At 39.9% G+C, this 144179-nt stretch overlaps 1 protein-coding gene across 2 annotated transcripts; it reads right to left on the bottom strand.

The window, feature by feature from the left end:
• Nucleotides 1–32628: 32628 nt before the first annotated feature.
• DCAF5 (DDB1 and CUL4 associated factor 5) lies at nucleotides 32629–129413 on the bottom strand. 2 transcript variants are annotated; one of them, XM_079127089.1, is made up of 9 exons: nucleotides 129264–129413; nucleotides 101050–101193; nucleotides 98857–98893; nucleotides 97811–97950; nucleotides 95503–95632; nucleotides 73802–74015; nucleotides 56316–56382; nucleotides 43653–43780; nucleotides 32629–37299 (listed from the first exon to the last, which is right to left on the bottom strand). In XM_079127089.1, the coding sequence occupies exons 2-9, from the start codon at nucleotides 101159–101161 to the stop codon at nucleotides 35533–35535; spliced, it is 2595 nt and encodes an 864-aa protein (XP_078983215.1). In that variant the 5' UTR covers nucleotides 101162–101193; nucleotides 129264–129413; the 3' UTR covers nucleotides 32629–35532. The 2 variants fall into 2 exon arrangements, with proteins under 2 accessions (XP_078983215.1, XP_078983214.1); XM_079127088.1 differs by having other exon boundaries at nucleotides 129085–129355.
• Nucleotides 129414–144179: the final 14766 nt, after the last annotated feature.

The raw sequence follows: 144179 nt of genomic DNA, 5'->3' as shown, positions 1-144179 counted from the left end.
ACGCAGTGAGTTTCTTGGACTCCTAGTGACCACACCGGAATACTGGGCGGCTGTCTGGAGGAAGAGGCGTGTGGCGGGTCTCTGGGACTCAGAGCGATTGTACGGGGGCCCAGGTGGCTGCTCAGAGGAGGGGCCGCATAGCCAGGCGATTAGGTGCAGAGCAGGGTCCCAGGATCTAGGAGGCTTCTTGGTGGAAGAGCTGCACAGAGACACGCTTAGGGGTGGAGCGAAGGTTCCAGGACTGCAGGCAGATTCTCTGAGGAGGGGCAGCCTAAGGAGATTCATCTGCGAAGGGTGAGGCTCCCAGGCCCGGGAGGTAGGGCCGGGCCCCTGGGAACTTTGCAGAGGAAGGCAGCCCAGTCCGGGCGGTAGCTGTAAATTGAGGGGAACCTCTAGGAGGGAACTGACCAGCGAGACCTCCCCACCGGGTGAGTCTTCCCTGGCGGGTGAGGTTTCCCCACAAGGACGGTAAAACCAGAGACACAGGCCCAAACAGGCCTTGCCTCAGCCCGCAGCCTAGGTCCCCTTTGGATGACCATTGGTCAACAAGTGGAGGCACCTCTGCCCACTAGCAGGGAATATACCCCACCTGAAGGCCACCACTCCTAGAGAGGCAGCTTCCTTGTGGAGCACCACATTATCAACTTCCTCCAAGACTTCAGCCTACTGAAGGCTAAGAGGGGATATATATAGAAATTTTCAGGGACATTGTAAGTCAATAGAGGAAATCTGCAATATCTCAGCGGTCCACTGATACCTGAACAATATGAGAAAACAAGGAAAGAAAATGCTGCAAACAAATCTAGATGTTACATCAATAAAACCCAATGACAGCATGGCAGAAGATATGACAGAAAAGGAGTTCACAATGTACATAATTAAAATGATCAGGGAAGCAAATGATGAGATGAAAGAGCAAATGCAGGCATTGAATGATCGCACTAATTGACAGTAAAAAGAGCAAATACAGGAAGCAAAAGATCATTTCAATAAAGAGTTAGAGATATTGAAAAAAAACCAAACAGAAATCCTTGACATGAAGGAAACAATAAACCAAATTAAGAACTCCATAGAAAGCATATCCAGTAGGATAGAACACCTGGAAGACAGAACCTCAGACATTGAAGACAAAATATTTAACCTTGAAAACAAAGTTGAACAAACAGAGAAGATGGTAAGAAATCATGAACAGAATCTACAAGAACTATGGGATATCATGAAAAGGCCAAATTTAAGAATTATTGGGATTGAGGAAGGCCTAGAGAAACAAGCCAAAGGAATGAACAATTTATTCAATGAAATAATATCAGAAAATTTCCCAAATCTGAAGAATGAAATGGAAAATCAAGTTCGAGAGGCTTATAGGACTCCAAATACACAAAATTACAACGGACCCACACCAAGGCACATTATAATGAAAATACCTAACATTCAAAATAAAGACAGAATTTTAAAGGCTGTGAGAGAAAAGAACCAAATTACATTGAGGAGGAAACCAATACGGATATCAGCAGATTTTTCAATCCAGACCCTAAAAGCTAGAAGGGCCTGGAACAACATTTTTCAAGCCCTGAAAGAAAATGAATGCCAACCAAGAATCTTATACCCAGCAAAACTTACCTTCAAATTTGACGATGAAATAAAATCCTTCCATGATAAACAAAAGCTAAAAGAATTTACAAAAAGAAAGCCAGCATTACAGAACATTCTCAGCAAAATATTCCATGAGGAAGAGATGAAAAACAAAGAAGCAAATCAGCAAAGGGAGGAATTATCCTAAAGGAATTGTCAAATAAAAGAGGAAACAAGTTGTGTCAAACAAATAAATAAATAAAATTTAAAAAATGAACCAAATGACCGGGAAACCAAATCATATCTCACTAATAACCCTGAATGTTAATGGCCTGAATTCATCAATCAAAAGACATAGACTGGCAGATTGGATTAAAAAGAAAGATCCAACAATATGTTGCCTACAAGAGACTCACCTCATAGAAAAAGATACCCATAGACTAAAGGTGAAAGGATGGAGAAAAACATACCATGCACAGGGACTCAGCAAAAAAGCTGGAGTATCCATCCTCATTTCAGATAATGTGGACTTCAAGCCAAAGTTAGTCAGAAGGGATAAAGAAGGTCATTTCATACTGCTTAAGGGAAGCATAAATCAGCAAGATATAACAATCATAAACATCTGTGCCCCAAACAGTGGCTCATCCATGTATGTCAAACAAATCCTTCTCAATTTCAGAAACCAAATAGACCATAACACAATAATACTAGGTGATTTTAACACGCCTCTCTCACCACTGGACAGATCTTCCAGACAAAAATTGAACAAAGAAACCATAGATCTCAATAACACAATCAATAATTTAGATTAACGGACATTTATAGAATATACCATCCAACCAAGAGTGAATACACTTTCTTCTCAGCAGCACATGGATCCTTCTCTAAAATAGACCATATATTATGCCACAAAGCTAATGTTAGCAAATACAAGAAGATAGAGACACTACCATGTATTCTATCAGATCATAATGGATTGAAATTAGAAATAAATGAAAGAGTAAAACACAGAAACTATTCCAACATCTGGAGATTAAACAATATGCTATTATATGATGAATGGATAACAGAAGATATTAGGAAGGAAATTTTAAAATTCTTAGAGGTAAATGAGAACAAAGAAACATCATATCAAAATCTCTGGGATACTATGAAAGCAGTACTTAGAGGGAAATTTATTTCATGGAGCACATTTAATAAAAGAAGTAAAACTCAACAAATAAATGACCTAACACTACAGCTCAAAGCCCTAGAAAAAGAAGAACAGACCAGCACCAAAAGTAGTAGAAGACAGGAAATAGTTAAACTCAGAGCTGAAATCAATGAAATTGAAAGAAAAGAAACAATACAAAAAATTGACAAAATAAATAGTTGGTTCTTTGAAAAAATAAACAAAATTGATAAACCTTTAGCCACACTAACAAAGAGAAGACGAGAGAAAACCCAAATCACTAAAATTCGGAATGAACAAGGAAATATCACAACAGACACGATTGAAATACAAAACATAATTAGAAGCTATTTTGAAAATCTATACTCCAACAAAATAGAAAATTTCGAAGACATCAACAGGTTTCTAGAGACATATGAATTGCCTAAACTGAACGAGGAGGACATACACAATTTAAATAGACCAATTTCAAGTACTGAAATAGAAGAAGTCATCAAAAGCCTACCAACAAAGAAAAGTCCAGGACCAGATGGGTTCTCAGCCGAGTTCTACAAAACCTTTAAAGAAGAGCTCATTCCAATACTTCTCAAAGTAGTCCATAAAATAGAAGAGGAGGGAACCCTCCCAAACTCATTCTATGAAGCCAATATCACACTGATACCTAAACCAGACAGAGACTCATCAAGGAAAGAAAATTTCAGACCAATATCCTTAATGAACATCGACGCAAAAATTCTCAACAAAATTTTAGCAAATCACATACAAAAACATATTAAAAAGATAGTGCACCATGATCAAGTGGGTTTCATCCCAGGGATGCAAGGTTGGTTCAACATCAGGAAATCAATAAACATAATTCACCATATCAATAGACTTAAAGTCAAGAATCACATGATTATTTCAATAGATGCAGAAAAAGCATTTGATAAAATACAGCACCCCTTCATGCTCAAAACACTAGAAAAAATAGGGATAGTGGGAACATTCCTTAACATTGTAAAGGCCATCTATGCTAAGCCCATGGCTAATATCATTCTAAATGGTGAAAAACTGAAAGCATTCCCCCTAAAAACTGGAACAAGGCAGGGATGCCCTCTTTCACACTTCTGTTCAACATCGTTCTTGAGACTCTGGCCAGAGCAATTAGACAAACCAAAGAAATTAAAGGGATACGAATTGGAAAAGAAGAACTCAAACTATCCCTGTTCGCTGATGACATGATTATATATTTAGAGGAACCTGGAAATTCCACCAGAAAACTCTTAGAACTCATAAGTGAATTCAGTAAAGTAGCAGGTTACAAGATCAATGCTCATAAATCCAACGCATTTTTATACATAAGTGATGAATCTTCAGAAAGAGAAATTAGGAAAACTACCCCATTCACAATAGCCTCGAAAAAAATAAAATACTTGGGAATCAATCTCACAAAAGAGGTGAAAGACCTCTACAATGAGAACTATACAACACTAAAGAAAGAAATTAAAGAACACCTTAGAAGATGGAAAGATCTTCCATGTTCTTGGATAGGAAGAATTAATATTGTCAAAATGGCCATACTACCTAAAGTGCTATACAAATTCAATGCAATTTCAATTAAAATCCCAATGACGTACCTTACAGAAATAGAGCAAGCAACTATGAAATTCATCTGGAAGAATAAGAAACCCAGAATAGCTAAAGCAATCCTTAGCAGGAAGAGTGAAACAGGGGGTATTGCAATACCAGATCTTCAACTCTACTACAAAGCAATAGTAACAAAAACAGCATGGTATTGGTACCAAAATAGACAGGTAGATCAATGGTACAGAATAGAGGACCCGGACACAAACCCAAATAAATTCAATTTTCTCATACTAGACAAAGGGGCCAAAAATATGCAATGGAGAAAAGATAGCCTCTTCAACAAATGGTGCTGGGAGAATTGGAAATCCATATGCAACAGAATGAAACTAAACCCATATCTCTCACCATGCACGAAACTAAACTCAAAATGGATTAAGGACCTTGGAATCAGACCAGAGACCCTGCAGATTATAGAAGAAAAAGTAGGTCCAGATCTTCAACATGTCGGCTTAGGACCAGACTTCCTTAACAGGACTCCCATAGCACAAGAAATAAAAGCAAGAATCAATAACTGGGATAGATTCAAACTAAAAAGCTTTCTCTCAGCAAAGGAAACTATCAGCAATGTGAAGAAAGAGCCTACAGAGTGGGAGAATATCTTTGCCAATCATACTTCAGATAGAGCACTAATTTCCAGAATCTATAAAGAACTCAAAAAACTCTACTCCAAGAATTCAAATAATCCAGTCGACAAATGGGCTACGGAAATGAATAGACACTTCACAGAAGAAGATCTACAAGCAATCAACAAACATATGGAGAAATGTTCAACATCTCTAGTAATAAGAGAAATGCAAATCAAAACCACCCTAAGATTCCATCTCACCCCAATTAGAATGGCGATTATCAAGAATACGAGCAACAACAGGTGTTGGCGAGGATGTGGGGAGAAAGGTACACTCATACATTGCTGGTGGGGCTGCAAATTAGTGCAGCCACTCTGGAAAGCAGTGTGGAGATTCCTTAGAAAACTTGGAATGGACCCTCCATTTGACCCAGCTATCCCACTCCTTGGCCTATACCCAAAGGACTTAAAATCAGCATACTACAGAGATACAGCCACATCAATGTTCATAGCTGCTCAATTCACAATAGCCAGACTGTGGAACCAACCTAGATGTCCTTCAATTGATGAATGGATAAAGAAACTGTGGTATATATATACAATGGAATATTACTCAGCCATAAAGAATGATAAAATTATGGCATTTGCAGGAAAATGGATGAAATTGGAGAATATCATGCTAAGTGAGATAAGCCTATGTCAAAAAGCCAAAGGACGAATGATATCGCTAATAAGTGGAGGATGACACATAATGGGGGGGAGGGAAGGGTTAGTGTTAGGGTTAGAGTTAGGGTTAGGGAGGGGGGCAAGTATGGAGGAAGGAAGTACTGTATAGAGGGAAAAGAGGGGTGGGAGGGGTGGGGGGAAGGGAAAAAAATAACAGAATGACTCAAACAACATTAGTCTATGTAAATTTATGATTACACAAATGGTATGCCTTTACGCCATGTACAAACAGAGAAACAACATGTATCCCATTTGTTTACAATAAAAAAAAAAGAATGAAGATAAAAATTACTAATATCAGAAATAGGGCTGGGGAGATAGCTTGCCTCGCAAGCACAAGGCCTTGAGTTCGATCCCCAGTACCGCAAAAAAAAAAAAAAAAAAAAAAAAAAAAAAAACTAATATCAGAAATAAATTTAAAGACATCAATGCAGATCCTACAGACATTAAAAAGAGAATAAGGGAATATTATAAATACTTTCTGTCAATAGATGCCATGCACAAATTCTTTGAAATACACAAAATACCAAGGCTCATCCAAGAAACAGAAAATCTGAACAACATGAAAGAAATCAAATTTGTGGTTAAAAACTGTTCTGCAAGCTGGGTGCAGTGGCGCACACCCATAATCCCAATGCCTCAGGAGGTTGAGGCAGGAAGATTGTGAGTTCAAATCCAGTCTCCACAAAAGTGAGGCCCTAAGCAACTCAGTGAGACCCTGTCTCTAAATAAAATACAAAATAGGACTGGGGATGTGGCTGAGTGGTCCAGTGCCCCAGAGTTTATTCCCCGGTACCCCAAACCAAACAGACAAAAATCTTTCTGCAAGCTGAGTGTGCTGGTGCATGTTTTTAATTACAACTATTTGGGAGACTGAGGCAGGAGGATCACAAGTTCCAGGCTCTCCCGGGCAACTTAATGAAACTATGTCTCAAAATGAAATTTAAAAAGGCTGGGAAATATAGCTCAGTGGTGCTTGCCCAGCATGGGTGAGGTCCTGGTTTCAATCCACAGTACCATATACATACCCACAAAAACAAACAAGCGACAAATAAATAAATGAAGAAAGGCAGAGCCCACTGTTATTACACAGGTAATGGCAGTGAGGAATGCAGAAGGGAAGGGTTAGAGATTTCACTGGGCCTCAGTGACCCGTCAAATATAGATGTGACCAGGTGCAGTGGCGCATGCCTGTGATCCCAGTGGCTTGGGAGGCTGAGGCAGGAGGAACTCAAGTTCAAAGCCAGCCTTAGCAACTTAGCAAAGCTCTAAGCAACTTAGTGAGACCTTGTCTGTAAATAAAATATAAAAAGGCTGGGATGTGGGGAGTGTGGCTTAGTGGTTAAGCACCTCTGGGTTTAATCCCCAGTACAAAATATGTCTGTGTATATACATTTATATGAAAACTGTCCATAGGATGTCAGTGTCGGAAAGGCCTTGGAGGGCATGGAGTCTGAGCTTTCCATTCAAGGAGAGAACCAAGGTCTAGGAGCACTGGTTGCCATGCTGTAGGTCACAGGGGTAGACTGAGGAGGAGCCAAAAAAAGAAAAGGTCTTAAAGGTCTTTCAGAAGAAGTGCAAGACTTGCACTTTGAAAACTACAAGGTATTGTTCAATGGAATTAAAGAAGAAGGTTAAAAAAAAAGAAAGAAACTAAAGAACAGTAAAATAAATAGAAATGATATCCCACGTTCACTGATTAGAAGAGTTAATATTAAGTTCAAAATACTCCTCAAGTTGATCTATAGTTTCAATGCGATTTCTATCAAAATTAAAATACTCCTTTCTTTTTAAAAATTTTTAAAATTTTTACTGTCTGCATTTTGGTTCATTGTACACAAATGGGGTACATCATTTTGTTTCTATGGTTGTTAAAATAGTCCTTTCTACAGAAATTCAGGATAAGACAATCCTAAACTTTCACTGGAAATGCAAGGGACCCAGAAAAGCTGAAACAATTTGAAAAGAACTTCAAAGTTGGAGGACGAATACTTTATGATTTCAAAATTTAGTACAAAGCTACTGTAATCAAAATACTATGGTATTGACATACTTATAGCTGTTTGGATCAATAGAATAGAGGGCTGGGGTTGTGGCCCAGTGGTAGAACACTTGCCTAGCATGTGTGAGGCCCTGGATTTCATCCTCAGCACCACATACAAATAAAATAAAGCCATCGTGTCTACCTACAACTAAAAAAAATACATTTTTAAAAAATAGAACTGGAGAGTCCAGAAATAAACTTATACATGTATGCTCAATTGATTTTCAACAAGGTTGCCAAGTGTATTCAATGGAGGAAAGGAGAGTCCTTACCTGAAATGATGCGGGACCCTGGACATCCACATGCAAAAGAATGAAGTTGGGGGGGGCTGGGGAGATAGCTCAGTCGTTAGAGTGCTTGCCTTGTAAGCACAAGGCCCTGGGTTCGACCCCCAGCACCCCCCCCCCCGCAAAAAAAAATGAAGTTGGATCTCTACCTCACACCATACACAGAAGTTAACCCAAAATGGATCAAAGGCCTGCATGTGGAAGCTAAAACTATAAAACTCTTCGTAGCAAACATAGTTGTATTATATCTTTGTAACCTTGGATTGGGCAACCATTTCTTGATCATGACACCAAAACACAAGTAACTAAAGAAAAAAAAGTTATGGCCTATTGTGTATCAAAGAAGAGAATAAGAAAAAATGAAACTTAAGGAACTGGATAAAGTATTCACAAATCATATATCTGGGTAGGGATGGGGAATCAAATCATATATCTGATATGGATCTAGTATCCAGAATATGTAAAAGCCTCTTAAAATTCAACAATAAAAGGCAATCCAATTTACAACTGAGTCCAGCATTTAAAGAGCTGTTTTTCCAAAAGAGGTTCAATAAGCACAATAAAGATGCTCAATGTCATCAACCATTAAGGAAATACTGAATGAGATACTACTTTATACCCAGTTGCATGACTATAATATTTTTTATTTTATTTATTTATTTATTTATTTATTTATTTATGGTGCTGGGGATCGAACCCAGGGCCTTGTGCTTGCAAGGCAAGCACTCTACCAACTGAGCTATCCCTAGCCACTATAATATTTTTTAAATGAAAGAAATAAAATGGAAAATAATAAAAAGTGGTGGCAAGTTGTGGAGTAATTGGAAGCCTTATGTGTTGCTGGTGGGTGTGTAAAATGGTACAGCCATTTGGAAAACAGTCTGGCAGTTTCTTAAAAAGTTAAATCTGGGGTTACCATATGATCTAGTAATTCTACTCCTAGGTGTACAACCAAGAGGTGGAAAAGGTATGTTCACACAAAAACTTGTACATGAATGATCATAGCAGCATTATTTATAACCAAAAATTGGAACAGCTCACTTTTCATCAGCTGATGAAATGGATAAACATATGGGGTATTCATACAATAGAATATTGGCAATTAAGGGAGAATTGATACATGAGATATATACAAATAAACCTTAAAAAAGCTATGCTAAGTGAAAGATACCAGACTACATAGTATATATTTCATTTATATGAACTTTCCATAGGCTGATCCATGTAGAATGTAGATTAGTGATTAATAGAGAATTAGGGAAGGAGGAATTGGGAGGTTCAATGGACATGTTCTGCAATTAATAATGGTAATGGTTGCACAACATTGTAACTACAGGAAAAACTTTTAAACATGTGCACCTTAAATGGTTAAAATGGTGAATTTTATGTCATGCAATATTTATTTCAATAAGAAATATTAAAGAAAATTGGATTTTAAAAAATCTTTCCACAAAGAAAACTCCAGACCCAGGCTTCAGTGGTAAATTCAACCTAACATTTAGGAAAGAAAGAGGATCAATTCTCACAAATTCCTTCAGAGAAATGGAAGAAAAAGCGACACTTCTGAGTTCACTTTGGAGGCCAACAATACCAGGTATATTCACATCAGACAAAAGATTTGATTATAAGATTACAAGAAAAGAAATGAATCACTAATGAACACACATAGATGTTTGAATAGATGCTTAACAAAATTTTAGCAAATCAAATCCAGCAATAGATAAAAAGGGAAATAAGGCATGACCAAATCAAGTTTATTCCAGAAATAAAAGGTTTATTTACCAGTAGAACACCAATCAATTAATTTACTATACTAACAATTTTTAAAAACTATACGATCATCTCCTTAGAGTTATAAAAAGTGTGTGACAGAGTTCAAAAGTCATTTAGCAAACTTTTTTTTTTTTTTTTTTGTAGTTGTAGGTGGAGAGCATGCCTTTTTTTTTATTTTATGTGCTGAAGATCAAACCCAGTGCCTCACACATGCCAGGCAAGCACTCTGCTACTGAGCTACAGCCCCAACCTCCATTTCTTAATTTGATTAGTGATATATGTATATATATGTATATATTTGGGAAAAGGGAAATATATCTGCCTTTACCCCTTCATTTTAACATTTTACCAAATATCTGCTATAGTTTAGATGTAGAATGTTCCCCAAGACGCACGTGATCAAGGCTTGTTCTCCAGCCTGTGGTGTTACTGGAAGGTGATGGAATCTTTAGGAGGTGAGGCTTCATGGAAGGAAGTCTGGTCATTAGGTATATGGGGGCCCCTGTCCATTCCTCTTTTTCACTTCCAGGCTACCATGAGATGAGGCACCCTCCTCCACATACCATGAGGCAGTACTCCTACCATGACATACTGTGCCACCAAAGCCCAAAGCACAGGACCAATTGACCGTGGACTGAAACTGTGAGCCAAAATAATCTTCCCTTCCTTATGTTGATTATCTCAGATGTTTTATCACAGCAATGGAAAGCTGGCTAACACAATGTCCTAGGCAGAACAAAAGACATATAATAGAAATGAAAGTCATACAGACAGAAACCGCTCTTACTCTGAGACACATGACTGTCTAATTCGGAAGTCTTAAAGTGCCTACAAAACTATCAAAACTCATAAGTGAGTTCAGCAAGGTCATACTGGCACAAAGTCAATATACAAAAATCAACTGTATTTCTATATACAAGCAATACATAATCAAAATAAAAACATAAATATACCATTTACAATAATGTCAAGAAACTATTTCATATGGATAAATTTAACAAAATACATATGAATAAATCTATACAGAGACTAACTGGAAATTTAAGAATTAAATAGATATGAGTATGGATTGAAAGATTCAATATTTTAAGGTGTCAATTCTCTTCAAATGAAGGTATTTGTTCAAGGCAATCCCAATGAAAACTGTTTTCAAACCCGTTATTTGTTTTATGGTGGCAGAAGAAGACATGCTAACTCTAAAATGTACGTGGACCTACTAGAAGAACAAGTAGGTCCAACTCTCCATCATGTGGCTTAGGAAGCAAATTCCTCAACAAGACTCCTAAAATGCAAGAAGTAAAATTGAGAATCAATAAATGGGATGGGATCAAATTAAAAAGCTTCTTTACAGCAAAAGAAACCATCAAGAATGTGAAGAGAGAGCCTACAAAATGGGGAAAATCTTTACTACAAGCACCTCGGATAGAGCACTAATCTCCAGGATACACAAAGAACTCAAAAACTTAACACCACAAAAACAAATAACCCGATCAATAAGTGGGCAAAGGAACTGAACAGGCACTTTACAGAAGAAGAAATATGAACAGTCAACAAATATGTGACAAAATTTTCAACATCTCTAGCAAGTAGAGAAATGCAAATTAAAAGTATACTGATATTTCATCTCACTCCAGGCAGAATGGCAATTATCAAGAATATAATTAACAATAAATGTTGGCGAGGATGTGGGGGAGAAGGTACACTCATACATTGCTGGTAGTACTGCAAATTGGTGCTAGCACTCTGGAAAGCAGTATGGAGATTCCTAGAAAACTTGGAACGGAACCACCATTTGACCCAGCTATCCCACTCCTCGGCCTATACCCAAAGGACTTAATATCAGCATACTATACTGATGCAGCCATATAACGTTTATAGCAGCCCAATTGACAATAGCTAAGCTATGGAACCAACTTAGATGCCTTTCAACAGATGAATGGATAAAGAAAAGGTGGTATGTATACACAATGGAATATTATTCAGCCATAAATAAGAATGAAATCATGGTATTTGCTGGTAAATGGATAGAACTAGAGACTATCATGCTAAGTAAAATAAACCAGTCCCCAAAAAATCAAAGGTCCAATGTTCTCTCTGATATGTGGATGCTAACACGCAATAAGGGCGGGAGGAGGGAAGAATAGAAGTTCATTGGATTAGACAAAGGGGAATAAAGGGAAGGGTGGGGGGATGAGAATAGAAAAGGCAGTAGAATGAATCAGACATAACTTTCCTATGTTCATATATGAATACATGACCAGTGTAACTCTACATCATGTTCAACCACAAGAATAGTATGGTATACTCCATGTATGTGCGATATGACAAAATGTACTGTACTGTCATATATATCAAAAAGGAACAAATAAATTTTAAAAAATGTATGTGGACCTAGAAGTGATCTAGAATAACCAAAACGATTTTTTAAAGGAAGAACAAAGTTGGAGAACTTACACTGACTGCTTTCAAGACTCATTACAAAGCTATATAGACAAGATAATACGGTGATGGTGTAAAGGCAGATAGATCAATGGAACGTTATGGGGAGTCCAGAAATAGACCAATACAAAGCTAGTCAGTTGACTTTTTTTTTAAACAAAAGTGACAAGGGCATTTAATAGAGAATGCTTTACAGATGTAGTGCTGGTTTTCATATGAAAAAAGGGAACTGCAACTCTTACCTCACACCTTATACCAAAATTAACTCGAGATGAGTTATAGACACAAAGGTGAGAGCTTAAATGCTAAACTTCTAGAATAAAACATAGGAAAACATTTTTGCAATCTTGGGTTTTGTCGATTTCTTAGATGGAACTCAAAAACTGCAGATTAAGCTGGACGTGGTGTGTACACCTATAATCCCAGTGACTGGGGAGGCTGAGGCAGGAGGATTGTGAGTTCAAAGCCAGCCTCAGCAACTTAGTGAGGTACTGAGCAAGTAAGTAAGACCCTGTCTCTAGATATAATATAAAAAAGGGGCTGGGGATGTGGCCCAGTGGTTAAGCAACCCTGGGTTCAATCCCTGATACCAGAAAAAAAAAAAAGAAAGCCAAAAAAACCCCACAAATTCCCTTCAGATCACAAATGAAATGGTGATAGACCTCATCAGAATTTTAATATTTTATTCTTTGAAAATGATTGCTAAGAAAATGAAAAGACAAGTTATAGACTGGAAGGAAATATTTGCAATGCATATATTTGTCAGAGAATTTGAATCTGAAAGGTAGAAAGAACTCTTATGTATCAATACTAAGAAGGCAAATAACTTCTTTTTTTAAATGGGTAAAGACTTTTGAGAAGATAAATGACAAATGAGCACACGAAAAGATGCTCAGTATCACCCGTTATCAGGGACACGTAAATTACAATCACAAAGAAATACCTCTGCCCACTTACTAGAATGGCTACAGTTAAAATACCAACAATACAAGTATTGGCACAGATGTGAAGCAGGTAGGCAGGTGAAATGGTGCAATCAGCCAGGTGTGGGGTGCACATCTGTAATCCCAGCAACTCGGTAGACTGAGGAGGAGGATTGCAAGTTTGAGGCCAGGCTTAGTGAGGTCTTAAAGTAACATAGTGAGACCCTGTCTCAAAATTTAAAAATAATTGACAAAAGGACTGAGGATGTATCAGTGGTAGAATACCCTGGATCAATCTCCACTACCAAAAAAAAAAAAAAAAAAAGACCCTACAAATTGACCCAGTGCACATATGTGAAAGGTAACCAGCATTTAAGAACATGTAAGCAGTATGGAGAGTCCTCAGAAAACTTGGAATGGAACCACCATTTGACCCAGCTATCCCACTCCTAGGTTTATATCCAAAGAACTTAAAATCAGTATATTATAGTGACGTAACCACATCAATGTTTATAGCAGCTCAATTCACAATAGCTAAACTATGGAACCAACCTAGATGCCCTTCAACAGATGAATGGATAAAGAAAATGTGATACATATATACAATGGAATATTACTCAGCCTTAAAGAAGAATGCAATTATGGCATTTGCTGGTAAATGAGTAGAACTAGAAAATATCATGTTATGTGAAATAAGCCAATCCCCCAAAATCAAAGGCTGAATGTTTTCTCTGATAAACGGATGCTGATCGATAGTGCGGGGGTATAGGGAAGAATGAAGGAACTTTGGATTATGCAGAGGGGAGTGAGGGGGCTTGGGGTGGTGGGGTGGAAAGGCGGTAGAGTGAGACAGACAGTATTGCCCTATATACATGTATGATTACACTACTGGTATGACTTAGCACCATGTACAGTCAGAGGAATGAGAAGTTATGCTCCGTTTGTGTATAATGTGGCAAAATGCATTCTACTGTCATGTATAACCAATTAAAAAAAGAACATGTACCATAGCATATGCCAACCTTTCTTACATATTATTTCAATCAACCATAAGGTAGGTATTCTTTCTCTTTCCTGACGAGAAATTTAAGGGTTCCAAAGGTTAAGGGACTCTCAGAGAGGCAGGTCAGGAGTGCAGTTTCTAGATTCATAATTCCAGTTCCATCACTTGCTTTGTAACTTGGACATGTTTTTTAAACTCTTGGTGCTTTGGTTTCCTCATCTGCATGACTGAACGATAACAGTATCTATGAGCAGTTTTGCTAAGGGAAGTAAAAGAGAGCATGCACGCATAATTCTCGGAACTTTGCCAGGCATATGATAATCCCTCAATAAATGATAGCTGTAATTAAACTGGTGAAGAGGCTACATCAAAGCCTTCCAGGGATTCCCGTCAGACTCCAGCTTCCTGTCTTGAAAAGCAACCAGAATGCCATAGGATCTGAACCCAGAAGGGCCACTGTAGCCTGCTTAGGTTGATGGTGCCTTTGGGCTCATGCCCATTTGGGGTTTGGAAGTCTACTATGGTAATAGCAACGACTCCTCACTTATTTTTTAATTTTTTTGGTACCGGGGATTGAACTCAGGGGTTTAACCATGGAGCCACATCCTCAGCCCTATTTTGTGTTTTATTTAGAGACAGGGTCTCACTGAGTTGCTTAGCAACTCACTTTTGCTGAAGCTGGCTTTGAACTCGAGATCCTCTGGCCTCAGCCTCCGGAGCCGCTGGGATTACAGGTGTGCGCCACCGCGCCCAGCGACTCCTTATTCTTTCATGGCACTTGATGGTTTATAAAGCACTTTCATATACACTCTCTTGTGAGGAAGGCCTCGCTAGGGTGTCATTTTACAGATGAAGAAGCTGAGGGGCCAAGGGAAGCTATGCAGTTAGCGGAGAATGACCCAAATCCAGGGTGTTAGACTCCTGTCCCACGTGACCTTGTGCCTTCCTGGCAGAGGCGAGGGTGGTTTGCCTGTCATGTCACTCTTCTCCTGAGTGTCTGTGGTCAGTGGTCAGCAAGTGCAGGAGGGAGGCTGGTGGGCCAGGCTCAAGGTCAGGGCATGGTGTATAGCTAATCAAGAACAGAGAGCGGGGACAGCCCTGGTCTCACTGGGTTGTGTCCTCGGGAAGTCAGCTGTCTGCACAGCTGGCTGGTCCTTCTGGGTCACCCAGCAGGGAGGTGTGGGAAAGTCAGAGCCAGAGCCCCCAAGAGGCTTTACCTTCACATTAGGACTTTAGAGAACAGGCACAACCGATCTGTGGTGACAGGAAGTGGAGGAGTAGCTTCCCGGCAGAGTGGGAGTGGAGGCGGAGGAGGTTGGGGGTGGAGGAATGCCCCACGTCTTGATTTGGGGGGTAGCTACCCAGGTGGGTGAAGAGCTGAAAACCATGGAACTTTCTTTCTTTTCTTTTTGTTTTTGTTTTTGTTTTTTTGGTGCTGAGGATTGAACTCAGGGATGCTCAACCACTGAGCCATATCCCCAGTTCCTTTTTAAACATGTTTTATTTAGAAACAGGGTCTCACTAAGTTGTTTAGGGCCTCACTAAGTTTCTGAGGTTGGCTTTGAACCCCTGATCCTCCTGCCTCAGCCTCCCAAGCTGCTGGGATGACAGGAGTGCCCATGGCCCTCGACTCACGGAACTGGAATTCATGATTAAAGATGAGTGTGCTTTGTTGTTTACAAGCTATACCTCTAATTTTGAAAAGTCTTCAAAAGGCTGAAAAAAAAATGGAATTATAAAAAATTTTTAAACATATATTAAAAAAGAAAGAAAAAGAAGGCAGGCAGGTGAGACCAGCCTTCTCAAAGAGCATGTCCCTATCCTTTCCTAAAGAAAAGAAGTTCATGGAGCTGGGGGTCTGGCTCAGGGGCTGGGGTCTGGCTCAGGGGCTGGGGTCTGGCTCAGGGGCTGGGGTCTGGCTCAGGGGCTGGGCACTTTCCTAGTGTGCGTGAGGCCCTGGGTCGCGTCCTCGACGCTGAAGTCAACACTGAAGTTGAGGCATTACTATGAAGAGGGTGACTGAGCCGCAGGTCTAGAAGCCCCCCCAGTGCACGAGCCTCTGACGCTCTCCCGTGTCCCGCAGGCCTGGGTGTCTCTCAGAACCGCCTGTGTTGATGGCGCTCTTCCCAGGTGACGTTAGCAGCCTCTACCACTGTGTAGCTATCATTCGTTGTGGAACCCGGATGCAGGGCTTTGGAATTCAGTTCTTCCTTGCATGGACTCAAGTAGCATTTTCAGTCTCCACCTTCGTTTTCACAGGCTGGTGATTTTGAGACCATTACCATTCAGGCTGTGTTGTTCCCATCCCGGATGTAAATAGGAAGGGGACTTCCATCAGCAGCTCTGAGAACTGAATGGTTCTCTCTGGACCTATTTTTAACCAAAGTGTTCAATAAATGCTAGCCTGCAAGCAGCCACAAACCTATGTGCACCAAATAGTAGCTAATTATAGCCAGCAAAAACTGTTTAAAAGGCAAGCAGAAGTTATAAAAAATGAAGGTGACTGTTTCCGTTTTCCTCTTTGACAATAAGCAGAACTAGTCATAAAAGAAAAGAATTATAATGGGTGTGAATAATGCAACTAAAACACATATACTGTTTTTCAACTACTGAATAGAATATATTTTTCCCTGTGATCATGAGACATTTTCAAAAAAGTCAGTCCTGTTTGGGATTTACTTCACAATAATGGAGGGGGATTAGAGAAACAATTCTGACCTCCAGTTGGCGATCGTGGAAGCCGGGCGATGGGCACGTGAAGATTCATGCTGTATCTTGGCCTCTGAGCACAGAGGAACTGTTCCGATATAAAATGCTTTAAAATGAAAACAGAAAGAAAATAAAAAGAAATAAAAGGAAAACCTTCATAAAAACTTAAAAGCAGAGATTTAATGGGCCATATTCTCTGATCATCATCCAATCAAATTAGATACAAATATGATTTCCAAAATTCCTTTTTCTCCCCCTGATGCTGGGGATTGAACCCAGGGGCATTCTATTATTGACCTACAACTCCTGTTCTTTTTCTTTTAATGTACTTACTGATTTGTTTTTTGTGGTACTGGGGATTTAACCCAGGTTACTCTCCCACTGAGATAAACCTCCAGCCCTTTTTCAAATTATTTTTTTTTTATTTTGAGACAGGATCTCCTTAAGTGTCTGAGGTTGGTCTCAAACTTGCAATTTTCCCGCTTCAGCTTCCCAAGTCACTGGGATTACAGGCAGGTACCACCACATCTCCAGCCTAATTCTCAAAATTCTAATTGTCCCTCAGTATCCTGAGAGGACTAGGTCTAGGACTCCTTCAGATACCAAAATTCACAGGTGCTCAAAGTCCTTATGTAAAATGGTGTGCTACATGCATATATCTGCACATTTTCCTCTGTGGTTTATTTTTTAATGTTTATTTATTTTTGTAATACTAGGGCTTGAAACCCAGGGAACTCTACCACTGGGCTACACCCCCAATCCTTCTTTTCTTTTTTAAAATTCGAGATAGGGTCTCCCTAACTTGCTGAGGCTGGCCTACAACTTGGGATCCTCTGCCTCAGCCTCCTGAGTGGCTGGGATTACAGGCGTGTGTCACCGTGCCTGGCTCTCTTAGTTTAAATCATCTGTAGGCTACTTATAATACATAGTACAACATAAATGCTATGTAAATAGTTGTTATATTGTTTAGGGAATAATGACAAGAAAAAAATATCTTACATATTTAGTGCAGGAGCAATTTTTTAAGAAAAAAATTTATATATTTCTTAGTCATAGGTGGACACAATACCTTTATTTTATTTTTATGCGGTGCTGAGGATGGAACCCAGAGCCTCATGCATGCTACGTGGGCACTCTACCACTGAGCCACAACCCCAGCCCTAAGAAAATATTTTTTATCTGCCACTGATTCAATCAGAGGATGCAGAACCTGTGAATACTGGAATTAAGAAACAACCTAATAATCATATAGAAGAGGAAATCAAAACTAAAATTAAAATTTATCTAGAAAACAATCAATCAAGAAAAATATTTTAAAATGTTCAACATCTCTAGTAATTAGAGAAATGCAAATCAAAATTACTCTAAGATTTCATCTCACTCAAGTCAGAATGGCAATTTTCAAGAACACAAACAACAATAAATGTTGGTGAGGATGTGGGGAAAAGGGAACACTCATACACTGCTGGTAGGACTGAAAATTGGTGCAACCATTATGGAAAGTAGTATGGTGATTCCTCAGAACACTAGAAATGGAACCACCATTTGACCCAGCTATCTCACTCCTGGGTTTATACCCAAAGGAGTTAAAATCAGCATACTACAGTGATGTAGTCACATCAATGCGTATAGCAGCTTAATGCAGCTTAATAACTGAACTAGAACCTACCTAGACGTTCTTCAACAGATGAATGGATAAAGAAAATGTGAAACATATACACAATGGAATATTACTCAGTCATAAAGAAGAATGAAATGATGGCATTTGCCAGTAAATGGATGGAGCTGGGAGAATATCATGCTAAGCAAAATAAGCCAATCCCCAAAAACCAAAGCCCAAATATTTTCTCTGATATGAGGATGCTCATTCACAATAAGGGCGCGTGCCTAGGGGAAAACAGAGGTACTTTGGATTAGGCAGAGGGGAATACAGGGAGGGGAGGGGACATGGGGATAGGAATGATAGAATGAATCAGACATTATGAGCCTGTGTGCATATAGACTACACCTCTGGTGGGATTCTATATCATGTACAACTAGAAGGAGAAGTTATCCCCCATTTATGTATGATGTGTCAAAGTGCATTCTACTGCCGTGTATAACTAATTAGAACAGATTTTTTAAAAAAGAAAAAATTGTTTGGAAAACAATGAAAAAGGCTGTTCTTATTCATTCGTTAACACGTCCCCTCGTTCGCTCGTTCAGCATGCCTCTATTCAGTGCTTGTGGTGCGCTCGGGACCATGGGAGGTGCAAGGCCTCGTCCATGTGGCCCTCACATTCTCATGACGTGGGGCGACAAAATGCAAATCAGGGAACCTGCATTTAAAATCAAACGAATTTCTAAAAGTGGAAAGAACAAAGAAAGAAAGAAATTTGGGAGCCTGAAAAGCACCATGTGGCAGTGTGTGCCCCGCAAACCAAGCGGCCTAAGGGAGCAGCTGTCGGATGGGGAGAATGGGGCGTGGTCAGGTGGGGGCGGGCTAGCGAGCGAGAGGGGCAGGAGGTCCTCCCAGAGATGCATTCGGGCAGATTTGACAGAGGCCGGCAGCCAGTCAGGAGAGCCAGGTTGGAGCTCTTGGAGACGGGGGCCGTGCCCTTTCGGCACCCGCGCCCAGGCCCACTGGTCTGAGCCTGTGCTCAGGCCTGTCCCTCAGAAGCAGCCTGAGAGGAGGGACTTTGCCAGGGTGGGGGACAGTCCGTCTGGGGTGATAATCACTCTCATTGATTCCGGTAGCAGGCTGGCTGCCTGGGAAGTGGGTGCATATTGCCTGGTGGAGTGGCGCAAGGGAGTCACTGGTCACTTCTCTGGGGTGGCAGTGATAGCAGCACAGTGTCCAGTAGCCTCCTTCGCAGCTGCTGGGACAGCGCATGTGTGGTTTCACGTTACTTCACACGCTCATTCATTCTCTCATTGGCTATGTGCTGAGAACATGAGCTGCTTGGGGACAGGGACCTCAGGGGATGGCTCCCTGGAGCAGGTGGCTCCAGTGTGCATACAGTGAGCTAGCCAGCAAGCCACACCACTGGGAGCACTCGAAGATTCCCAGGAAGGAAGTCCAGGAGGAGCGGGTGACAACCAGGTACAGATGTGGTCCAGACTCTGGAAAAACACTGGAACCAGGAGTGAGTCATGATTCTTACCTCAGACTGAGATTAGCCAGGCTCGGTGGCACTCATCCATAATCCCAGTGACTCGGGGGGCTGAGTCAGGAGGATCGCACGTTGGAGGCTAGCCCTAGCAACTTAGTGAGACTGTCTGAAAACCAAAAATAAAAAGGCCTGGGGATGTAGCTCAGTGGTAGGGAGCCCCGAGTTCAGCCTCCAGCATGGCTGAGGGTGGTTGTACGTGTCGGGGGCAGCGGGACTGTAGTTTCAGTTATGTATTCTTTACTTGATTTTCAAGTAATTCTTTTTAATTGAAGCATTTTGGTGTTTTTGGTTTCTGTTTTGTTTTCCTGTGGTGCCAGGGATTGAACCCACGGTCTGGAGCACACTAGGCAAGCTCTCTACCACTGAGCTATACCCCCAGTCTTAAGTCATTCTTAATGTCTCTGTAGGGTAGATTATATTATCCCCATTTTCCAGATGAGGAAGCCTCAGCTCAGGGTTTAAGTAACTTGCCCAAAGTCACATGACTAATAGAGGACAAAGCTGCTCTCTCCAGGAGTCTCTGGCTTTCTTTCTGCCCTCTTACCTTCCAGGAGGCTCGACAGGCTGAGCTTTAGGATGCCTTTGTAGCCATGGGCATTTGTTGGGGCCGTGGGGCAAGATGGTGAAGAGCCCAGCAGGTGTACTGGGTGGCTGTGGACACTGGATGTCCTTGGGAAAGGGAGGACATTTGGGCAGGGTTTTGCTCTAGAACATGGCTACTCTTGTGTGTGTGTGTGTGGTGCTGGGGATTGAACCCAGGGCCTTGTGCACGCCAGGCAAGCACTCTACCAACTGAGCTACATCCCCAGCCCAGAGCATGGCGATGCTTGAGGACCACTCCAAAGCTGGCTAGAGTTCTCCTGCCCAAGGGCACATCCATTCAAGTACAAGGAGGACCCTGTGAAAAGGGGAACAATCCCAGACCTACCTGAACCGGAGGACCTGGGATAGCATACCTGATGTGTCCCTGGATATTAAGACACCTTACCTAGAGTGTGACACATAGTAGGCGCTCAATCACTGGTTGCCCTTATCATAATGAAGACTTAACTTGTTTATGCAGAAATTGAACTGGAAACTGAATTTCCTTCTAGGCTGAGACCAGGAGAGCTCTCTAGGGCCCGGGCTGTGGGAACCAGATGAATCTTCTAACGGGGTTCTGTGGAAGCTCAGCCAGTAGTCCTATTAATTAGCAGGTCCAGAGACACAAGGGAGCAGAGTTCTTCCTGAACCTGGACCCTGCCATCCCTCATCCCTTGGAAATCAGATTATGGGGAGGGCAGGGCCTGGGAGGACACTGAGCTAACACAATTACCAGCTCCTGCTTGTCCATCTCAGCCTGGGAGCAGAGCAGGGAGGAGAGCAGAGGGAAGGCCAGAGTTCTCTCAGGAAATGACAAATCCAAGAAAGTGGACAGGTTCCCTACAGGTGGCGCCCATTCCGGAATTGGTGGGCTCATCTCCATGGCGCTGCGTGGAGTACCGAGTGAGGGCCCAGTCCTCCCCTGGAGATCAGTGTGGGCCTTCCTTCCATAGCCATGACGTCATCGCCCCAGCCTCGGGCTCCCCGGGGATGGGGTGCTGGTTTCCATCAGGGCCTAGCCTTCTGCGTCATTATTGATTCAAAGGCAGCCAACTGACCTGCAGCCAGGACTGCTGATAGCTGGTCTTGGATTTGCCGTAAACTGAACTGTGGCGGTGGGAGATCGTTACACCGTCTCCTCACCTGTGAACGAGGTTTAGGATCCTGCCGTGGACGCCGAGCTCCTGTTCTCAGCGTGTATCCTTCTTTCCCCTTTGAGAGGCCGGTGGGGACCTTCCAGGTGGGCGCGGATGGATCCAAGTCATCAGCCCAGCACCAGGCCTCCTGCCTTCGTGGCTTCTGGACCTGTAGGCCTGGTCCTGGCTGTGGCGGTCCAGGCAGAACCACCTTCAGGGGCTGCAGGAAGCTTTTCTTGCCTTATGCCCAAATGGGAACAAAGCAGTGCGTTGCCTGAATGATGGCGACAACCACCACACCCTGGAGGAAGCCCAGCCTGAGATGAAGCAGACACACTTGGACAGAGTCTAAAGAACTGCACAGAGAAAGACAGAGCCACCATAAATCTTTGGCCACCTTATCATGGCACTTTTCAGTTCTCTCGGCAGCCAATGAGTCCCCATGGCAGTTTGAGTTGCATTTTCTTTCTTTCTTTTTTTTTTTTTTTGGTACCAGGGATCGAACTCAGGATCACTCCACCACTGAGCCTCATCCCCAGACGTATTTTGTATTTTATTTAGAGACAGGGTCTCACCGAGTTGCTTAGCACCTCACTTTTGTTAAGGCTGGCTTTGATCTCATGATCCTCCTGCCTCGGCCTCCCAAGTCACCGGGATTACAGGTGTGTGCCACCGTGCCCTGCTTGAGTTGCATTTTATGTCACTTCCCACCACCAGTCTCCTTATGGGCTGAGACTTTTTTCAGGCTTCAAAGTGCTGGGGCTCCTGATGGGGAATTGTCTTCTGTCATTTCCACGCACTGACTGCGGTCACACCCTGTATGGCTCACTATGGACCCAGCCATTCTCTTTCCACAGGAAGGAAGACAGGGGATTGGTTTGGAGAATCCGCTCATTTTTCGGTGATGTCAGTAACCTAAGGACCATCGGAACTTTTGCAGGCTACACGGCAAAAGCCCATCCACAGAGAACAGTGCAGACCATGCAGGCGGGTTCCCAGTTGACTCAGCTAGTGAGTCTCTGCATCCCCTTGGTGACTGCTACCAGTTTAAATTGGGTTTCTGTCACTTGCACCCAAGAGAGCTGACTCATAAAATCACTTTATTCACCCGTTTCCCAGCACCCAACACTGTCTGGCATGTAGCAGAATTTCAATCAGAATTATGATTACTTCCCACGATCTGAACCCTTTTACCAACCTCCCCAAACTCATGACTGTGTTAGCATTTTTGGCTTTCTGGAGAAACAGGTGAGTATTTTGGGATTCAGCAAACGTCTACCAGGTTCTACCTATTTAGGTTCACTGCTAGGAGTTTTCATATATATATATATTTCTTCATTTATTATCCAAAACTGCTCAAATTAATTTCACGCCTACTTCCTAGAGAGAGAAACAGACTCAGAGTAGGAAGCATTTTAAAGTTGCACAGCTGACATGACAAAGTCAGGAAGAAAACATGTTTTCCAGTCACACCATTGATCATAAACCTCTGGTCAGGTAACAGAACCCTGCAGGGCCTGAATGGCTCTCCCAGCTTCCACTGTGAGGAAAGTGTCACTGGCAGTGCGGTGGCAGTTGTCTGTGCGGTGGAGAAAGCAGTCTGGAGACTGGCAGAAGGAGCATCCTGTCATTCTCCTCTGGAGTCAGCTCGGAGTCAGTTCCAGGACCCCCTGGGCAGTACTGGGTTTCAGACCTGAAGGGCCAGAGGCAAGCATATGCCATTTGAGGGCAGTGGGCCACGGGCAGGGTCAAGTAGGTGAACCTCACCTAGTTCCTGTATGAAACCAGAAGCATAAAGAGGAAGTACCCAAGAGAAGCCATGTGAACATTCTCTCCCCTTCTTTTTAATCATCTTTATTGACATGTAGTTGTGTATTGTAAAACCCGGGTGGATCATCTGAAGTATACAATTCAATGGTTTTTAGTTTATTTCCTCAGTTGTATAACCATTGCTACAATCCAAGTTTAGACCTCTCTTTTTAAAAAAAAATTTTTTTGGTACCAGGCACTCAACCACTGAGCCACATCCCCAGCCCTATATTGTATTTTATTTAGAGACGGGGTCTCATTGAATTGCTTAGCACCTCACTTTTGCTGAGGCCGGCTTAGAACTTGCAATCCTCCTGCCTCAGCCTCCCAAGTCACTGGGATTACAGGCGTGAGCTACTGTGCCCGGCTAGAACATTTTCATTAGCTCCCCAAACAAATCCCACATTCATTAGTGCTCACTCTCCATTCTTTCCCCAAATTTCCTTTTCTACCCAAGAAAACAATCTACTGTGTCTCTATAGATTTACCTATTCTGGACATTTCATATAAATGGAATCATATACTAAATAGTCCTTTGTGACTGGCTTCTTTCAGTTGGTGTAATGTTTTCAAAGTTCATCCATGTTGTAGCAGGAATTAGTACTTCATTCCTTTTTACGGCTTAATAATATCCCATTGTATGAAGGGACCACATTTTGTTTATCTATTCATTAGCTGATGAGCACTTGGGCCACGTTCCACTTTCTGGGTATTCTGAATAGTTCTTCTATGAACATTCATATAGAAGTTTTTGTGTGACCCCTTCTCTGATTTATGTGTTCACCCCTGTCTTTCTCATATAGGTGATAGCTCTGGTGTAAGTAGGAATATACACATTTTGTGTTTATGGAAAAAATGTGCATTCTTCTTTTGTGTGTGCCTTTTTCATTTACATGCATAATACTGTGTTTTCGTTCTTACTTTCTATTATTGCCTTCATTTAGCAATGTGTTTTTAGGATCCATCCATGGAATACCTCTGATCATGACTTCCAACAGCTATGTGGCCCCTGGGAGTGGGTCACTGCCATATTTTGCATTGTCTGTTTCCATGAGGATGAATGTCTTGTCTCCAATATCCAGTTCCTTGCTACCACTCCCAGATCCACAGTGGACGCCCTAGTACATGTCCACTGCAGGACCCTGGTGGCAAATTCTCGAAGGCATGTCCAGGAGTGGCTTGCTGGTTCACGGAATACGTGTGCACTTCCTGGGTAGCGCCAGCTGGTGAACCCTCTTTCCCCTGCTGGCAGGTAACAAGACTGCGGACACCAGAAGAAGTCGTTTTCATCTTTTCCCACACAGAAGCTACAGCTGAAACACACTCTTCATGCAAAGTCAGGCCTTAGTGCAGAGATGCTCGCTGCCTGCCAAAGGTAAGAGACAAAGCCTGCTTTTCACTTCCCGTCGCTCGGCACTTGCCGAGGGTCTAGCACGTTGATTTCCTTTAAACGTTCTGGTCTTACAAAGTGAAGTCATCGCTGTTGCACTGGGCATCGAACCGGGGCAGTTTCACCACTGAGCTACCTCCCCAGTCCTATTGCTGATGGGTTCTGTATGCTGGGAATTGAACCAGGGCCTCATGCACGCCAGGCGAGCATTTACCCCCGAGCTACGTCCCCAGTCCCTCTCCCCAGTCCTTTCCATTTTTTAATTTGAGACAGGGTGAAGTTGCTGAGGCTGGCGGTGAACTTGTCATCCTCCTGCCTCAGCCTCCCAAGCCACTGGGATTCCAGGTGGGTGCCATGCTCCTGGCATCATAATTGGCTCTTCTTAAAGTGAAAGCCATACCCTACTGCACAGCCAAAGCTGAGAGTGAACCTTGCAGTGCCTGGCAGCGTTGGTACTGTCGCTGGGAGGGCTGGCTGGTGGTGGAGGGGAAGCAGTGACCGTGACTGCCCAGTGCTCCCTCCAGCTGCTGTCCCTTTGCTCCTCTCCCCAGCTTCTAGCGTTCAAGCTCTCTAGCTCTGCAGAGAAGCTTCTGTGGCCGGCTTTACTTAGAAGTATTAAGGGAACCCTGCATTTCACAACACTAGCTGCATTTTTATGTATGTTCTCATAAATGCTGAGAGAAAATCGATTAGGAGAAGGAGATGACATTTTTTGGAGAAGTCACCAGGATCCCCAGTCTCTGTCTGTCCCATGCATTTTGCTTAATAGCAGTATCATGAACAGTGGAGCCAAAGATCACTGGACCGGAAAGAAGACATGATTATGATGACAATAATAGCAGACTTGCCCCAAATGCTGGGGACAGAAGCCGGGAATGCTCTACCACTGAGCTATGCACATCCCCAGCCCCTTTTATTTTGAGACAGGGTCTTGCTAAGTTGCTGAGGTTGGCCTCACCTCAACTTTGTGATCCTCCTGCCTCAGCCTCCCTCCTCAGCTGGGATTACAAGCCTGTGCACCACACCCAGCCTAACAGACTCAGTGCCTTCTGCATGTCAGGCAGTGTGCAAAGTACTTTATCTGTTTGTTTTCACAAATCCATACAATGACACTGAAAAGTAAGTCTCATCTCAACTTTTGTGAGAAGAAATTTAGGTTCAGAAGAGTTAAGGGACTTGGCCCATGTCACAAAGCGGAGTTTCCCTAAGTCTTCCGCCTTTATTTTTGCAGATTGAATCCAGGACTTTGCACGAATCACTGAGCTACACCCCAGTCCCTCTCTGAGCTACACCCCAGTCCCTCTCTGAGCTACACCCCAGTCCCTCTCTGGCTTTAAAGACCATATTCTTTCTACCACCCCATTCTATCTGGGCCCCCCACCTTCCACCCCTCCAAGGCCCTTGTGTCTCCTCTACTTTTCTTCTGCTCTTCTGAGGTGGATGGACTCTGACTTCAAACATGAGGGAAGCAGGTTTCTGGAAACCAGGAAGGGGCTCAGGGATCAAAGGGAGACAGTTTATGGAGTTGGAATAAGGTTGTTCGTTCCTCCCCTGCTGGGACTGAGGAGCAGAGCAGCTGGAGGTCAATGCCCAGAAATAGGCACAGAGGATCTGGGGCACAAGGTCCAGGCCTGTGCAGAGCCGCTTCTTTATCTTGCTCTCTGATCTTGTTGCCCCCGGAGTCAGGCCCCCAGTGTTGGCCCAGGGCAGGAAGTTTTAACAGCAGAAGCAGTCTGGGAAATTGGGCAGCTGAATCCCTCCTAGCCCTAAGGTCATACTGAGGGCTGAGAGAAAGTCCCTGCGCTGTGGCACGGCAAGTGTTCCCCCCACTCCAGTCTTGCGACAGTCTGGGCTCTTGAGCTGGCTGTCGTGGGGTTAGTAGAAAGGAAGCGCGGAAGGCCGAGTGGATAGTGAGAACACTCTGGAAGAACCTGGGTGCCCTCAGCCTAGCACTGGGGGACAGTGGCAGAACGCTTTGCTGCACTGGGGCACATTCTGCAGCTCGCAGGACTGGGCAGCGGGGTGGCAGACTGCGTTCCCGCAGCCCCTGGGCTCAGGAACTACACAGGCTGGAGAAGCCCCCAACAGTCCTCCCTCCGGGCCTAGAGATCATTTTAGAGGTTTCCTGTTATCTGGGTTTTGAAGGTGGGAACCCTGGAGCTTGAAAGAAGTGAAGACCTGGCACCAGGAACTCCAGGAACGGAACAGGCTCTCTCCTGTCATGAGGTCACTCAAGCTAAGGACCTGGCCGGAGGTCTCCTTCCTACCTGTCAAGGTACAGTTCCTGGCCTCGGACAACTAGGGCGAGTCCTTGATCTTTCACTGAATTAGCAGACACAAGAGCCAGTTCCAATTAGAACAGAAAGTCTAAATATCTCTTCTGACACAGTGAGCTGCTCATCTTTTGTTGTTGTTTCAAATTTCTGTTTTTGTTGTTTGTTATTCTTTATTTAAACTCTGGGTTTTCATTTCCCAGAAGAAAAGAGTGGGGGGAAGAGAGAGAGAGAGAGAGGTGTTTTCATGCTGACCCTGAAAAAAAACCAGCAAAGCAAAAGCCAAAGAAAGGAGGGAGGGAGACAGAGAGGAGGAGGAGGAGGAGGAAGAAAAGAGGAGGAGAAGGAGAAGAGGAAGAAGAGGAAGGAGGAGGAGGAGGAGGAGGAGAAGGAAAAGGAGAAGGAGGAAGGAGAGGGGAGCTCATCTTAAATGAAGATATGCTTGGCTTCTTATGCCTATTGCCCCTGCAATTCAAGTTTGTCCCATACGTTTGACTTTTTTTTTTACCTTGTACCAGGGATCGAAGTCAGGGGCACTCAACCACTGAGCCACATCCCCAGTCCTATTTTGTATTTTATTTAGAGACAGGGTCTCACTGAGTTGCTTAGTGCCTTGCTTTTGCTGAGGCTGGCTTTGAACTTGTGATCCTCCTGCCTCAGCCTCCAGAGCCACTGGGATTGCAGGCATATGCAATTGCATCTGGATTTTTTTTTTTTTATTAAAAACAGTTTTTTTAGTTGTCAATGTTCCTTTATTTAATAAATTAACTTACTTTTATGTGGTGCTGAGACTCGAACCCAGTGCCTCACACATGCTGGGTAAGTGCTCTACCACTGTGCCAGGACCCCGGCCCTTGATTTCTTTTTGAAGAGACCCTAGAGGCACACTCACCTCTGGTCCTCTGCCTTTCCAGGGCTCCCAGTCCTCCTCCCAGCTCACCCCTCTTCTGCAGTCCAGTGCATCAACATTGGGATCCGCCTCCCCATCTTTCCTTCCTTCCAAGTGGAGCTCAAGAATAACCCGTCCTGAATTCTTCACTTGGCGTCCATTAGCCTGGATGGTGAAGAGGTGTGTAGTGTTTAACAGGCAGAGGGTCGGAACGCTCACGCCTCAGGGATAAAAAGTTACCTGCTGGTCTTAGGAAGTGTTTGCCTACTGCACCCCAAATCAGGGGGGAAGAGTCAGTAGCTTGAATGTAGCTGCTGACTACACTCAGGAGGCCTCCTGAGGAACACAAGGAGTTCCCCTGGTTCGATGGAGCCGAGGCCTGGGACGTCGCCATGGGTCTCTCCATAGGAGAACCTTGGGGGAGTTGGGACATGGATACTAGGCTTTGTGCCCACTCTTGCCTCCAGTCAGCCAGACCTGAATGTTCACCTATGGGTGCTAACCCACTTCCTGACCGTGGAATCCCAACCCAGACAACTGTTCGAGAAACAAAGGTCTGTGGTTCCCTCATAGCAGGGATGTTTAACGCTGGGGTAAAGATAAGGAATATGAACTGCAAACTGCTTATCACTGTTAGTTTAGGAAAAAGATCTTACCAGGACCCAGCAGTCCAGAAGAGAATATAGATCTGAACCAGTCTTCTTTGGGCCTGCAATTGGGCAGATTCTATTTTAAACTTGTCCTTCCTCTTGTTTGTTTTTTTTTTTTTTTTCCTGAACAACTTGAAAGATCTTTCATTCTTACGCTCCTGCATACCTAAAACCTAAAGAAGTCAGCTCCCATCCTCTGATCCCTTTTATCTTTTCTTCCAGTCCCCCCGCATGTTTATTGCTTTTCTCTCTGAAAGTCATCCAGAGGATTTATTTACATCTCCCAGATGCTGCAACATCAGGATAGCATTCAGCAACCCAAAGAGCTGGCAGAGGTACAGGACCTGAGCCGAGGCCCTGTGTGGAGGCCAGGCCCACCACTAACTAGCCCTGGCCTCTCTATCTCCAAAATGAAGGAGTGGAACCAGAGGATGCAGCTAACCACCCTCTTCCCCCACCTCCTCCAGGGCAAGCTCAAAAGCACTTCTTCAGGTCTTGGCTCTTCTATGCCTCTCTGCTTCCCCCACCATGTGCTGGCTTCTTTTCTGGCTTATGGGTTTTATTTGAAAAACTTGTTCCCCTAAGTGTAATTCCACTGCTTCTTTCCCATTAGCAATGCAAAACCCTTCCTTCTTATTTCTCGGCCTGCCCTCTCCAAGTGTACGCCTGTGTTCCTGACCTCCAGCTCCAGCCTGAGGGTTAGGGGGTCAGCACTGAACTCTGACCCTTTCATCCCCTTGGCTTAGTCAGAGTTCCCTATTGGCTTTTTATGGTTTAGCTTCTTCTAGAATCAGATGTACAGAGGATCACACACACACACACACACACCAATCTTGCATGGAAAACTCCGGTCAACACTCTCCTTTGGCACACACTGAACTTTTCCATGGCTTACCCCCTTCCTGATTCTCTTAGGACTGGCCCTGGGCCAGGTCAAAGCAAAGGCCAGAGTAGTTTGCTGTCCCAGCCGCTGAGGTCTGGGTCACCTCCAGCACCACCATATTAAGACTAGAGTTTAGTAAAATTTGTCATTCCTCACCCCAACCCCTGCAGATTTGCTGTCATAAGCGAGATTGATGAGCCCTGTCATTTAAGCCTGGCTTTTTTTTTTACTCTCCCAGCTCTCAGATGGAGTTGGCTCCCCAAGTCGGAGGTAGTGCCAAAGGCCCCAAACTCAGCTTTGTCAGGTCTACTATAATGAAGATAATTTACTCTTTTTCTGTGGAAGTCTTGCTAATAAATATTAAGTTCTCTTTCTCTACTTTCCATGTTCCTTTACAGACCCCATACAAAAAAGCCTTCTATGTGGGAGATACAGACAGCAGCAGGCAATAAGAGTGAAAAACGATGTGCTAATGATAGCCAACCCTCAGTGCTTTTTATATAGCAGGGATTGTTCTAAGCTATTAAGTTATGTAGAATTTTAAATATATGTAGCTTTTTTTTGGGGGGGGGGGGTCTCATTATGTAGCCAGGCTTATACTCAAACTCCTGGGCTCGACTGAGTCTCCCACCCCCAGCTTCTCAGTAGCTGGGACAACAGGTGTGTGCCACTGCGCCCTGCTGTTGATTTTATAGTTTGTCTTCATTCAATCCTCTGACAATGTGCTCCTGGTGTAGGCACTCCCCATTTTACAGATAAGTGTGCAACTCTGAGCAGTTGTACCCTTGCTAAAGATCTTGGTTTGCCAGCTGGTTCTGGTGGGCACTATATAGATGTTTCAACTTGCTGGCAACCTATAATCCCAGAGGCTCAGGAGGCTGAGGCAGTAGGATTGCAAGTTCAAAGTCAGCCTCAGAAATTTGGCAAAGACCTAAGCAACTTAGTGAGACCCTGTCTCAAAGTGAAAAAATAAAAAGGGCTGGGGATGTGGCTCAGTGGTTATGTTCCCCTGGGTTCAATCCCCAGATACCCACCCCCACCCAATAACAACTCATCAGAGTGGGATCTACAGAGCCCTTTGATCCCAGGGATTGTAATGGAAGAAGACAGATTTTAGAACTGAGAGGGATCTGTTTCAGTTCCCAAAAGTTTGGGTGACCTGCCCAAGGACCACACAGACCAATTCATTGAAAAACAGGTCTAGGATACTCTTGTTAGTTCAGGGCCATTCCCATTACATGGATGAGGCTCTTAGGGAAAGAAGTTAACCAAAACTATCTAAGGTGGGGTCTTGGAGAGACTAGAAATATTAGAAAATACTGCCTCTGAGACATAAAGAGAAAATACAAAGTGAAAAAAGGAGATTGGGGCAGGTCCTCAAATTTTGTCACTGATCAGCCTAGGAATAATCAAGTAGGGAGATGTATGTTACCCTATGAAAGCCTATGCCAATCCCCAGTCGCCACACACTTGCCCGTTTTCAGTGCATGTTTAAGTATGCAGTGTCTGGGCCGTTACACACTTTTCCGCCTCCCCCATGGTACTTATGCACCCTAGCAAAGAGGTCTGAGATAAATACTCCCGAACCAATACTGCATTTTAATTGACCTCCATTATAAATCAGGGATACACTTGGGGATTTGGGTTGGAGAATCTTGATGACCACGAGTTTTAGACCAGTCCAAGTGTTTAGACCATGCCAGTCCCAAGGCGTGCTGAATGCCTAATATGAACCCAGGAAGCTTCCGAACCCACCCGGCTCTTCAGTTCTTCCATGGCAGTCTTCCCTCCTAACTTCCCTAGACCCCAAGAACTTACCTCATGCCTGAGGACTCTGCGAGGGCACCTGAGGCTCTTAGTGTTCTACTCTCCCTAGTTTTGGTAGGTGCTGACAGAGACAGATAAAGGCAGACTTGAAGTTGACATTCTGTACTTCAGCTGGAGTCCATGAGTTTTCATGGGCTTTGGGCCCAGGAAAGGAATCATTTTCCAACTTTAGTGAATTTAAATAATTTTCTTAAAACATGGTTTGCCTCTGAATGTCCATCTGGAGAAGCATCTTACTACCTTTGTATTAACAATAAAAGCAATTAGGGTGAGATAGATCAGATTTTTCATTTTACATTTTACATAAGAAGCACTGATTCTTTTAACAAATTCAAAATTACTTTTATTTGAATTCATGTCATTTCATTCCAGCATGGGTGTGCTCAAGGACAAACGAGAGAACCACTGTCCTCTCCTGTTGCTGGGGGCAAGTCTGGGACTCCTTGAGCCTCACTTCACCTTGGGTGTTTCCACCCTATTGTAAGGCCTTGCTCAGGTCACGAGGGAAGAACAAGTTCCTTTGGAAGTGTCTATTTTCCTGACAAGGGTATTAGTTGGCAAGAACTTTATGGTTAACCACAGTAAACCACTTTACAGGCAGGGCACATAAGTTTTGCCACTTTTTTAATAAAGAAAAGTCCGTGGGCTAGGGATGTAGCTCAGTGGCAAAGTGCTTGCATAGCGTGTGCGAGGCCCTGGGTTCAATTCTCAGTACTGCAAAAAGAGAAAAAAGAAAGAAAAAAGTTCACAATGCATGCCTAAGACAGGTCAGGGAAAGCAATTTGATATTTGGAAACATAAGAAATCATAATTGGGGTGAAGTGTTTGTTATGTCACTTTATTGCAATGCTCCCTAAGTTCTAATACAAGTGTAAAAAGCTGGGAATGTAGCTCAGTGGTAGAGCACCCCTGGGTTCAATTTCCAGCATCAAAAAAAAAAAAAAAGTCAGTTCCAGATTTCACATCCTGAGTCCTGGTTAGCAGATACCCACCTTCCTACCCTACATTTTCTTGTCAGATGTGACCTTTGTCCAAATACCTAGAAGTGACAACCATTGTCATGGATGTGGAGTTTGTCTTTTAGCCTTCATTAAGGTTTTGAATCAAATTTCCAACTGGGCAAAAATTAAAACAAGAATGAAAGGAAGAGGGGTGTCTAAGCAACCAAGTCTTCCCGGGAAGAGAAGAGGAAGACAAGAGAAGTGAGTAACAGGTTTATTTGCATATACATGAGAGAAGAGTTAACGCTGCTGGGTGAAGAGAGGCAGGGCGTGAGGAGGTAAGGCTTCAGCAGAGGAAGGCACCTTGACAGACAACAAGACTCAGCTCATTAAATCAAGCACAGTTGCAAACTTCATTTGCCCCAAGCCAACAACTCATTTAACCCATTTACCTACTGTCCTCAAGAATCATTTATGAAACCAGATGGGAAATAAAGTGGAGAGACACAGTTTTACATATTTGAACCTGCCACTTAAAACTTTATGTATAAGATGCAGAAACAAACCCAAAAGGTACTTTCAAATAGTTCTTATTCTATTCAGTGCTATCTGTTCTGCTAGTAAAAATACCATTGTGGAAGAACTTGGGGATTAAATGCACCTCTAAATCTGGGGCTTTAATTCTACAACAGTTTAGGTAAAGGGAACCCAGAAAGTAGTTCCTGCCAGTAGTTTCTAGGACCACAACCACACATCATACAAGATCCCTGGGAGGAAAGGTGGAGTGGCCACAGAAACATCCATTTCTCAGCCTGTTCCAGTGGGTATGTCATGGGCCTGTCTCATGCAATGCTGGGAAGTCTCTCCCAAGGAAGGCAGTCATCCCTCTAAAAGTGATCTTTCTTGGCTTCTTGGCTTCTAATATTAACCAAAATGAATTTAACTTCTCTTCTGAGTACCCAAATGAAAAAAAAAGGCTTTTAATATGAAAGACCAAGTTCTGCATTTGGCAACTATAACTACCAATAGCTAGTTACAGGGGAGTTTTACTTCTTTTTCTCCAGGAATATATGTGGATTGTCTTTAGAGAACTCAGAAGAGGCTACTTGTTGATTAGATTAGAATCAAACAAAACATAAGGGCTGGGTGTGCTGACTAAGAAGGGGAAGAGAAACACACACTGAGTGGTTATATCTTTTTTTTTTTTTTTTTTTGTAAATAAAGGATTAAAAATTTTCAATTTAATACATTTTGGAAAAGCAAATGTAAAATGACTTGGGCTTATAAAACCAGAATTTACAATTATTTGTGAATAGTCAAAGACAAATCATAGAACCATTTTGATTACAAATCCAAAGTAATTCTAATGTTGGTTACAGAATCACTGTCCCGCTCCCCCAGTAAGAGTCCGGCTGTTGAATCGTGTGCACCCTCACTCTGCTCACACTCCACCTCCCTCTCCTAAAACCGTGCTCGTGTGAATCCCAGTCACGTCACACATACATCAGGCACATCCGCCCTTCGTGAGGTTTAGTGACATGTCATCTCCTCTCGACTTGCCAACCACTCTCCTTTTCTGAAGAGCCATCTCCCCCGAGCCTGATTTCATCCAAGTCTTCAGCCTCCACAGGTGGCCTCCCCTTGGTCCCAGTTCCATCACGACAGGTCCTCGCGTCTAAGGGGAATGCTGGATCAGTGAGGCCACATGAGTCTCCAGGTAGGTCCTTACGCCATTCCCAGCTGGTTCCTAGGTGTCTAGCACCTTAGTGCTCAAGAAAGTTACATGCTCTCTCTCCCTCATTTCTTGCCAGCATCCTACCCTTCGTGACACATATGCTAACAAGCATTTGGTCATTCCTAGGTCTTTCTGTCTCACACAGCCCTACCTTGATAACCAGGTGACTGTAACTACCACAATGCTGAGAACCTCTTGGACTTTCCCTCTCAATCATCCTCTGCCTCCATGGAACTCAGTCCCTTCTGGGAGCCAGTTGTCAAGCCAGAGGTTCCCCTTCCATACCCTATGCTTCCCAATGGACATGCTGAATCTGTCACCTTGAAATGCCTGCTGCCTGTGAAGTTCAGTCAGAACACCACAGTCTTTGTCAAGGGCAAGCCTGGGGGAAAATGCCAGTCCCACCAATTCTGATGAATAGTTTGGGGTTGAATTAAAAGAACATAGTACCACATTCTGCTCTTCACTTCATTTACACACCTCTACCATCCACTTAAGTAGTTTGAGCACAAAGCTCTTGAGAGCTGTCTTTCCCCCTTCCTTCAATATGTCTTAACTTCATCACATGGGGCCAAGGAAGCACCTGCTGGCCTTTTGAGTGCCTCTTGGGAACTAGCACCTAGCTGGTTAATGTGTTATCCACAACTAGTCATATTTCATGGCCTCCATACAGTACATATTGCAGCATCGCTCCATTTGCAAACAGTGAAATTTATCAGGATCTCTATGCCCTTGAATCAGATCTTAAGTGCTAACCTCCATTAGCATTAAAAATGTTCCACTTTTAGTATGTCCACATTAAATGCTCAATGAAGAATGTTCTTAGAGAAAACATGGAAGATTTCTTTAAGAAAGGAACCATGCTTTCCTTTCCAGCACAGCCAGTGGGCTGGAGGCCTGCTCCACTCTCCTCTCCACGCTCTCAGCTCAAGTCTACAACTCACTGGCGGCACGATCTGATTGAACAGGTGCTCCTCGCTGAGACCAGAACACCTTCAACATGAGAACAGGGTGAGATGGCAAAAACTATAGACCCAGAGTTCCTTGTTGATGGACAACTAAAAGAAAGGTCTCATGAGACAATGAGCTCATACATGCCAGTGCGCACACACACGTCACACATCCCAACAAGGATTCACTTTCACAGAACCTTGCACAGGTACACTATGCTCACATCTCACTAGAAAAGGAATTATTTGGATTTCCCCCCTTTCTTTACACAGCACAAGCCAATGGCCAGGTGAACATTCAGACCCGTTGTTGAATGTTGAACAGAAGGGAGCAGCAGCAGAAATGAAATTTCAGGCCCTGGTTTTATGTGCCTTTAATACTTTTTTCCCTTTCCTCTGTGTTCACTAAACAAGATTTTTTTTTTTTTTTTTTTTTTGTAAGGCTACTTTTTGTAGCTATTTTTCCCTTTGTATTTATCATGTTTTTAATTTCTTCTCTGAGGAGCAATTCTCTGAATCTGTGTCTTCCAATTCAACTCGGTGCCTTTTGAAGCCACTGTGGCCATGAACAGCCCTGCTGCTGTCTGTGGTGTCAGTGGGGTCCTCTCTCGTTCCAGCACTGGGAGTCTCACAGGTCATTTCAGACCCACAACAATCTTTGTGTAGGAGTGTCCCTGTCAGGGACGAGTTTTCATGGTCAGTGTCTGAGTGTCCTGGGGAAGAGTAGGCCGCCACCACCTCTAGCTCCCCAAAGTTCTGCCCATTGTTATGGGGGTAAGGGGGCCGGGGGTGCAAGCGTCCATTGTTGTGGTTGGCACAGATGGTTTCGAGGCTCCTCTCCTCACTGTCATCAGACTGGGTCCTCGGACAGTTTCCAGACCCACTGTTGAGAGTGGAGCCAGATGTCTTGGGTACAGGAGGAGAGGGTGGTTCCTCAGCCCGGCTGCTCAAGGCCTTGCTCAGGGCCTTTCCATTAAGCTTCTTGGTTTCAAAAGAGTGTTCTACAGAGCCACCATTGTTAGTGTCCTGAGAGGTACCCTCTGGCGCCTCGGTCCAAGGTTGGCTGCTGTGCTCATGGCCTGGGCCACTGCTGGGATTTCTAGTGGAAGTTCCTTCTTTAAAAGCATCCTTACTGCAGCCTTCAGGTGGCAGGTCCTGGTTCCTCGGGACCATGGCTGTGTTTAGACAGGCTTCCTTACTGGAGGAAGGTGCTGGGTTGTCTTTGTGACTGGTTCCCGCTCTCCCTTCATCTGCCTCTCCTGTCACCAGGGAAGTCTCTCCATCTTTGTTATTGGAGTAGGAGATATAGGAGTAGCGAAGCCATTTGTAAGCTTTATAAATCTTTCGCTCAACTGATTCTATGTCAGAAGTTGGTGAGGCCCGGCTTGGCTGAATCTCCAGAGTGGAAGTGCTCCGCTCAGGGGAGGAGGTAGGGGAGGAGGAAAGGTCATCCACTTTGATCTGAGGGTAATCATAGTTGTCTTCTCCAATGTAGGCGGTGGTGGGCTTGGTCGGGGCACTGGGCCTCTCTTCTCGGGGCATCTTTTGTCGCCGCCGCATGGCGTTCCGCTGCCGGGTGGAGGCTCGGCGTTCATTCAGCTCCTCCTCATCCTCTGAGCTGCTGGAGCTGCTGGAACTGCTGGATTCCTCTTCAGGGCTAGGTGATCGTGGCCGGGGGAAGAGATCTGTGTCCAGTTCAACCTCACAGGCATTCTCTTCAGAATCGGACTCGTTGGACAGGGCCAGGAGGCGTTTGTCCTGGTAGCGCCGCAGAGCAGACAGGCGCTGTTGGCGAGAGGCTGCATCCTCACATGTGGGTGTTGGTGGGGTGGATGCCACTGCATTTGCAGTGGTGACCCTCAGGGGCCCCAGATGGAAGGCGTTGTCAGCAGACTCATCTACTGTGGGAGGTGGGGAGCGGGGCAGTGAGGCTGAGGACTCAGAGTCAGTGTAGCCCGAGCGCTCGCTGACCCCTGCGTGCAGTTGAAGGATGGTACTCTCACTGAGGTCGCTGTCTGAGTCAGAGCTCCAGCCCTCAATCTCTCGGCGTACCAAGGAGTCAAAGAAAGCCATCATCCGGGGGTCTTCCTGGACGGACTGGTTGGCATAGTCATGCGACAGGCCACTCCCACTGTTCAGCACAAGGCTGATGTACTCTTCGTGGGTGTAGAGGCAGCGGGAATCATCCTCAATTCGGCCGTCCAGGTCTCCGGTACATCCTGGCTGCTTGTATGGGCTCCAGATCTGCATAGATGAAAAGCAAGATGATTTGAAGACTGGCAAGTGTGTTAAAAACTTTCAGCAAGTGGAAGCTGTGTACAGAGATACCACTTTTCCAAAGTGAAAACAAAACCCAGAAGCCAGAACCGCTGTGACAGCTAACACGTCAGCCTACAGTTCCATTTCTCAACTGCAGCATTTCCATTTTATTTTATTTTTTAGAGATGGGGTCTTGTTACATTGGCTCAGACTAGCCTCAAGCACACAATTCTCCCACATCAGCCTCCCTAGTAGCTGGGACTATAAGTGTGTGACACCATGCCCAGTTTTAAACATTTCTATTTTTAGCTACTGGGAATTGCTTACTGGTGATTGATAAGAATAGCCAACTGCCAACACTGTAGCTCCTTGGACATGCAGCCATCAGTTACCCAGAAAACTGGGTTCTCTTAGCCAGGGAGCTACTGCCTTTCTCCTCAGTTCTTCTGTTAGCTGCAAGAACAGGGGTGACTGCAGTCCTATCCCTTAACTCTTCCCACTCTATGGACAGGGACATGGGCTCACAGTGAAAAGAGCAGAACTAGGATTCCAACTCAGGACTGTCTGATTCAAAGACCCAACTTTACAAGCTGGATAAGTTATGCAAAAATCAAGTTCAAGGTAATTAAGCTGTCACTGCAAAGGAGAATGATTAGCTCCACCTGACTGCCAGACTGGTCCAAAAAGCGGCACAGAGAAGCTCAGTTACATCAGTATGTAGCCATGGCAACTCAATGAAATTCCAGGCGATTTTCTTGCCTGACAGGATGGTATCTATCTTTAGATGGCATCCAACCTAGAGAACAGTGGTCTCTCATTTCCCATCTGCTATCAAGACAAAGGTTTTGTTTCCCTAAAGCTATCTAAGGACAAATTCACCTTCTTTTGGGAGCTTTATGAAGCTAATTTCTATTTTGCTTTACTTGGCAATTCCTGGGAGCTGGTGTATCTTTGGAGGACTCTCAGTTCAAAGGAGGCTGAAGAAACTTCCTAGAGTAGCTTTTCCCCACCAATTCCCAAATCAGATGAATTCTTCCTTCAGTTTATTCACAATTTATTCACAATTCCTCTTCCCAGGTATTTTCCCCTCTCTGGCTTCATAACCTCACACAGGAGTTTTAAGGCAGTGATTCTTAAACTTGAGTGCCCAAGGATCTCCTAAAGAATAATTACAAGGTTGACTCTGAAAGCCCTGCTTGTGGGAAACATTTAGACATGGTATCTAGCACATGGCTCAAGATATAGATGACTATCTCTGCAGACAGGTGCCTAAGGGACTAACAGTTTAGTGGCTTAGAAAGGATGCAGAGGAGTCTAAAAGGTAAACTCATTAGGATGTTTTTTGGTTTTTATTCTTAATTCTGAGCAAAGTCTCTCATCTCCACAATTTAAACATGGTAAAATGAGTCAGGCATGGTGGTGAATGCCTGATATCCCAATGACTCAGGAGGCTGAAGCAGGAGGACCACAAGTTCAAAGTTAGCCTCAGCAATTTAGTGAAGCCCTAAGCAACTTAGTAAGGCCCTCCCTATCTCAAAATAAAAACTAAAAAGGAATGGGGATGTGGCTCAGTGGTTTAGCACCCCTAGGTTCAAACCCTGATTTTTTTTTTTTTTTTTTTTTTTTGTGGTGCTAAGGATTTGAACCCAGGGCCTTGTGCTTATGAGGCAAGCACTCTACCAACTGAGCTATATCCCCAGCCCTCAAACCCTGATTTAAAAAAAAAAAAAAGGTAAAATGTTATTAACCATGTTCCCTAATATGAAGAGATGAAGAGAAATCTAACGAAGTGCAAAATAATAATGTGAGATGTTGGCCTAATACTTGCAAATCAGTTTTAAGGTTCCCATATACCTAGTCCCCTGTTCCAAAACTTCAGGAATGAAAATCATAAATAACACTTTTCACAAAATCAGCTTTTGTGTGGGCCCTGGAATTAAATCAGCTGAGGTAGACAGTCCATTCCCGAAGACTGTGGCAATGAAACAAAACAGGATCAAGAGGTAAGAAACGAGTATAGGTTCCCTCAGTTGCTAGCTTAGCTGGTGATCTTGAGGGAGGCTCAGATCCTTCACCTCAAAAGTGAATTAGATGGCTTTTCACCTAATCCTGATTCAGAGTAAAACAAAACAGCCAGTCTTCATTAAGGAACTGGTGTTACAGAGCTGCAGGATGAGCAGGAAACTTAGCCCCATAGTCCTGAGCCAATGACTTCAGTCTTGGAAGTCTATTTCTCATCTGTAGAAATAAGAATGATGAAATGACATAACCTATACTCAAGCACCAACAGACATGGTGCTTCTTCTTTCATTTGGTGATTGAATACCACAACCACTAAGATTTAGACCCCCCTCAAGAGGGAGTTTTGTACATCAAAAATATTGACTGTTCCTATGATCTTGGTCTTCATCCTTAAAACATCAATTTCAACCATTTGTGAAATTATTCTTTTCTTTATCCTGAAAGTCAATAACTTAGAATTAAAGCAATGAAAAAAAACAACTTCCTATCCCCTATTAAATGTGGCTAGGCATGCCTCTTTGTGGGGTGACACAATGAGAAAAGGAGGAAGAACAACAGCTTTTTCTCTAAGCCTTGTGAAGAGTTTAGTTCAAGAGATGCTAAGGAAAAGGATGAAATTCAATTCTTATTCACATATCATCCAAATGAAAAGCAACTGAGTGGCAAGTGAGCTACTAAGTGAGGACCACATGCTTGAAGTAGCAACTCAAAGTCCTTTGTTCTCCTTGAGCAGTTACACTGAACTTAGAATTTGTCTACTACCAAGGAAATGTACAAAGATAAGGTCCTCAACTGCTATTCAAGGGCTTGCTATACTCAATGTGGCTTCCAACCTGGTCGTGCCCACAGTCTGCCTTCCTGGCCTAATCTCCTAGACCCACCTTCTGGTCCTCTTCACTTTGGCCAAATGCAATCATTTATTCATAAGCACAATGCATAGTAGTTGATGAATAAATACTTGTTGGTCTAATGAAATAAATAAATATCCATGCCCTTTCTCAGAATGTTCTTCTCATTTTGCTTCTGTCTTTCCTTTTTGAAATATCTATCTATTCTTCAAAATTTAGCTCAAATATTAACCTATACTGAGATTAACCCAGATGAGAAAAATCTATTCCTCCTCCCACAGAATTCGTTTACATGTCCTCTGCACACACTGCATTTCCCACCATCTTTATTTCTTGATTTTCCTACTGGGTCATTAATTCCTAGGGGGACCTCTATTACCATTTTGTGTTCTCCCTAAGACCTGGCACAAATGGCACACAATAGGTACATCATAAATATGGGATAAATATTGAACTTCAAGGGGCAGGGAAGAAAGCCAGGATTTGCCTCATGTTTAACTATAAAATGAACCCCCTCTTTTGGCTTAGTGTGGGCATTCAGGGGGGTAGAAGGTCTGTTATTGGAGAGAACAGACTGACCTTGATAAGAGGGATTCTTCTCTAAACTAAAAAGGCAGCAGCAAAGGATAAGGGCAAGGAGAAGATAGAGAGGCGAGAGAGAGCAGGTCTCAGGCTAGACTAGAACATGGTAGGTGAGAACTCTTTTGAGACTTCTGACCCTCTCAGAAGTAGCAAGCAATAAAGTGACATTCATTAAAATAGAAATTGTCATGCACAGGTCATTCCCAAGGCACTCCTGAGTGTCTGAGTGTCTCAAGTCCTCACTTTACAGAGGGAGACTGATCCAAGGGTGCCGAGACTCGCTGGCCTTTCAGGGTAACGTAGGCATAGGCAAGGGTAGTGACTGTGAAGAGAGAGGAGGCCAGTATTGGGCTCGGTTTCATCCTTCTCCTCCTCACTTCTCCTCCTGCAATACTTTAACCATCACACCATTTCCAACCAGATGGTGAACAGGGAAGACACTTGTGAGACAGCAAAGCTGAGAAATTCAGAGCTTTCAGCTTTCCATCTCACTGTGGTCATCTGTGCATACTTAAAGGTTTCAAATGGCTAAACAACTCCTGGTTCCTATGGGAACCTGGAGCAGTGAGTTCTATACTCAGTCTGTATAACCTCACAGAGAAAACATTTTCTTCTCTCTCTTGAGAACTTGGCTAGTTTCCAATCTATGACCTTTAGGGTAAAGATTTCAATTGACTAAACAATAACTGGGGAGACTTAGCACAGAAGCATCCCAGAGTACACGGCCAAACAGGAATTCTCTTCTAAAGGAGATGCCCAAGCACAGAGCGCTATGAAAAAGAGAATGACGTCAACAGGCCTAGAGAGGACATTACAGTGCCAACCCATTAGTCATAGGCCAAAGGAGAGGGGAAAGCAATGTAAGGGGCAGGGCCATTTCAATGACAGCCCCAGTGAAGGAATACTGAGATGATAAAATCAGGCTGCCTGCTGCCTTCTCTCAGCATGATAAATGTGGTCGAATGAAGAACAGGGCTCTAGCATAGCTTTATCACTAATTATCTGTGTGACCTCAGACAGTTAATTTATAATTTAAATTTCATCACCTCTTAAAAGAAAAAGTTGGAGGAAATGACCTAAAAGACCCATCTATCTCTTTGGGAAAACAAGTGCAGACGAGAAAATCAGCTTTAATTTCCAGGACTAACAAAGACTATACAGAGGAAGTTGGACTAAGGGAAAATAAAAATATTGACCCGCACACCAATATAATATCCCTGATAGCTATCTCTTACAATCAAATACAACTTAGTTTTACAGATAGTTGACAATTTACTAAATCATCACAAATCAGTTTTTACTTTTTCTCTGAAACCTCTCTCACATTTCAATATCATTTGAAAAAAACAATTTAAGAACTTCAACTTTTGGGGGGAATATTATCTATCCTAATTTAACTCAAGTTATTTTACAGAGCTCTTAAAATTTTCTCATTTTCCTTGAACCCTCATTTTCTCAGATATGGAAAAAGGGTCACTAGCAACTGGAATGTGAGTGATGGGCAGTAAACTATCCTTTTGTGGACACAGGCCAGGCTGGGTTCCTCTGTTGTTGAGATAAAAATATTTCTTGGTTGAGATGAGTTCATTCAAGCTGACGTACAACTGATGTGTTTAATATTTACAAATAAGTAGCCTCAATCACAACCACACACAGTAGTGTTTTTTTGCTGTATCCTGAGACAACTTATGCTGGTTCTGACAATATCTGTGACATATCAGGACAGCAATTGATGCAAAGTGCTGCTGAGTAACTGAAGGGATAATGACTCCCCTAACTCCAGGTGAGGTTGTGAAAGCAGAATTCAAAATCAAAGGGAGACTGAGGCAAGAAAGATTCCAAGTTCAAGACCAGCCTTGGCAACTTAGCCAGACCCTGTCTAAAAAAATGAAAAAGGGCTGAGGATACTTCTCGCTGTTTGAACACTCCTAGGTTTAATCCTCAGAACCCGCCTTCCCCAAAGAAAATATTCAAAGGTCATTGAAAATTCTAGCAGCATACGAGGTAGTGTCTAGAAGACACCACTTGTTTTAAAGTTTAGTGACCAGTTTTAAAAATGGTTCTGAGTCATCCAAGACCACAGGAAAGTCAGGGGTCTTTGGATCAGCAGTCCTGGGAGGTGTGAAGATGTCTATGAGGTCATCAATGCCAGGCTAAGGTCTGTATGGCCTCCTCCTAACAATAGCCATGTTTGAAAAACAGATGGATAAATATATATATATATATATATATATATATATGCAAAGGGATATTTATGGAACATATATAAACATATACCTAACAATGTAAGTCCACATATATATAAAATATAGAAATTTATTCACATACATATATAGTTCTTCTCACTAGTCTGTGGTCCTTCACCAAAACATAAGAAAAGCCATCTTATATTTTTTATGGAATTATATTCATGCATAAGCATAAATATTTCTAATAAAAAATAGACACATATAAATTATATTGATTTCTTAATACACATATTACAAATAGTTTTTGAAAGGAAGTTTTTTTTTTTTTTTGGGGGGTGGTGGTGGTGGTGACCAGGAATTGAACTGAGGGGCACTCAACCACTAAGCCACATCCCCATCCTTATTTTGTACTTTATTTAGAGACAGTGTCTTAGTCTCGCTTTTTTGAGGCTGGCTTTGAACTCTCTATCCTTCTGCCTCAGTCTCCCGAGCTGCTGGGATTACAGGTGTACACCACTGTGCCCAGCTTGAAAGGAGAGTTTTTAGTATCAACTTTCCAATATTTTATTTCAAATTGAAAATTTTATAGATCTTTTAGTCTGTTTAGTTATGAGGTCCTGCATACATTGTTCCAGTGTCTTCTAATTATGAACTGTAATAATTTCTTCAAAAAAGACAGAGGGGGAAGGTATCTCACCTTGATAATCTTTTCTACACCAGAAGAGCAGATCATGTAGGTGTGGGGATTAAATCGGACCTGGTTAACAATAGAACGATGCCCTTTCAGCACCATGAAGGCTCCATTGACCACCCTGCCAATGCCACCTGGAAAGACACAAGGAAACAAAAATCAAACAATGAGATGGATCAAAGTAAAAATGTTCCAGTAATGGCTGACAAACAGCTCTGAACAGGAGCAGATATTTTTTTGTTGTTGTTAACTATGCCACCAAGAGAAAGCTTAATCTTACAGATAAAGTTGCTAAGGAAAGAGGCCTAAAACACCTCTCAGCATATGTGCTCTTACCAAGAGCCTTTATTTAGCTTGTAAGCGTTGCCCACGCCCACCCACTACAATTCCATTGTCAATGAAACCAAAGCTACTTAAAATGTTCCGCAAGTTTTTGATCCCCAAGTTGGAATAAAGTATACCCTAGAAAAGGCCAACTGAGCAAAATGAGACTGAACTGCTTGTACATATTTAGGCTGCTGAGACAGGGACAGGCAGAACCTGAAGCATATTATGACTTAATGCATAAATGGCATCTTGGATTCATTTGCCCTCAAGTTCTATGATGAAATACAGGAAACATGAAAATAATGGAGAGAATCCCCTTTACACCCCGATACCAGGGAGAACTAAAGATAAAGGAGATTTAGATCACTTCCATAATAAGTAAGGTCCAAGTATTAAGAATTTGAATTAGAGAGTAGGCTTTAAAAATACCATGTATAAGCTGGGCACTGTGGTACAGTCATTTAATCTCAGCTACTCAGGAGGCTGAGGCAGGAGGATCACAAGTTTGAGACCACCTTGGAAATTTAGTGAAACCCTATCTCAAATTTTAAAAAGGCGGGTGGGGCAGATATAGCTCAGTGGTAGAGCACTTGCCTAGCATGAGTGAGGTCCTTGGTTCAATCCCTAGTACTGTAAAAAACAAAGAAACCAAACCAAAACAAAACTATACAAAAACCTCCCACCACGAATGGATTAAATTCAACAGAACACAGAAAGCTATATTTTAAGGACAAACTTAAAGGCTTTCTTTTAAGTGAATGAGAAAAGTACCAGAGGCCTAGAACTTACAGTAGAATAAAGAGAGTTCATTTAATTAAGGACTACCTTCTTGTCCCTACCAGGAACATGGCACCACGAGGGTACGAAGTATGATTAGACAGTGTCTGCTCCATGCATCTCCATACTACTCCCAGTTCTACTTTGTTCAAAGATTAATTCCAAAGATTTCTTGATGTCTCCATGTCTAAAGAAAAATGACTAAACAATGTCCCTTCCCCTGACATAATACGGTTGTAGAGGTGTCTTCTGCTTTTAACCTGCTGATATGATGCAACTTCTTTTTTTGCCTTAGGGAAGAGATCCCCTTTTACTGCAATAGACATATCAGGGAAAAAAAAAAAAAAAAGTTTTGATAGCAAAATTCAGACTGCACTGATTTGCTTCTTGGTGCCCACTTAGCCACTTCTAGGTGCTTACTCAATTTGATGGGTGACAAAATTGTTCTTTGACTTAATGTTTTCCCATGTTTGGCTTTATTAATATTTGAATTATCCAGGATGGAAAACGCATTTAAAGCTATTCATATCTAAGCCCAACTTCATCAGGTTTACTAATAAACTACAAAGAGAAAAAAGAGTGACAAGGACACAGAACTGGAGGGTTTTTAACAGAGAAAAAGGATCAAGAAAGGTTAATTACTGAGGCAGGCTGCTACAGTGGGATCCCCTAGTTTGAAGGTTTCCAGGGTGTGGTGGGAAGAAAGAAGGTGACCAGGGCCTATCAAAATAAAAATAAACTTGAGAAAATTAGAGAAGAGGGATCCATGGGATTTAAAAACAGTCTGTCTAGATACAGGGATCTCAGCATCACTTAAGGAACTCCTTGGGTCTCTTTCTTTTCTAGGTAAGGTTGATTTGACAAGGATCATTCCTGCTCAGAGTTCTCTGTATTCTACTTTTTTGATATCCTGCCTCTACGCCAACATTGGGACAGCAATAGCAAATAAACTTTAGGTTAAACCTAGTATCAATCTCTTGTTTAATCCTACTGTCTTCATAAAAAGGAATTTAAGTAACTCAAAGAATTTATTCCAAGTCATATAACTAGTAGGATTTAAACCACACTCTATTTGGCTAAAATGTCTAATATGCTTTTCTTTCCACCATAGCGACAACTTTTAGGAAGTATAGGATTTGAACAGAACTGGATTTAGAGCCTTATAATAATTTTTACATCTTTCAGGCAGTTATCAAATGGGTTGGTTTTCATTTGAAGTCCTAAATAAAGGCAGGGGGTGTAGATTCTATCCAATGGTATTCTGAGCTGTAGAGGATCACCATGGGACATTTTGTTACACTGCCAACACTGAATACTCCATGAGAGTACATGAGAGTACAGCTGGATCTGTCTTATTTACTCTTGCACATCTAGAACCTTAGGTACAAGCCAAGCCCTAATGTAGAGCAGTTTCACAGTAAACACTTGCTGAATGGAGAGTGTAATTTTAGAATAAGTAACACTGAAGGAAGATGGATAGAGGATCTCATGACTGACAAAAGTAACATTTCTATCAGAGGCTACTTGGAATGCAATCATACTTTCAAATCTAAAGAATAATTAGAGGGTATCAAAGCCTGAAAATTTGGACCATGGAAAAATTATTTCATGCACTGTGACCTCATCTCATTTTTCTTCTTGGCAGCAATTTTTTTTTTTCTTGAAATGGGATCTCATGATCTTGCCTTAAACTCATGGGCTCAAGTGCTTCTCCTGCCTCAGCCTTCTAAGTAGCTGTGACTATAGCTGTACACTGTGTCTGGCTTTAGGAGTGATTTTAATATGCTGGGTTTTCTCCTTCTTCCCACCTAAACTGGTAACACTGGATCTAGGGTATCTAAAAGGAGGATGAAGGAGCCCGTCACAGGAGAGGCTTCAATGCCCAGGGAGGCCGCCGCACAGACTCCACACAGGGCCACAGTGGCCTCTGTCCACTGGAGCGTGTCCATGGCCACTGCCCTGGGGAATGAAGTCAATAGATCCAAGGCATTGATGGCCCTATAAAACAGGTACAGGAAGCATTATTGCTGCCATTTATTGCAGGTAACCAAGGCTCTGTATACAGAATCATAGAAGTGAATGGGCTTGAGGTTCTCTATAGTATCTTTCCTGGTTCTTGTGTTTCAAATGATTGAGTTTAGCTGCTACTATGTACAGCTTAAATACAATGATGACTGAGAATAAATTTTTATTAGCCTTGGAGACATGGATAAACCAAAGACTTTGTTTTAATCAAGATGCCAATATTAGTAAGAACCTGAGATTTTTCCTCCATTACTTTGCTAAACTCTGATAAACAGCAGGGTCAAATTGGAAGGAACTATGAATTTTTTTTTCTTCCCACAAGAACTGTTATAATCTACATAAATTTCATCTGTAAGGTGAAGACCCAGGTGAAGATCAATCTCAGTTCATGTTGTTGAGTCATAACCTAATTACTAATAATGAGCACCAATGAATAAAATATCACATATTCAGGAAAAAAGGACCTCACTCATTCTTCACTTGTCATTTGTTTATGTAGTTCTGTAATAATAGTCACTTTTTAGGGCCATCTATTTGGGCTAGTTTAGTCAAACATGCTGGTAATCTGTAGGTTTCATTCAAAAGTCAAAGCTGAAGTTCTCATATAGTTATCTTTGTATGGTTTAGAAGGTATGCTAGAGAGGTGGGGAAGGCTATAAGTCACCTTATCTATTCTATTTCAAGACCCCAGAAAAGAAAGCGAGAGCAGGCCATCTCATAGAATTCCAGCACCAGGAATTCACTCGCTACCTTAGGGGACCCCAGGATACAAACACCTTAGAGAAAGCACCTTGCTCAGAATCCCAAGGTTTTTCTAAAATGTTTTGGCCACTGGACACAGTGCTACACACCTGTAAGCCCAGTGACTCAGGAAGCTGAGGTAGGAGGATTGAGGGCAGTCTGGACAACTTAGTAAGACCCTGTCTCAAAACATAAAAAGGGGTGCTGGGGTTGTGGCTCAGTGGTAGAGTGCTTGCCTAGCATGTGTGGGGCACTGGGTTCATTTCTTAGTTATTTTTATATATATATATATACACACTTTATATATACATATTCTTTATATGTATATATAAAGAATAAAATCAAGGTCTATCAACATCTAAAAAAAAAAAATATATATATATAAAACATAAAAAAGGGCTGGGGATGTAGCTCATTGGTAGTGTGCTCTGGGTTCGACCTCCAGTAAAACATACATCTCTCTTCTCTATTTATTCTCTTTTCATCACATTCAGCCAGAGGTTTATCTTCTCAGGCCTCTCAAGGATCAGAACACCACTCCCATTTCTAAACAATGTCAGTAACTTCTTTCTTATCAATGCCACAGGTTTCACAAAGTCCTCCAAGAAAGACTAAAAGCTAAAAGCAATGTGGTCAAGATTTTTTGATGCCTTGGTCTAAAAGCAACATATCAATTATGCTGGGGAGTGGTCCTCAGTGGCGCTTGAGCTATAGAAGAAGGCACTTCAGTATTTTGTACTCAGTTCCAAATGCAACCTGGAAAAAATAGCATCATTGATTTTCTTACTGGAGATTTTGGCTAGTAATCCATTAATTAATTGATGTCCCTGGACAAACACCTTTGTGATAATGGGAAGGAAAAAAGTATTGAGGGAAAAAAAACAAACAAAAAAAAAAACTTCCCTGAGATCAGGAAAGGGAAAGTATGAAGCAGCAGCAAGGGACAGAAACCAGATGATTGGAAAGGGCTGATGGAAGACAAAAAAACAAAACAGCAGAAGATAAAATTTGTATTTCCAAGTGAGAACACTGGTCATTGTGAAGAGGAAAATTTTTTTTTTTTTTTTTTTTTTTTTGGTATTAGGGAAAACCCAGGGGTACTTAACCCCTGAGTTACAACCCCAATCCTTTTAAATATTTTATTTAGAGACAGGGTCTTGCTGAGTTGCTTAGGGTCTTGCTAGGTTGCTGAGGCTCACTTTGAACTCGAGATCCTCCTGCCTCAGTCTCCTGTGCTGCTGGGAGGAAGATAACCTTGATCCTGGAAGATTTAGATGCTGACATATCAAGCAAGTAGGAAAAGAGTTAAGTATATAATAAGATGGACTTGACAAATAACTGCTAAGTGGAAATTAGTGAAGAACAACTGTTAGGAAATGGTATAGAAAAATATACTCGAATAAAAGAGACAGACTGTGATGTAGGAAATATTTTCAGTATTTTATGGAAGAATCTTATTTGTAGCTCTACATTGAAGCATATAGAAAATCCTGCAAAACATTAATAAAGCAAAACTGTGAGCAAATAAGTAAAATGTGGTACAACTTTATAGGAGAAGTTGAAAAAATCAGTTAATAGTAATTATTCAAATGATACAATGGACATCAAATTTCTAGTTACCTTCTTAGGCTTCAAAAAATTCAGCATACTATAGTATGTGATACTTGCCAAAGAATCCAATGGTCAATTTCAGTCTTCTGACTCATTTTTCTTGACCTATACAAGATTCAACATAGTTGCTTCCTTCATGGATTTCCTAATACCTCATTGGTCACCCCTTCTTGATCTTCTCCTGACTTCTAAATATTGGAATGCTTTAGGGTATGTCCTTGTCTCCATCTCTTGATCAGTTACACTCACTTGCTTGGACTCGTCCAGTCTATAGTTTTAATGACTACCTATGTGGTACCAAAACTTGCATTTTTGTTTCCAGTCCAGACCTTTGTTTGGTACTAGGGATTGAACCCGGGGTGCTGTACCACTCAGTTACATGCCCAGCCTGTCCACATTTTTTGTTGTTGTTGTTTGAGACAGGTTCTTGGCTAAGTTGCCAGGGCTGGCCTTGAACTTGTGATATTCCTGCCTCAGTCTTCCAAATTGCTGGGATTACAGGTATGTGCCACCAAGCCTGGCTTTAGTCCAGACCTTTCTCTTTCCAGACCTCCAAATTATTCATTCAGATCTCTATCTGAATGTTTAAAGAAATATCTCAAACTATGTGACCCTCACCCATTGCCCATCTTTCAGGAAATCCTGATGGTTTTAATTCCCAAATAACTAATCCCTAGTTTGTTGGTTCAAGCCACCACCACTCACCTGTATCATGAGACTCCTAGTGTTCTCCCCATTTCTGTCTTTGGCAGCCCTACTCCTATATCCATCCTCAACCTCAATAATAGCCAGAGTGATCCTCTTGAAATAGGTCAGATCATGTCATTTCTCTGGTCAATATTCTCTAATGGATCCCCATTTAAGTTCCCCATTTACTCAGTACAAGTAAATGGAGAACCATTAGTAGTGTAAATGGTGGGATACTCACTGCACCACACTTCCCTTGAACTTCATCTCCTATCATTCACCCTAGGATCACTCTGCCTCAATACATTGGTCTCTATATAATTTATCAAACAGATGAGGCACTCTTAATTCAGGACTTTCATGCAGGCTCTCTGTGAAATGCTTTTCCTCTAGATTGCTGCATGGTTCTCTCTTTTTCCCTCTGGGGATTTTGCTCAAATGAGACCTTCTCAATGAGGCCTATACTGAACATTCTAGCAAAAATTACATACCCTTGACCTCCTACAACACCATTTCCTATACTCCTTACTCTGCTTTACTTTTTTCCATCACACATCCAACTTTTAAACATGTTATTTATTTTGTCTATTTTTAATTGTCTGTTCCCCTAGCTAGAAGGTAAACTCCATGATAGCAGGATTCCTTTGTTTCTACTGTATCCCAAATCCCTAGAACAGTACCTGGCATTTTAGGTCTTCAATAAATACCTGATGAATGAATGAAAAGATCTAAGTGTATGAGACTATGAAATTTGAACATGCAGGAGAAAAAAAAACAACTCTTATTTGTGGGTTTTATTACCCAACATGCAGATTTCCAAATGTGTTTCTCTGTCTGTATTTTCCTGTTGCCAATTTCGGATGTTTCTTTTATAGCACTTTTACTGTAGTATGAGCAGAGAAATGAAGCAATTGAAACCCTACCTGTTGTTCAGGGTCCTTTAAAATGCTGATTCCATGAAAACTTTGCCAATCTTCCAAAAATATCTTCTGACCCCCCTTAATTTTATCTTTTTTATGGACTTTGGAATTCACTTTTAAATTGAGTGTTATAATGGAAATTCTTTGAAGAAAGTGTTTATCTTTTGATGGCCCACATAGCTTTGCATGATATCTTATCTAAAGATATTCAGTAAGTGAGCAAACTGAAGTAAACCCGTCACCATTTTCTCTGGATGGAAGCTTGAGGGAAAAAGTTAAAAGCTACCCCTTGGTAAAATGAGGGTTTTTTTTTTTTGGGGGGGGGGGTGGTAACTAGGGATTGAACTCAGGGGCACTCAACCACTGAGCCACATCCCCAGCCCTATTTTGTATTTTATTTAGAGATAGGGTCTCACTGAGTTGTTTGGCGCCTTGGTTTTTGCTGAGGCTGGCTTTGAGTTCATGATCCTCCTTGCCTCAGCCTCCCAAGCTGCTGGGATTCCAGGCTTGCACTACCATGCCCAGTTAGAATGAGGTTTTTTAAGTAGCTGTTGAAACAATCTATTTCATTCCTGACTTTACCGGTAGAATTAAAAGCTTACTGATATGAGGAGCAAAAAATTACTCTATTCTTCTTCTTGGTACATAAGGTGCCCAAACTATCTCTTAGCATTTCTAAAAGGCCTGAGAACAGTTTCAGTGTCTTCAAGTTTCAAACCACAAAGAGAAATACAATCAAGAGTACTGACAACACAGAGCAGTGGCTGCTTCTTGGGGACCATGTAACCACTTAAGAGATGAGAGAAGTCGGATGGGGGCAGCCAGCGCTGTCAGGAAAGCTCAAAGAGCTCCACATGCAGCAATGCTTAGCTGGACAAAAAAGTCAATTATATTGCATTCTTTCATCATATGTACTTCACATGTGTTTGCAACCAACTACTTGTAACCGATTAAAAACACTTGTTTTCTAATTACATGGGAGAAAAAAAATACATGCCTAGCTTAATTCACTTGAGAGTGAATACATGTCTAGAAAAAAGAAGAGGGACAGAGCATACACACATACGCCAGCCCACGAATACACATTTACAGCTGTTTTCAGCCTACTTCCTCAGCCTCCTGCCAGTGGGGGAGGCTGCAGTGACTCGACAGTGAAGATGCATGTTTCTCTATTCCATTCAGGGAAAAATTTGTCAAATAAGGGAACCATTTAAATTAGTGATGAGTCAAGAGCAGTCTCCATGTAAGAACAACTCAACCAGCCATTCACGAAGGCACCAAAGGACAATGTTTTGTTCTCTAAGGAGTTTTTAAAAGGAGTGTTAAAAAACAGAGAAAGATTTCTTAATGAGGAATAATAATCACTGGGTAGCCTACTAAGTACTCTCACAGTAACTCTAAGAAGGTAGTTATTATTGCTGTTGATGATGTTATTATCTTTATTTTACAGATGAAGAAACAAAGTTTGGCAAGATTAGGCAATTTTTTTCAAAGCCTACAACTGGCAGATGAATGGATTAGGAATTGAAAATCAGGTCTACTAGTTCTTATAACATTAGACTTCTTTCCAAAAATAGTAAGGTCTTTTAGAGTAGAGGCCTATCTCAGGGAAAGTCACTCTATCTGTGAAAACCTTAAAACCCTTTCTAACAAGAATCAGGGGAAAGTAAAGGGAAATATAAATGTTTTCTTTTCTTTTTCGTTAATATTTTTATTTGTAGATGGACACAATACCTTTATTTTGTCTATTTAGTTTTTCAATGTGGTGCTGGGGAATGAAATACAAATGTTTTCAAGGGACATCCACCTCCTCCACTTTGTTAACTCCATCAGTTCTATACCTAAGTTACTAGGGAAAAAGTGTTTTGTAAATCATGGAGCTATACTAATCCTACCATTCCTAGTAATAACGTGTTTTATATTTGAGTGCACATAGTTTTCAGAAAGCTTCCAAGACTATGAAATCATCACAGAATATTAGGCAAGTGTGGGGACAATTTACAGAAGAAACTGAGATTCAGTCAACCTACTTCAGAGGTTTAAAACATTCTGATGAGTTTTTTATTTGCCACAGCAAAAGTTCCAGTTCTATTCCTTCCTCTGATTTTTAAAAGGGCTTTCAGAAATGAGCTATTTAGGGGCTGGGGAGATAACTCAGTTGATAAAGTGCTTGCCTTGCAAGCACAGGGCCCTGGATTCGATCCCCAGCACGGCAAAAAAAAAAAAAAAAAAAAAAAAAAAGAGCTGTTTATTTGATATCAACTGAAAACTAGAATCCAAGGTAGCAAGTTTTATTGTGGGTATAGGTCTTCTATCTAGAAATTTTCTCTTCAGCCCACTAGAGAGTCCCTGTATGAACTACTTAACCAACTCTTTAAGTTAGAACTGTTTATATAATAAGTAAATTTTATCTCTTTGGAGTCTGTGTAGTATTGAAAAAAAGAAAGAAAGAAATGAAAAGAAAAGAAAGACTCATTAAGTTTTTCTGAACAGGAGAGTAGAGAAGAAAAAGAGGCCCTTGCTTTTGGCTTACTCTCAGGACTCTCTCAGCATCTGATCCACACTGTGAAGCACACAGCAGGCATTCAATAAATGCTGAATGCTTGACATCTTCAGTCAAGTACTGATTATACTATTAAGGTATGTAATAACAAGCCAGCTTCCCCTCACTGGCCTGCCTTAGCATCTTATATTCAATAAGGAGAGAGACAGCGAGCACATGTGAGCATACACACACATGCTTGTCCTCATCTGTAACTGTTTAAGTCACAGAGGCAATAGCTTAGATTAAGAGCTTCCTGAAGGATCATCTTCCTCAAAGCATTCAAAACTAGAACTCAAGGGTCACATATAGCTCTCTGTTGTTTTATTTGGCTTGTTGAACCTTGCTGAATATTTTTGTAAACTATAAATTGATTGCTAACACTTGAAAACAGAGATATCACATACAAAAATGAAAGGTAGAAGTATCCCTGAAGATGGGATGAAGAGAGGGGCTAAAAACATGTACAAAGAGCAGCTCCGCCATCATGTTCTTCCCAGGAGCCCACCTGGCCAGGAAATTGTACTTGCCCTATACAAGCAGAGGCCCAAGGGTTACCAACTGAAGTTGACCTAACATTGGGACATGAGCCACACATGGTGGTGCACACCTGTAATCCCAGTGACTCAGGAGACTGAGGCAGGAGGATCACAAATTCGAGGCCAGCCTCAGCAACTCAGGAAGACCCTAAGCAACTTAGCAAGACCCTGTCTCTAAATGTTAAAAAAAGGGTTGGGGATGTTGCTCAGTAGTTAAGCACCCCTGGGCTCACTCCCCAATACCAAACTAAGAAGGAAAAGAAGAGGGGGTGGCATGAGACACAGGGGTTGGGGTATGACTACACAAAAATTTGTATATAGATCTATGAGACCCACTGTTCCATTCCCCTATTTGGCTCTTAGGAAAATAGTTTAACTGCCAGGCAAATATTCTTCACATAGGAGAATGAAGATTCTCTTTTGGGAAACTAACTGATTTCAATAGTAGAAAATCAAGAGAACATCCAAAATTAAAAATTCGGAAAAATATTATGAGTATGTTATGTATAAAGATAGACTGTTATGTTGTGGCTGTTGTTTTTTAAAGCTTTATAATATTGATTTTAAAACTACATCTCTGTATTACTTGGAAAGAAGTACTTAATTACAACAATAGTAGAAGAAAAAAAGAACAAGAAAGTGCATAGTGCATAGAAAGTGTAAAGATTTGTGAATAAGAAACGAATGTGGGTGGGTTCTGTTAGAATAGTAGCAGGAAGGCTGAATCCCCAAATGAGCTGAGGTTTGCTAAAAATAACTAAAATGATGCTTCTGTTACATGGAGAGCAAGATGACGATAAAAGGAACAGACTTTCTGTGATTGATGATGTAATGTTGAAGAAAGACCCAAGAGAAAACAAGCCCTTCAACTACCAGTTAGTGAATCCAACAAGAGGGATAATCATAAAGTTCTGTCCTTGTGGACAGAGAAACCACAGCACCAGGACCAGCCACAGCCTGTGTGGAAACAACAGGCTTCTAGCCAACTCTAAGTATAATTTAAGTAGATCCCAGCTTAAGTGATACTGGGTGTACTTTCTGAAATACCATGTAGCACACTTTAGAATTAATGAGCCAGGGATTTTTCTCTAGTCAGTAAGATTACATCTACTAAATTCATTCAGTTAATCCTTAACTGAGGTAGGACAAATTCAGAGAAGAGAAATCAAAACAGCAGAATATTATTTCTTTGAGGAACTACCAAACAAATGTGAGGGTACTATCTCTGAAAAAATATCCAGAAGAGGACATGAGAGCTATCTTTTAAGAGAAAGGGACACCAGGATGCACATGCCCATAGACAGATGAGGACACTGCAAGAAAGTGGCCATCTTCAAGTCAAGGAGAGGGGCCTCAGGAGAAACCAAACCTGTTGACTCTTTGATCTTGGACTTCTAGCCTCCAGACTTGTGAGAAAATAAATTTCTGATTTTTAAGCCACCCTGTCTACGGCATTCCAATATTGCAGCTCTGGCCAACTAAGTGGCCCCTCCCCTAAAGCGGTACAGAAATGACCAGGGAGAGGAAAAAAACCTATTGTTAATTCTTTCTCATTCTTTCATTATACAAATGTGAAAAAGATTTCAGAGAATAGTACCAGAAAGAAGAGGTGATTTATCGGATTTCTATTTAAAAAGTCACATTGACTTAATAATCGAGAGCTTTTCAAGATCAGGTAAAAGTTAAAATTAAGCCCAAAGATTACATTTAAGTTAATCAGTTGAGGATTTACAAGGGTGGGGGACTTAATCCAGAATGACAATGTGAGAGCATCACCTTTTGTTCAGGTAGACTGCTGCTGTCCTGTCTGGAAAACTTCACTCATGCTTTCCAAATTCTAGAAGGGGAAAAGCTCTTCTATAACTTGTTTAGTAGTTAGGACATAGCGACTGGATAGTTAGCCAAAAGCAGTACTCAACAGGTTTTGAAAGGCAGAGTTTTGGTAACAATATGGTTAATTCAGCACAAGGCAGTCAAAAACTTCCCTCAACTCTGAGCATTGGACACATTTTGTGTCATGCACTTGGCATAGTCCTCTTTTCTGTTTCTAATGGCTGCTTTCCAGTCTGATGCTATGCATTGCCCAGAGCAGAGGGCTGTATTGAGCTGTCCTCAGTATAAAAAATAAGTTTAAAGTAAATTTCTACCAGTAACTCATTCGGCACATGAAGACATTATTACCAAAAATGAAGAAAGATGATCTATACTATTTGAAAACTCAGATGGCTTACATCCAAATTCACAGAAAGCTATAGACTTTTCTCAGAATATATCTAGAGTAAATGTAGAAATATTTGTTTCTTGTCTGGAGTTACAAAATCCCAGGAAGTATACCTGTCTGTCAACATAGAAAGGCTCCCTTTAGTTAACTTCACTAGGGAGGCCAAAAGAAGGGAAAAGCCTTAACAACAGTTGATACATACATCCTCTCACGGCACTGTAATGACAAAGATCAATAGAACCAACCATAACAGTGTGTTCATTCTTGGAAGATACTCACCTGCTTCTGGATCTGCAGGAATTCTCCACATGTAAAGGTTGAAGTCATCAGAGCCTGAAAGGATATACTGTTGGGGCAAAAAATATATTTTAATATATTATTTTATAATTGGATAGGTAATTATTCAATTATAATATATGATAATAAATTTAAAAATATACATGTAGATTTATAATATGTATCTATTTGTATAGAAAGAAGCTTTTAAAAATAGATAAACAAGATAAATGGGCATATATTTATAAAGCATCACACAGCAAACATCCTCATTAAAATACCTCAAAATCAAAAGGCTTGTGACTAAAACTTAGCAACAAAGACACAATCCAATTCAAAAATGGGCAAAAGACTTGAACAAAAAGTACAAGCCAAGATGTTCAATATTGTTAACAATCAGGGAAATGCAAATCAAACCCAACATGAAATACCACTGCATGCCTATTAGAAAGGCTATTACAAAAAGAGACAGCAAATATTGGCTAGGATGTGGACAAAAATGGAACCCTTAATACTAGTATTGCTAGTGGGAATGTAAATTTTTGAGCCATTGAAGAAAACAGAATTCCTCAAAAAAGTTAAATGTAGAGCTATGATATTACTCAACAAATTCAAAGGTATACATTCAAGAATTGAAGCAAAGATTCCAACAAATATCTGTACAGAACTCTAACAAATATCTCCACGTGTACAGACTGAAGTCATCAAAGCCTGAAAGGATATACTGCTGCAGTCATAGCAGCATTACTCATAATAGCCAAAAGGTGAAAGCATCTCAAATGTCCACTGATAAATGGGAAAACAAAATGTGATAATACCAAATACAATGGAATATTATTCAGCATTTAAAAGGGAGGGGATTCTGACTCATAATACAACAGGGATGAACCTTGAGGACATTATAATAAGTGAAATAAGGAAGACACAAAGACACAAATATTAAATGATTCCATTTATATGAGGCACTTAGAGTAGTAAAATTAATAAAAAACAGTGAGTAGATTGGTGGTTGCCAAGGGTTGGGGGAGTTGGTGTTTAATGGGTATCGAATTTCAGTTTAGAATAATAAAAACTGCTGGAGCTGGACGGTAGTGATGGGTCCACAGGACAAAGTAGATACATTCAGTGCCACTGACTACACGTTTTCATTATTGTTCAATTAATTGCTTATTTTTTGGTGTTAGGGTTTGAACCCAAGGCCTCACAAGTGCTAAGCACACTCTTATCACTGAGTTACACCTCCAGCCCCTGAACTGTACATTTTTAAATGGTCAACATAGCAAACTTCATGTTATGCTTATTTTACCACAATTTGAAAAAAACAAAAAAGAATTTAATTCAGAAGATAAAGAAGTAAGAGCTTCCCAGATCTTTCATATAAGGTCAAGCATCCTGTACTTCCCTCATGCCAAGACATCTTTGAGTCAGAAGCCATTGCCAACACAGCCACAAATTAGTGCCACAGGCATAAGCAATCTCCATTTAGGCGACAGCTTCAAATTGCTTATCTTAAAAAGGACACTATACCAGATTTATTCTAATTTAGATTCATAAAAGTACTGTCTAACATTGTCAATAGCAACAAGTGAACAATTCTGGAGAGTTCATTTATTTCCACGCATTAACACAAGTGTTTTAAGTTAAAGGTCAATATTACTTCCTGCCTTTTGGTCCCATCTTGCTTATTTCACTAGAAAAAGAAAGGCCTACAATTTCTTAAGAAACAAAAACAAACAAACCAAACCAAACAAAACAAAACAAAACAAAACACTTCTTAATCAAGCTGTGCTTGATGGCACATGCCTGTAGTCTCAGCTATTTGGGAGGCTGAAGCAAGAGGATCCCAACTTTGAGGCCAATCACAGCAACTTAACAAGACCCTGTCTCAAAATAAAACAGGGGACTGGAAATATAGCTCAGTGGTAGGGTGCCACTGGTTTCAATCCCCAGCAAGCCACACCCCCCCCCCCCCACATACCCAAAAGCAAAACCAAGAAAATCTCTTACTCCAAAAGGTTGTTGTGGATATATCCCCACCAAAAGGTAAATTCAATATATATATATATATATAACCTCATGCTTAACATAAATACTTTATTAACTACTTGGCAATCATTTAAAAATCAACTTATTAGTCTTCAAAAAAATTTGTAGAAATATGAGAAAAGACACAAAGGCAGGTAGGTTTAAAGATGAAGCAAACGCTATCCATAAGGGCTGGTGATTAAGCCAAGATACAGTGGGAAAAGTTCAGTTTCCTCATCTGCAAAATGAGAGAAATGAACTGGTTGCTCTGGGGCACTATGGTGCTTACAAAAGCATGTAAGGTAATGCCTGGGTTTCTAAGAAGCTTAAATCAGGTAGAAAATAGAAAACGTTAGGTATTTGACAACATGTTGAAGTTGCAGAAGTTCAAGTTGAAGGAGAAGCCGCTACATGCCATTATGAGGAATGAGGCCTGGTGACTCTTAGAAGAGACACAAGATAGATTTGAGCACTGAGCCAGGTTCAGAGAAAGATGTAGTTTAAAAGTTGAGGGGATGGAAGGAGCAAAGATAAAGCAATAGCTCCCTTGAAGTCTACAGCTTTAACACAAACAGAAAGCCAGGTACAGTTCCCTCCTCCACGCTCTCTCATACCCCTCAGGCCTTACTGCTTTGCATACTTTGCCTGATCTTTAACTGCCAGGTATCCACATTTCTTCCCAAGGGCATTCTCCAAAGCCTGTTAGTCCGCTTTGGGGACTGAACACTCCTTCCAAGCAGCCTTCAACCAATGACCCAATGACACAAGTTGGTATATCAACAGTCCAGCTTCCCTGGCCCCAGACAGAAGAACTCTGATGTTTGTGTTCTATGCCCTGTCCTTCTCAGGGTCAAACTTCATTGCCCACAGTTGTAGCTGGCTCACGAAATCTTCCTTCTTTTCCTTGTCTTACTTCTCTAGTCCTCTGCTAGAGGTTTACTGCACTTCCAAATAAACGAGTTGCACCTGAAACTTGAACCCAAATAAAGATAAATGGGGTGGGATTGCAGAACACAAAAGAACTGCCCATTAATTATTTGTATATATGATACAGAAATTATTTATTATTCAGCATCTCATTTCATGCTTAGGTTAAGAGGAGTGACAACTTTCATATTCAATTCCTGTTATTTTGCCTCCCTACTCACATCTTCACAAACCAAAGGAACAAAAAATAAATTTTAAAAAAGAGTGAACTGAAGTTTTACTACTTTATTGCAAAGGATCAGAGCTTTCCTATTTGTTCAGCTATTCACCAGGCAGAGGCCTGAAAAGGCAAAAGGGACTTCCAGAGACTGCTGACTCAGAAGACTGCCTTAGAAGGAAAAAAAACTCTCCCACAGAGTAATATGACAGATCCTAAAATATGCAGAAAATGCACAGAATGTCCAAGCTTTCTCTCAGGAATAAAGGCAACTCCTGACCTCTCTCTCTCTCTTAAAACTACTCTTCTACCTACCACAATAGAATTGCTCAGGATGATTTCCAAGGAGGGGGTCTTGACCCACTATGTCTAGTCAAACTGTTTAAGTATTCACACACACTAGACTCACAAAATACCCTGAGGAATTCGTTTATGGCATTTTGTGGTTGTCTGCTGGACCCCTGCCAGCATTAAAAGTTGGCTGTCTAGGATAATACTGACTGTGAGAGACTGAAATAAAAGTGAGTTCATTCCTTTATTTACTGAACAAATATATATGGAATGTCTACTATGTACTAGGTACTGTTCCAGGGAAGGGAATACATAATTGATCAAAAGAGACCCTGTTCTTGCCCTTATGAAGCTTATTTTCTACTGAATGGAATAAGAAAAAAAAAAAAAATACACACATACAATGTCAATAAAAGGAAAAAATTCAACAATGACAAAAACATATATATAGTGTGTCTGGTGGTGGAAGTACTAAAGAGAAAAACTAAACAGCAGGTTAAGGCCTACTAGCTATGGTGAGGGTGGTTAGGTTCCGTTTTATACAGGGTGGTCACAGAAGGCCTCTCTGATAAAATGGCATTTTGAGCACAGCCCTGAAGGAAATGAGGGAGCAAGTTATGTGCATATCTGGGGAGACCAGTACTCTATAAGAGGCACAGAGTTCTCGTTTATTTAAAAATATAAGATAGGGGCTGAGGTTGTGGCTCAGTGGTAGAGCGCTTGTCTGTCATGTGTGAGGCACTGGGTTCAATTCTCAGCACCACATATAAAGAAATGAATAAAATAAAGGTCCATCAACAACTAAAAAAATATTTATAAAAAAAATATAAGATAGCCATTAAGAGCTCTTTGATCTTTTTTTTTTTTTTTTTAATTTTTTTATACCTATGGGAAAGTGCAGATTATTATTCCAAGTGGGTTTGATGCAGATTTGACATCAGAGTAGGCAGAAAGATTCCTTTTTCTTTTAGCTGGGCAGTGGTGCCTGCCTGTAATACCAGTGACTCAGAGGCTGAGGTAGGAGGATCCCAAGAGTTTGAGGCCAGCTTCAGCAATTTATCAAGGCCCTAAACAATTTAGTGAGACCTAAATCAAATTTTAAAAATAAAAAAAAGAGTCTGGGGATGTAGTTCAGTGGTTAAGTGCCCCTGGGTTCAATTCCCAGTACATTTAAAAAAAAAAAAAAAAAAAGAAAAGAAAAGAAAGAGGCCTTTCTTCTAAAGCTGTGCTGGGACAGTCATTACCTCCTGGACACTGGCTGGTTAGAGCCTCAGACTGAGGCCAGCTAATGGCTAGTGCTCAAGAGGGACTAACAGGGCACTGCAAGTCTTGGTGGGCTACCTCAAATATTTGCTATGGGATTCCAGGGAAAATAAGCAAGAAAACAAAGACTAAATAGTTCCAATGCAAACCACTAACAAAAGAAATTCAAAGGATAAAAATTATATTAAAACATATAAAACACACTAATTATCTGACTTAATCATAAGATTGAACTTTACCTCAAGTGGTAAGAATGGAGATAAAGGGTTTTTTCCTCTCTCTTTTCCTTTCTTGTGTGTGTGTGGAGTGGGGGAAGAGAAGCAAGGGGATTGCTGGGTTGAACCCAGGGCCCTGCCCATGGAAGGCAAGTGCCCTACCATTGAGCTCCTCTTTTCACGCCTTTTTTTCCCTTTATATCTTTATATCTAATTTCAAACAGTAAGAAAACACTCTTAACCAAGGTATCTGGTGTCTGGGGCTTGAAGCTCACTCAAAGTAAAGGGCTTTTGGTCTAAATAACAGAAAAGTTTGGCACCAGATAGCCCTCTATAAATAGGCAAACTATAGAAAGATGAGAAAAAATGGTTGCTGTGATTTCCTATGTTTAACATTTTCATTTCCTTTTGTGATGCAGGACTTCACAATCAATGTTTGCATTTAAAACATCAAAAAGCCTAATGATGGCTATTCAGTTTTAGAAAAGGGCAAAAACTAAATTAAGGTAGTATTAAATTTATGGCTGAATGGGGCACAAGTATGAAGAATTCATTTCACTTATCTAAGTTTTAAGTGTACCTCTAAATTCTAAACAGTGCAGGGTAAACCACAATAAAAAAAAAAACTCACTTTACATGAGTCTTTACCTTGTATCCTGACTGAGAACAACAGTGAGGTCTCTAAAGAAGGAGAAAAAATGTTTTAAATATTCTGCAATGGAGTCCCCATTTCCCAAAATGTTCTGAGTTGAAGGAGGAGGTAGAAGACCATAGGTTACTTCAGACTAGGGAGAAGACATACTTAATTTTAACTTGGGTTTGTGGGCAACATGGGTGATACCAATGTAAAAATGAGACTGGGTAGTTGTGTGGATCCCTATTAACCATTATCCTTTCCAGCTGGCCACAGATATTAACGGTTGATCACACTCTGACCCACACCCCACTGTTCATTCATTCTGTGATCCAAGAGGACAACCTGTTTACTAATCTCAAACAGTCTAGTCATTTTAAGTAGTTAATTTGAGTCCAAAGAATGGAAGGCTTTTAGTTAATCCACTGTCAGTATACAGATATAACTTGCTCAAGCATAGGGAGAGATAACAGCAGCTCCTTCTTAATAGATTTCAAGAAGGAACACATCATGGCCACCACCAAAAACACTAAAAAAAAAAAAAAAAAAAAAATTACTGAATTAGCACTGTCACTGTCTCATTTGCCCAAATGTCTTCTGTTAATCTACTAACCTTTATAGAAAACAGCTACTCAAGTAATACTCCCTACTCTCTAGTATTGTTGTAATGTCCAATGTTGTGGTTTAGATATGAGGTGTCCCCCAAAAGCTCATAAGCTCATGTATGAGACAATGCAAGCATTTCAGAGGTGAGATGATTAGATTATTATCGGTGTAGCCTAATCAGTATATCGATCACTGATATGGATTAACTGGGTGGTAACTGTAGGCAGGTCGAGTGTGGTTACAGGAAGTAGGTTGCCAGGGGCATGCCTTTGGGGTTTATACTTTTCTCTGGTGAATGCAACTCTCCCTCAGCTTCCTGGTTGCTTTGTTCTGAGCTGCTTTCCTCCGCCATACCCTTCTGCCTCATGGAGATCCAGAGCTATGAAGTCAGCTGACCATGAGCTGAACCTCTGAAACTGTAAGCTACAATAAAAATTTCCTCTTCTAACCTTGTTCTTTTCAGGTCTTTTAGTCACAGCAGTGAAAAAGCTGACTAAAACATCTTTCTTTATCTCTTAAATTATACATGTTCTCTAGAAAGATTCTTTCATTTGCAGGGTATTTTGCTAGCTAGGATACCCAGAGAAGCTCACAGAGTCACCCAAGACACAAAAAATTTTTAGTGATTTGTAGGTTTAAAAAAAGATCAAATGTGGTCTGTCACAGAAAAATTATTAAACAGAAGCTTGCTGGGGGGGGGGGGAATCAAGTTAATTAGTACCCTCAAGCAATGCAACTATTTGTCTCTACTTAACACCTTCAATTAAACATCTGTGGTTAAACAAAACCCCAAATTTGGAATACAGATAACTTCCTACTATTACATTATTATAGCCTTTGTAGGTTTAGAAATATGAATATAAACAAAATGCCCAACCCAATCTGAGTTATGAAGAAGAAAATTTCAGAAGGGATAAGCCATCCACCTGATATGCAGAATATGACTCAACAGAACCTTTGGAAACAAAAGTCTCTCACAGCTCTCTTAGATAGATGGGATGGATGGGTGGACAGAGAGATACATAAATGTGTATATGTGTGTGTGTGTGTGTGTATGTGCGCGCGCGCGAATGTCTGCATTTGATACTCTGAAACGTCTGCTGAAGGAGGTATTGTCCCTGAATACTGGTCAGCTTACATAGATCCCTCCAAAGACTCTTTCCATAATAATTGATTAATTATCCTCCAATAAATGACATGCCTGTCTGATTAACTATATTGACAAGGACAGAAAAACCAGATGGCTCTGTAATAAATGGATTAGTAACAGAAGAGAGATTGCTATTTAACATTTAAATCAAATACAGTTCTTATTTCCCCTGACCTTTTATCAGAAGGGGAAAAATCTGATGGAAGAACTTTGAGATGTGCTCTACAGAAGGCCATTTCCACAAAAAGGTTTGATAATTGGTATAAAATACACCTGTGATCATATTTATACCAAGAGCCTGCCACAAATATCCAAAGAAATTTGCACATATTTTCTTTGGAAAGGGGCAAAGCCACAGATTTATTTTATTTGTGATAAGAGAAATAATTGGCTCCCAATAAAAGCACATAAATATGCATACCTATAATATTAAAACTATTTTTACATGTAAAGTTATATTATTCTTGCTTCTTTGGATCACTTGCCATTTCATCTCCATTAGGCTCCTGGAATCCTTTGGTTCATTAAAATAACCAATCTTTATGGGTTCTGAGTAGGAAAAATTCTATTAATAAAGAAATATTCCATAATGGCAGCCAATAATAGTCAAATACTCAGTAGGAAAGAAACTTAAAATGTTTTAAATTACCAACAGCTGTTGTAACAAAGTAGTGCACATTACTTAAAGATGAATCTTTATTTAGCAAAACTCATTTTGGAAACCTAGACTTGGATTGAAAGTCCATTAATCAAATGGCGTTCAGTACCCAGTCTCCCCTCTGTGGGCCTCCATTTTGGTATGTGGGGACTGGGAAATGGGGAGATTGCATCACTTACTTCAGTCCATCTGTATTTATAGTCTTCATTCAAGCAAAGGTCTCCAAGCATTCCAAGGAAGGAATATTATTTTACTTTGTTTCTCCAAAGCTTAAAAATACCAGAAAAAGAGGTGAAGGTACTGAGAATCATATCTCTAAGTAGGCTGGACAGGAACGGTAGGAGAGGTTCTATCTGTCCAACGTCATTAATATCAACCAGGGTTTCCTAGTAGGGCTTACACACCTAGCCAGGAGCTATACATTGGGGAAAAAAAAAAAAAAATGATCATGTCATGTCACTAGATTACATCAATTTCACTTGTGCCTAAGAAGAAATCAAGGTTGCCAAGAACTCCTTTTCAACTGAACAATTATAAACCAGACCATCTCTAATAGACTGTACACATTCCAAAATCCTTTAAATTTTTAATTTTAATCTGTCAGTAAGTGGGCAAAAGATGATTTTATCCAAGGGAAAAATCTTAAGGTTAATAATACTTGAGCTTTTAAGGTTCCCAGAGTCCCATAAATCCCTTAATTATTATATGTAAAACTATATGGATATGTGCATTTTTTTGAGATGAATGTTTATAGCTTTTGTTCTTTCAGAAAGTTCCAGGGTTCAGAAAGAGTTAAAAATGGATGCTTTAATAAACAAGTAATTTTTGTTCTACCTTTTCTCTATAAAACAAAAAGTCTCCTAAAATATTCACTCCCTAAACAATACATAGAAGGAATTCCTCTTCCACAACATTCTGTGTTCGGCTCTTCCCCATCGGCCCATAGAAGACAACATCGCCACTTGATCTCAACAACACAGGTGGCAGCAGGCCTATGAGGAAGAGGGCACACTCGTGAGCAAGATTAATCCTGAGTTTAGTTCTAGTTTGGTTCTGTTACCGATTAGATCAGTCATTTCAAATTATGCTGGGCCTATCTCACATGGAGATGAAACCTATCCAATTATTCTGAAAGGTCTGTAGAATACAAATATAACAGTGGAAAAGAAAGGCAAGGAGATGAAAATAAATTAGTCTAAAAGACACAATACAAATCGAAGGATGGAACCCAAGTTGAATTTTCCTTTATTAAAAGTGTATTTTTAGTTCATATCTATATGGCATACCAGGCCCCCACCGGGGCATCATCAGGACTGCATGAAGTTATTAAAAAAAAAAACAACATTATAACTTTACGAGGCACTTCTCTGGCCTGGAGAGCACCTCTGTTCTATCCAGGTACCATCAACACAGAGGTTGGGTGGTGAACTGTCTGAGATCAGGCCACATATTCAAGGTCATTTTGTTGGAGTTACAGGGTACAAGTAAGGTCTAAAGGCAATGGAGCAGGATGATTTTGTTATGATTTGGGGGGCAGGGGAGCATGACAGAGGACACCATCTGAAATTAAAAACAAAGACCTGTGTAGATCTCAGTGCTCAGATGCTCCAGTGCTCAATCCTTTCAAGAAAACTTAGTTTTACTATTCTTTCCGTCCAGATTCCTCTTTCAGCCAGATGTACAGACTATCAGGCCTACCAGTAGATGAGACTAATGCAAGAGAAATTTTTAAAATGATAAGACTGTCTGTCCACTTCCAGACACACATGCCTCTAGCCTGAAAGAATGACTTCCTAGAAGCCTGCTCTGCTCTGCTGGACTCACAATCTAGGACAAGAGCCATTTAAGGAACTGAAAGAAAGGGAACAAAAGCTGAGTGCTGCCTTACAAGTATGTGCCAAAAAGCTAGCAGGTGGAAACATTCTTTTTTAACCCTGTTAAAGAAACCTGACTCACTGAAGACACAGAAGGGAATGTGAAACTAGGCAAACAGAAAGAACGTACCCAGCCAGGCTTCAGGGAGGAGGAGGAAAAAAATATGTAAGTAGGATGTGAAAGCAAAGAGAACACTTTGGTTCAGGAAACATCCAGGGGAAGGAATACTACTTTACTGCAAGATTCCTCACTATGTTGCAAGATTAGAAGATCACCTGAATTAAAAAAAAAAGTCAACAGTCTCTGATGCTCAGGAGACTAAGAGGAGAACCTGGAGTTGGGGCCAGCCTGATCAACATAGTGACATTCAGTTCCAAAAGTTCAAGTGTTTAGTTGGGGTTTCTGTTGATACCCAAACAATCTGATGTTACGTCTATCACCTAATTCAATGGTGTAAATTATTAAACTTGAATAATTAAAATGCTAACTAGAAATAAGCCATGTATTTATAGCCACAAGTAAGAAAGACAGATTGAATATATAACTCTGAATAAAAATCTCAAAGCGGGAAGGTCATGTGACTGTCTACCACAGCATCTGGCACACAATAAATGCTCAGTAAAGAACTGCTTTCACTGTTAGCTGTGTTGTCAACTTTAGAAAAATATTCCAATTTACTGTGTTGAGTTGGCATTGTACAGAAATCAACAGTCATATTGGTCTACAAATGTTAATCTTATACTTAATTTATGTAAGAGTCTTATATACATGGGTTTGATTACACAAACTAATTAAATAATCTCTAAATAATTAAAAAAAACCCTGCTTTTATATTTAAAAGATGGAGGATAAGACAGACACAAAGTTGGGAAGCATTCAGTAGGAGCCAGGAAAAAAGAACTTGTCTTCATTCATCCATAATTGATGACAAATCATGGAGCTAAACATGAAAGAAGCACAGAGGCTTCAACTGGTGGTTCTAGAGCAGAACGTGTATAGTATGTAGGTTTGTGTTATCCATACAATAAGTTTGAATTTGTTGCAAAAATTAAAAAATGAGGCCTCCTACAGGTATCACAGTCAGAGCTGCCTTCTCTCTCTGCTGCTCTGGAGCCAAGCTCTGTGCTCACAGCTGCTAAGCCGGGGTAGGATGAGCTCTCCTGTGCTGTCAACACCCGAGCCCTTTCCCACTGGGGCCTGATGTAGGACGAGAGGAATAAGGGGTCTGGAAGATGAACAGACCAGCCACTTTCCACTGACCGGTAGCGAGGGTGTGCAATGAAAGAGTCAAAAGCAGTGGCAGCAGTGAGGTACTGAAAGCCTTCGGGACACTATAAGACTACAGGGTAGAATCTGTACTGCCTCACCTCCATACTGCTTAGATGAGAAGACACACAAACAACATGTACAAACAAGGGGAAAAAGTGCCTCAAAACCAAGATGTTCCAACAACAGAATCCACAGACGACACAGTAGAAGAAATGTCAGAGATGGAGTTTGGAAAATATATAGTTAGACTGATCTTCAAAATAAAGGATGGTATTAAAGAGAAAATACAGGAAGTGAAAGATCACTTCAATAAAGAGGCAGAGATTATTAAAAAAATCAAGCAGAAATCCTTGAAATGAAGGAAACAATAAACCAAATCAAAAGTTCAATGGAAAGTATCACCAACAGACTAGACCACTTGGAAGACAGAACCTCAGGCAATGAAGACAAAATATATACTCTTGAAAATAAAGCTGACCGCACAGAGGAGATGATTAAGAAACCTGAACAGAATTATGGGATAACATGAAAAGACCAAATTTAAGATTTATCAGAATAGAGGAAGGCATAGAGATACAAACCGAAGGAATGCACAATCTTTTCAATGACATAATATCAGAAAAATTCCTAAATCTAAAGAATCAAATGGAAAATCAACTACAAGAGGCTTACAGGACCCCAAATGGAAAATTATAGCAGACCCACACCAAGGCACATTATAATGAGAATGACTAACATACAGAATAAAGATAGAATTTTAAAGGCTGCTGTGAGAGAGAAAAAAAATCAAATTACATATGGGGGAACCAATTTGGATCTCAGCTGATTTCTCAATGCAGACCCTCAATACCAGGAGGTCCTGGAATAACATATATCAGGTTTTGAAAGAAAATTTTATATCCAGCAAAATGAAGCTTCATATTTGAAGATGAAATAAAAACCTTCTATGATAAACAAGAGTTAAAAGAATTCACAACTAGAAAGCCTGTACTACAGAACATTCTCAGCAAAATATTTCATTAGGAGGAAATGAAAAAAAAAACAAAAACAAAAAACAAAAAACAAACAAACAAAAACAGTGAAAACCAGCAAAGGGAGGAACTACACTAAAGGAAAGGTCAATCAAAGGAGAAACAAAGTCAAGTTAAAAACCAAAAATAAACCAAAATGACTCGGAATACAAATCAAATCTCAATAATAACCCTGAATGTTAATGGCCCAAATTCATCAATCAAAAGACATGGACTGGCAGATTGGATTTAAAAAAAAAAAAAAAAAGACCCAACAATATGCTGTTTTCAAGAAACTCACCTCCTAGGAAAAGACATCCACAGACTGAAGGTGAAAGGTTGGGAAAAAACATATCATTTACATGGACTGAGTAAATGAGAAGGGGTGTCCATCCTCATATCAAAGTGAACTTCAAACCAAAGTTAGTCAGAAGGAATAAAGAAGGTCATTTCACACTGCTTAAAGGAATCATACACCAACAATACATAACAATCGTAAACATGTATTTCCAAACAATGGAGCATCTACATATATCAAACAACCCTTCTCAATTTCAAGAATCAAACAGACCACAACAACAACAACAAAAAAAAACTATAGAATTAAATGATACAACCAATGATTTAGACTTAATAGACATATATAGAGTATTTCATTTATCATCAAGAGAATACACTTTCTTCTTAGCAGCACATGGGTCTTTCTCTAAAATAGACCATATGTTATGCCACAAAGCAACTCTCAGCAAATACAAAAAAAATACACATATTACCCTGCATTCTATCAGATCATACTGGAATGAAACTAGAAAAGGAAAGAAAGAAAGAGAGAGAGAGAGAGAGAGAGAGAGAGAGAGAGAGAGAGAAAGAAAGAAAGAAAGAAAGAAAGAAAGAAAGAAAGAAAGAAAGAAAGAAAGAAAGAAAGAAAGAAAGAAAGAAAGAAAGAAAGAAAGAAAGAAAGAAAGAAAGAAATTGAAGAAGACCTTAGAAGATGGAAAAATCTCCCATGCTCTTGGGTAGGCAGAACTAATATTGTCAATATGGCCATACTACCAAAAGTGTTATACACATTCAATGCAATTCCTACTAAAATCCCAATGACATTCTTCATAAAAAGAAAAAAATCAATCAATAATTAAAAATCAATAAAATAATTAAAAAATGAGAGTTTACATAAAATCTATCTTCCTCTTTAAGAAAATCAGAGCCCTAGCAAAATGGAAGCGTACATGGCAACAATGGGCTTAAACTGAATAGAAGCTCTCCCACTATGATGAAATGTGGGCTGTCCAGTTGGCCAGTTTCCACCACTCCTTACTGTAGACTCCCAGTCTAATTCACTCGTTTTGGCAGCCTGCCTTGCTACTAGTGGCATCAAGTTGTGACCACTTATACAGTGAAAAATGGTCTCTACTGAGAGCTCAAAAATATGGGTTCTAGTCCTGAATCAGCTACAAACTTGCATAGTGGTTACTTATGTTACCTAACCTTTGTAAGTCTCAGTATTCTGATGTTGAAAGGAAGAGTTTGTACAAACTGCTCTTTAATAGCTCTATGATTAGAATTCATCTATAATGGGGACAATAAAAATGAAGAAGACACAAAGTAGGTTCAACATATTTTGTACTTTATTCTGAATCCAATTTCTTGAAATTTCAATTTCATTTTGAGGTTAATGAATTACCCAGCAAACCTAGGATAGTCTAAAAAGGAGCACAGGCCCTCTGGCATAATACCTGGATCCATTTGTGTGGCCTGATTAAACTCTCTGTAATTAAAAGCCAGAAGGCTATCTCAAATAAATAGGATCACTTATTGCTTTTCCCATCTATGTTCATTCCCAATATGGAAATTCTCAAGATTCCTCTCTGGAATGGTTACCTAGCCTTTGACTAAATGAAGAGTTTCAGAGCACAGTCTCAGGCTGGAGGCATTCCTAGTCTATATATGAATGAGGTGGCACTTTGTAATCCCAGCTACTTGGGAGGCTGAGGCAGGAAGATCACAGTTTCAAGACTAGCAAACCCCCATCTCAAAATACATACATACATACACTCACACCAATAAAAGGAAAGGGTAGACTTTGAAATCTTAAAGCAGCTAAAAGGATCCTGTCTAGACTAGTCAAATACACATGTCAGTTGTGCAGGTCATACCGGACTGTGGCAGCTGCTGTTTAGCCTAGAGTGTGGAAAGTCAGGGTCTATAAATCACCCAGAAGAGACATTTTCCAGGACTGGGACATGTTTGGTCTCTTGTGCAGCACTTAAAAACTATAAGCTCAATTGACAGCTTCACTGTAAACCCATTATTAATTCATCCTACCAAAAGTCCCTAAGAGTTGAACAGGAAATATGATACTTATCAATACTGATTTACAGCTAGAGGAGCCTTAAGCCCAGAAAGCTAAATACCACACATCGACCAAAGTACAGAGTCACTTCAACAAAGATTTATCATGCTTTCAATATATACCAGGATTTGGAGACAAGACAATAATGAATTAGCTACACTTCTTGGTCTCTTAAGGAATGAATAGACCAGCCAAGTTCAAATTTCTGTATTTCCTATTCCCTTAGGTGCCTCTGATGATCTACATGGGGGGATAAGAAGAGACCTAGGATTAACTGACTGATTGAAAGTCAGAGTCAATGGTTGCATTCTCCATCATCCAAGAAAAACCATGTACCCCAACCAAAGAGGAGTGCATTCTATCAGAAAGAATACAGTACCCATAAACTCTCCCCTCAGGGCAAAAAGTCATAAATAACAAACTAGTCAAAAAAAAAAAAAAATCTGAATAGAGAAAATCAAATAGCACTCAATGTTTTTATCATTAGATATAATGTGCAATACAAAACTAACTATAACCTCAGTGTACATACCCAGAACCATCACAAAATACCTTGCCTGGCTCTGCTTCTGCGATGCCTGCCCTAATGCTTTCTGAGCATTAATTCATTGGTAAATATAATTTAGATCAGAGGTTTTCAATCAGGGGTAATATTCCCTCCAAGGGTCAACTGGCAATATCTAGAGACATTTTTGGTTGTATGGAGGACAAAAGAGGATGATATTATTAACCTCTAGCAAGGAAAGGCTAGGAATGCTATCACCCACCCTATATTGCACAGGACAACCCCACACCATAAAGACATTCAGCCAAAAAGTCAACAGGGCTCAGGTTGAGAAACAATGGTCTAGGTGCTGCTCCACATTTTGGCCACAGAAATACGATCTGGGTCTTTTGAGGACTTAGTGAAGACATGCTTTGGCTGCTAATATACAATCTGAAGAAAATACAATATCCATATTCCTTCAACTCTTGTCTTTCAGCCAGAGTTCATGGCAATAAAGTCTAAAAAACTATAATAGTTTTAATGAAATAAAAATCACATGCATAGTAAATTGACAGAAGATGGAAGAATCAACAGAAGCAAAGATCAAAGGAAAAAACAAAGGTAGTAATGGGGGACTAGGTTGCTATTTCCACAGCCATATGGAGTTAAATCAACCATTCTTCATAGCAGACAATTCTCTGTTCTATTGAGAATCTGATCATCTTTTCTCTAGAAACTGATTCTTCCCACCTAAGAAACAAATTGCCTACAATACCACATAAGCAAATAAAAACTAAGTCATTTAGGTGCTGTGGCCTCCTCCAAAGATAACATTTATATAACTGAGGCCATCTAGTGGCCTCCAGTGTGGATCTCAGCTAAGTAGCCCTAAGATTTCAACTTGAGTTTAAATTCTGAATTTGGCTGGGTATGTAGCGCATACCTATAATCCCAGCTACTTGGGAGGTTGATTCAGGAGGATTGGAATTTCAAGGTCATCTTAGCAACTTAGTGAGAACCTATTTCAAGAATGAAAAATTAAGCCAGGTGGTATACACCTGTAAATCCCAGCAACGCAGGAGGCTTGACACAGGAGGACTGTAAATCTGAGGCCACCCTCAGCAACTTAGTGAGATTATCTCAAAATAAAAAATAAAAAGGGCTGGGGATGTAGCCAAATGGTAAAAAGTGCCCCTGGGTTCAATTCTCAGTACCCCCCCACCCTCCCAAAAGAAGAAAAATTTTAAAAGGGGTGCAGGGTGGATGTTAGGATATTGCTCAGTGATAGAACACTCATGGGTTAATTCCCCTGTACAGCAAAATAAATACATTATTTATAAAAGGAGAAGGTTCTATCTTGGAAAACTTGAATATTCTTATCTACCCACATTCAACTCAATTCAGCAAGTGTTTATTTTACTTCTACTACATCTACTAATCTTTAAACTACAACATTAGGGAGAGAGTTTCTAGCAACCTCAGCCTAAAGAGAAAAATCCTAGCCTTTAAAAAGTGGGGTCTTGAAAGGTTCTCAAAGAATTGTTTCTTTTGCCAGGCACAGTGGCACATGCCTATAATCCCAGTAACTCAGGAGGCTGAGGCAGAAAGATGATATTTGAGGCCAACCTGGGACTCAAAATAGAAAATAAAACAGGTAGGGCTGTAACTCAGTGATAGAGCACCCCTGGGTTCAATCTATAGTACTAAAAAAAAGCACCAGCAAGAGACTAAGGTTTCTTTTCTTTTTTTTTTTTTTTTTTTTTAACAACCTGAATGTAAAGTAGCAATAAGACAGGTCATCCTTGAGAAGAAAATAAATTGTTTGATTTTTCTTTACTCAGATCAGTTGCTCAGATCAGTACAACTAGTCACTAACACCCATTTCAGAATTTCTGTGGCCAAGAGAGATAAGCACCAAGAATGCTATGTATGTTTTTAAACTGCCAGCTTTAAATCAACATCAGAATCTCTATTCCCAGGGCCACTGAAAAAAAGGATGGAAACTCACAGCCTGGGTTCTCCAGTCCCAGTTGTAATGCGGCAGTAAAAACAGAGTCAGCATCTGGCTGCCTCAAACAAATTTGCTCAGCCCATTTCCCAACAAAAAGATACCATCTCAAGAAGTCATTCAAGATGCATGTATCTTGGAAGATACTTAAGATGTTTGATTCTCACTGTGTTTTACTGATACAAGAAAACTAAAACTTTCTCTTATCATCAAGCTAATTTTCCAAGAACTCCTTCCTTTCTTTGGAAATGGCACATTCTTGGAATTTTAAAATCTGTTCATAAATGTAACAGGACTGGTCGCTTAGAACCATGTTGTAGCCAGCCTTGGTTTATGATGTGTGTCTCATAATACCCACTGGCAGCTTATATGAAGAAACTCACTAGGAAACTAGAATATCTGTAGACTCTCATAGTCCTCAATTGTTTCTAGCTGACCAGGTGCTAAAGAAAAGAGACTAGTACACAAAGACACAGGATGCAGGAGGCAGAAAGTACTTACCTGGTCACGATCTCCAGCAAAACAGCAGCTTTTCATGGTGCATGAGTTGAAGTAACCCTGATTGTCAAACTGGAACACTGGCAGGCGGGAGTGGATGTCATAAAGCACAGGGGGCAGGCGTCGCCGCAGGGCCAGGAGCTGGGTCCCGTTGCTATTGAATCGCACACTCATGGCACTTTGGAGGGATAGGTTGCCACCATAACGCAGGAGAGAGCTGGAAAGCAGAAAGCACAGGGATTAGGCACGAGGCAGGCTGGACAAGAGTCTGCAAAACACATTGAATTTATTTCTTCACTTGTGTCCAAGACCTCTTTCAGGATTACAAATTGGAATTTCAGCAAAAGGATATTTCTATAAAGCAGTTAGAAGGTTATAATAAGAATAAGAATTGTTCTTTGGTTACATTAAAACAAAGTACTTAAAATGTCAAGTCTCTTCAATCTTCAAAAGGTAAATTTCTAGTAAAATTTATAAGAAAAGGGATAATAAAACATCTTGAAAAAAGAGAAATATTAAAATCATTATTTTGATTACCCAAGTTAAGTACATACCCTAAGAGATATTCATCAAGATATTCATCAAGATATTCATCAAGGAAAGGGAGTCATGTCCACCTTAATGGCTAAATCGTGGATGGTAAAATGACATATTTATACTTTGTATTAGCAACACAAGAACTATCAGCAAGAACAATAGATACTTTATTCTATTCTGGATATTTTTTCAATAATAATAATACTTAAGCATAACAATCATTTATTTTTTAATTTTTAGTCTGTTCACAGAATTTTTAATTCCATATGGCATAACCAGAGAGCGAATATTAAAGAAAATTTTTTATTTTTTATTTTTTTAGATGTTGCTAGACCTTTATTTTACTCATTTATTTATATGTGGTGATAAGACTCGAACCCAGTGCATCACACAGGCTAGGCAGGTACTCTACCACTGAGCCACAACCCCAGCCCCAAAGAAAAATTTTAAATTTAGATGTAGTACAAGTAGTACAACAATTGAAAAAGGAATTTGTCTTGTTTCCCTTTATAATTCCCATGTTTATATTTAACTTTGAAATATACTTTGATAAATGCACACAATTTCATTTATCTTGCTTCACTAGGGAATGGTATGTTCTGGTTCACCTAAAATTCTTCTATAGTTTCATGATGTTCATAACATTTTTTTAAAAGTCACATAGTATGATTCTAAATAATTTCTTAGGATGATTCAGAAGATACTTTCAATATTACAGTGAACCAGGGTGGCTTAGAACTTTAAAAATTATATAGTACTCTTATGGTATTGGTTTTGATATACACATGTCTGTGTATGTTTTATCTTTCTGGCAGTGATACAGTAATATAGTGTCCAGGTATATTACTGAGGGATGACTGCCTGCCATCCATGCCATAACCAAGTTCTTTTTTGTATTTCACGTTCACTTCTTGGAGCACTGAATTACTGGGTAGGAAAGTGAGGCTAAGTATGTATGTCAGGGATACTGCAGAAAGGAGTGCCACATCAGAGCTAATAACCTGTTCTGCCTCACATAGACATTTTTGTCATGGAAAAGAAGTGACCCCAGTAGTTTTAGAGAAAAAGGCTTATAAATTCTAGAAATTACAGCAATGGAAAGGGCATCAAGATATCTAAACTAGAGTCTAACAGATTTGAAATTCTTCTGTGTATATACTACAGATTGAACTAGTAGTGCTGTACCACTAGCTACATCCCTAATTCTTTTTATATTTTTTATTTTGAGACAGGTCTCACTAAGTTGCCAAGGCTGGCCTCACACTTAAGATTCTCCTGCCTCAGTCTCTAGAGTAGCTGGGATTATAGAAGTGTACCACCATGCCTTGCAGATTTGAAGCATTTTTAAGAAGTTTTAGAACCATTTAACCAGAGAAAACCTAAACAGCTATTTGTTACCAGAAGAAATAACACATTTTCTTTTTGGCAAGAGAGTGATGGGACAGATTAAGAGGACAAGAAAGGAGATATTTTATGGAAGCTTTAAAAGCTAGCAAGGTCATAAAAACAGCCTGTACTACCACCACAGTCAATCCCGAGTCCCCCACCCACCCAGAACAGTCTTCTCACCAAAGGGAGAAATGCTCTGGTGCTGTGGCTCTGTAGAAACAGGGTTGGGTAAAACAGCCTGTAACCCTCTTATGAGTGAAATGAAAGGGAAGAAAGAAGAGACAGAAAACTTAGACGTCAAGGAGCAGCCAGGTACCCCTAAGGTCCCCAAGTAATAATTCCTGCAGAGAAATGCTTTTATAATGATTCTAAACACAGACCGCACTCACACACACAGAAAGAACGAATGACTGAGGCTGTTAGAATCCAGGCATTTCCTTTACAGGGTGCCCTGGTTGCCACAGGCATGTGGTGTTATCTAAACACTGAGCTCAAAAACAATGAGAGCCTTTCAATCCAAGATCAGCTTGGAGTGTGCAAATAAACCAGCATCCTAAACTGGGGGAGGGGAGTAGAAACAAGACTCGACAGAAAGAAATTTGGCCTGCCTCACTAGCTGTAGCAGCAGGATTTGCAACAGCCCAAGAACCCTGACAGGAAGCTGGAGAGACTAGCAAACGCCCTTCCCATCTGTTAACAGGAACTTTCTCTGCCCATTCTAGTCAGGACTGTAGAAGAATCTGCCCAGAATAGGCCTATGGACCCATCTCACCTCAGTCTAAGCTACTTGCTTGACCCACCATTTGCAACATGACCACACTACAGGGCTATGTTTGTGGACTCCAGGATGGTTACTTTTCTCTTGCCTACACTTCTAGGCAGGGAACCTGACTCACACGAAGAGGGTGCATAGGAATCTTGCTCCTAGAATGTTCGGGAGTGCTATCTACAGAGCAGCAGTTACCAACATTGAATCTTTCATATTTGGGTACAAAATTTGATTTCTTCCAGAGGAATGGAATGACACCTGAAATTCAGAAAGTGATTAACTGTAGTTATCACTAACTATATCTTCTCAGCAGGGGTGCTGAGCTGGCCATTCCTGGTGAAAATAAGGATGCTTTAGTTCATTAGGGAGAAAAAGCTTAAAAGTAGTTTTTTCTCACAGTCAGGATACATAATGTCAAAGATTCTATAGTTCATGGTTCCAAGTGTAATATGCATAAGAAATCATCTAGAATTTTTTTAAAATGTAGGTTCTCAGCATCCACCCCCAGATATTCTAATTCAGTCTGGGAAGTGGGCCCAGGTATTTGAATTTAACAGGGAACCCCAGTTAATTCTGATGCAGGTGATTCTCTAATCACACTTTGAGAAATGTGATCCTATTTTGGAATTGGGGTGGGGGGGTGAGATGGAAAGATGGAGAAATGAGAGATTACCAGTGTCTCAGTGAAAAGCTAGCCACACAATATGGCAATTTTAACAGTCCCAAGTCTATTAGCAATGACTCCAATTCCTTTTAAGATCAGAGTTCCTCTCTACCTACAATGCTTAATTTTTTTTTTCCTGTCTTCAACATATTTCCTGAAGAAGAAGAAATTTCTCATTTCCTCTGGAGAAGCAACAGTGCTTCTATGCAACAAAAATCCTCCAATCTTAATTTGCTTTCTGGATGCTGATCTTGATGACAGAGATGCTACTGTCTCCACTCCTCTAGAGAAATGGCTGCTACCACACACCCTGAGGACATGAGCAGTATCTTGGAAGTACTAGCCAAGCAAGTTAAAATGACTTTGAATAAAAAAAAAAAATCCTATAGGAAAAATAAAAGAAATACATTATTCTCAGTGTATCTTCGACCAAGGATTTTCTGTAAAATGCAACAGGAATGCAGTAGAAGGTGATCCAAAGGTCAGCATGCAAAAGACCCGGAGAAAAATGCAAGAGTACCTCCGAATATCAGGAAAACAGTCCTTTCTGCATTTTGTTTGTTGTTGTCTATTTAAGATACAAAACAAACAAACAATAATAACAACAAAAACTCAACTGCACTTCTTAATTGTTCTAGCAGGGTAAAAATACTTGATTAACGTCAAAGGCCTTGAAACAGAAGAGAAACAGGTGGAGGTTGCTTCCAGGAAAAGTGACTGACTAGTACGTCCAGCACAATATAGGGAATTGAAAAATCTTCCAAGTCTATGAACTTAGGTCACCATAAGTCCACGGTTAAGTAGTTTATCTGATGCTGTCTGATAGTGCCTACAAGATTTTCCAAAGCCCACTGGCATGAATTTCCCCACATTTTCTATGTGAAAGTTCCATAAGACTTGCGCAACGTGTGCCATCAAAGGCAGTATTCCAACTCGGGCACCAGAGCCGGTTCATACCACATGCAAAGGGGCAGAATTGAGGTCTTCCAGATCGGGGAGAAAATCCCTCATTAGTTTCTGCTTTAAGACAGGATGACCTATAAAGGACATGAAGTATTCTACACTTCCTGTAACACAACAAATCCTAGAAGATACTAGAATTAGGTAAAAGTGAGCAAATTCAGGGAGTCACAATCCATCACTCATCTCATTCAAATGTGTTTAAGGTCCCAATAATCCCTTAGTCATTTCTTTTTTATGAGCTGGAAAGTGGCTGAAGAATCTGGGTGTGCATGTGGGGTCTCCCTGCTTTTTTTTTTTTTTTTGGTGCTGGGGATCGAGCCCAGGGCCTTATGCTTACAAGGCAAGCACTCTACCAACTGAGCTATCTCCCCAGCCCTCTCCCTGCTTTTTGTTTGGTTAGTTGTTGCTGTTTTTATTTTTGAGATGTTGCTAAGGCTGGGCTAAACGTGTAGGCTCAAGAATTCCTCTTGTCTCAGCCTCCAAAGTAACTGGGAATACAGGCATGTGCCACCATGCCCAACTTTTTGTTTTTCTAAAATAGTACAATCTTCAGTCCCAAGACTAGAATTTCTTTAAAGGAAACCAAAAGCTGTTAGGCAACTAGCCCAAGAAAAACTCACGGGAATCTGTGACTAAACAAATTTATTGTTCTCTGAATATGATTCACCACTAAGCTTCTCTGGCTTAAAATATATTTATGGGTTCAGTGTATTTGTTGAGTATCCAGAAATTTATCTGCCATACTCATTCTGACTGAGTATGGCAGAAGGGCTTGATTGAATTTCTGATAAGGAGGTCTTTACATAGTTAAGTGGCATATGTGGCCCATTCAAGAAGCAAACATGGATGGCAGGCAATGCAATATTTTTAATCATCATCTTCCAGAACCAGAACATGCCCAGGGCATTCTAGAGGCAAGGTTATTGTTTTTGGCCCAGAGATCCCAAGTCACACAGAATCAACCCAGATATTAAAGTTCATTAAAAGGCAGCACCATAACAGCTATCTTCTAGGATACTTACAACTTTCTCACAGGATTAAGTACTAAATATTTAGTCATTAGAGTTCATCGGATGGCCTGGCTTATTAAAAACAAAAACAAAACCCTTTTACCATAAGCTTTGTGAAACAGACACTTTATCTTCATCTTACATATCATCAGCCCTGACCTCTCAGTATATAAAACTAAGGAGGGAGTTCAATGAACAGTGGTTGTTAGGAAGAAGAAAAAAGCAAGGAGAAGGAGGTAGATTAAGATGGCAGTTGCTACAGCAACAGTTAACAGTGCAGGAGTGGGTGGGAAGACATGCAGATAAATAGGCAGTCCCTAATGGCAGAAGAAGAAACTGGGATGGGTTCACTGAGTGCTAGGTGACAAGGCCACAAAGCTAGAGGAATGTTAAAGAGGAAAGAAGCAAAGTCTTGGGTGGGGTGGTAGATCCTAAGAAGATGAGGGTCAGAAAACAAAAATTACAATTTTGTACTTCTTAAAATTAACTTTTTTTTTTCTTTGTGGAGCTGGGGATTGAACCCAGGGCTTGATGCATGTGAGGCAAGCACTCTATCAACTGAGCTATATCCTCAGCGCTGTAAAATTAACTCTTATGCAAAGAGTTGAAACAAAAGAAGAGAGGAAGATCAAGGAAAGCACTCTGTCTTCAAACTGCTGATTGATGAAACAGGATAATATATAAAAACAACTTCTTTCCTACAGAAACCATTTGCTGAGCATACATACATCTGAAAGTCAAAGTCACTCCTGGTTGGCAATAATATGAATGTCTCAGAACAATAGCTTTTAAATGTTTTTATAGTAATCCTTTGTACTAAATACATTTTACATAGCATCCCAAAAAACCCACATTTGTTTAGTATAAATTTGTTAAAGATGCTTACTACCTACTATATGCAATACTGTATTTTTCTTTTTTTTTGTATTTAATAAATATTTGTGACCACTTAACTGACTTCATGACCCACCAAATTACCGAAAGAGCTTGCTACCTAGTCTTCTTGCTTCCATTCTTCCTGAATCCCATCACATTATTACTTTGCTGAAAACTCTAGTGACTCCCCATTTCAACCAAAGTAAAAACCAAATTTCTTACAATGTGAATAAGGCTCTAGATAATACCACCACCTACCCTCATCCCTATGTCTCTGACCCTAGCACTCTCTTCTTACATTACTCCACTTTAATAACATGGTGCCCCTTTTACTGTTCCTAGAACAGTCCAGGCATGCTCCTGCTGTAGGGCATCTGCACTTATAGATTCTGTACCCTGGAATATTCCTTCTCAAATACGAGTTATCTTTTTCATGTACATCTGAAAGCTTGAATAGTATTAGGTATATAATAAACATTTAATAAATACATTTTGAGTAAATAATCAAATGGATCATGAGCAGCAATATGAAAAACTCTTGACTTACAAATAAAAATGCTCCATCAAGGTTCACACAGCTCCTGACATTTGTCTGCCCACAAAACCCAATCTTGAGAAGCAAGCAACAGAGCAGCATAAAGTTAGAGAAATAGGAGTCCTTACTCCTAGGTACAAAATTATGGCCCTCAACAATAATTTGCCAATGACCATTTAGGTCTCCTTCTCTTCACATGACGCCACCATACATCCTTCAAAAGAGTTAAATGCATCCATTTGCTAATCACTTCAGTGACCAACAAAAAGTAAGAATTTAAGTAAGCCTAGCTGGGCATGGTGGTGCACGCCTGTAATTCAGTGGCTCAGGAGGCTGAGATAGGAGAATCATGAATTCAAAGTCAGCCTTGGCAACTTAGCAAGGCCCTAAGCAACTCAGTGAGACCCTGTCTCAAAAAAAAACACAAAAAGGGGTGGGGAGGTGTCTCAGTGGTTGGGTCCCCCTGGGTCCAATCCCCAGTATCAAAAAAAGAAGAAGAAAAATAAATTTAAGCAAGTTTATAACCTCAGGAGGCAAAGGCAGGAGAATCATAAGTGCGAGGCTAGATTCAGCAAATTGGTGAGTTCCTAAGCAACCTTAGCAAAACCCTGTATCAGGATTTTTAAAAAAGGTGGGGAGTGGGGTTAGGGATGTACCTCAGTAGTAAGGTACTCCTGGATCAATCCCTAACACCATAAAAAAAAAAAAAAAAAAAAAAAGAATTTAACAGGTCAAAGGTATCTTTGTTTCTTATAATTTAGAGTAAGTTTCTAATATTCACAGAAAAGAAATTCAAAAGAAAAAATAAGTTTTAGGAAACCAACCATAAATTTAAAAAATAGATTCATTTAAATCCACTGCAAGAGAAATTAGGAAAACTACCCATTCACAGTAGCCTCAAAAAAAAAAAAAGCAAAACCAAAATTTGCAAATCAATCTAACAAAAGAGGTGAAAGACCTCTACAGAACACTAAAGAAAGAAATTGAAGAAGACCTTAGAAGATGGAAATCTCTTCGGTGCTTTTGGATAGGCAGAATTAATATTGTCAATATGGCCACACTACCAAAAGTGTTATACACATCCAATGCAATTCCTACTAAAATCCCAATGACATTCTTCATAAAAAGAAAAAATCAATCATGAAATTCATTTGGAAAAGTAAGAGAGCCAGAATAGCCAAAGCAATCCTTAGCAAGAAGAGCGAAGCAGGAGACATCACACTATCAGACCTTAAACTATACTACAGAGCAACAGTAACAAAAATGGCATGGTATTGGCACCAAAACAGACATGTAGACCAATGAAACAAAACAGGAGACAGAGACAAACCAACATAAATACTGTTATCTCATACTAGACAAAGGTGCCAAAAATATACACTGAAGAAAAGTTAGCCTCTTCAACAAATGGTGCTGGGAAAACTGGAAATCCATATGTATCAAAATGAAATTAAACCTCTATCTCTCACCCTGTACAAAGATCAACTCACAGTGGATCAAGGACTTAGGCTCTAAAACAGAGATCCTGTTCCTAATAGGAGAAAAACTACACCCAAATCTTCATCATGTCGACCTAGGACCTGACTTCCTTAACATGACTCCTAAAGAGCAGGAAATAAAATTAAGAATCAATAAATGGGATGGATTCAAACGAAAAAGCTTATTCTCAGCAAAGGAAATATCAATAATTTGAAGAGAGCCTACAGAATAGGAGAAAATCTTTACCACATGCACTTCAGATAGAGCACCAATCTCCAAGATATATAAAAACCTAAAAAAACTCCAAAAAACAAATAACCCAAATCAATAAATGGGCTAAGGAACTGAACACACACTTCACAGAAGAAGAAATACAACTGATCTACAAACATATGAAAAAATGTTCATCATCTCTTGCAATTAGAGAAACGCAAATCAAAACTGCTCCAAGATTTCATCTCGTTCCACTCAGAATGGCAATTATAAACATACAAGCAATAATAAGTGTTGGTGAGGATGTGGGGAAAAAGGTACACTCATACACTGTTGGTGGGACTGCAGATTGGTGCAACCACTCTGGAAAGCAGTATGGAGATTCCTCAGAAAACTTGGAATGGAACCACCATTTGACCCAGCTATCCCACTCCTAGGTTTGTACCCAAAGGACTTAGAATCAGCATACTACAGTGATGCAGCCACATCAGTGTTTATAGCAGCTCATTTCACAATAGCTAAACTATGGAACAAACCTAGATGGCCTTCAACTGATGAATGAATAAAGAAAATATGGTACATATGCGCAATAGAATATTACTCAGCCTTAAGGAAGAATGAAATTATGGCATTTGCTGATAAACGGATGGGACTGGAGAATATCATTTTAAGTAAAATAAGACAATCCCAAAAAACCAAAGGGTGAATGTTTTCTCTAGTAAGTGGATGCTGATCCCTAGTGGGGGTGTGTAGAGAAGAATGAAGGAACTCTGGATTATGCAGAAGGGAGTGAGGGGAGGGATGGGGATGGGAAGCACAGTAGAATGAGACAGACATTATTACCGTATATACATGTATGATTACACTACTGGTGTGACTCAGCGCCATGTACAGTCAGAGGAATGAGAAGTTATTTTGCATCTGTGTACAATGTGTCATTCTACTGTCATGTATAACCAATAGAACAAGTAAAAAAAATTTAAGAAAAATTTAAAAAGAAAGAAAAAATACACACATAAAATAGTTTCACCTATCTGATTTTAGAAAGTAACCAATGAATTCTGTAGGTACTGAATAAATGTCCTACCCAATTATATTTAAAAGTAGTGAAGAATATAAAGATTGATGGATATACTAAAACCATTAAGAAGATAAATTAAGTAGACAATAGGATTTAGGTTATTTTTATTTTCCACATAGCTTTATTTTATTTCCCAAGTTTTTCTAAAATGAACACGAACTTGTCTTATAACCTTTAAAAGAGTGACTATGGAAAATAGTTTTGAGAAAAGTATGAGGTAGGGAATTTAAAAGAGCCTCTTAAGGGAAATTTCATATAATAAACTGCCACACAGGATTCTGGTACAAATGCTAAATTTGAAATTAAGTCATTATTTTAAATTCATACAACAGTCAAATAAAAATTCTCAAAGGACTCTGAAAACTGTAATGTCCTTGTTCAGTGTCCCTGGGTTCAATCCCTAGTACAAAAATACATGATATGATGTATCAAACTGCATTCTACTATAATGTATAGCTAATTAAAACAAATTTTAAAAAATTTTTAAATCTTCTTGAGTTCACTGAAGTTATTGCTTATGTCAATAGTTCTTTTTTTAATCACTGAGTAGTACTATGGTATGAATGTATCACAGTGTGTTTAGTTATTTATTCATTGAAGGATATGTGCACAGTATCCTGCTTTTGAGTCATTCTAATTAAATCTACTAAAAACAATCATGTATGAGCTTCTGTATGAAAATAAGTGTTCTTCTCTTAGATAAATGCCCAAGAATATAATTGCTGGATTGTAAGTTGATCTTTAATTTATAAAAGAACCACCAACCTATTTTCCAGAGTGTCTGTACCATTATACATTCCCATCAGCAATATATGAAGGAACCAATTTCTCTACATCATCACCAGCATTACTCGTATTTAAAAAGCTAAACTAAAAAGTCTATCAAAAGTATTTTAAAACAAAAGGAGAGTTAGCTAGAAACTTTTAGTTTCCTTACAGATATACATAATTCCGTTTAGGAAATACTTTTGAAACTATTCTTAAAAAAATCAAGGATTAGGCACAGTGGCATGCACCTGCAGTCCCAAGTACTTGAGAAGCTGAGGTGGGAGAATCACTTGAGTCCAGGAGTTTGAGACCAGCCTGAGCAACACAGCAAGACCCCACCTCAAAAAAAGAAGAAAAAAAAAAAAAAATCTGAATTTGTTTAAGCCCCTAGATCTAATACCAATATATGGGAAAAAACAGAGTCAGAGAAACATTTTAAATGATAATTCAGGAATACAAATCAGCATCAACAGGAATGTAAGACATTCCATAAGACAAATAATCTAGTTTCTTTAATCAATAGCAAGGAACAAAGTGAGAGGCTGGAATACCTATTTGCTAAGAGAAACTTAGAAGCCATGTCAACCAATTGCTTTGTATAGACCTTATTTGAAAGCTGATTCATAAAAACCAATTGTAACAACAATATATGTGATGGTATGAAGGAATTATGGTCAATTTTTTAGGTGGGATAATAATATTGTGGTTATGTTTTAAGAATATATGTATCTTTTTGCAACAGCCAGGCATGGTGCTGCACACTTGTAATCCCAGCAACTCAGGAAGCTGAAGTAGGAGGATCACAAGTTCAAGGCCAGCCTCAACAACTTAGTGAAACCCTGTCCCAAAATAAAAGATAAAAAGGTCTAGGACATGGCTCAGTGGTTAAGTACCAGGTTCAATCCCAGTACCAAAATAATGAAGGAAGAAGAAAGAAGAAAGAAGAGGGGGAGAGGGAAGGGGGAGGGGAAAGGGGAAGGAGGAGGGGAAGAAGAAGAAGAATCTTTTTGCAGAAAAGTAGTTTGGTAGTTCCTCAAAATGGTATTACTCTATTATTCATCTTCTACTAGGTATATATCCATTAAAAAACTGAAAATAGGTACTCAAACATTTGCTAACAAATGTTAGTGTTATTCACAATAGCCAAAGATGAGTCAACCCTGATGTCCATCAGTGGATGAATGGATAAACAGCATGTGCATACACATATGATGAAATATCGCTCGTCCATGAAAAGTAATGAAGTACTGATACAAGTCATAACGTGGATGAATCTCAAATGGAATATTACTCAGCCATAAAGAAGAATAAAATTATAACATTTGCTGGTAAATGGCTGGAGTTGGAGAATATCATGTTAAGTAAAATAAGTCAAGCCCAAAAAACCAAAGGCTGAATGTTTTCTCTGATAAGTGGATGATGATACATAATGAGGGGTGGCAAGGGGGTCAAGAGAAGAACGGAGGAAATCTGGATTGTATAGAGGGAAATGGGGCAGAGGGGGTGGGGGAAGGAAAGATAGTGGACTGAGACAGACATTATTACCCTATGTACATGTATGATTACATGAGTGGTGTGAATCTACATTGTGCACAACCATAGAAATGAAAAGTTGCACCCCATTTGTGTACAATGAATCAAAATAAAGTATGTAAAAATAAAAATTAAAAAATTAAAATTAAAAAAACAAAACAAGTTAAATGAGGACTGGAAATGTAACTCAGTGGCAAAGCACCCACCTAACAAGCCCTGAGTTCAATCCCCAGTGCTAAAAAACATGTTAAGTGATAGAAGAATGTTCTAAAATGCCACTGAATTGTTCACTTTAAAATGATAATTTTATGTTACTGTGAATTCTACCTTAGAAAAATTTTAATACTATCTTTTAAAGATACATACTAAAGTATTTATGGAGGAACTGAGTTGCCATATGAAAATTAATTCGAAATAATTAGTAGGAGGTGTTGCAGATGAGGAATAAATTAAACAAGTTCGTCAACTAAAACAAGGTTGACAATGAAGCTGGGTGATAGATATAGGAGTTCATTTTACTATCCTACTTTTATAAATATTTGAAAATAATTTTACAAAATGTTTTAGAAAGAAAAGGTAAACATTTGATTTTAAAATAACAAAGTTCACTTGATTCAGGGTTCTGATATCACCTCTTCCTGAATAACTAGACTTATAGGATGCACAAGAAATGGTACATGCTTTTAAATCTCCTGTCCATGCACTAAATAGTCCCCTGATGCTGTGATCTGAAGCTACAGTTTTCAAGGAACATCTGTGTTTGGTGTGAAGAACACAGGAAGGCTCTGGTCTAAAGCCCAAAAACCCCGAGTCTAGCTGAACTTGGTAGCAAATTCACCAAACTCCTCTGTTTCCATCATGTAAGACAAAGTTGTGAAATCACCTGGGTCATGTTTTTAAAAATGGCAGATTCATAAGCCCCACTCCTGACCAACAATTCAATCTCTAGTTATGGGCTTTAGAATGGAGTGCTTTAACAAGCTCACCGGTGATTCTGATGTTCCTTTAAGTTTGAGAATCACTAGGTTAGGATACCAGGAACTGGAGTCGTGAATGGGCAAAATTGATTCTATAGCTCCATCTTGTGGCCTAAAAACTAGAAAACAATTTCACTAGAACACCTGGCTTTCTCTCACAAAATTGATAAGGCATTCAAAGCCCAGCAAGAACCCCTACACGTCCACTAAGGAATTATTTCTCAGAAACAACATCTTGATCCATGGCATTATACTCAGGGATTTCAGGTGCAGAAACATTACAGAAAGTTATCTTTGAAAATACAGACTATTTTTCATTTTTATTTTGTTCTTTTTAGTTACACGTCAGTAGAGTGTATTTTGACATATTTATACAACCATGACGTATATCTTATTCTAATCAGGATCCCAGTCTTGTGGACGTACACAACGCTGTGATTACTGTGGTATTATTCACATATGTACATAGGAAAGTTATGTCTGATCCATTCCACTGTCTTTCCTATTCCTATCCCCACCACCTTGTGTGTTAGCATCTACATATCAGACATTTGACCTTTGGTTTTTTAGGGATTTGGGATGAGTATAATACTATGTATTCATCCAACATACAGTAAGTTTCCATAGTACTGCAAGAACTACTAGGGACTAGAGATTAAAAATGAATGAAACATGGTCCTGTCCTTTAAATTTCACAGAAAAACACAAGTAATAACACTGATTAGCACAAGTACCTCCTTTCTGAGAAGCAATCGCTGAGTACTGGGAAGGCTATCCTAGGTTAGGGTTAGAGATAGCCTTCTAATCTAAGCTAGCCTTTCCAGTACTTAGCTGGAGATAAAACAGAGTCACTTAACAATTAGTAATGGTAAGTGGAGTGACTAACAAAGGAAACATGAATGCCACAAACCATAAAGACTTTACAGAAGTTGTGAAAAGAGAAATCCCTTCCCCTACTAGGGATGTTTTATTCATTAGAAACTTAACTCTGTACCAAAATTGTTGGGTCCTGGGGACACAGTGAGTAAAGGAAGAATGTGTAATAGGGAGGTCTAGCAAAAAGTTCTCCCTGATGGGTTATCACTTGACCTCAGTAACTAGGAACTGAGTGGGTAAAGAAAAATCAAGAGAGAAGGAAAAATTCTCCTCTGCGTGCATTTGTATGTGTGGGAGTAGTACAAGGGGAGAAGGGAGGCTGCATGGAGAAAGGGCAGACTGCTTAAGAAGTTTTGATTTTATCCGGTAAAGTAGGTCATACATTCATTCCAAAAATATTTTTTTTTCTTAGAGCACCTCGTAAGTTCTGGACATGGATGCAAATTAAACAAAAATAATAAGAAGTCACTAAAGTTCCTGGGTAGGTCAATAGCAAAAATTATGTTTAAGGATGTGTGCTTTTAGAAACAGGCAAACCAGGCACAGTGGTGCACTCCTGTAATCCCAGAGATTTGGGAGGCTGAGGCAGGAGGATTGAAAGTTCAAGACTAACCTCAGCAATTTAGGCCCTAAACAACTTAGTGAGACCCTGTCTCAAAATAAAAAATAAAAAGGGCTGGGGATGTAGCTTGGGTTAAGTGCCCCTGGGTTCAATCCCCAGTACCTGCCCCCCCACAAAAAAAATAAACAAACAGGCAAGTTAAGGAGCCAGTGCTGTCGACACCTTATGCAAAGTCTGATATGGATAGGATGTGACAGTGGGTGACAGCTTTATGAACCAAAGTAATATCCAGGCTCTAACAGAGCAAGGCTGGTCACAGCAGAGGGAGAGACAGAAGAGTTACACAGGACTGAAATTTCAGCCAGAATGATTGAAGAGTGATGATGACATTGATAAAAACAAGTTAAGAAAGGAATATAGTGCTAGGGAGAAAACAAAGCTTTTATTAACACTTTCAGTAGATGGAACATTTGCATGAGTATAGTATGAAGGTAAAGATGAGCGAGTGGGAGAAGAAAGAAAGAGTAGCCAACTAAAAGGCAAATCCTCTGACTAGAGTTCATCATTCTGAAAATCAAACTTCAATGAGCTCAGACTTTACCACTGCAGTTTTCTATACTTCTGGCTCCTCCTGACTCTTTTTATCTCCTTTTGTCCCTTCAAGTTAGCTCCCTAAAGAACTGATGATATTGTTACAACCACTGCTATCACAGGGAAGAATGTAAATAAGCACTTGAAGCAACAGTGGCCTTCAGTTGTTTTTTTTTTCTTTAACAATATGATATGGTAAATGAACTAATTCTATGTGTATACAGATGAATAAAACATTATCCAGATACGACAGACTTCCTAGGTCAACACTTGAGGGATTGGGTAACCACTATTCTAACTATAACTGTTTCTAAATGTCACACAAATGGGATTGTACAGCATAGATCTGTTTGATCAGCATCTAGTTTCTTTCATTCTACATGTCAATGTGTGTATCTATAGTTATTTCTTTATGTTTGTATAGCATTTTATTGTATGGCTATTCCACAGTTTATTTGCTCATTTTCCTTTAAATGACATTTCGGTTGTTTCCAGCTTTTGGCTATTATGAATAAAACACCTAAAATATTCTTGTGTATGTCTTTGATGCAAATATGTGTTCATTTCTCTTAGGTATTCCTAAGAGATAGTCTGTGGAGTGAAATGTTTAGCTTTTGTGGATACTGACAACTAGCTTTCCCTAATTTACACTTACCTAAAATGTATGAGAGCTTCTTTTGCTCCATACCCTTGTCAACACAATTCATATTTTAAAAATTTTAACTCTTCTGCACATAGAGTGGTGATTCATAATGATTTTAATTTTCAGTTACCTCTTAAGTAACAAAGTTGAGTACCTTTCAAACACTTATTAGTTATGTGGATATCTTGTTTGGTGAAGCACTGTTCAACATTTCTGCTCATTTAAAAAACTGAATTTAGGGGCTAAGGATGTAGCTTAGTGGTACTGCACTTGCCTAGCGTATGTGTGAGACCTTGTGTTCTACCCAAGCACTGCAAAAACAAGCAAAAAACCCCTGAGAATTTGTCTTTGATTTGTAGTTCTTTATATACTCTGGATAGGAATTCTTGTTCAATATATGTATTATAAATATATTATTATCCTTAGTTCATCTATTAACTTAATGATGTCTTTGATGAATACAAGTTCTTAATTTGAATGTAATCCAATTTATCAATTTTTTTTTCTTTCATATATAGTGCTTTTGGGGTCTTTTTGAAAAAATTTAAGAAATCTATCTACTCTGATAGTTCTACATTCTGAAAAGAAGGAGGTCAAAGTCAAGAAAGTCTCATTCTTTAAATTTTAAACAATATCAAAGTATGAGGCACCTTTTCCAGCCTTTGATGTTGAACCATTAGCTCCATTTTCCCATAATAGTATGAGCAACCCTCAAATGCAAAACGGTAGAGATTGTCTGGCTTGTTCAGAAAGCAAAAATCTACATTTAATATGATCTCTACAGAAGCAGAATTGGCACAGGCAAGAGAACTCTTTAACCTAGAGATCCCTAAAGACATACAAGGTTCTAAGAACAATTTCTTCGAAAGTAGGAATTTGCACCCACTGTCCATTTTCTGATATATACAATATCTAAAAACACCATCTTATAAGGAAAGTCTTTGTATGGATTCCCAGCTTGCCCTAGTTTTATTGAGTGGAAAAGAACCACGCTTCTATTATCCTTGTCAAAGCAAGACACTGTTACCTGTCACAGAACTAACAGTTCCTGACAGAAACTAAAAAGATCAGAAGGGAAAGAGGTGGTGGGTGAGCAGACAGCTAAAACAGGCAATAAAAAGGGTGAAACAAGCAAAGTGACAGCAGGGGGAATTTTCCTGTTTCCTGATTCTTTCCTCATTAGAAGATCTCAGTTCTGAAAACTGTTCAAGGGCCACTGCAACAGTCTAAGCAAGACATAAGTGGGATGTTAGCAGTGACAAAGGACGATGGTTGTGAAAGACATCAGCAGAAATAATCTAAACAAAATAAATGAAACCTTGTTCAAATATTCAATGTATTCTTATATATGTCAAGTTTTCTCCTATTCAGTCAATTATACGCATCACCTTTGAAATCCCTAAAACTGACCTTTCCAACTCCATATCTACAGGGCCAGGCAAGTAATGTAAATGAGAGGTTTTATCTGTATCAAGACATAAAGAAGTAGTGGGACCCTGAACACATTGTAAAATTTAAAGGAGAATCTGTGACTAACTTTGGGCTGACTACTAACCAAACGAGAAACAAGTCTGAGAATATTAGATCTTTTGAATTTTTCAAAAGATGTGAGAAACTGACATTTTTCTGTGTAATATTCCAATCTCTATTATACCATGTAGACCAAACAAATTGGGTGGGTTGAATCTGGTCTATAGGCAGCGGGTTTCCAACTTCTGTTCTAAAGTTTCACAGCAAAATAAATAGTACATGCAGGTTTCCAGGATTAGAAAAACAAGAATCTTGGAAAGCCAGCATTTAGACAGAGGCTGGGCCAATGAGTCAATCAAAGGGGTTAATTTTTAGGGGTAGACAGTCTGAATGAAGGACTCAAGACTGCAGAGTTGGAAGAGTCTATCAAAAAAATCTGACAGGAATTCTGGAAAAGTTCTACTTCAAGGAGGCATAGGTGAAGGAAAACTAGAATGTGTAGGGATCCTATCTGATTTAGAAAAACAGATAAAGTGGGTTATGATATATCTGTATATAAACACACAGGTTATTTCACCTCTTTATGCCTAAATTTCCTTATAATTAAAATAATAACAGTGTCAGGCCCAGAGGCACATGCCTACAATCCCAGCAGCTCAGAGGCTGAGGCAGGAGGATCGAAAGTTCAAAGTCAGCCTAAGAAACTTAGTGAGACCCTGTCTCAAAATAAAAAATAAAAAATTGGCTGGGGATGTAGCTCAGTGGTTGAATGCCCCTGGGTTTAATCTCTGGTTCAATCAATCAATCAATCAATCAATAAGCCAGAACCTATTTCATAGGGCTATCAGAAGGATTAAATAAGGTGGTTATTCAGATAACTGTCATTACTCCTGGCATGTGTAATGTTTAATAAATGCTAGCTGTTATTTATGATTACAAGGCATTGAGAGGTAAAGTAGTGTGCTAAGGATCATGTGGCTATTAAGGTGTACTGCCTGTCTATACCCAGAGGTGTGGCTTGTACACTCTATAAGCCATTAAGCTCTTCTGCCTCCCCCTACCTTGCTAGGCTAGTTTCTTAATCTGTACAATGAGGAAATCAGATGATGTAATAACTAAATTCTTTTCTACAACTGACATTTTATTCTTCCAGTTAGCCCTCTAATTAGTTTATTTCAGGGCAGCAGTTGGACAAAAACGTTTGCTCACACATCTACAGGCTATCAAACTAAAGTAGAGCAGTACTGCATAGGCTAGGAACAAGTTAGAGAAACCATCTAAAAATTGAATAACCCATAGGTTAAGCCAGAAAGAAAAGGGTGATAAATATGAGGTCTCCCTCATTGCTTCGAGGAGATTATATTTGTTTCCAGAAGGCCAGTAGCCCTTCTGAGTAGGCCCTGAATTCACCCACCTATATTATAAGCTATATAAGCTATTCACCCACCTATTATAAGCTGGAAGTTACTAATAAGGCTGACAAGGAACCAAAATAGGCTCTAAACCTAAAATGGTCAGATCACCAAACAATTCATCCTTTTGAGGTCACAGGTCTCTATGAGAACCTGGAAAAAGCTCTTGTTCCAAGGGGAAAAAAATATACATATGCTTCCTCAAATAGACACACACAATTTTACCTGTAATTTTAAGGGGTTCACAAATATCCTAAAATCTCTCCCTATACCTTATTCCTAAAGTACACCTATCTCGTTCCAGGCTTGTCCTCCCAAAGGACTCAGAATTGCCCCAAGATCTCGGTTAGGGTTTCTAGGTAACTGTGCTCAAGAGACAAATTATCTACTGCAACTCAGCATAATTAAATCCTATATGGAAAAGACAAAGCACCTTCTCTCCCTCCTCCACACCAATTTGCATTGAGGGACTGTGAACAGATAAGATCTATAATTTAATTCCCAAGCTCCAGTGGATATGAAGTTAAGAAGTAGTCTAAGAATATTTCATGCTCTTTTCCACCTGATGCCCATAAAACCTCATAGAATATTAGAAGAAAAACATCCTAGTTCCCTTGGCACTGTGCTCTTCCTTTTATAAAAAAAATAAAATAAAAATCAGCCAAGATTACCAAATAGCTTTATTAGGTGACTTTTCTCCCTCATGGGCTTTCAAAATTATACATTACCAAAGAAACCACAAAATCTCAGCCACAGCTGAAGAAGAAATCAAAACAAGAAGATATAACCCCTCCCCGCCCCGCCACAGAACACTAGCAACAGTTTAAATGTTGGTAAGGGTCTGGAGAAACACATAGTCTCAAACCCAATAGGTTTGTAAGTCAATGCAACTTTGGTGATGGGGGCACAGTTGACAATTTTTATGAAAAATGTAAAAACCATACAATATTGAACAATTCCTATTTTGCAAAAGCAGGCCAAAACAGATCTGCAAACATTTCAACATAGCCTTGTTTATAGTGACTCCAAATTGGAAACAAGTCCTGGTTTTTAGGTACATTACATTAATGGAATATCACATAGCTATTAAAAGAATGAGCCAGGGGCTGGGGTTGTGACTCAGTGGTAGAGAGATTGCCTAGCATGTGTGAGGCACTGGGTTCGATTCTCAGCACCACATATAAATAAATGAATAAAATAAAGGTCTATCAACATCTAAAAAAATTTTAAAAAGAAAAAAGAAAAAAAGAATGAGCCAGATCTATAAGTGCTAATATGAAAAGATCTCCAGGACATGTTAATTGGAGTTTGGGGAAGTTGAGAATAGAGGTCTTACATTGTTCCTTCAGTTTCTTTTCTTTTTCTTTTTTTTTTTTTTTTTTTTTGGTGGTATTAGAAATTGAACCCAGAGGAGTTCTGCACTGAGTCACAACCCTAACCTTTTTTATTTTGAAACAGGGTCTAAGTTGCTGAGACTGGCTTCAAACTTGTGATCCTTCTTCCTCGGCCTCCTGAGTTGCTGGGATTGCAGATGTGTGCCACCATAGCCAGCGATCTAAATTTTTTAAAGGATGCATATACATGCTAGTAACTGCATTAAATTATATCCTAGAAAGATCCATAAAGAAACTTTTCACTATTGTTACCTTTGAAGAGAATAATGACTAAAGACCAGGAAGTAGAAGAACAATCTTAATATATAAACATTCAAAAAGCATCTCAGGGTTCTTCTTTCTTCCTTTTCTCTCTTTTTTGTTTTTTGTTTACTTGGTTTTGTTTCTCTTTACACTTTTCTGTATAAAATTCTAAATCTAATGTTACTATAAAAATAATAATCACCACTTAGAAATTTTACTAAAAAAGAAATCCCTTATAAGTTTAATGAGGAAAGGGGAAAAGGGCCCATATAATGCACAGCAAGAAACTAGTGGAGGAGATTGGAAGAGAATCAAAGGAGAATTAAAACACTCCTTTCCCTGCTCTTCTCTTAAGACACTACTGACATTATGAATTACTCAAGCTTTCCACTGGAGATGAATAGCTCAGTGCCCCACTCCTGTTGCCAACTATTCATTGCAATTTTAAGTGAAGGAGATAGTACATTAGGAGAAAGCTGGCATAGTTAGTCCAAACCCTGCCTTTTGTAGTATGGATGAGGCAGAACAGTTGTTCCTAAAGAGCCTGACATGGTAGAATACTCTGCTGCTGAAATCAGAGCTTGTCTGTCTTCCTTGCAGACAACAGGATCTCCTTAAGCACACAGTGCAAAGGCATATTAGGGACCTGCCATTACATGCACTGGAAAAGCAAGAGCCAGGTGTATATACGACAGAGAGGCCCAGAGAAAGCTCTGCTCTCCTTTGGTACCTCAGGGAGCCCTGCTCAACACTAGGGACACCCCCTGCCTACACAGATCTGCTGTTAATAGTTCCAACTCCCTTTGACTATCCCATAGAAGAGAATCAACTAAGGTTAAAAGGATAATCCTCTATACTTAAATGCCCTTTCATCTGAGGCCCATGAAATAAAGTATAACCTTGCTTACTTTCCATGACATTCTTCTATAACATTGCTTTACAAAATGAAACTGCCTCCCCATAGGATTTCTAGAAAAGCTAGCTGTCTTTTATAAAGCAAGGTCAGCTTTATGCACAGGTGCCATAAAAGGTTATCCTTCCCCTCATAGGATTTTCATGATGCTTGAAACTCTCCCATTAGTGATTTATACCACTAGGTCAGGATTGTCTAAGATGCGCTTATTTAATAATGAAAGCAGAAGGACAAATATATTAGTAACACAAAACTACAGTGCACTAGCTCTTAACATTTTGTGGTCACTGGTCCTTGTGAGAAATTGATATAGCAAACAAATTTCCTTCTCAGAAAAATACACTTACATGAATCACAATATATAATTTTTTACACAATTTGGGGCCTCACAATTTAGAGGAACTCCTTCTAGCCTGGAATTAAGGTCCCCCAGTTCAACAGCAATGAGTTTGGCAAACCCCAATCCCCTGGAAGAGTTCCTGTGCATATAGGGAATTCCAGGCCTCAAGAGAAAAGGCAGGACTGAAGGGAGGCTCTCAATACTTTTATGTAATTGCCCAGAACTGACCCCATCTAGGATCTAGATTACAACTTAAAACTTCTCATCAGAAGGACTATGGATTTCTCATTCTTTTGGCTCCTTGGAAATAGGCTTTCTTGGCTTCAGAAACACCAATGCATGTTAAGAGATGCCCAATTGAGACCAGCTGTCAAACAAGTTCTGACAATATTTGCAGGATGATCACTTTACCTGAGAAACAAGGGAGGAGAAAGTGTGAACAACTTATGAATCAAGGGGGGCTCACCTTTGAGGTTTTCGAATATCCCAGAGTCCCACTCCTTCCTTTGAATTGGCTGTGGCCAATAACCTGGGCTCCACAGGGTTGAACATGACACTGTGAAAGGCTGATGGATAGTTTGCCAGGCAAAAGGGCTCTGTGAAAAGAGAAATTATGGTTATCTCTGGGTCAATGATAGTCAGATGAATAAGAACATGAATCCAAGTAGGAGCATACTTTTTAATAATCACACCCAAAGAACCAGAACCCCAACTAGTACACATCACCACACCAGGCACCTTCCAAGATCCCCCAAATCCTTCAAACAATTCTTCATGCAGAAAGTAGGACAACAGCAATCTAAATACATTTAACCAAATTTTAAGCCACAATATTTGGAAATCTATACAGTACCTGAAAAGGGGAAGGTAAGCTGTTTTACAGTTAGTAAAACTGAATTCCACATGAGCTGAAAAAATTCATGATCAGTTTCTGGTACAATTATTACAACTTTAATCCAAATTTATTAGTCTAAAAATTAAAAGTTTTAAAACTGCAATAGATTCAGTGATGACAAAGCATTGAAAAAATAATATAAGGCAAAACAATAGCACAGGTTTCTTTCTTTCTTTCTTTTTCTTTTTTTTTTTTTTTTTTTTTTGTTCACAATACCACCTAAATGGTTCAGTGTATATTTTTATGATTTGACTTCCAGTATTAGAACATATGTGGACTGGGTTGATACTGTGGATTCTACCCAGGGCCTCATGACCATACACTCTCCACTGAGCTATACCCCAGTCCTTTTCTTATTTTATTTATTTATTCATTTATTTACTTTTTTTTTTTTTTTAGTACTAGGGATTGAACCCAGAAGCGTTCCACCACTGAGCTACATCACCAGCCCTTTTTATTCTTTATTTTGAGACAGAGTCTTGTTTTAAGTTGCTCAGGCTGTTCTCAAACTTGAGATCCTTCTGCCTCAGCTTCCTGAGTTACAGGGATTATAGACATTCATCCACACCAGGATTCTTATATTATTTTGAGGCAGGGCCTCCCTAAGTTGATGAGGCTGGCCTTGAACTTGGTATCCTCCTACCTCAGTCTCCCAAGTAGCTGGGATTATAGGTATGTGCCACCATGCCCCATCAGAAATATTTTTTAAAAAACCTAATACTTGAACGTCATTTGCATTCAGTCAGTTCCTAGTCAACTTCACCTAGAACCCCTATATCCATCAGAATTAATTATTAGGCTCCACATGAGGAAGGAATTACTCTGGTACTTAGAAGGATATACTCTTATGGAACTATTAGAGTGTAAGACAGAAAGCACTTTTCAGTCTATGATTTCCAAATGCATTACTGCATAAGTCTCTAAGCAGGTAAACTGTTCAGTCTTTGCAGTCATCAGGCAGTGCAAACAAAGGAAAATCTCACCTACTAATCACATAGAGATTGAGCCATCAGTGCTTCTTTTGCTGCAACTTGACCTGCCTAACCCTAAGGACAAGCGTCTATGATAGCCTGAACCTCAATAACAAGCACAACCTAGCATGTTATATGTTTGAAATGTAGAAAAATAAAAAGACCCTGCCAGACAAAAGACAAAATTGAGGAAGGCTTGAATGGTGTACATAGGTGTGCTCATTACAGAGTCAAACTAAGGGGTGGGGACGGAGATGAGCATGGCAGTAGCACTGGAGGAAGGGGCCTTTGAAGACAGAAAGAAATCCCTCTGTAGGAAAGGAACTAAAAAGATGCGTTTCCTGAAGAACTTCAGAGAAGTCATCAAATCAAGTTCTTCATTCACACATCAGAGACTGAAAGAGCACATTTGGAGGCACTCACAATTTCCATTATAGAACATATTTGCCATCATTTTACGATCCTACATGCAGGTAAGGTGAGGTTCTGTGATTTTCTTCAACAAAAGAACAAGCTTGCAACTAGGGTTGCAAAAACTGCACAGCATCCCCATTCTCAGTAAACACCTAAGGATGTATGCATGTCAGCACCACACATAACTGGCCTTTGGTGGTTACCCTCCATAACGAGATGCCACATCTTCTTGTGCTTCTTGGAGTCATTAACCGTCAATGTGCAAGGGTGCATGGAGATTCCCAGGTGGGTGGAGAAGGGCTGGCCAAGGTGCCCTACTTCTGACTGCTTATGTCAGAACGGGACCTCCAAAGACATTGTGCTGCCATGTGACTCACATTTCCTCTCCCTTGACAACATTCACACTCAGATGCTCAGGTCATATATTGAATCTGCAAAGAACTTGACATCAAACTGTACACACAATCCAACAGTCTTTTGTCCAGTGACCCTACCTCCATGGGGAGACTCCCGGATGTCCCAAATGAGAACCCGACCATCATCTGAAGAGCTGGCAAAAATGTTGTCATTTACTGGGCTCACTGATAAGCCATATACTGCATCTTCATGAGCAAACACATCCAAGGTCTCGCTGCTGAGAAACAGAGAGCAAGAGAGAGGCACACAGGCACACACATACACACAAACATAGCACAGAGTCCCAGCTCTCTGGCACCTAGGATGCAGTCTCTCTCATTCTTAGTAGAAAGTTAACCTAGCTAAACCTAAAGGATACTGTATTTCCTAAAAGGTAAATATTCAACTTTCAAATGAAAAAAAAAAAAAGAACTATCAAAGGCACTATATTTTTGGATTTCATAATAAGTATTTTAAAAGTGACACAATAGCTGAGTTTTGTGTTTTCATTTATTATAGAATGCATTTGTTTATGTCCAGATCCAACAGTGGTATTTGATTTCCAAAAGGCAAACAAAAGTTTTACAGCAGGCAGAACTGATATAGCAGGAGTGGGAGAGGCTCTTTTAGCAATCTGGCATGATGATTAAGAGCACAGCTCAAACCCAAACTGCCTTAGTTCCTAGCATCACTTGACTTTAAGTTACCTAACATTTCTGTGCCTGTTTTCACTTCTGTAATGCAGATCACACTATCCTTCATAAAATAATTGAGGGTTAAATGAATTACTTACAAAGCACTTAGAATGATGTCTGGCACATGAAAGTAAGAATAAATATTACCTGTGATGATTTTTTTGCGCTAAACATTTCTTTTTAGCTCTGATTATTATTATTTCTCTTCCTCTTTCAATCACTCCCTTTAAATTTTCACCCAAAAAAACTATAATTTCATACCAACTTTCCTTTTTCCTTTTATAAATCAAAATTTTATTTCAAAACTATCACAGGACTGTTTTTATAAAAGGAGCAATGTTATATATTATTTTCTTCAAAAGATAAAAATGATTTAGGTCTAAAGAGATATTTTCCTCTCTTCCTGTGAAAAACAGTCAATCATCTTCACACACCAACAACATATTTACCTTTCAACATCATGGAGGATAACTTGCTCATCATTTCCTGTAAAGGAAAAAAAGCAGTCATTTGTTAATTCCTGCAAGTTGTTCCCTGTCCACATTACATAAAGTATTTTAAAGTTCTCAGGGTAAAAATACGGTCAGTGTTAATACAAGTTAGGAATGTTTATTAGGAAAAGGTTTACAATAATTTAAGGATAGGACATTTTTATGGAGATTTTTAAAAAACTTAAGAGCAATAAGGGATAACATAATAACAGTTCCCAAAAGGGATAACATAATAACAGTTCTAGTGGATTAGGCAAAAACTTCAAGAAAATAAGTAAAATGATCTAAAATTTCATTCATCCAAACTAGCTTCCTGTCCATCACCAGCAAAACACTCATTAACTGTGAACTTGGAATAAAATCTCTAATATTTCTATGCCTCAGCTGTTTATCTGAAAATAGAGTTAATAATTGCTTCTACTTCATAGGGCTATTGTGAGCATATGAGTCTGTGAAAGCATTCAAAATAGGGCGGAACACTTGAAAAGTCCTCAATAAATGTCTGCTGCTATTCCTATCCTCTTCATCTTTTATGGCAATAAAATTGGACGGTCATGTAATTCTAAATGATTGGAAAGTTTTTCTCCACAACATTTTTCTTTTGCAACTGTCTTATTCCATTAAATGATCAAAAAACAATACATTATGCATCTTCAAATGGTTTATACAGCTAAAATATAAATATCTGAATATAAAAAGGCAGAGAGTAAAAAAAAATCCCACTGTATGCTTAAATAAACAACCAAGAGTCACTTAAACAGAAAGGCACAAATAGCAGTAAAGATGTGGCCCAGGTCATCTTAAATTTCAATACCTTAGCTGTAAATTCTACCATGAAATCAATAACACCATACTCATACCTTCTTGGTGCCAGGCACAATGCTAGGTATTGGGAGCATGATAAGATTAAGATTCTGTCCAGTCCTTGAGGAACTGATAGTCCAATTGCACAATTAAGGTGGAAGAACAGCATGAACAAAAGATACAAGGGTAAAATATTACAGCTCAGTGCATACATAAGATGTTAAGTGGTTTAGTGGACTGGAGTACATGTCATGGGCAAGGGAAATAGGCTTGAGGTAGATTGGGGTTTAGACTGCATATGGTAGGCACCGTAGGTCAAGAATTCACATGGTCAAATCTTTTTATAATAGAAATGCATTAGAAGGAGGGTTACAGATTGGCGGCAAAAATCACACAAGGCCAATGCAATAGTTGAGGGCAGAGATGAGAACCTAAATCATGGCAGTCAGTATAAAAAAAACAAAAACTAGAGGATGAATAAAAGAGGCTTTCAAGATAGATCTGACAGGACTTTGTGATTAACTATATGTGTAAATGAAAGAAAGGCAGGTTTGAGGATGACTTTCACATGAACCATGTAAAATTGCCATTTGTATAAGGTCATTTTTATAATGACCAAATGTCAGCGGTTTCTTCTATCTTGGTTTTCTGTTGCTTCCCCTCCCACCCCCAGTACTGGAGATTGAACCCAGGCTTCAACGTGATAAGCAAGCTTGAATTATATCTCCAGTCCAGTATTTAAGTTGCTTTTAGAAAATAGGTAGATATCTAATGGGAAAATATGCATCTCCAAATGGGGGTCAGGGCTAAAATCTGATGGTCAGAGAAGGGGTTGTTGATGGAAGCCATCACCAAGAAGTTGACTTTAGCACCAGCCATTTCAATTGTTTCCTAACACAATGCTTTTCAAACAAGAGTCATCCATGAGTGATGACATCAAATTAAGTCACAGCCAACATTTTTTAAAATAAAATAGAATAAAAAATAAAATTAGGGTATACCACATGTAGTAAGGTTAAGTATTGTTCAAATGTGTGTGTGCGTGTGTATGTGGTATGAGTTCCTATGTACCAGAGCCCAACATGAAAGTTTTCTGCCAAAAAGAAAGGTAGGAAGGAAGGGAAGGGGGAGGGAAAGGAAGGGCATGTGGGAAAGAGAGAGAAGAAAGGAAGGAGAGAGAAAGAAAACCCCTAATTCACATGTCTAAACTGCTCAAAAGAAACTATGGTAAACTAGTAACACCACAGTTCATTTAAGATATAGGAAGTAAAATAAGAACTTATTTTAATTCTTTTCTCTAAAATTCCAACCACAGTGAATTTCCCAAGGTGGAATCCCCCTTCTCACCTCCAGAGAACACTTTGGTATTTCCACTGTTGAAAGCCAGGCAAAAAATGTTAGAATGGTGTTCTCCTTTCAGTTGTATGGGTTTGACCCTGGAGTGGATAGCTTGTTCCATATGCCATAGCAGAACCCGGCGGTCGTCTCCTCCTTGAGAGGGAAGTTAAGAGTCTAAGGTTAAAAGAACTGACACTGCGAGGCTGGCATTTGGCTTTGCCAGGCTCAAATCTCATCTTTTTCGAAACTACCTCCCCAACTCCGTAAGATTCTGATGTACACCTATACCCAGCATTCTTCCCACTTAACCATGGGATACATGACCTCTAGGCCACTTACTCTCTCCCATGAATCAAATCTTAAATAGATAATATAGACATTGAAAGAGATAAACGCTGATGTTGAAACTCACCCTGAAAGCAACCCTGTTTCTGTCTTTCCGGAGACCCAGTTATTTAAATTGCTACCTAGAATCTTTCTAATTAAGTCCTTTTTTTTTCTTGGTCTAACAGAACTAACATTGATTTTTATTACTTGCAACCAAAGAACTCTGAAGGAATATTTCTAGCATAATAGCCTTCAAAGCAATCTCTTTGATATGCTTTAACTGACAAAAGGACAGTGTACAAATGACAACTAAGGAATTGCCTGGCTCCAGTAGGAGACAGACAAAACCCAGTTCTCATGATCCTTAGACCAGCTCTTACCTTCGCATTATTTTCAATAGTCTGAACTAAATAAGCAATATTAAAATGCATGAAATATCTCCTAGAGAATGAGAACACACACACATATATATATATATATATTTTGTGTGTGCGTGTGTGTATTTTTTTTTTGGGGGGGCAGTACTAGGGAACAAATCCAGGGCCTCCCATATTTAGGCAAGCACTCTACCACTAAGTTACATTCTCCCACTATATATTCTTTATATTTGAAGATGTGTTAAAAATGTCTGGAAGGATTAATAGATTTAACAATGGTTACTTCTAAGGAATAGAATCAGAAAGTAGAAGAAAGCTTGGTTTTAAAAATTTGGCATTGTTTGACATTTTATAATAAGCTAAAATGATATTCTTTTCCCAATAAAAATGTAAATGTCAACAGCAGCAAATCATAGCAAGCTCTGTACCTTTGCCTCTCCACCTCTATTCAATAAAAAAAAAAAAAAGTAGGACAGCCAGGCTGGGTATGTAGCTCTGTAATAAGGCATGTGCTTAGCACACACAAGGGCCTAGGCCCATTTTTTGCATGTGTATGTGAAGTACTGGGGATTGAACCACAGGGTACTCTACCACTGAGCTACACTCCAGCCCTTTTTAATTGTCATTTTGAAACAGGGTCTCAGTTGCTGAGGCTGGCCTCAAACTTGTTATCCTCCTGCCTCAGTCTCCCAAGTACTGGGATTACTGGTGTGTACCACTGTACCCAGCCCTGGAACCACATTAAAAAAAATAAATACAATAGCCACAAACTATAGTACATCCACACAAGGGTAAACCATGAAGCATTAAGTCAGTAGATATATATAAGAGCTAATGTGGAGAGATGACCAAAGGTCTTTGTTAAGAGGAAAAAATAAGTATAATTAGTATGTGTACCAACATGTATTTTTGTAAAACAAATTTTTAAAAAGCTCCATGAACAGCAGGAACCTCATCAGTTTTGTTCACTGTGGACTCTCCAGTGCCTAAATGAGTGCACCAAAGAATAGACACTAAATGAAGGGGCTTACACTGACATATCTATGCTTAGATTTATATAGCCATATCTAGATAGTTATAAAAGAAATTGTTTATAGTGACCACTATAACTGTGAGGCCAGAATTGGGAGACTTTTTTGGTGGTCAAATATATATAATATGAAATTTACATTTTTTAACCATTTTTAAATGCACAATTCAGTGGCACTAAGTACATTTGTGTTGTTGTACAATCATTACCACTATCCACCTCCAGAAGTCTTTTATCATCACAAACTGAAAGCTTAAGGAAAATTAATTTCTCCTAGCCCCTAGTAACCACTATTCCACTTTCTGTCTCTATGAATTTGACTACTCTAGTACCTAATATGTGTAAGCCAGACCCAAAAGGACAAAACAATGTTTTATAGATTCATCCATATTGTAGTATGCATCAGAATTTTATTCTTTTATAAAACTGAATAGTATTCTGAGTTTTATATACTTTTATAGTATATGTTTATTCATTCGTCCACTGATGCACATTTGGGCAGTTTCCACATTTTGGCTACTGTGACTAATGTTACTAAGAATATGAGTGTACAAATATCTACTTATGACGTTGCTTTCGATTATTTTGAATATGTACTGTTAAGGAATTTTTTGTTTTGTTTGGTATTATAGATTGACCCCAGGCAATGCTAAGCAAGTTATCACGGAGCTATATCCCTAGCCCTTTTTTTATTTTGAGATGGTCTAAGTTGCTCAGGCTGGCCTCAAACTTCAATTCTACTGCCTCAGCCTCCCAAGTAGCTGGGATTACATAATGGGAAATTTTTATGTTTTAATTTTTACATTATTTCATCCTATGCTATGACGTGACCTTGTTCTTAGACATATTTTCTTTTATAATTAAAATTAACAGAGGGTATAGTAGTCAAGACATACTTATTACACAAACACACACACACACACACACACACACACACCCAAGAAGATACATTGTTGACAGGACTGCAAATTGGTGCAACCATTCTGGAAAGATGTATGGAGATTTTTCAAAAAACTAAGAATAAACCACCATTTGACCATTATCCCACTCCTTCGCATATATCCAAAGGAGTTAAAATCAGCATACTACAGTAATGCAGCCACATCAATGTTTACAGCAGCTCAATTCACAATAGCTAAGCTATGGAACCAACCTAGGCGTCCTTTAACAGATGAATGGATAAAGAAACTGCAGAATATATACACAATGAAATATGATTCAGCTCCAAAGAAGAATGATTTTATGACATTTTCCAGTAAATAGATGGATTTGGAGACTATCATGCTAAGTGAAATAAGCCAACCCCAAAAAGCCAAAGGTTAATGTTTTCTCTGATATGTGGAAGCTGATCCATAATAAGACGTCGGGGGGTGGGGAATAAGTGGAGTACACAAAGGGTAATGAAGGAAAGAAGGAGGGATGGGATAAAGACAGACAGTAGAATGAATCTGACATAACATTCCTATGTACATATATGGATACACCACAGTGAATCTCACATCATGTGCATCCACAAAAAATTAATTAAAAAAAAAAAACTATGGGTAAATGGTAGAAAGATCAGTAGAGCAGAGGGAAGAGAGTGAGGTGTGGGAAGAGGGGAGGGGAAGGAGAGGTACTGGGGACTGAATTAAAACAAGATATATTCCATACGCTTATAATTATGTCAAAATGGACTCTACTGTCATGTATAACTAAAAAGAACCAATAAAAATTTAAAAAATTTAAAACAGAAGTTATCTTGTACCTTGAGTTCCTTTGTTTCATGAGTTTTTTCCTTCTTTCCACTGTCAGGCAAGATCAAGTTCTATGTTCTCTTCTGAAGTATCATTGTCTACCAGATTCATGCTTCAAGTGTGGCCCACAGCATTCTATTTATGACTTATATACTTCAACTATAAATTCTCTGGGATAGAATCTAAATTCTTTACCTCTTACAAATTTACCACTATGTAAAATATCAAGTTAATGTTATGAAAATAATGGTTTATGATTTTATTATTTTATTTTAATGAAAAATTACAGATCTAATAACAAACTAAACATGCTGTGGACACTTTAGTTTTCCATAGGCTACATTCCTATTGTTTGCCTCCAACAACATAGTCAAGAGTCAGGGACTTATCACTGCTTCTGCTACTGTGTTTTGGATATTAAAGAAATATTTCATTATACCCATTTTTCTTATCAAAAATGGAAAATTAAAAGAGAGGTCACATGTTTCTTCTATTTGCTCATGTTTCTGATCTAATCTCCCTGCACCTCAGTTTCATGAAATATAAAGTGATGACCATAATAGTTCTTATACTGTTATAGATTTTATAGATTGAAAGTCAAGTGCAAAAGAGTTAAGTAACTTGTCAAGATCATCCAGTAAGGAAAGTGAGCACTACTCTATTAACTACCTTACAGAACAAAAAATGAATCCTAACTGACAAAGCAAATTCATCCGATGGACAACTGAAGGAATTCTCTGCCATGGTAGCATAACTCAAAAATGTCTAGGTATGACTGAAAAAGCAAAGGAGTAAAATCTGCGGAAGCAGACTTAACTGGAGTAAACTAAGGGGCCAGAATGGAACTGCCTGAAATTATAAGGGTGTTGGCAAAGGTTTATTTAGAATATATAAAGAATTTCTACCAACCATTTTATTTATTTGTTTATTTATTTATCAGTACTGGGTATTGAACCCAGGGGCACTTTACCACAGAACTACATTCCCAGGTCTTTTTTGTTTTATTTTGTTATAGGGATTGAACCCAGTGGTGCTTAACCACCGAATCACATCCCTAGCCCTTTTTTGTATTTTATTTAGAGACAGGGTCTTGCTGAGTTGCTCAGGGTCTCACTAAGTTGCTGAAGCTAGCTTTGAACCCCTGATCCTCCTGCCTCAGGCTCCCAAGCTGCTGGGATTACAGGCATGTGCCACCACCCCTGTCTCTCTAACTTGATTTTGGATCCAATACAATCCCAGAGAAATTCCCCAAAACCTATTTCATGAATACTGACAAACTGATTCTAAAATGTATAAGGAGAGACAAAAGACCCAGAATAGACTGCACAATATGGAAGGAGAACAACAAATTTGGAGGGTTGACACTACCTGACTTCAACACTTGAGAGGGCAAAAGTAGCCAGCATAAATATCATCAACCGGTTTTTGACAAAGGAACAAAGGCAAAATAGTAGAGCAAATTTCTTTCAACAAATGTGTTGGAACAAATGAACATTCACAAGTAAAAAATTAAATCTAAACACAGATCTTACACCCTTCATAAAATTCAAAATGGATCATGGAACCAAGTATAAAATGCAAAACTACAAAACTCCTAGAATATAATAGGAGAAAATCTTAATGACCTTGGGTATGATGGTGACTTTTTTAGATATAACATCAAAGGCATTATTCATGTAAGAATGAATAAACTAAACTTATTCAAAATTAAAAACTTCTACTCTATAAAAGACAATGTTGAAAGAAGGAGAAGACAAGTCACAGAGCAGGGGAAAATATGTGCAGACATATCTGATAAAGGTCTGTTATCCAAAATATACAAAGAATATAAAACTAAACAATAAGAAACAAACAACCGGATTAAAAAATGGCCCCAAGACCTAAACAAACACCTCATACCAAAGAAGATATACAGAAGGGAAATAACCACAAGAAAATATGTTTCACACCATATGTCATCAGAGAAATGCAAATTAAAACAATGAGATACTACTATATACCTTTTAGAATGGTCTAAACCTGGAACGCAGATAACACCAAATGTTGACAGGGATCTGGAGCAATAGGTACTTCTCATTATTGCAGGTGGGAATATAAAATGGTACAGCCACTTGGAAGACAGGTTGTTTCTTACAAAATTTAGACATACTCTTACTATATAATCCAGTAATCACACTTCTTGGTATTTACCCAAGGAAGTTAAAAACTTATGTCTACACAAAGACCTGTGTATGAATGTTTATGGCAGTTTTATTCATAATTGCTAAAACCTGGAAGTAATAAACATGTCCTTCAATAAGTAAGTGAGTAAGTGAATAAACTATGGTACATCCAGACAATGGAATATTTTTCAGTATTAAAAAGAAATGAGCCCGGTGTGATGGCACATACTATAACCCCAACAACTCAGGAGGCTGAGGCAGGAAAGTCAAGTTAGAGGCCAGCCTCAGCAACTTAGTGAGACCCTAAGCAATCTGGCAAGACCCCATTTCAGAATAAAAAGTAAAAAGGAGTCGGGGTGGGGGAGGATAAAGTATCCCTGGATTCAGTCCGCAGAACACACATACACACACAAAAAGGAAGAAGAAAGAAAATAAACTATTATCAAACTATGAAAAGACACGAAGAACCTTAAATGCCTATTACTTAGTGAAAAAAGTCAATCTACAGAACATTCTGGAAAAGGAAAAATTATGGAGACAGCAAAAAGATCAGCAAGTACTAGATGGGGAAGGGTGTGAATATGTAGCACACAGAATTTTTAAGGAAATGAAAATCCTCTAATTACAATGATGGATACATGTCATTATCACAGAACACACAACACTAGGAATGAACCCTGATGTAAAGTATGGACACTAGGTGATTATGGTTTGCCAATGTAGGTTAAATCTTAAGAAATATATCACTATGTTAGAGAATGTTGATAATGAGGGAGACTATGTATGTATGGAGGTAAAAGAGAAATAGAAAAATCACTGTATATTTTAATTTGCTGAGAACCTAAATCCACTTTAAAAATATATATAATTTTAAAACAAAAAAGTGGTAGATTGGAAGTAAATTTAATAAATGAACAACATTTGGTCAAATCTGACTGATATCTCTCTATACTTCTTTACATTTAAACATTTCATATTAGGGAAATATCACTATATTTCTGAGACATAATAATGGCATTGTGGTTAAGTAAGGAAAAAAGACCTTATCAGTTAGTGATGTATATGGAGGTGGGTGATATTGTATATACTTAGAATTTCTTTTAAAAGGTGCCAAAAAGAAAGAAAGTAAAGAGGAATAGGTGATTAACACAAATGTACACAACTGTATGCTTCAAGATCTCCATAATAAAATATTTTGAATATTTTTTAATGTTCATGATAGAAAAATAAAAATAAGGCTCTGCAAAATGGGCTTTGGATACTCATGGAAAAGAATAACAAAGAACATCTCTATATTTATTCACTAAAACTTCTGACAGCACAATTTTTCTTGAATTGGAGGAGCTTAAGAAAAAATGTTCAGCAGGGCACAGTGGCACATGCCTATAATCCCAGCAGCTCAGGAGGCTGAGGCAGGAGGATTACAAATTCAAAGTCAGTCTCAGAATCTTTAGTGAGATTCTGTCTCAAAAATAAAAAATGAAAAGGGCTGGGGGATGCGGCTCAGTGGTTAAGTGCCCTAGGGTCAATGCCTGGGGCTGGGGGGAGTTCAATTAAAAATAGGGCCTAGGGTGCTGGGGTTGTGGCTCAGTAGTAGAGCACTTGCCTAGCATGTGTGAGGCACTGGGTTCAATTCTCAACACTGCATATAAATAAATGAATAAAATAAAGGTCCATTGACAACTAAGTGTGTGTGTGCGCATATATATATACGCGCACACACACACTTATACGTATAAATTTAAAAAAAAAAAACCAAAAAAAAACCCCAAGGCTAGGCACAGAGATGCATACCTGTAATCCCAGCTACTTGGGAGGCTTAAGCAAGGGGATTTTGAGTTTAGGGCCAGTCGGGGCAACTTAGTGAAACCCTACTGCAAAATATAAAAAAAGGCTGGGGATGTAGCTCAGTGACACAGTGCTTGCCTAGTATGTGCAAGACCCTGGGTTCAATCCCCAGTACCACAGGTGTGGGGGGCAGGGGAGAGCATCTATCCCTTTGAACTCAAAAGTTGTAGTTTAAGGTCTTCCTCCATAACCTAGACAGCACTATCTTTAATGTTCATTCCAGGCATTTATAGGATGATTTACTTTTACCAAGTACTTAGTAATTCCAAATGTACAGCTATTTGTTGAATGCCTTGGGATCATTTACAGTGACAGGTTCTTAGTATTAACAAGATGATGACAGCCCAAGTCCGTGGGAGATTGGAATCACCTCAGCAAAAATTATCACTGTGGCAGGGCCCACCTCTCTACTTTGTCCTCAAAGTAAGTATAAGAAGACAAAATGCAGCTCCCCATACCCCTCCCACATTTCCTTAGGCAAGTTATTAAGAGCCCTGGGCAAAGACAATCATTTTTAATCACGCATTGGCAATAAAACTCAGTGAGTGCAAAGTGAGACCTAGACTAAAACTATTGGGTTGCTTTTAAGCCAGCAGAAGGAGCAGGACAGTTGAGTCCAAGTCTCTGACTCCACAAAGCAAAGGAGGGCAGGTGAAGTAAAGATAAGTCATTACTTCTGTTCTATAGTTCTCCTGCCCTCTGAATCACTAGTCAATTAGAAAAGGAGAGATTTATTATAAAGGTCCACAATGAGACTGTGACCTGCAAATAGCACAAGTGAAGAATACGATAATTTAAGGCAGCTCTTAAGCCTGGCAGTAGGTACTTATGGGGTCATCCTCAGTAAAGACAGCCCAGACCCAGACTCTCCAGGGCACCTGAGTACATCAGAGACCTACCAGGAAGGAAAGGCCTTTCAGCTCTGTGCTGGTGCCAGTGCCGGTGCCAGTACCAGACAAGGGACAAACAAAGGCTTGTCTTTCAGAGCTGATTTTCTCACAATTCTTTAGCTTCAATTTATCTGGGTACTCCAAGAAAAAGCAGCTACTCTGATTCTGATTAATTTCATTGTGCACTAGAATTACTAATTCATCAAAAAATAGTACTATAATCACATGTGGTAGTTTTGTAGTTACAAAAACCTATATATTGCCAGGTATGGTGGTATACACCTGTAATCCCAGCTATTTGGGAGGCTGAGGCAGGAGAAACCCAAGTTCAAGACTGACCTCAGCAACTTACCAAGACCCCGTACCAAAATAGAAAAATAAATGGGGGGTGCATAGCTCAGTGTTAAAGGAGCCCTAGGTTCAATCCCGAATACGGGGGCGGGCGGGGGGGGGGGGGGATGAAACATATATTTAAAAAGTGTCCTTTCCCAAAGGGTCCCAAGTTCTAAGTACAAACTATGAAAGTCCTTATACCACACTGTAACAAAAGAATTAGCATTCTTCTTATTTTATAACTGGAAAAGCTGAGGCACAGAAGGATTTGAGTTTCCTCAGTTAGTCAAGCGGAGTACAGTGGCACACACACCCGTGATCCTAGCTATTTGGAAAGCTGAGGCAAAGGATTACAAGTTTGAGGCCAGCCTGGGCCTCATTCCAAATGAGGATGTTCTGCAGCTTTACATAAGAAAGAAAAGTGTTTTCCATTTTTTATACATTTTTTTTTTCTAGAAATGCCTAGCACTTCCCTGGCTTTTTAAAAAAATTTAGCCACTTTTAAGCATAGAGTTTGTAGAATGAACTACATTCACATTAGCACATTGTTATCTAATCATCACGATATTCGTCTCCAGGACTTTTTCATCTTTCCAAACTGAAATTCTGTAAACATTAAATAATCACTTCCCATCTCCACCTGACAACCACCATTCTTCCTCTACAAACACCATTTCTTTCTCCATACTTTACTATTCTCAGTACATCAAATACATATATGTCCTTTTTGTGACTGGTTTATTTAGCTTGGCACAGTATCTTCAGAATTCACCCATGTTGCAGCATGTGTCAGAGTTTCGTTCCTTTTCAAGGGTTATATAACATTCCATTGTATGTATATTTTGTTTACTCATTCATTCACAGATGGGCACTTGAGTTGCTTCTATCTTCAGGTTACTGTGGATAGTGCTGATATGAATATAGATCTACAAATGCCTATTTAAGTCCCTGATTTCCATTTCTTTGGGCATATATCCAGACATAAAATTGTTGGATCATACAGTAATAATTCTGTGGTGGGGTTTGTTTGGGTTTTTGTTGCAGTACTTAGGATTCAACCCAGGGGCACTCTACCATTGAGCTGTATCTCAGCCCTTTTTATTTTGGCATAGTCTTGCTAAACTGATGAAGCTGGCTTGAATTTGTAATCCTCCTGCTTCCCTAGACACCAGGATTACAAACATGCGCCACCATGTGGCTGTGTGTTTCTTGTGGTACTGGGGATTGTGCATGCGGGACAAGCACTCTACCAACTGAGCTATATTCCCAGCCCGCTGCGTTTGTTTTTGAGGAACTGGCACAGGGTTTTCTATGGTGATTGCATCATTTTACATTTCCACTAGCAATGCACAATGGTTCACCTCCTCAGCAACACTTTTTTCTTTTTTCTTTCGTAATTGTCATCCTAGTGGGTATAAAATGTTTGCTGGCCTTTTGACCTTAAAATGAATAGCCTGACCAGGAGTAGTTGTACCCACCTGTAATGCCAGCTCTTTGGGAACCTGAGGCAAAAGAATTTGTTCAAGGTCAGCCTTAGCAACTTAGCTAGACCCTGTCTCAAAATAAAAAATAAAAAGGCTATAGATGTAACTTCAGTGGTAAAGTGCCCTGGGTTCAATCCCCAGCACTGCAAAAACAAATACATAAATAATCTAAGTAACTATCGGGTCCTTATTGAATATCTTAGAGTGTATCATTTTATAAGGACTTAGAGTCATTTTTCTTTACTACTTATAAAGAAAATGCCAACAACTAGGGTTGTTGTATTAAGTGAGATAAGCCCAATGTGACCTATATTAGTTATACACACCCCTCAAAACATCCTAGTTTCTCTGAAGTATCATCTATGAATTTATCTGAATCTTTCAAACTCTTGCTTTACATCACATAAGAGTATGAACAGCATGCTATATTTTAATGAAAATATACACAAATTTATGCATGGTAGGACAGATGGAATATGGTTAACAGAGCTCCCAGGAATAGCAAACTTTACTTAATACCCTTTTATATTGTTAAAGATTTTTTTTTCCCCTAACCTGTAAAGGCCCAGACAAAAAGTTACCTGCAGTTTATCCACACTGTAAGCATTTCAGTACCTGAAGGAACTAACTTCATATGTAAATTTGGGAAATTTTATATACATCCTGTCCTCAAATCACTTACAAAAACAATAAGAGCACTAATCTCTATTTATCCAAGTCTGCCACTTCTGTAATTCAACCTGATTTAGAGACGAGTGTAACAGCACAGCATTCAAAACCACAGGCTTAGGATAGAAGTATACAGATTGACTTTTCAATGATGCTACCACTTACTATCTGTGTACCTTTAGGCAAGTTCCTTAACCTCTCTAAAATGTAGTCTTCTCACCTGTAAAACAGAGAAAACTCTATCTATAGGATTGAGATAGATCTGTGTAAAAACTTGGCTGGTTGCCTGGACAATATTAAGAGCAAGGATAAACCAGGCACCATTGCACATACCAGCAATCCCAGTAAAATGGAGGCTAAGGCAGGAGGATCACAAGTTTGAGGCCAGCCTTGGCAACTTAGTGAGATCCTGTCTCAAAAAATAAAAGGGCTAGGGGACTGGGGTTGTGACTCAGTGGTAGAGCGCTTGCCTAGCATGTGTAGGCACTGAGTTCAATTCTCAGCACCACATATAAACAAATAACATAAAGGTCCATCAACATCTAAAAATAATTTTTAAAAAATAAAAAATAAAAGGCCTGGGGATGTAGCTCAGTGGTAGAGCAAACTTGGGTTCAGTTTCTAATACAGGGGTGGAGGGGGAGTAAGGCTCAGACTTCTGAAATTTGGAGAACAGATTATCAGGCACCTTTATTACCTCTTTAAGAGAGGGTCTCTAATCTAATGCAGAGATACACGCCCAAATGCAAATAGGGAAACTAGGGAATAATCTCAGAAGGCATTAGGAGAATGTGATTATTTTAACAAAGAAAGTTACAAACTAATAAATTACACAATAATCAGCCTAAAGACTGTAAAACGGCCAAAACTAAGATAAAAATATTCAGCTTCACTGGTAATCAAGGTCAGTTATACAAAAACTTAAGTAATAATAAATTTATTAAGTGACACTATTTTTCATATACTGACTGATCTGGGAAATACAAAATAATATCTAGCAATTGATGATGCGGTCATAATAAACTGGTACAAGTGTAAATAAATTGGTTCAACCATTTGGAGGGCCATTTGGTAATAGATATCAAATATTTTTTTGTTTTTATTAGTGCATTATAGTTATACATAATAGTGGGGTTAATTTTGACATATTCATAAATGCATAAACAAAATTTGCTCCATTTCAATCACTGGTACTTTCCCTTTCCCTCCTCTCTTCCCCTGATCTCTTTCCTCTGCTCTACTGGTCTTCTACTGTTTTTTTTTGAGTTGGTGCATTATATATAAAGGTGAAACTCACTGAGACATTCAAGCATGCATATAGCATAATTTGGTCAATTCCCTTCCACACTTCCTCCTTTCGCACCCTTCTTCCTTCTTTATCCCATTCCATTTCTCCTATTTCATGATATCCCCTGCTTTAATTCCTTTTTTCTCTCTAGCTTCCATGCAAGAGAAAATATTTGGCCCTGGACTTTCTGAGTCTGGTGTATTTCACTCAACATGATATTCTTCAGTTCCACCATTTATTGGCAAATGAAAAATTTCAGTCTTCTTTATGGCTGAGTAGAACTCCATGGATATATATCACATTTTCTTTATCCATTCATCCATTGACAGAAACCTAAACTGGTTTCATAACTTGGTAATTATGACTGCACTGCTATAAACGTTGGAATGCAGGTATCACTAAAGTATGTTGAGTTCAGTTCCTTTGGATAAACACAAATGAGTAGAATAGCTAGGTCACTCTGAGCCTTTTGAGGAATCTTCATACTGCTTTTCAAAATGGTTGTACTAATTTGCAGTCCCACCAACAATGTATAAGTGTTTTTTTCTCCACACTTTCTCCCAAGAATTTATTATTTATATTTTTTATACTTGCCATTTTAACCAAAGTGAAATGAAAACTCAGTGTGGTTTTTATTTGTATTTCCTTGATTGCTAAGAACATTGAACTTTTTTTTCATATATCTGTTGGCCATTTATATATATATATATATTATATATATAGTGTGTGTGTGTATACATACACATATATATATATTATATATATATTTTTTTTTTTTTTTTTTTTTTTTTTTGCAGTGCTGGGGATTGAACCCAGGGCTTTGTGCTTGCAAGGCAAGCACTCTATCAACTGAGCTATATCCCCAGCCCCCATTTATATTTCTTTAAGAAATGTCTGTTTAGTTCATTTGCCCATTTATTGATTGGTCTATTTGGTTTTTGAGTGGTGTTTTGTTGTTTTCTTAGATCTTATTCTTTTTTTTTCTATTTTTACAGACTGCATTTTGACTCATTGTAAACAAATGGGGTACAACTTTTCATTTCTATGGTTGCACACAATGTAGAGTCACACCATTCATGTAATCATACATATGCAGAGAGTAATAATGTTTGTCTCATTCTACTATCTTTCCTTCCTCCAGCCCCTCCCACCATCCAAAGTTCCTTCATTCTTCTCTTCCCCCCACCCATGCCACCCCCCTCGTTATGTACTGTCATCCACTTATCAGAGAAAATATTTGGCCTTTGTTTTTTTTTTTTTGGGGGGGGGGGGCTTGGCCTATTTCACTTAGCATGATATTTTCCAATTGCATCCATTTACCAGCAAATGCCATAATTTTATTCTTCTTTATGGCTGAGTAATATTCCAATGTATATATATACACCAGTTTCTTTATCCATTCATCAATTGAGGGCATCTTGGTTGGTTCCACAATCTAACTCCCAGTGCCTCACATGTGATAAGCAAGCGCTGTACCACTGAGCCACAACCCCAGTCCCAATTTTTTTTTTTTTTTTAATTTTGAGGCATAGTCTTGCTAGTTGCTGAGTCTGGCCTCAAACTTTCCATCTTCTTTGTCTCAGCTTCCCAAGTCACTAGGATTATAGGTGTATGCCACTGCACCTGGCTTGGTGGTAAGTTTTTTGAGTTCTTTACATATTCTGAATATCAATCCTCTGTTGGAAGGAAGAGTAGCTGACAAAAACTTTCTCCTATTCTGTAGGTTCTCTTTTCATGGTTGTTTCCTTTGCTGTGCAGAAGCCTTTTAATTTGATGCCATTCCACTGATTCTTTTTTTTTTTTTAATATTTTCAGTTAGTTATAAATGGAATAATACCTTTATTTTATTTACTTATTATGTGGTACTGAGGCTGGAACCCAGTGCCTCACATGTGCTAGGCAAGCACACTACCACTAAGCTACAACCCCAGCCCATTATTCTTAACGTTATCTAACGAGTTTTAGAAGTCCTACTGAGGAAGTCATTGTTTGGATCTGTATGTTGGAATGTCAACCCTGTTTTCTTCTAGCAACTCCAAAGATTCTGGTCTAATTTCTAGGTCCTTGATCCATTTTGAGTTTACTTTTGGGCAGGGTGAGAGATGGGGATCTACACTTATTCTTCTACATATAGCTATCCAGTTTTCCCAGTACCATCTGTTTAAAAGGCTCTTTTTTTCTCCAGCACATATTTTTGGCACTTTTGTCAAAGGTCAGATGATTCTATCTGTGTGTGCTTGTCTCTGTGTCTTCTATTCTCTTCCACTGGCCTACGTGTCTATTTTTATGATGGTACCATGTAGTTTTTGTTACTAAAGCTCTGTAGTACAATTTGAAATCAGATATTGTGATGCTTCCAGCAGCTCAGGTGGCTGAGGCAGGAGGAACGAAAGTTCAGAGTCAGCCTCAGCAACCTAGTGAGGTCCTAAGCAACTTAAGAGAGACCCCGTCTCAAAATTAAAAATAGAAAGGGCAGTGGATGAGGCTCAGTGGTTAAGCAACTCTGGGTTCAATCCCCAGTACCAAGAAATTTTAAAAAAAGAATTATTTTGGCTCTTCTGGATCTTTTATGATTCCAATTGAATTTTAGGATGTTTGATTGTTTGGTTTTGGTATAGGGGATTTATCTAAGGCATTAAAATAATCTTCCCTTTTCTAACTACGTATCTGTTTAAAGCTAAATTTTCTCCATATATTTTGACTAAGTCTCTATTTCATGACAGATTAATATATGAATGTTTTCTATTATGACAGACATCAAAGAGATTTGGGAAATTTAGTAATGGCATTGTATTCATTGTTATTTTATTTTGGAAAATTTTTTTTCATTAAAATATTGTCTTTTAAAGTTCATTATTATTAGCATTAAATAAGTGAATTTTTAACCATTCTCAGTTTTAAATCTAATACAATAAAAACCATAGATATAACTCCCATAAACTAAAGTTCTTTGAGGTCTTTAATGATTTTTAAGAGTATGAAGATGTCTGACTGTCTTGACTTCTTCAGTTTGGAGGCTGTTGCTATAAAACAGTGGTTTTTCAACCCAGATGATTTTACTGCCCAGTGAACATTTGGCATACCAGGAAGCATTTTTGGCTGTCACAACTGGGGAGATGCTACTGGCAAACTGAGTAAAAGACAGTGATGCTGCTAAACATCCTACAATGCACTGGAGAGCCCACTTGAACAAAGATCTATCCAGCCCCAAACGTCAATACTGTAGAAGTTGAAAAACTTGATTTAGAAGAACACCTATGATATGAAAAAAAATAATAAATTCAACAAGTTTCAAAATAGTTGAAATGGTCTAATTCCAATTTCATTTTTAAAATACATATATCTGCATATTTAAAAAGGCTTAACATGGATCCCAAATGTTAACAATGGTCATCATAAGCAGACAGAATTACTTCTTTTATCTTTTAAAATTTTCTATTATTATCACATTTTTTAAAATTATGAATGGATAGAGGAGCTTATCTTCTAAGTGTCATATTTTGATGATTTGTATGATTCAACAGTACATTTGCAAAAGTATAGAATTAGTAACATGTCAAGTAACAAAAGCTCCTCCAACAGAGCTAAGAAGACACTAAGAACAGGTTCTTAAGGTCTCAACAACAGTAAGGATCCACAGGAAATTATTACAATAGGGATGGGGCTGAGGGTGTAGCCCAGTGGTACAGCACTTGCCTGCATATGCAAGACCCCAGGCTTAATCTCCAACACCACACAGACACAGAGAGAGAGAGAGAAAGAGAGAGAGAGAGAGAGAGAGAGAGAGAGAGAGAGAGAGAGAGAGAGAGAGAGAGAGAGAGAGAGAGAGAGAGAGAGAGAGATGGCAGATGCACTGTAAGGTATTCTCAGACCACAGGTTGTCTTCATCTCTAATTTTACTTCTTCTGACATAGGAAACTAACCTATACAATATGCTCTACTAATTATATCAGATGTTCTTCATTTATTCTGAGAAGTTTCTAAATTTTTTGTTTTTGTATATAAGAACACTGCCTTTGCACACCTGTAATCCCAGCAACTTGGGAGGCTGAGGCAGTAGTCTGTGAGGCACAAGTTTGTGGACAGCATCTTAAGCAAGACCCTGTCTCAAAATAAAAATGGGGGGGAGGATGTAGCTCAGTGGTAGAGTGCCCCCATATGTTTAATTCCCAGTACCAGGGGAAGGGGGAAAAAAAAAAAATACTGCCTACCTAGACTTTTGTAAAATTCTTACTATAAACAAAATTAACAATTATTATTACTAATTATTATTAAATTAACAATTATTATTAACATAATAATAAAGCTTTCTTTTCTCTTCTTGGGTAATTCTAAAAAGACTGAATCACTGCAGGCCCTAATGCTTTCACAGTCCCCTGGGAAAACACACTGTACCTACCCACCCACTGGCAGGTATAAAGAGATGTCACTCTGAGACTAAATCAAGGGCTGCTTGAAGCTACCTGCCAAATACCGAAATTTCATTAGTTTCTTGCCAGCATATCTAATGCTGGATATTAGATTATATGCCTCCAAATTATATGCCTCAGCCATCTATAGCAGCAAGTAATGAAGTATCTGCACTAAGCCATCAAACTTAGTCAAGACATTTATTTAAAAAAAAAAAAATCTTCAAAGTTTCCAATTAGTAGCAAGTACTAAGTACTACTTTTAAGTAGTAAAGCCAAGAGATAGGACTGGAATTTAAATACAAGACTTGAATGGCAATTCAGGACAAGAAAAGTTGTGTAACAAGATTTTGACAGGCATATGGATTTGTAAAGAATCCCTCCTCCTGAGTAACATTCTTGGAAGGAAACAAAGATTCTGCAAAGTAAGAAACAGAATTTAGCAGGCTAAGAATTAAAACTGGAGGCTTGGCCAGAGTGACAGTCTGCCTCCACCCTGGAAATATTTATTCATCTGTAAAATAATGGGGCACCATGAATTTAATCAAAACAACTATGTTTAGGGACAACAAAGAGAGTAGAATGTACAGGCAAAATAAGCCACTTAAAGAGTTTAACACTTTACTTGAGCAAATTCTTTAAAAATGTAGACCCTAAAACCAGCTGGGTGTGGTGTGGTAGTGCAGGCCTATAATCCCAGTAGCTCTTGAGGCTGAGGCAGGAGGATCACAAGTTCCAGGCCAGCCTCAGCAACTTAGAGAGGCCCTAAGCAATTAGGGAGATCCCATCTCAAAATAAAAAATAAAAAAATGCCCCCGGGTTCAATCCCAGTACAGTCAAAAATAAAATAAATTAAATAAATAAATAAATAAATAAAATGCAGAATCTCACGACTTTTTCTATTGAGGGAACAGGTCAGAAGACCCCAATTTTAATCCTGATTGTACTGTGTATTAATTATGAACTATTTGGCAAATCATTTATTTCCTGCACCTTTGTTTCCTTAACCAAGTTGAAAAATCCTTACACAAAATGCTTGGGACCAGAAGTGTTCTGGATTTTAGATTTTTTTTTTCCAGATTCTGGAAAATTTGCATACAATGAGATATTTTGGGGATGAAATCCAAGTCTAAACAAGTCGTGTATGTTTCATATGCACCTAAGATACAGAGCCTAAAGGTAATAGTAGACAACATTTTTAGCATACTTACATCTTCTTTTCCTCCTCCCTGAACTGGGGATTAAATCTAGTGGTACTTTTCCTTTGAGCCACATCCTCAGTAGTATACCTACATTTTTTTTTTCCTGGTACTGGCTCTTGAACCACGGGTGCTTTACCAATGAGCTACATCCTCAGTTATTCTTCCTTTTCTGAGACAGGGTCTCCCTAAATTGCCAAGATTAGCCTCAAACTGCATCAGCCTCCTCAGTTGCTGGGATTGCAAGAGTACACCACCACATCTAGCATGCATCTGCATATTGACTGTGACTTGTCACATGAGGGCACGTGTAATTTCCTACTTGTGACATAGGTTTGCTCTCAAAAATTTTTAGATTTTGGAGCATTTCAGATTCCAGGTTTTTGGTTTAGGGACACTTAATTTGTATGCAAAAGTACAGACTTCAGGTACCTGATTATTCATCCTTTCCAACAATGAAATTCTATGATTCTATAAAGACAGAATATCAGAAGCATAAGTTCACAAGTGAGAATGGTAACATCAGAACTCTAACCAGATCTCTTTAAATTTATTTAATCATGACATTTCACAACATGAAAAACAGTCTATCGTCAACTGGCTATATACCTGAAAAGTACAATTCCTGAAAACCCTTTACAGGAATAATCTATATGCTTGAAGGTTTTTATTCCAAATGTACCCTAGTGCTGGACAGATGCTTCATAAAATTAAGCCTGTAGTATGACTTTAATATCTACTTTTGGTTCAAAACTCCTCGGGGGGGGGGGGGGAAATCATCTCAGTGGAGCGTAATTTCTCAAAATCAACACAGGTAAGAGCAACAACTCAGAGAAAGACTTAAAGGGAGGGAAAAGTAGCACAAATGAACAGTAGAACAAGACATATAAGAGGATGTATATAGAAAGGAATGGGAAACTTAATCTGAACTAGTAATGAAAAGATCAAGAGAGCACAAATTGTTAACCAATGACTGTGCCTCTCAAGCTCTGTATTGCACCTGAAAAATGGCAGCTGAAAGACCTAAGGAGTGGAGAATGGTGGCTTTGGAGGATTATCTACCAGAGGCATTCATTGGTGAATGCAAAGATTTAAAGAGACTAGGGCTTTGGTTACTTGAACACTAGACAACTCAGATAATTAATAAGTAGGTGGCCATATAACTTGTCACCCAAACTTTTTAAGAATGAGAGAAATCTCTTCCTTATTAAAAAAATAAAAATGATGTAAAAAGAGTTTAACAATTACACCAGGGCAATGGAGAATTTAGGACAGTCCCAAATAATCAGGATATATGGTAACCTTAATTATAAAGGACCCCAGCACAAGGTAATCAAGAGAACTCAAGTTACTTTATCACCCTTATAAGGTAATCTTACCTCACCTTATCATTGTGCAGGAGCTCAAGCAGAGGCAGAAGGAAAGGTGGGGATCCACAGGTGACCACTACTACTCTCAAGTCATTCCCTAAATCCCTGATCAAGAAAACTGATATGAAGACCAGACTGAGACCAACACCAGAACCTACAGAGCAACCCTCCTTACCCACCCACTCAATGACTGACCCTAGAAATGAAATGCTTTTTCACAGAAATAGAATAGTTGCTACTGATAGAAGTAAACTTCACTGCAAGAATACTATGCTTCAAGTTCATGAAGGTTTAAACAGGCTTATCATCTGGTCTAGGAGTCACACTTCCCTTTTTGATGCTTTATCTGTGGAAAAGTACTTCCAAATGACTTACCATTACTCTCTGAGCAAAGAAGGTCTTGTTTCATGTTTATAATTTTTAAAACGGCACTTTATTCTGAAGCACATAATTCATCTAAGTCCTAAGCAAAAGATATTTTCTTCTCCTCCATATGACCATATGAAGGAAATACACCTATTTTTGTTGGCTGAAATTCAGCCAAATGTAATAAATCAATCACATACTTTCTGCAGATGTCAATCTCCAGTTACAGGCTCAGCCAGGTGTGGTAGTATATGCCTCAAATCCCAGTGGTTTGTGAGTTTGAGGCAGGACTATCCCAAGTTCAAGGCCAGTCTGGACAACTTAGCAAGAACTTGTCTCAAAATAAAACTTTTAAAAAGGCTGGGTCTTGGCATGGTAGTGCAAGCCTATAATCCCAGCAACTCAGGAGGCTGGAGTAGAAGGATCAAAACTTCAAGCCTGGGCAATATAGTAAGACCCTGTCTCAAAATTTAAAAAAAGCAGGGAATGTAGCTCAGAGGTAGAACACCCTGGGTTCAATCTCCAGTACAAAAAAAAAAAAAAAAAAAAAAAAAAAACCCCCAAAATACCCTTTTAAAGGCTGGGAATATCTTAGTGGTAGAGCACTTGTCTAGTATGCCTGGAGTTCTATTCTCAGTATGGGGGCGGGGGGGATTGCCATGTGCACCTGTGCACCAGTGTTGGAAGCGCTGTTATAAAGATGCTCTTAGTGGGGTGCTGTGGCACACACCTGTGATCCCAGAGATGAGGATTGCTGGTCTGCCTCAGCAATTTAGCAAGACTCTTAGCAACTTACTGAGGCTTTATCTCAAAATAAACAATAAAAAGGGCTAGGGATGTCCCAGTACCAAAAACAAACAAACAAACAAACATGCTCTTTGTCTCACTAAACATATAAGAAAATAAATATACTAACTCCTTAACTTGGAATTCAGAGAGCAGTACCCATATGTGCATCAAGTTTTACTGGTCACTGAAGTTTCCCTTATCTAAATGATTCCAATGGTACTTTACAACCAAATCTATCAATATTCAGTGAACGGGGCAGGGGGCATGTAGTTCAGTGATAACAGCAGATACTTATCGTAGGAGAGGTCCTGAGTTCAATCCCCAGCACCAAAATTATAATACTAACAATCATTATCATCATCATCATCATCATCAGTGAATGATCACACTTGTGTACCTGGGCTGGCACCTCCATTCAGTGTAGTATCCAGGATACATTACTGAGGGCGACTGTTCTCCTTAGAAACTCTTAGCAATCAAAAACGCACTAGTAACAACCAAATCCACAATAATCCTTTGAACAATACTAAACACAAAGACAACTTTTTGATGTTAATAATGTCTAAGCAGGGCATGGTGACACACTCCTGTAATCCCAGTGGCTCAGAAGGCTAAGGCAAGAGGATTGAGAATTCAAAGCCAGCAAAAGCGAGGCACTAACCAACTCAGTGAGATCCTGTCTCTAAATAAAATATAAAACAGGGCTGGGGATGTGGCTCAATGGTCAAATGCCCCTGAGTTCAATCCCCAGTACCAAAAAAGAAAAAAGAATAATGTCTAACAAGACTAACGGTCATCAGTTAAGTTTCACTAGGTTGTGTTAAAATAGAAGTGAAATAGAGTGCTTGCCTTACAAGCATAAGGCCCTGGGTTCAATCCCCAGCACCGCAAAAAATTAAAAAAAAAAAAAAAGTAGAAGTGAAAGACCCTGATATAATTCTAAATTTAGCAATCTTTGAAGAACAAGTGGAACAAATAATATGTATCTATGATCATTCACATTACCCTTATGATATGATTCCTTTGATTTATCATAGCAAAGAACCCCAAGGCCATCTCCTTGGGCCTTCTTTCATTCCCACCAAATTCCACAGGAAAGAGCATTTTTCCTATATTAAGTATTGCAAACCAGAGAAAAAAATCAAATAGCTATTAAAGTACCACAAGGTAGAGGGAAAAAAAATTAAAAAGACTCAGGCACTATTAAAAATGAGAACTAAACACTCCTAAAAGGAAACCATCTTGAGAACATAATTTCTATTAAGGTTGTTATTATTATTATTTGTTGTTATTTGTATTAGGTATTAAACTCAGGGGTACTCTACCATTGAGCTACATCCCCAATCCTTTTTTTTTTTTTTTTTTTGAGCCAGAGTCTTGCTAAGTTGCTGAAACTAACCTCAAACTTGCAGTCCTCCTGCCTCAGCCTCCCAAATTGCAGGCCTGCATGTGTTACCATATCTGGTTTGAAAGCATAATTTACATCTGATTCATCATCTTTCTTCTTCCCAAGGCTCCAATCTCACAAACTCCAAAGTTATTTGCTGAACTAACAAACAGATCAAAGAATAAAATATAACACCTTCACAGCAATGGGTTATCAGTAAATAGAAAAGTCCAGAAGAAAACTCAAGAATCAATTGCCCAATCGCCTTGTCAAAATGTATATACTAGGACAGCTTTTCAAAGGCAGAAATCTGCTCCATCACAGGTCATATATTTCCTGATAGCTAATCACTGGACCTGAACAGTTTTAATAGTTAGACTTTATTTAAGTGGTTAAACTCAAACATTTTACTTGTAAGCAATGTACCTTTTTTTTTTTTTTTTTGGTACTGGGATTGAAACGAGGGGTACTTAACCACTGAAACACATCCACATTAGGGCCAATTTAGTGAGGCCCTAAGCAATTTAGTGAGATTGTCTCAAAATAAAAAATAAAAAGGGGGCTGGGTTGTACCTCAGTGGTAAAGCGCTTTCCTAGACATGTGAGGCACTGGGTTCGATTCTCAGCACTGCATATAAATAAATAAGTAAAATAAAGGTCTAATCAACAAAAACAAAAAATTTTAAATAAATAAAAATGGCTGGGGATGTGGCTCAGTGCTAAAGCACCCCTAGGTTAAATACCCAGTATCAAAAAATAAAATTAAAAAATAAATAAACTAATTCATCTACCCACCCCCCAAAAATAAATAGATTCCATAAAATATGATGTAACTAGTGACTGGACAACAGGAAATGACTATTAATTAATAGGTCAAATTAAGCATATAATTATAATCATTGCTACTACTTGATCCTTCAAAATGCTCTTTGATGACTTTATGGTGAAGCATATTCACAAAGCATTTTTAACAGTTCTCCTCATGGAGATCTTTCTCAATTTGTCACATTGTACTATTTGCTATGTGCAATAAATGTTAGATACTGATGGCAATTTCCTAAAAGCTTCTTGTGATGTTCCACTGAAACAACAATAACAAACGCAGTAGCAGTAGCACCCAGAGTAATAGCACAAACTACGTCCATGTGTTACTTCATTCACTATTCACTACAACCCTGTGAGGAACTGTCCTTATTATATGGATACAGACACAAAGGATAAGTGACTTGTCAAAGGTAACCCAGTTACCAAGCAAGTAGTTGAGTGGGTATTTAACCCTGCAGTCTGACTCCAGGGGTACTTTTAATCTCTACATAATTATGGATACCTATTATGATCAATAAAGTCAGAGGCCCATGTGAGACAGAGGCTTAATAGTTATCTCCATTTATAAACATTATGACCATGCAACTAAATGTCTCTCCCCATTCACAATTCCTACTTAATTAACACTTTGAAACAGCACAGTTGCTGAAACAGCATAGCTGCTATTGAAAAGCTTCTGAAGGTACTTTTCCTACATTTAGTCATGGGCACAAAAAAGAGATCATAATCTCTCACTGTAATTCAAAACTTCATACTTATGGGCTATTAATTTGCTAGCTCTACAGGTTCTAATGCCTTAAGCCTCAATGAAGGGGAAATAATATAGCAACTCTCATCAACAAAGAGCAGAATCTTTATTTTTATTTGCCGCTAATATTGTTTGTGCAAACCCTTTACAAAATGTAGGAAGGCAGTTTATATTCCAAATCATATACACAAAGAGCTACTTTCTGACTGGTCTTCCAATCACATCCCCCAAAAATGTTCACATTCTCCTCAAACTTAAAAAGCAAACATAAGCTGGGTCCAGTAGTCATTCCAGAGACTCGGGAGGTTGAGGCAGAAAGATTGAATGTTCCAGGCCATCCTTGACAATTTAGTAAGACCCTATCTCAAAATAAAAATAAAAAGGGGCTGAGGATGTGGCTCAGTGGTAGTGCACCCCTGGGTTCAATTCACAGTACCACACACACAGACAAGAAAAAATAAATAAATAAAAGAAAGAAAGAAAGAGAAAAGGAAAATATATAAAGGACCCCATTGCAGGGAAAAGAAAAGAGGAGGCAATGAAAGCGATTTAAAGTACATACTAGGAGCTAGGGATGTGGTTCCATAATAGAAAATGTGCTTAACATGTTCAACACCCTGGGTTCAATTCCCAGCACAATAATAAAGCACATTCTAAATGCAACTAAAGACCTATAAGGTAAACCAAAATATTCCCTAAATATGTGAAGTATCCCAACTCCTTAATATTGTTAAGATCTCTTGTAAATACTTCAACAATGTTGTTCCCCCATTCTTTAAAGGACTAACACTCATATAGTCTTAAGAAAAGATTATGATCATCAAGCACAACTCAGACTTATAAAATAACATTCATTTACTACACCAAGTAGTTTATAAAGCATTTTCACATATAACATTCACTGACCACTTACTACCATCCTGTCAAGTAGTTAGGGCAATCTGTTAAATCCATTTTATGGATGAGAAATGAAGTGGCTTGCCTAAATTCATACAATCTGTGACCGGAAGAACCTCCAACTCAAATCAAGTAACATCAAATCCCAGGTGCTTTCCACACCACATTGTGCCTCTTTATTTCTCATCTAAAAGTTGCAAAACTATCCAGTTTGCACAGGTTTATTACCAATACTCTAAGAACAAGTGTCAACCACAAATGACACCACACATTATAAGCACAAAAGGGAAAGAAAAACTCAGCTTTGCTCTGAAAGGCCTGGCACTGTTCAACACCCAATCTATACTGTGCCTAACACAGCTCTAACGGCAGCCGACCAGGTAGGCCCTGGAATTCCCACTGTACACCTCGGGAAACAGGAAACGGCTCAGAGAGGCTTAGTGACTCAACTAAGGTCAAACTACAGAAGACAAAAATGATTTCAATGACGTGTCCACTACATCACACTGCCTTAACATGGTAACATAGTGCCACCCTTTTCTGCCCAACAACAAAGAAAAACACTTTTTAGATTAAAACAGTTTAATGTTTTCCAGTGTCAAATACCCATTCTCCTACTTGTCACTGCCATAATCTTACTTCCTAATAAAGCACCTTTTCTGGGTCCTGATTTTCTCTGGTTTAGTCTTAATACTGCTAGTCTCATGAAATTCTTAATTAATAGCATTTTATATGGCCACAGAATCATACAAATATTATTTTTGCCCTGGGTCTAAGTTAATTCTATCAAATACTATGTGTCAGTTACAAAAAAATGTGAGCTACCCAATTAATAAGTGAAAACAATGAACAAACTATGAACAATCTATCATTTTAACTGCCCCCTCAAAGGGCTTTAACCAATCCAGAGAAGATAAGACACAGAACAACAAAATGCACAAAAGACATCTTATAACCTCCCAGAATGTGGTATACTACCATTCTACTGTGAATTATTGGGGATAGATAGAATTAACTTCAACATACCCTCCTCCAGTGATAAGTGTTAGTGATAGATTAAAAAAAAAAAAAATGCATAAACATGATTGGTAAAATAGTTTTAAACTTGGAAAGATTATTGAAGGACTTCTCAGGAAAAAAATAATAATAATAATTACCTTTAACAAGTTAAGGTGTATTACAACTCCCAAAGGAGGATTCCTTATCTGAAGCAAGCAGGAGGAACTTCCTGTTAACACAAGCTGTACTCATAATGGAAGGTGAATGGCTAAGAAGGCTTTCAACAAAACTCCATGTTCTTTGGAGCCAAACTTGAGGGTTCAGTGGAAAAGCCTGCTGGAAGGACTAAGAACTAGGGCAGAAGTAGATAAAAAGGAAACAGGAAGAACTGAGTGGGGAGTGGGGCGGGTGGGGGGAGGGGAGGGGAGGAGCCATGGGCAAAGACTGGAACCCAGGAAACACTGATGGAAATGGGTAGCTCAGACCAAAAAAGTAAGGAAAAGAATGCCTAGTACAACAGCCTGCCCTATGCAAAGGACGCTCTCTTCTACAGACTAAAAGTAAGCTAAAGGAAGTTAACTAGCCAAGAATAGAAAATAAAGGCGGGGGTGTTCGTTTAAGACGGGGAAAGATCCTGCATAAGGATAACAGGAGTGAGGCTACGGGTATCCAAGCGCCAGGCCCTGGGTTTGATGGCCAGCCGCCCCCCCCTCCCCCCCCCCCCCCGCCACACACACACACAGATAAAGGGAGAAATAACTGGTGGAAAATGGAGAGAACTTTTTTTGGGGGGGGGGGGGGTGTAACATCCCCCCCAGCCCCCCACCTTTTTTTTTTTTTTTTGAAGATAGGGCCTTGTAAATTGCTGAGGCTGGCTTTGAACTTGTGATCCTACTGCCTCAGCCTTCTGTGTCATTTGGACTACAGGCCGCCACAGTGCCCCACTACTGAAGATAACTTTTCAGTGCTTTTTAAAATGTATCAATTTTTTTAAATGGGTAAATTTCTTATGTAAATTATCCCTCAATAAATCTATTTTTTTTAATGTGTAAAACAGTGTATTATGATTTAATTAACATGATTAGACGACTGTGAAAGAGTACCCTGATATTGCCTCACTCAGTAGTAAAGTTGACTTGTGTCTGGGAACACTTCTGTTAGAATATATCGGTCTGAGAAGACATGAGTGTTATGAATACAAAAGAAGCAATTGGGGAAAAACTTGAAACTTCCTCTTTTAATAAAGAGGTTTTTCTCCATTTGTACCCTTGAAATTAGATAAAAAATTTATAAGTGTTGTGTAGGGGAAGGAAGCTTTTGTACGGGGAGGTGTTTGGGGGGGTCTGTTTGAAGCATAATATCAGGTTTCTTCCGCTGATGATCTGGGGCCAAAGTCTATCTAGTCAAAGAGAAAACGATCTGGGGTGGAAAAGCCGGTTAGTTCTGGAGAAATTCCAGGTTTGCCGTGAAATGATCACATCACAGAAGTCTTATCTCTGCTATCCTCAAACTGGACCGTACGCCCCCATGTCACTTCCGACTGTTACTTGCTAAGACAGATGCTCAGCCATGATCCCAGAAGTTTCTGGTGAGCTGCCTACTGACGCAAATTAGAAAGCCATTCGAGGATCGACCTGGGTGCAGCTAAGCGCCACGTCCAGCGTTGGGCTCCCCCTGCATCCCTCCCAACGTAGGAAAAGGGACGGAAGAGGACAGAAGGCGAGCGGGAACGCCCGATCGCCCTCCTCCCCTCAGCCGGGTTTCGGGGAGCCGCCCCCTCCCCTGCGTATGCTCATCCCCACCCGCCCTGCCTCGGGCCACGACCCCCAGGGGGAGGGGGCGGTGTCGGCGAGCGCCCCCAACGGCGGCAGGCGCACCTCGCCCGGGGCAGCGGTCGCCGCCGCCCGCCCGGCCGGGGCCTCCCCGGGAGCAATAGGCTATCGATTCAGCTGCCTGTCGCTAGGAGCCCCGGGAGAGCGAGGCCTACACGGTCCGGCCGGAGCCCCGGTCTCGATTTCGCCACTTTCCCCACACCGGAGGGGGAGCCTGGGGGCAACCAGGCCCAGCTGGGCAGGAGGGAGGAGAAGCGCAGACCACCTGCAAGGGCAGCCGCAGGCAAAAGGGATGCGTGTGCCTGGCTCCCGCCAACAAGCCTCCCGGGGTCGCTCAGCGACCCCCTGCCGAGCGAGTTGCGCATTCAAGTTCAGGCTGGGGTCCCTCAGCCTCCAGAGTCCTCGCCACTCTCGCGACCATAATAAAAACAAGTCGCGGAAGAGGCCACCACACCACCAAAGGGGATGGAGCTGGGCCCTAAGAACACTAGGGGCGGCTAACAGGAACCCGCCAGTCACCTCCCCTCCGCCGACCCCACCAGACCCCGGGTCGCAGCCCCAGGACCCTCGGCGTCCGGCCCCGTAACCGCCTGGCCCTCGGTCCCTTCTCCATGACACCGGCGACGGGGGCTCCAGCACCCCCTTGCCCCCGGCGCACCTCGGCCTCCTCCCCCTCCAAATCCCAAAAATGCCCCCCGCACCATTTAAAGTACGCGGAGGAAGAGTTTGCCATCAAACTTTGTCAAGCGGTAACCTCGCACCCCTCCGCGACCCACACTCTGGCGGCAGTCGTCAGGGGAGATCACTTTGCACTTGGGATAAAGCGAATTAAAGACCTGTCAACCATTTTAGGTCTTTTATATAGAGAGAGGGAGAAGACATCCTCTCCTTTCCCTTCCTCCCGCCCTCCCTCCCTCCCCCTGCAATGGTTTTAATTTGACACCAAATCTGCCCACCGCTGGAGAGGGGCTGGAGGGGAGGGGGTGGGGACGGAGGGCAGGAGGAGGGTGGCGAGGAGAGCGAAAGGGGAGGCTGGAAGGGGGCCGGGAGGCGCGGGGAGGGGAAGGGGGTTGATTTACCTGAGACCAGCCACTGGCCTCCATTGTTGGAGAATTCAATGGCATTGACACAGCCGAAGTGGCCGAGGAGGTCCTTCTTGTAGAGGTTTCTGCAGCCCCGCAGGCGTCTCCTCTGAAAGTCCTGAGTGAGCAGGGGGTCCCCATGCAAGCCCCGCTGGGACAAGAAGCCCACCACTGACCTCATGCTGCCCCCCAGGCCAGCTCTCCTCTTCATGCTGGAACCGCCGCCGCCGCCGCTCGCGCCGCCGCCCCTCCCTCGGCCTCACGCGCGGCCGCCGCTCCCCCCGCCCGGCCCTCCCCCCGCGCTGCGATCCGGATGGTTCTTTAACCAGCCATGGCAGACAGAGCGAGGTGTGCAGACACTCGGTGGCGTTCGCGGCTTCCTGACGGTCCCGTCCCTCCCTCCCCTTCCCCCCTAGGCTCCTCCCTCTGCTTCTCCGCCTCCCTCAGCAGCTGATCTTCAGCTGCGGTCGCGCTTCCGCGACGCGCGGCCCTTCCGCCGGCCGCCGGGGCCGGGAGAACGCGGGCGCCGCTGCCCCTCCCCCACCGCGGGCGGCTGCCGGAAGAACGCGGGCGGCTGCCTGGAGACCGCGGGCGGCGGCTGCGCCTTGCTCGCCTCTGCGCCTTCCCGCGCCGGGACCCGGGCGGCGCTGGGCGGCGGCCTCGGGCACTCCGTGAAGTTGAATGAGCGTAACAATCAAAGTGGCCGCCGCCCCGAGGCCCAGCGCCGCGACGAGTTCGGGGGTAAAAATGAGGCCCGAGGTGGGAGGAGAGCAGCGGACAGAGGATCAGGTCGTCCTCGCTCGGTTCGCCTCCTCCCGGGATTGCGGTAGCCCGGTCCAGGGGACGAGAACGGAGTTGGGACTGAACGTCGGCAGGAAGGTTGCTGGGGAGCTCGTTCGTGCACCTGCCCCTTCTCCCCCCACCCCAGGACGATTTGAACTCTGCCTCGTCCCCGCAGTTCGGTTCTCTAATTCTCCCTACCTCCAGCCCTTCAGGAAAAAAGGATAAATTGTTCGGTCTCTTAGGAAATGGAGTGGTATATGAGAAAAAGAGGGAGAAAGGGATTAAGAAGTGAGACGGGGCTGGGGATGTCGCTCAGGAGTAGAGCACTTGCCCAGCACGCGCGAACCCCAGGGGCTCAATCCCCAGCCCTGGGCGGGTGGGGAGAATAAGAAGTAAGGAGAAAATTGCCAAAATCGGGTCGAGAAAGTCCTATGAAGTAGAAAGCACTCTGTCCATTAGTCCCAGATACATTTGTAAGACAAGAAGCCGTGTTGGAACATAGCGATACTGGTTACCTAATTGGGAGCGGTGAGCTCCTCTTGAAAGTGTGGACTCTGGGTTTGTACAGCTGTTAACCAGCAGCTGCAGTCCAGGCAAAAGTGACTGTCCTTCAACAGGATGGGACTCAAGGGGCTGACCCCAGTGAGGAAACTGGGTAAGTGCTGTGGAACTCTTCCAGAGAGTTAAAAGTCCCTTTTTCATTATTATGCTTTTCCTAGAAGTGATCCTCCATCATTAAATAGAAGTAAGCTATTGAAGTCAGTTTTGCCCTTTCAACTTCTCAGGACCTCCGGACCGGAAATGGCCCAGGAGCAGTTGAGTACAATCACCATTGAAAAATGAACTGAAGAAAAGCTTAAAGAAAAAAAAAAGATGGACTGAACATGGAAGAGGTTTACCTGTCAAGCAAAATCATCTACTTGTATTTTTTTGCACAGTGATAAGTAAGATTACTCAAAACAAATACATAAATGTTGAATTTGAAAGTCCATATTATAGTAAACACTGCTAAACTTAATAGAAATTAAACACATTCCAGAAATTAGAGTTTAAATGAACTGTTGGGATCCTAAATAGAAAAATGTGTAGTGCTTTCTTTTAAAAAGTTTTATTCCTGGGATATTATAATAATAGCGTCTAATCATTATAATTGTCATGTAGAGACCAGTATTAGTATGTCAGCTTGATCAAAGATTTATAGCATCAAACATCTTTCCTTCATAATATTATAATGTAATTAATCTTTTTGTGATTATATGATAGTCTCCCCCACTCTGCTGGAAGCCCTCTGAGAGCAGGGACCACGTCTTTTCTGCTCAAGGGTGTATATCAAGAGCCAGCACATAAGCTGGGCATAATCCCAGCAACTTGGGAGGCTGAGACAGGAAGGTTGCCAAGTTCTAGGCCAGTTTAGCTAACCTAGCATGACCCTGTCTCAAAAAAAATAAATAAATAAAAAGGTGCTACCAAACACCCTTGGCTTCCATCCCCAGTTCTGAGAAAAAAACATAAAGAGCCAACACATACTGGCAATTAGTGACCACTTCAGTATTTACTGAATACATGAATGAACTTAGGAAGCAGGGAGGAATTCCGAGAAGGTGATGATTTGAGTTTTGGATGTACTGAGTCTGAGGTATCTGTGCTTCACTCCAAGGAACCCATTCTTTGCAAGGTCAGTTTCCCATTTCACTGTTCCTTCACTTGACATACTTAACCCACACATTCAAAAACAGGGAGCCCTCTGGCCTTTCCCATTTAATAGGCCATCATATATACCTACCTTATTTCCCTGGAGTGGGAGAAATGAGTATAATAATGAGGTATGTGAAGTGGCAACATATGTCACACCCTCTTCTCCCTCCTAAGTAAACATAACTCTTTTTTCCAATCCTTGGAAAACTCATCCCATTTACCTCAGCCTAAAAATAGCCTAGGACCTAGTCACTTGGCAGCCCAGTTTTAGGACTTTGTTGGAAACTTCCTTAACTGTTCAGTGACCAACCAAGACAAAAACGTAGGACCTCCAGTCTGTTTATATTCTACTGATATTCTGAGCAGCTTTTTGTAAGGAGAATGGATAAAATCTCTCTTCCGATTTCTATAATTAAGATTACCAGATAAATACAGTAATGTCAGTATGAATTTCAGATAATTACCTTCTAATCCAAGTATGTCTCATGCAGTATTTGAGATATACTAAAATACTCGCTGTTTATTGGAAATTCAAATTGTGTTGGCCTTCCTATATTTTTATTTGCTAAATCTGGCAACCCTACCTATAATATAACCAACTTCAGAAGATCAAGCAAACCACTATAGTATCTATTTACCTTTATTAAGATTTTAACACGGGCTGGTTGCCGTGGCTCCAGAGGCTGAGGCAGGAGGATTCAAATTCAAAGCCAGCAAAAGCAAGGCGCTGAGCAACTGAACGAGACCCTGTCTCTAAAAATAAAATATACAATAGGGCTGGGGATGTAGCTCAGTGGCAGAGTGCCCCTGAGTTCAATTCCCAGGATCTACCCCCTCCAAAAAAAAAAAAATTGTAACATGGTTCACTGTATTATTTATTGCTAATCAATAATATATATGAATATATGACAATTATTTATTCATCTTTAATAGCTACATGAACTTTGCCTTTGCCTTTTTTTTTGAATACTGGAGATTTAACTTAAGGATGCTTAACCACTGAGCCACATCCCCAACCCGTTTTCATTTTCTATTTTGAGACAGGATCTTGCTAAACTGCTGAGGCTGACCTTGAATTTTCAGTCCTCCTGTCTCAGCCTCCTGAACCACTGGGATTACAGGTGTGCACCACACAGAACATTTTTTAAAATAATGACTTCATTGAAATACAATTGGTATTTTTTTTTTTTTTTTTTTTTTTTTTTTTTTTTTTTTTTTGGTGCTGAGGATTGAACCCAGGGCCTTGTGTTTACAAGGCAAGCACTCTACCAACTGAGCTATCTCCCCAGCCCCCCCACTTCCTTTTATTTTTTAGTTTGAGACAAAATTGTCAAGGCTAGGCTTGAACTTGAAATCTTTTTGCCTCAGCCTCCCAAATCACGGGTATTACAGGCATGCACCACCACAACTAGTCCTCTTGATTCATTTTTATGTTAAGCCAGTCTCACACTTGGATTACATTTGACCTTAGTATGTATTCCATATTGTATGTTGCTAGATATGCCTTGATAATATTTTGTTAAAGGTTTTGTGACTATATTCCTAAGGGGTTTGGGGCTTTAGTTTTATTTCTTGTAATAACTTCGGTTTTATGATAGCTTTGTCTAGTTTCGGTATCATAGAATGAGTTGGGAAGTCCAGGTGTATCTGTGTTTTTGCAAGAGTTTGTGAAGGATTAGGGTTAATTCTTTTTTGGGTACTTGGTAAAATTCACTAGGGAAGCCATCTAGCCTGGGATTTTCTGAGTGAGAAAGTGTTTGATTACTGATCCAGTCTCTTGAATAATTCCATTCAGATTTTCTATTTCATATTGATTCAGTTTGGAGAGTTTGTGTGTTTCTAGGAATTTGTCCATTTCATCCAGGTTACCTAATTTGTTGGTAGGTTTACAGTTCACAGTTTTCCAATTTTTTTTTTTTGGTGCTACTGGGAATTCAGCCAGTGGGGTGTGGGGTGTGCTTTACCATGGAGCTCCATCTCAATCTTATTTTTTATTTTGAGACAGTCTCTATAAATTGCTTAGGGCCTCACTGAATTGCTGAGGTTGGCCTTGCAATCCTCCTGCCTCAGCCTCTCTAGTCATTAGGATTATAGGTATGTGCCACCACACCCAGCTTTTAGAATCCTTTTTATTTCTATAATGTTGGTAATGATGTCCTGTCTCTCCTCTCTCTCTCTCTCTCTCTCTCTCTCTCTCTCTCTCTCTCTCTCTCTCCCTCCCTCCCCCTCTCTCCCTCTCTCCCTCTCTCCCTACTTCCCTCCCTCCCTCCCTCCCTCCCTCTTTTTCCCCCTTGGTCAGTTTGTTGACTGTTGATATTTTGAAAAAATTAGCTTTTGGTTTTGTTGATCCTATTTTTCTCTTCTCTAAAGAAGAAAACTTCTTTCTACTCTAGTTTTTTTTTAATTTCCTTCCTTTTGCTTGCTTTGAATTTAATCATCTTTTTCCAATGATCTGAGGTCTTTCTCCCTTTTTAAGATAGATGTGTTCTGGGAAAAGGAGGAGCTACTAGAATTAAATTGACCAAATTATGCTATATGTATATATGACTATGTCACAATGAATTCCACTTTTAAGTATAACTATAATATACCAATTAAATAATAAATTATTAGGGCTGGGGTTGTGGCTCAGTGGCAGAGCACTTGCCTAGCACATGTGAGGCACTGGGTTCAATCCTCAGCACCACGTAAAAATAAATCAATAAATAAAATAAAGGTATTGTGTCCATCTATAATTTTTAAAAAAGTTTACTTTTCTATAATTAAAACAAAATTATTAGAAGGAATACCAGTATAGGAGAGGAAGGGGATCAGGGAGAGGAGGAGGGGGAGGGAGGGAATACTGGGAATTAAAATGCAATAAATTATGTTATATGCATTTATTAATATGTCAAATGAACCTCACAATTATATAAAACTTTAAGTCACTACCAAAAACAAATTTAAAGATGTTTATTATTATTTATTTATTTTCATTCAATCATCTTATTCTTCAATTTCTTGTGATTTCCTCCTTCATTCATTTGTTCATTTAAATATGTATTAATTTCCCCATATTTCTGAATTTCCCAAATCTCTGCCTGTTGTTGATTTTTAATTTATTTTTTAAAGGAGGCATTTTTCACAAGCCTGGAAGTGCATTCTCAGGCTATGAAGTAGTTGGATTCAGTTATTATTTGCTACCAGAATTTTCTAATCACATTTCAACTTACTTTTCAGACATTTGGTTCAAGTTTGTCATGCATATTTCTTCATGATGAATGAAGAAATCTACTTTAAAATAATCTTCATGGAATGAAAGTGGGCAGAAATTCTCAGTGGCCAGGATTATTCATTTGATATTTATTCAGTGCTATTTACCTTTGCTATTCAATGCCAACCATCTGGGTTTTGTATATTTGAAGTTTTCTTTGCAAAATCATCATGAGCCAGCTGTTTTTATTTATTTTTAATTTTAGGATTCCACATGAATAACAAACTGTTTAAAAGAGTTAGTGTTTATTGCACTGGGTGTATAGTCATTTAGGTAAAAATTTTTTCCAGAGACGGTCCCATGCATATATAATGCATCTTCAGTGTCCTAAATACCATTTAAAAAAATAAATTGGATAATGCCACTCCCCAAAGTAAAATATGACCAAGGAGAAGCAAACAGATCTGTTACTGAGGTAAATGTATATTGTCTTTATGGGCTCAGTGATCATTAAGGACAGGCTCCTGGAATGTGAACTGAACACAATTTTTTTTGTCTTTTGTTTTTTGCGTGTGTAGGAGTTTTTCTGGTTTTTGTTTTTGTTTTTCCAGGGCTGGGCTTGGAACCCAGGCCTTGCACAAGTTAGGCGAGGGCTCTACACCTGAGCTATATCACCAGCCACACCATACATACATATAAACTTATTCCTCCTTCCTTCTGAATAAACTACATGAATTCACAATGAAAACCAAATAGCACATTTGACTACGGATGTCCCTTAAGTTGGGGCTGGTGATGTAACTATCTATGGTGTAGCTGACTATCTATGAGTTTGCTAGAAGGTGCTCATTCAGATCACAAAGTGATATAACCCAGAAGGATCTTAGAAATCACCTGGTCAAACCCCTTCACTATTCATGATCTGTTTTGAGCAGCACTGCACCTCCACCATCAAGCAGAATTCCTGGGACATACTATGTGACTCTCATTGTTGGGTGAGTATGTCTTCCTAAAATACCCCTGTTCAAGACTCTTCCTTTTTGTGTCATGTCAGGTCCAGACTCCTTTACCTGCCTATGCTGTCCCTACATGCTTTGTCTCCACTGGGTCTAAACTTAAACATTTCCTACTACTCTCCGTCACACCCACCAAGAAGGCTGGTGGCCATTCTTGCCTGCAGACCCCTATGCTTACACTAGTGTCCCAGCTCAGAATGTACTTTCCTTCCATCCATCCAAATCCTACACATCCTTTGAGATCCACTGCTTCCATGAACCCCTTCTTTAACAAATCTAGATCACATCAGTTTTCCTTTCCCAAGATTCCTGTCATGCTTACGGTTAGCATCATAGTTTATCACTTAAATATTTAACATTTCTATATCCCCATGTGGTTTTAACATGCACACAGTCTTGTCAGGTTGGACATAGTAATGGAAAAAACGAACTTTTTTCTCTTTATTCTCACACTCAACCCAGAACACTTCTTGTGATCAGATGTGTAAATGTTTTTTCCACACACACCAAGTTCTCTAGGGAACACCAAGTAGGTGTCCTCTAATTCAATTCAATTCTGTTACTATCTACTTGGAGATGGCATTAGATCCTACAGGTTAAGGGTCAGTCCCACAACACTGTGCTTCTGACCAAATGGCTTTAAATTAAGTTTACTGTAACCATCCCACTCCCTAAATCCAATCATTTGCTAGGATGGTTGCCAGAACTCTGGTAAACACTTTACTTACATTTATTGGCTTATTATAGAGGATATCACAAAGGATACAGATGAACAGCTAGATGTAGAGATTCAGGGGCAAGGTATGGGGGGTGAGAGCTCCCACTCTGCTCACACCACCCTCCGACACCTCCACTTCTGCTCAGCAACCTGGGAGCTCATCAAATGTAATGTTAACCTAGGCCTGGTGACCCACACCTGCAATCCCAGAGCTTTGGGAAGCTGAGACTGGAAGGTTGTAAATTCAAGACCAACTTAAGAAACTTAGCACTTCATGCTAAGTTTTTTGAACTTTTAAAAATTTATTTTGAAATTTTAAAAATGCTTGGAATGTAGTTCTGTGGTAGAGCACCCCTAAATTCAATCCCCAGTACCACCTCCCCCACCAAAAAAATCTGTTGTTCAAGAGTTTTTATAGAGCTGCTTCTCCAGCCTTGCTTCACCCCTCTTTCCTGAAGGTGAGTGTGGACTGAAAGTTCCAGTCCTCTAACTCATCTTTGTGGTGACTAGCCCATCCCAAGGCTATCTAGGGTCCCCAACGTCCATCACCTCAACAGTATAAACTCAGGTGGGATCGAAAGGGACTTATTACTGGCCAGGCCCAGTGCCACACGCCTGTAATCCCAGTGACTCAGGAGGCTGAGGCAGAAGGATTGAGAGTTCAAAGCCAGCCTCAGCAACTTGGGAAGGCACTTAGCAAATCAGCAAGACCCTGTCTCTAAATAAAATACAAAAAAGGACTGGGGATGTGGCTCACTGGTTAAATGCCCCTGGGTTTAATCCCTGGTATCAAAAAAAAAGGACCCATTTATTGAGCTGAGGGTGGCAGATCAGTGGTAAGAGTGCTTGCCCAGCATGTACAAGTCCCTGGGTCAATCCCCAGAAGCACATGTACACACACACAACAGACTCATTGGGAGTGACAAAAGACACTGCTAGCACTCAGGAATTTGTTCAGTTTTAGGAGCTGTCTGACCAGTACCAGGAACAAAGGCAAGTATATTTCCTATTATGCCCACAGACATGAATTGTTATTAATTCAACAGATGTTTGTTGAGCATATACTATGTGTAACTGCACTCATTAAACACAAGGGAGATAGATAGAGGTTTATTTGTATGTGTGTGTGTTTTTCCCCCCACCTCAAGGTATTGGGATTGAAACCAGGGGCACTTTACCACTGAACTACATCCCTAGTCCTCCTCCTTCATTTGTAAAAATTTTGAGTGAAGGTTTTTTTTAATTGCCAAAGCTGACCTCAAATTTGTAATCCTCCTGCCTCAGCCTCCCCAGATTATGGACATGCACCACCACACCCAGCATTTACTATTTTCTTTTGAGGTATGGGGGATGGAACTAAAGACTGCATGCATGCTAGGCAAACACTCTCCCACTTAACTACATCCCAGCCGTTTTTTGTTGTTGTTGTTGTTGTTTTTTTGTTGTTTTTTTTTTTTTTTATATGGTGCTGGGAATTGAACCCAGGGTCTTGTGTGAGACATGTGCTCTACCACAGGGCAATGTTCCCAGTCCCACACAATAGGATATAAAAGTGAGAAGAAAATTAAAAAGACACTAAAAGAGTTCAAGGTGATTATTTTATTTATTTTATTTTATTTGATACAGGGATTGAAACCAGCAGTGCTTAACTACTGAATTATATCCCCAGCCCTTTTTAATTTCTTTTAATTTTGAGAAAGGATCTCACTATGTTGCTGAGACCAGCCTTGAACTGAGGATCCTCCTGTCTCAGCCTCCCAAGTTTCTGGGATAACAGGCATGTGCTACCACACCCAGCTTCATGGTGTTTATAAGACAGTGACAGAGACAGATTTTAATCGAAGATTCACACAGTAAATATAAGATTACTATAACTGCTATCACTTAATTAGTAATTGCTGCAAGCCTGGCTCTGTTTCAAGTCCTTTACAGATATTATCTATGAGTTAATTATGAAGAAACTTCATGAAAAGGTGATTATTATCCCATTTTGCAGGTGATAAAAATAGCAGTTGTGGTACATAGAAATGTGTGATGTCTCCATTTCCATTTCCATTGAATGGAGTTGTCACGATAAATTAATGAATTCTCACTGTCAGAGCCCTTGGATCAGGCCTATTTGTAGGTCAGCGTCAGCTGTTTGGTTTTCTTCCCAGTACTGGGTTTGAATCCACAGCTCTTACCACTGAAAGCACCCAGGCCTTTTTATTCTGACACACGGTCTCTCTGAATTGCCCAAGTAGCCTTGAATTTGTGATCCTCCTGCCTCTGCTTCTCATATCACTGAGATTACAGGCATGCACCACCGTGCGCATACCTGGCTAGGCATTTTAGTCTTTACCTAAGAGTCCCTGAAGGGTTTTGAACTGAGGGCATACATGATCAGATACACATCTTAAAAGATTATTTTGGCTCCTTCAAAGAGAATGGATTGGAGCGGGCTGAGAGTGCGTTTGGGTAGATGATTGGAAGTTTTGCAGTAGTACAGTGAAGAGTAGTTTCACTACTACTCAGTAAAGACAGTGGAGTTCAGAGTAGATGGGGGCTGGGGCTGGGGCTGGGGCTCAGTGGTAGGGCGCTTGCCTAGCATGTGTGAGGCACTGGGTTCGATCCTCAGTACCACACAAAAATAAATAAAGGTCTAAAAAAAGAGTAGATGGATTTAAGACTTTAAAAAAGTAGAATTTGGTGGTGTATTAAAGAGAGTGGCAGACGAAAGACGAAATGCCAGGTTTCTAATTCATACTGCCATTCACTGAGGTAGGCCCAGCATTGAGAGAGTCAAACCATGAATTCAGTTAACACGTACATTGAGTTTGAGGTTCCCCTGTGACTTACAAAAAAAAATGGACTGGTAGCCTGAGTTCAGATTCATGGCTGGGGCTGGAGTCATTGATACTGAAAAAAGAAAAATTCTAAGATGTCCTCAATTTAATTGCAAGGTCTGAGAGTGCAGGGGAGGAGAGATACAGGAAAATGAGCAGTTAACAGTTGTGGGCTGCACCAACAAAAGACTATTCCTGTTCCACATTCCTGAAGGTATGTTGAAACCTTGACTTCTAACCCCAGGCAGTAGACACCCAGGTGCCACCGCATCCGGCTTATGAATGGACTATTGACCCCAACTAATCCAAAACAAGAAGCATTTTTTCTTTTAGGCAGTCCTAGTCCCAAACTTTCCTCTCTCCACATTATCCCATTCTTCTTATCTACAACCAATGTAGACTTCATGTAAATAATTTGCTCTTTCCTAAGTTTTCATTATAAAAATGTTTCTGGCATTTAGATCTGGAGGACATATTTCTGAGTCATGAAACTTGTCCCAGGACCTGATTAGCATCTGTAATGGCTCAATAAGACTTTTTATTTCAGATTTCCCTTGGTCAAGTTTTGGTTTAATAATACAGAGATAGTTGGTGAAGTCTCAGGCATGAATAAGAATATTCAGGGGAAGCATCTCGTTAGATAAAAGAGAAGCAAGCCTGGAATTAAGCTTTGAGGGATGTTTAGGGTTGACCCTGGGGTGGAGGAGGACACACTAACAAGTCAGGAGAAGAACAATGTACTGAATGAAAAAAAAAAAAAAAAAAATTGGTAAACCATTGTGTCGTGGAAACTGAAAACATGAGTATTTCAAGAAGGCAGAAGTAGTTAATTATGTCAATTGTTGCTGAAAAGTTGGTAAAATGAGCCAGGCATGGTGGCACATGCCTGCAATCCCAGCAGCTGAGGAGGCTGACAGGAGGATCGAAAGTTCAAAACCAGCTTCAGCAATTTAGCAAGGCCCTGAGCAACTCAGTAAGACCCTGTCTCTAAATAAAATACAAAAAGGGCTGGAGGATGTGGCTCAGTGGTGAAGTGCCACTGGGTTCAGTTCCTGGTGCCCCCCCCCCAAAAAAAAAAAAAAGTTGGTAAGATGACTTAAAAGTGTTGGATTTATTGACACCAAAATCAGTGAAGCACCAGTGATCTCAATCACAGCTCTTTTAAGAGTGTAATAGGAGCTGGACATGGTGGCATACACCTGTAATCCCAGTGGCTTGGGAGGCTGAAGCAGGAGGACCACAAATTCAAGATCAAACTCAACAAATTAGCAAGACCCTAAGAACTTAGTGAGATCCTGTCTCAAAATAAAACATAAAAAAGGGTTGGGAATGTGGTTCGGAGGTTAAGTGCCCCTGGGTTCAATCCCTGATTTAAAAAAAAAAAAAAAAAAAAAAAAATGTGGTAGGGAAGGACCCCAAAGGGCAATGGGCTCAACAGTGAGCGGAAGGAAAGGGAGAGAGTAAAATGAATACCTGGAAGAGGGGATCCCATTCAGGAAGGTTCTGGTTTGTTAACAGGAAAAAAAATGAAACCGTTTAAAAACCATTGAGAAGGACTCCATTCAGAAGAAAAAGTTGAAAAAATTTAAATGAAACTAGACAGAGACGGGAGGATCACAAGTTCCAAGTCAGTCTCAGCGATTTAGCAAGGCCCTAACCAACTGAGCGAGACTGTCTTGAAATTAAAAAATAGGACTGGAGATGTGGCTCAGAGGTTAAGCGCTCCTGGGTTCAATGCCCAGTAGCAAAAAAAAAAAAAAAATTAAAAAAGAACTCATCAGAGTGGGATCTAGAAAGTTCTTTGATCCCAGGGATTGTAATGGGAGAAGTCAAATTTTAGAACTGAGTGACTTCTCTGCAAATTAGTGAGACCCTATCTCAAAATAAAAAAATAAAAAGGGCTGGGGAAGGGCTGGGGGTGTAGCTCAGTGATAAAGTGTCCCTGGGTTCAATCCATAGTCCCCAAAAACAAACAAAAAAGGAGGCAGACCACTAGGTGTGGGGCAGGGGGGTGTTCTAGGTGAATAAAGTAAGAGGAAAAAATGGAAGCACCATTGAATTTAGGCCCTGGGCAAAAGACTAAATTCATAGGCCATGAAATCTAAGTTGGATCAGAAAGGGAAATAAGAGAGAAATTAAAGGAAAAGTGACGAAGGTCAACAAATGAAGGTTCCCGTGAGGTAGCAGTCAATAAAAGTTGTTGCAGGAGTAAGTTAACAGGGCAGGGGAGGGAAAAGATCTTTCCCTCTGTCGTCCTAGGCTGAGGTCTCATAACCAGAGACAGACTGACAAGGCGAGAGGCACACAGAATGAAGTAACCCAGAGAAACAGTTAAACCTGTGTGTTTTGTTCTATTTTCTTCCTCCTTCTGTACTTAGGATTGAACCCAGGGCACTTTACCACTAAGCTACATCCAAGCCCTTTTTATTTTATTTATTTATTTGTTTGTTTGTTTATTTATTTATTTATTTTTGAGACAAGTTCTCACCAAGTTCCTCAGGGCCTCACTAAGTTTCTGAGACTGACTTGGAACTTGCAGTCCTTCTGCCTCAACCTCCTGAGCCTCTGGGATAGTCTTTTGCTTTTTAAGTACATGTGAAAGAATAATTATCTGGAATCAGCAGATGGAGGCCAAAGAATAGCAACCAATCTCTGATAAAATAAAAGATTTAAAGGTAAAATCATATCTGTCACTCAGATATACAATGAAATGTGATAAAGATGTTAGTGAACTCATTATTAATGGTAGGACCAGTAACATGTCCAAAGGCGAATCAACATTTAGAGATAAGAAATACTGAGTGCACATGCCTGTAATCCCAGAAGACTCGAGAGGCTGAGACAGGAGGATCACAAGTTCTGCCTCTAAGTAGCTTTAGGACTCTGGGAAGGTTACTGCCATACCCAACTCCTGTTTCCTTTTCCTTTAACATAGATTGTTGAGCAGATTAGCTGAAATGACACCTGGCTCAGAGCACCAAGATCTCTGAGCATCTGCAGGATCTGATTCCCCCTTCTTCCCTCCCCTTGGGGCTCCTGAGGGTCCACATTGGCTTCAGTGCCAATATATTTTTTTTTTCGGTCCTGGGGATTGAGCACTGAGGCAATTTTCCACACCCAGCATGAAAGTAAGTTTAAAGATAGGGGCACTAAACCAGGCATGGTGCATGGTGGCACACTCTGGTAATCTCAGAGACTGGGGAGGCTGAAGCAGGAGGATCACAAGTTTGAGGGCAGCCTCAGCAATTTAGCAAGGTCCTTAGTCTCAAAATAAAAAATAGAAAGGGCTGGAAATGTAGCTCATGGTAAAGTGTACCTGGGTTCAATCTCCAGTGCCAAAAATAAAAAAAAGAATGAACAGACACTTCACAGAAGAAGATGTACAAGCAATCAACAAACATATGGAAAAATGTTCAACATCTCTAGTAATAAGAGAAATGCAAATCAAAACTACACTAAGATTCCATCTCACCCCAATTAGAATGGCGATTATCAAGAATACAAGCAACAATAGGTGTTGGAGAGGATGTGGGGAAAAAGGTACACTCATACATTGCTGGTGGGGTTGCAAATTAGTGCAGCCACTCTGGAAAGAAGTGTGGAGATTCCTTAGAAAACTTGGAATGGACCTACCATTCGACGCAGTTATCCCACTCCTCGGCCTATACCCAAAGGACTTAAAATCAGCATACTACAGAGATACAGCCACATCAATGTTCATAGCGGCTCAATTCACAATAGCCAGACTATGGAACCAACCTAGATGCCCTTCAATTGATGAATGGATAAAGAAACTGTGGTATATATATACAATGGAATATTACTCAGCTATAAAGAATAATAAAATTATGGCATTTGCAGGCAAATGGATGAAATTGGAGAATATCATGCTAAGTGAGATAAGCCAATCTCAAAAATCCAAAAGAGGAATGATCTCACTGATAAGCGGATGATGACACGTAATGGGGGGTGGGAGGGGGACAAGAATGGAGGAAGGAGGGACTGTATAGAGGGAAAAGAGAGGTGGGAGGGGTGGGGGGGAAGGAAAAAAATAATGGAATGAATCAAACATCATTACTCTATGTAAGTTTATGAATATGCAAATGGAATGCTGTTACTCCATGTACAAATAGAAACAATATGTATCCCATTTGTTTACAATAAAAATAAATTTAAAAAAAAGAATGAAAAAGAAATATTGAAACAAATTTGAAATTGTAGGTAAATTTTGGTTTCTTTCCATCATGGGGAAACAAATCAATTGAACTTCTAATGGAAAGAATTTATTAGTATGTCTATGAAGAAGAATAATTTTGCACTGCTATCATTTATCCATAATTTACAGAGTTGTAAAACATCTCAAAAGCAGTAAAAGACTAGAATCCGAAACCATGGAAAGGTCTGCTCTAAAGAATTTATGAATTTCCACTGGAAATAAGAGTTACATTTTTCACTTATTCTCAATTTCCTTATACTTCTCATCCCCGAGGTATATGGAACCTGACAGCATAAACAGCCACCATTTGGATGAGTGTACTGTTGCTGTCACCAAAATACCCGAATCAAAGATGAGGTAGAACATCATGGGGGCAGGGTGCTAGGTTTTTGGCAGCCAGGAAGCAGAGAGGGCCACAGGGAAGATGCACCCTTCCAGGGCTCACCTGCAGTGACCCCCCTCCTCCAGCCACACCCCACCTCCCTACAGTTACCACCTGGACTGATTACCTTACAGCTCTCACAGATCCAGTCATTTCGCCTCTGCACATTTCTGCATTAACTCAGGAGCTTTCAGGGGACACCTCATATTCACACTGTATAATATATGAGCAAAAGAAACACGGTCTTAAAGAGAGACAGATTTT

This window comes from Sciurus vulgaris (genome assembly GCF_902686455.1).
Source record: "Sciurus vulgaris genome assembly, chromosome: 2".
Taxonomy (NCBI): Eukaryota; Metazoa; Chordata; class Mammalia; order Rodentia; family Sciuridae; genus Sciurus; species Sciurus vulgaris.
This window is presented reverse-complemented; position numbering and strand designations above follow the sequence as displayed.

Coding starts and splice junctions, on each gene's coding strand:
- DCAF5 (XM_079127088.1), bottom strand. CDS start 129,298: ATGAAGAGGAGAGCTGGCCTGGGGGGCAGCATGAGGTCAGTGGTGGGC. Junction 101,194..129,084: donor AGGCCAGTGGCTGGTCTCAG/GTAAATCAACCC, acceptor TTCCCTCTCAAG/GAGGAGACGACCGCCGGGTT. Junction 43,781..56,315: donor TCCTGCAGATCCAGAAGCAG/GTGAGTATCTTC, acceptor GTGTCTTTCCAG/GTGGCATTGGCAGGGTGGTC.